Source organism: Mixophyes fleayi, chromosome 12 (assembly GCF_038048845.1).
Source record: "Mixophyes fleayi isolate aMixFle1 chromosome 12, aMixFle1.hap1, whole genome shotgun sequence".
Taxonomy (NCBI): Eukaryota; Metazoa; Chordata; class Amphibia; order Anura; family Limnodynastidae; genus Mixophyes; species Mixophyes fleayi.
The window spans coordinates 43,864,489-44,008,667 of record NC_134413.1 but is presented as its reverse complement, the minus strand read 5'-3'; the positions used below and the strand labels follow the sequence as shown (position 1 = coordinate 44,008,667).

At 40.2% G+C, this 144,179-nt stretch overlaps 1 protein-coding gene across 3 annotated transcripts; it reads right to left on the bottom strand.

The window, feature by feature from the left end:
* Positions 1-24,213: 24,213 nt before the first annotated feature.
* On the bottom strand, positions 24,214-123,500 carry PLEKHG3 (pleckstrin homology and RhoGEF domain containing G3). Of its 3 annotated transcripts, XM_075192494.1 has the most exons (19): positions 123,420-123,500; positions 92,542-92,735; positions 49,444-49,910; positions 47,753-47,853; positions 43,798-43,867; positions 42,730-42,776; positions 39,584-39,734; positions 38,906-39,037; positions 38,491-38,673; positions 37,717-37,809; positions 37,158-37,244; positions 35,789-35,822; positions 34,958-35,053; positions 32,565-32,603; positions 32,072-32,082; positions 29,368-29,559; positions 28,504-28,617; positions 26,717-28,199; positions 24,214-25,799 (listed from the first exon to the last, which is right to left on the bottom strand). In XM_075192494.1, the coding sequence occupies exons 2-19, from the start codon at positions 92,675-92,677 to the stop codon at positions 24,907-24,909; spliced, it is 4,329 nt and encodes a 1,442-aa protein (XP_075048595.1). In that variant the 5' UTR covers positions 92,678-92,735; positions 123,420-123,500; the 3' UTR covers positions 24,214-24,906. The 3 variants fall into 3 exon arrangements, with proteins under 3 accessions (XP_075048595.1, XP_075048597.1, XP_075048596.1); XM_075192496.1 differs by lacking the exons at positions 92,542-92,735; positions 123,420-123,500 and adding an exon at positions 77,202-77,326; XM_075192495.1 differs by lacking the exons at positions 92,542-92,735; positions 123,420-123,500 and adding an exon at positions 58,406-58,564.
* Positions 123,501-144,179: the final 20,679 nt, after the last annotated feature.

Sequence of the window (144,179 nt, the reverse complement as noted above, 5' to 3'; positions counted from 1 at the left end):
CACTGGTCACAAGCATAAAGCACCACTGGACTCAGCAAGGACAGAGCACTGGACACAAGCATAAAGCACAACTGGACTGATCACGCAGGAGTACCACTACCCTACAACCTCCCTCTACCCTGATCACAGCCCAAATGAAAATGGCGGCCGCTAGCGGGGAATTTATGCAATCCGAGTCTCGCGAGATCCGATGCGAGACTTGGACGTCAGAGCCTCAGATTCATATTTTTTTTGGCGCCGGAAATACCCGAACAGTGCTCGGATCCCGTCGGATCCGCACTGTTCAGGTGGGCTCGGATTAGCGGAATCCAAGCCCGCTCATCCTTACTTTTTACATTCGCAGGAAATCTAAGGTGCCGGAAATACAACTTGTCAGTTAGATGGTATGTCGCTATTTTTAGTATTTTTGCTATTATTGCTGTTACGGTCATTGTGATTTTTTTGTCTGTGTGTAGTGTGACGGGTTTATAACAGCCGCTAAAATGACTACCACAGCTGGGGAGAATTGTGTAGTGAGGGAGTGACAGCCAGGGACCTGGGACGGAGGGGAGGAGGTCCCAGGATCCCTTGGCAAATTTTGGAGTGGGTCTATGGCCTGCCGCCATTAGGGGCCAAAGTACATCATAACTGAGTGAATATAAGTGAAATGGGACAGATTTGAGAGAGTAATTACCTCAGAGCATGTCTGCATATAAATAGAGGAAAGAATCCCCAAGCTCAGAGACCCACAAGAAGAGGAAGAACTCTCCATAATAGTAAAAAAAGCCATAAAAGAGAAAAATGGAGGACACCAATTAAGAAGGGGAGTCACTGCCAAAGCAGTGTGGAGCCAAATAATATTGCCAGCATTGAGGATCTGCACTCATGTCTAAGGGGGGAAGGGGGGGGGGAGCATGTAAGAGACCCTATGGAGAGAGTTGCTGCAGTATTTAATGTGACCTAGAGGAGGAGAGAGGACCAGAGAGATTGTTATAGCCCATGGGGTCAGTGAAGATGTTGCAAGAGGACACCAGTGAGAGTGTCAGAACTATCAAGCAAGGCTGAGAGTGCACAGGGTGGAGAGGGTGTCAGAGCCTGCACAAGAGAGAGTGTGAGAATCTCAGGAGGGGGAGAGAGGACACAGCAAAAATGAGTTATAGCCCAATGGATAAGACCCCCCGAGAGGAGTGGTTATTATCTGTGCTGGAGTGATATAAGAGATGTACACATTTATGATGGTCCAGCATCTAAAATGATTGAGACATCTGTTTGCACTGCATCCGAAGTTACCACACCTGTGTCCCATCACCTTTAAAGAGACTTTGTTGAAATCTTTTGGTCATTTACACCCATGCCCATGAGCTAGCCAGGACTAGAGAAGAAGATGCACTGCCTAACCCATGCACTTTAACATCACACACAGTGATAGAGGGTTACATAAAACAAGGCCATTTTAATTCTTGGTTTTCTTAGTGAAGAGACATAGCAGGAAATTGAGAACCATTAGTTTTATATTTGTGTTATGAGGGTAAAGAGATAAAGAGATGCCTAAACAGATGAGTTGGGATCAGAGATATGAGAGTCTCCATTCATCTGCAAGTAGAGCAGAATGCTTGTGCTCCCCTCAGGTCCTTGTCAATTATTGGAGAACCTTTCAGCGAGTGGCTGTGGACATAGTAGGTCCCCTGCCTGTGCCCAGTAGATCGGGGAATAGGTACATCCTCACCGTGGTGGACTACAATACCCGGTATCCAGAGACTGGAGCTCTGTCCTCCATAACTGAGGAAAAGGTAGCGGACGCACTGCTAGGAGTATTTAGCAGAGTAGGGTTCCCTAGTGAGATCCTAACCGATCAAGGGACACAGTTCATGAGTGAACTGGTCCAGTGTCTCTGGGCAAAGTGCGGAGTGCGGCAACTCCGTACTGCCCCCTACTATCCCCAGCTACTGTGCGAGCGGTTCAATGGCACTCCGAAGCACATGCTACGGGCATTTAAAACTTCGAAGGGGGAGGGGACTGGGAACGCTACCTGCCGCACCACCTGTTTGCTTATTGGGAGGTGCCACAGGAGTCTACCGGTTTCTCCCCCTTTGAACTACATATGGCCACAGAGTCCGTGGACCTCTTGACTTGTCTTGAGAGTCTTGGGAAGGGGAGCAACCCAACCAGGATGTCTCTGTGGTGGAGTATGTGTTGAAGCTCAGAGACCGGTTAGAGAATCTCATGGGGCTTGTGCAGGCTAACCTAGCGGAAAAGCAGGCAAAACAGAAGACTTGGTATGATCAGGCGCACGTGACAGAGCGTTTGAGGTAGGGTAGAAGGTCCTTGTTCTGGTGCCCACGCACCAGAAAAAGCTTCAGACTGCCTGGGCTGGACCGTACACAGTCTCAAACGTATGAGTGACATCACTTACGTGGTGTATTTTGATAGCGACGGTAGGCGGCAGCGGACCTACCACGTAAATAGGTTGAAGGCATACCTCGAGCGTGTGGAGTCGGTAGCAGAGGTTTGCTGCTTACCAACTGAGGAACCAGGAAGTGACCCACTACCTGACCTCCTCGCGGATGCCAGAGGTGAAGGTGGTGTAGAGGAAGTGGGCTGGGATGAGCAGTTGAGTGTCCACAAGATGGAGCAGCTTGAGGCAGTGCTGTGGCCCTTTGTGACTCAGTTCAGTAGGAAGCCCGGTCAGAATTCCTTGGTGATGCACCATGTGGACACTGGTGAGCATAGGCCAGTTAGGGATCCCGCTTATCGGGTCTCACCAGAGGCCAAGGAAAGTATATACAAGGAGATACAGGAAATGCTTGAGCTAGGGGTGATCCAGCCATTGCATAGTCCGTGGGCTTTCTCCGTTGTATTGGTTCCCAAGGACGAGACAACGCAGTTTTGTATAGACTACCGCCGGTTGAACAAGGTGACCATGTCTGATGCCTACCACCTGCCCCGAATTGACGCTCTGTTAGACAAGTTAGCTGGAGCAAAGTATATTTCCACCTTTGACTTGAGCAAGGGGTATTGGCAGATACTGCTGACCACCGAGGCTCAGGAATGGTGAGCATTTATCACCCCATTTGGCCTATCACCCCATTTGGCCTGTTCAAGTTTAAGTCCATGCCATTTGGGATGAAGAATGTGCCAGCCAGCTTCCAGCGTGTGGTTGATTACCTGCTGGAAGGGTATAAAGACTTTGCTCAGGCGTAGTTGGATGACATTGCCATTTCCAGCAAATCCTGGGAGGACCATCTGAAACATGTAGGGCAAGTGTTGGAGAAAATTCAGTTGGCAGGTATGACCATCAGAGCAGACAAGTGTCAAATGGGGATGTCAGAGGTGCAGTACCTGGTCATCATGTGGGGGGAGGTAGGGTTAAGCCAGAAGCAGCTAAGGCAAAGGCAATCCGAGACTGGCCCCGGCTCACAACGCAAATACAAGTACTGGTCTTCTTAGGGACCTCAGGCTACTACAGACGTTCCGTACCATACTTTAGCACTGTAGTGAAGCCCCTGACAGGTCTCACTAAGAAGAAACTCCCCAATGTAATTGACTGGACACCCGCTTGTGAGCTGGCATTTCAGTCGTTAAAGGAAGCCCTGGTTCGTGCTCCAGTACTGTATTCGCCCAATTATGACAATGACTTTATTGTGCAAACTGACGCGTCACAGTATGGACTGGGAGCAATACTTAGCCAGGTGGGGCCAGATGGGCAGGAGCACCCTGTGGCCTATTTGAGCTAAAAACTGCTAAACCGGGAGGTGGGGTATGCCACAATTGAAAAGAAATGTTTGCCCATTGATTGGGCAGTGAAAAAACTTCAACCTTATTTGTATGGACGACATTTTACTGTGGTGATTGACCATAATCCTTTAAAGTGGCTACAACTTACCTCAGGGGAAAATGGCCGTTTGTTGCCCTGGAGCCTTGCTGTTCAAATTTATGACTTTCACATAACTTACAAGCAAGGAAAGGCTCACAGCAATGTGGATGGACTGTCTGGGCAGGAAGAGCCGGATTCCCCAGGTCACCCCCGGTAACCCTAAGAACTGCGGGACCAGGAGCCAACTCATTAGAATATGGCACGATGGTTGCCCACATGGACAAGTGGGAAAGGAGTGTGACTGGATCACTTATAAGTAACTTATGGTATAAATTTATTTAAAGGAAATAGAGCAGGGTGCTTATTTATATAATTGAAAATGCACTTATTTTTGATATTGTGTATATCCTGGTATAAGAAATCTTTATTTCTGAGACCAGGGCAGAAAATTCATTTTTTTCTGTTTTAACCTTGCTAGAGGAAATGCATTATTTCTGATGCATATATCTGATACAATAAGCCTTTGTTTAGGAAGTCTTTTGTGTATCTTGGTGTAAGGAAATGCCTTGTTGGGAAGTATGCAACTTTTCTTGGGGAATTCTTATCTTTGGAGGAAATATGTATTCTGCAACTGTTACAAAAAAGGACCCATGTTAATTAGACCTTTTGATGTGTGAGTGTCTAGCACCTGAAATCTTAGGAAGGTTTATTTAGGCTGCTGTTAGTTTTTCTCTGTGTCTGAAATAAGATCCAGGAAATCACAGCAAAGTTTTAGTTTATCACAGATAAGCATAAACATTTTTAGCTTTGCATTGCATGTAAATCCATTTTTGGGTATACAAATTGCATCCAGATTCTAAAAATAGCCTGTGAGGCTGTGTCCAAATCTGTATAAAAAGCCCTATCTTGTATTGAAAATTGTTCATCTGATTCCATCTGACCTGAGCACTGGTACCTTCAACCAGTGTCATTGCAAATAAACTTCACTTGCTTCAAAGACCTGCTTGAAAACATCTTCCATGATGAAAATCCTGTGACCTACAGATTAAACCCAAAATCTAATCCATTCCCGACTGTTTCTGAGGTTTGGACCCAGCATCCAGTACCACCACTCTGCTTGCTACCCAGAAGCTCTGGTCAGAGTGATAGGCCAGGGGGGATACATCCACAGCAACCCTGATCCATAGGAAGAGGTCAGGTGTACCAGCTCAGGTACACCAGTAACGGGATACATTAGCAGCGTCAGTTATCCAGGAGTCAAGTGGTGGCAGCACTTGTAAGTCCCTCCTACTGCGGTGAGAGGGCGCGTTTGGGTTAACGAAAGGGAACGGTGACAAAGTAAGCCCAGCCGCTTCCCAGCAACAGCAGACAGGGAGGCATAGGTGGTCCATCCTGTCACACCACACCTGTGTCCCATCATCTTTAAAGGGACTTTGTTGAAATCCTTTGGTCATTTACACCCATGCCCATGAGCTAGCCAGGACTAGAGAAGAAGGTGCACTGCCTAACCCATGCACTTTACCACCACACACAGTGACAGAGGGTTACATAAAACAATTTTAATTCTTGGTTTTCTTAGTGAAGAATCATAGCTGGAAATTGAGAACCATTATAGTTTTTATATTTGTGTTATGAGGGTAAAGAGATGCCTAAAGAGATGAGGTGGGATACAGTCATAGGAGAGGGAGAAGGGAGGGAGGTAAATGAGTAGGGGGGACATCAGAAATATGAGAGTCTACATTCATCTGCAAATAGAGCCAGATGGAGAGGAATTATTATATTTGAACCAAATGGTCCATATTTTGTGGAAAGTGGAGACGGAGTTCAGTAGCAAGATTAAGTTCTATTACATGGAAGAAACAACCCAAAATCTATTTATTGTTTCATAGTTAGACTATAGAGATAGCTTTTTCCAGTTTTTTGCTATTTAGAGTCTTGCATCATTGTAGATGTGCATGATTAGTTTGTCTTGATGTCCATTAACTGAGTTATGGGTTTGTTTAGTAAGAAGGCTAAAGGATCTTTGCGAATGTGAATGTCAGTAACTTGTTCAATTAAATTAGAGATCATATCCCAAAATTGAGATGCTTTTGGATAGTACCATCATATATGTAGAAAAAAATCCATTTATTCTCTCTAGCATACAGTATATTGGACACTTAGAGATACATGATATGAAGTCTGGATCTAACCAGATAACATCTTAAATAACCTTTGAAAAAGTTTACTCCGATAGCTAAATTAGTTGATTTGCAATGCTTTCATTGATTTCCAACCAAACTTTATTATGAGATTCTAAATCAGGTGAGTTCAGAGCTAGAAGTGTGTTTTAGAGTATCGATATTATGCTTTTCCTATTAACGGAAAATGTACATAGCCATTCAATTTGTGTTAATTGTTGTAATTTAGATTTAGTTATTTGTGAAATTATAAATCTTTTAATTTGAAGGTATTGTTATTACATAGAGGCGGGAATTTTATACTTTTCCTGAATTTCCACAAAAAATCTTGGGGCAAAATCTCCTAATCTATAAAAAAAAAACAATTAAATCCCAATGTAATCCAAGGACAAGAAAATGTGTTTGTCTTTCCCAGGAGGAACAGAGGGTGTTAGTGTGGGGGCAAATTCTGTTGGGCAAAGTTTGTTTTTCGTTCTATTTCATATAGTGAATAAAAATTGAATTGTGTGTAAGATATGAGCTGTGGCTGTTCTGTACTTTCTAGAAAGCCATGGTAGTAATCAGGGCCGATGCTTGCGTGTCTGGCGCCCCCCCCTGCAAAAATAAATTTGTGCCCTCTTTTATAAATTACGTGTTGATTCAATAATGCTTTTTCTTTTAATACAAATAAATACATTAAACGGAAACACAAATTGCTATATGAATAATATAAATGAAGAATATGACAAGTGAGGCTTTAAGGACAAACGCACTTAAAGGGCGACAGGGTTTGTAACAAGCTGAATAATTACCTTGTGTGGTTTAACATGGGGTGGGTACCGACCAATGGTGGCTCACGTGGGAGGAACCTTGATAGAATATAGCAGGCTGTACTTCCTGCTTGGCTTCACTTGCAGCACGAGATCCCACCCACCCATCCCTCAATTTATTTGGGTTTTTGAAAGTGGGGGTAGGAAGGCACTGCGTTCAGTGGCTGATTAATGGGCGTACAGGTAGTTGGTCGTAGGTCACTGCCCCCTTTGAAGCATCAGTAACTCCTTTTGGTCCTTCGGTGAGGAGGGTCCCTGTCCGGCTCGGTGAGGGAGGGCAGCGTGGGTTGTAAGGGGCAGTCACTCTGACGCCAACTCAGCACTACGTATGTAGGGATTTGTTCCCCGTGGTTTGCGGACTTACGGCGGTTTGCGCCAGTCCAATAAGTGATCTTGTGTGATCAGCTCGTGAGCTGTTCCGCAGTGCTCTTTCTCCGCCACCATAGGTTTAGTTAATATAAAATCCTTACAATAAAATTTCTGCCATTTTTTAATAACTTATCCAGGTCTACGTGTCTTTATTTGCATGCAAATGTTTAAAGTTTAAGGTTGATGTGAAGTTTGTGGGAACATACACCGTGAGCCCTTTATGTAAATTTTTGTAATAACAATTTACATTTTTGGCAAATTAGTTTGATTGTGCCCCCTCCTTTATCACACTGTGCCATCTCCATCACTGTTCTCCATCTTTCATGACACTGTGCCCCCTCATTCATCTTACTGTGCCCCCTCTTTCATGACACTGTGCCCCTTCTTCATCTCACTGTATCTCTATAATGTCCCTTTTGTCGCTACCAATAAACATTGTCCAATGTGATTATTGTGGTTCCAACACACATTAAAGAAATTTAATAGCGAAAGTTAGCAGGATTTACAGCAAGCCATGATGATGCATAAAAGGTATAACAATAAACCAAATAGATTATATTACGCAAACAAGTCATGGGTCCAGGTCCATATTCAGTTTTGTAGTCTGCAGTCAGGAAGAGAGCTTTACACTGACCCAGGGACTTGCTTATATGCAGTTTGAATTAAGATAAACAGTGATGATGTCACAAATATGAACAGATAACACTAAGAGAGGTCTTGATTGGTCCAGGGTTAACGATGTTCCAGTAGACTGCTGGTCATAGGTCAGTTCATTTGATCTCTTCTCCAAAGGTGGGGGCAACTTACTCCAATTGTTGCCTATGTGTCACCCCGCCGAAAAAAACAGTTTAAACTGACCCATAATCAAAGTACTTTTGGAGTATTAATCTCATACCATTCATAACTTGTTATCGCAATATGCAATCATATTTCTATTGACACCGGATTTCAGCTAGTAAAATATAGATTAATAAGTGATCAAACTCCATACATTTCTGTGGACCTGAACCATAATTACCCTTAATGTAGTATTATCTATGTATAAAAAAATCTCAAATACATTTTACTAAGAAATAAATGTGGATTGGAACCTTAAAAAATGTGTACTATTTACAAGTAGAGATGCTCAGAACCAAACACACCACAACTTAGCAGATCCGACTACCGAGCCGTCTCGGTACCTTCGCGCTTTTTTGGAATTGAAAACGAGGCAAAATGTCATCGTTACGTCGTTGGATCTCCGATCTTACAAGTTTTGGATTCTATAAGTACCACCCTCCACGGCGATCTAGCGCCATTTCACATAGGGAAACAGAAGGGGTAGCACAGTCTGTAGAGCAGTTGGGCAGTGTCATAGGTAGAATAGAAAGAGGAGGGGGTAGCAGTGTTCTTCAAGGTCTACAGTGTCATTCAGGAGAGCTCTATTGCTTCTAAATCTGCAGTCCCATAATGTACAGTGTTACATAGGTAACACCCAAAGAGGAGAGCTCCATTGCTAATTGTTATTGCTGAAATAAAAATACTGGGGCTGGCAGGCTTGGTGTAAATCTGCAGTCACATTGTACTGTGTTATCAAAATGGATTCACAGCAGTACACAGAAGACCAAAGCTTTATTGATATAGACACAAATATAGGGAAGGGTGCATAAATTAAGGCAAGACATTCAACAAAACTTCAAACAGTGACAGGGGAATGGGTTGGAGGGGGTAAGGAAGGAGGAGACACAAGCCCAAGGTTTTATTGAATAAACAGACACATAGGGGAAGAAGGAGAAGAGGAAGATAGAAAATTAATGCAATGTCTTTGTGTCTACTAGCCTCTTAGAGGCCACATTCTCCCATACGTGTTTTGTTGTTGCAGCAGAGAGCCCTGGAACAAACTCCATAATGTCTTTAGCTCTGATGAGCTTGTGGACAGTTTATGGCTTCCACAAGTCTGGTTTAAGTCCCTCCAGATGGTGCTCTCACAAATTGTCCAACATCCAGGAAAAATCAAGTTGTAGTCCAGTTGTAAGGGAAGGAGCTGTCCCACTTGTCCCAACCAAGGGTCCTCCAAAGAGGCATGAGGAAAAAGTGAGACACGGATTTCCCAGCAGAGCAAATGTTCTTTTCAATAAGAATTCTGCGGATGCAGTTACAGACAAAGAAGGCTCACAGCATGGTGGGGATATCCAGGATCCCTTTCCCACCTTTGAGGGTCTCCTTGTACATGACCGCCTGCTTCACTCTGTCAATGTATTAGCTGTAGAATTACCACAGTTATCCAAGGAACGGGTGGAGCGATCAAATGAACCATAACTGATTTCATGATCCAAGGACAATTCCATCTTGCACCACTTTTCTTTTCTGCCACTGCTGTGTGCCAATGTTTTGTAGATGTGCTAGGAACTGCCGTGTGTTTGAATCATTGCTCTGTCGCTTGGCATCCAGCCAGGTCACTGCAGTATTTGTCCGAAAGTGTATGAAAATAATATTGTCACCTGTGAGGTGGTCAAAATTGACTGCAAATTACTTGAAATTAGTGTTATTGAGGTTAATAATAATGTAGGAACAAAAAAAGAACAAACTTATGTGATATTAGCCTATTTTAGCAATTTTTCTAAAAAATACAGATCCAAAACCAAAACATGCGAGGGCGGTTTTGCCAAAACAAGAAGTTAATCCAGATCCAAAACCAGAACATGGGGGTCAGTGAACATCTCTATTTACAAGTGTAAGTGTGAATGTGTAAATGTGTGTGTTATTAATCTGTGTGATTGTGTCATTACACATGGCGTACTAATTGCAATCGCTCGGTAAACCAACATTAATTCATTTAGCAGACTTCATACAATTATTTGACTTCCACACCCCCTTAAACATCACACTGTGCCCCCTTATAATCCCACTGTGCCCCTTTATCATCACACTGTGTGCCTTCAACATTACATTGTGCCCCCTTATGATCACAATGTGCCCCCTTCAACATTACATTATGCACCCGTATCACACTGTGCTTCCTTATGATTACACTATGCATTCCATAACGCTTTTGCTATTCCATCACAGTTTCCCCTTTAACAGTTTCTCCTTTATCACACTGTGTCATTGTGCCATCTTTATTACACCATCCCTTCATCATCACACTGTACCCTCCATAATGCTTTTGCTCTTCCCTCACAGTTTCCTCTTGATCAGTTTCTCCTTTATCACACTGTACCCCTTCATCATCACACTGTGCCCCCTTATGATCACATTGTGCCCTTCATCATGCTTTTGCTCTTCCAATCAGTTTCCCCTTTATCACACTGTGCCACGGTGCCATTTTGATCACACTGCCCCTTTATCATCACACTGTGCCCCTCCGTTCCTTTCCTTACCTTTGTATGGCTTTCTTTTTTCTGTTTTCTTCTCTTTCTCTTCTGTCTTCTTTTTTCATGCTTGTGGCTCCTCTCTATGCCACTCCTCACTGTAAATGTGGAAAGATATTCATTTTAATAACATTCACTCTGCCAATCCATGAGTTAAACATTGGTTTCCATGTCACTAAGTCCTTTAAATGGAGTTAATTAATAGGGGCTTGGTAGAGGTTATTATAGTCATAGATGATTTTCATACCTAAATATTGGATAGTGTTTGGTAGGCATACGAATTTATGATATTTCCTGCGCCCATTTTTGGTGCGAGTTTTTCGTTAAGTGTTATTGGGATATCTTGTGAGGTCATTTTTGTGAGACGTTGTGTAGTCACATGTTCATAGTTTTATTTAAGTGCTCATACAGCAAGGTTTCTTATAGTATGCTGTAGAGTCAAGTTCTCTAAATACATTTGTTGGTTTCAAGAGGGTCAGAAAGACGTTGTCTGCAAAGAAAGCATTTTCATATTGTTTATTCCCTACAGTTATACTCTCTATACCTGAATTCTGTCTTATTTTGACCACTAAAGGTTTGATACACAGTAGAAATATTAGAGGTGAGACTAGGTATCTATGACACTGTTACCAAGGTTTAACGATGAGGATATAATTCCACTTGTATTACCGAGTTGGGTTAAAATAAATAACTTTTATAGCTAAATATAATAAGATCTGTATTTAGGAGGGGAATTAGTCTCCAGTTGGCAGAGTTGGTGAGGTCCTTCTTTGGTTTTAGGATGATTATTATTTTAGAAACGGTTGTTTCAGAATGGAATAGTTTACCGGTGCCCAAGCCTCTTGGCAAAGATGTTCCCCGGGGTCCCAGATCTCTGCTGGAGATGTCAAGGAACTTCGGGCACCCCTTCACATATATGTTGGGAATGCTCGGCAATCAGACCTTTTTGGGATGCGGTTATTCTCATCTCCAAATCAATTGTGGGAACCGATTTACCAAACTGCCCGAGATTTTGGCTACTCAATGATACTAACATGCCAGTCTCTCAATACAAAAAGTCCTCGGTAAAATTTCTCAATAGCGCTGCCAAGGCTGTGATTCCGGTTCACTGGAAATCACCGTTAGCTCCCACTATAAAAGAATGGTTTACACAAATAGACTTTTATATGGTAATGGATGAAATAATCTATGCGGCAGAGGATAAAAATAGAGCTTTCTACAAAATGTGGTCGGAATGGATTGAATTTAAAGGCTCAGTGTTGTTTGCTCAGTGGAATGTTTGAAACCCAACTTCCCCCCCATGTCTTTCCTCCCAACCTTCCCTTCTATCTTTCTATCCCCCATCCCCCTTACTTTCTTTTATTATTTTTATATAAGAAAGGTTAAGCAGATATACGCCACTTTAGGTGAACTTGCAATTGATGATGTGCAATGAAATACTTGAAGTACTATATTTATGTGTTAATACTGTTGCATACACATGTATATGCTGTTTCACTTCAATAGAAAGAGATTACATAAAAAAAAAAGAAAAAAAAAAAAAAGAATGGAATAGTTGTCTCTCAAGGATCTTATTAAACGCAGAGGTGAGGTGAGAAACTATATTACTGAGAAGGTTTTATAATAAAACATGGAAAATCCATCAAGGTTTGGAGCTTTCTCCCTTTTAAAAAGTCTTCCAACTGGTATGAGAAATCCTCTAAATATTTTTTGAGTTCAGTTGTAGACTTTGGGCGAGTAGAGATAAATAGTTTTACATATACATAACTTGTGTCATAGAAAAATGATGGTGCATTTGAAATCATGTCACAAATAGTGTGTGCAGAGTTTAATCTCTGCTCCTCATTGTTGTTTGAGGAGCTGTGCTCTTTATGTGCTGGTTAACAGCTTTTTTTTTATAGTGAGGAACACCCACCTTGGTACAGGGGGAGTCCTGTGAATGACCCAAGGAGGTGGTTGCCGATTCTGGTGACTCTAGTGCAGGCGTGGGCTGGGAGAGGGATGGCCGGGGGGCACACAGGCGGCCGCATCATATGACAGGGGATGCGGGCGCGTCCCCTGTCATGTGATGCGGCCGCCTGTGCGCTGACACGGCCGCAACCGATGTCATCAGATGCGGCCGCGGGGGGGAAAACTATGTTTTTTGCACCCGGGGGGGGGCGGCCGGCCGGCCGGCCTACCCCCCGGCCCTAATAGCCGTCTTACCCAGCGGCCCGGGGGGCCGTTGCCCCCCTGCCCCCGCGGGCCAGCCCGCCCCTGCTCTAGTGTAGGACTAGGCTAAAGATTGTGGCATTCATTTGCCAATCATATTCATGCTTTGCTATTCCTGTTAAAACTTTGGGGGTTTAAATGTTTTTATTTTAAATACTATTTAAATAATATTTTAAATAATAAAAATGTAATTAAACATTTTTTTATGATACAAAGTTCACCGTTTTCCAAAAATTTAAAATGTACCAATTTACGCACTAATGTGTTGGAGCCAAATTGCAAATGCACAAGACAGGCTCACCAATCTTAATAGGCAAAGCCCAGGTTTTATAATCAGCCTGCCAAGGTGAGGATTTTGGTCATAGTTCCTAAAATAGAGATCCGATTCTTAGTCAATTAGCAATATTTTTGAGCAATCATAGAGAGGCTTGGAGAGGTAAACTACATCACTATGGTAAACAAAAACTTCTTCAAATAATAGAACATACATTTGATTAAACCATGAAAAGACCATGTGACACTTTCGGTCATAAGCCTATATTATGTATACTCTTTATGCAATACCTAGCTCAAGAAGTAAAAGAAGATGAAAAAAGAACAGATGTACACTCTTCGTTTTCCGGTTGCACGCATGTTATAAAGCATGATACTGGGACAGAGCCTTGTGTGAGGATTTGTCAGGACTGTAAGCTGGATGGAGCTACTAACTGGTATTAGCTCTACTGTACAGGGAGGCACAGAGTCTTACGCACCCCCGGTTTTTGCCAGGGACCCCCGCAAGGAGGTTTGGACTTCGCTGCTAGAAGTGCGCAGGTAGCAGTTCTCCAACACAGCTACCAGTGTAATAACGTAGAGCAGGGGTAGGGAACCTGTGGCTCTCCAGGTGTTGTGAAACTACAAATCCCAGCATGCCTTGCCACCTATCTGCTGGTTATCTACTGGCAAAGCATGCTGGGACTTGTAGTTTCACAACACCTGGAGAGCCGCAGGTTGCCTACCCCTGACGTAGAGGGTAGTCAGGACTAGCCAGGTCAAACCAAATTCACGAGAATGATCAGGAAAGCTGAGGTCAAACCAGGAGAGTACACAAGCCAAAACATGATCCAGGAGGGTAGTCAAACAAGCCGGGTAAAAAACAGGAGAACTGAAGCACAAATACTAGAAACGCTGGAGGCAAGAATTAGACCCGATACTCTGGCATCCAAATGGTGCCAGAGTCAGGTTTAATTAGAGGGACCCAGGACATGATTGGTTGGCGGTCAGGGCGTCATAGACCACTAACCGAGGCTAGGAAATAGTTTCCCGTTGCCTAGCACCAGGGCGCGCTATCGCACCTGCTATAAGGTGTATCTTGCATTTTTCACAGGATAATAGACAAACATATTAAACTTCATTGTAATTATAAACCTCTTTACCTTGAGGATAGGTTGATATTTATTAGACTAGATAAATTATATCAATAGGGTTCAGTATGTCTTAGATTCATTAACAACAGCCAATCCATAATGCTGTAGCCCCCTATCCGTCTGTGGGGTGGTGCACCTATTGCTGGAGATATACTCGTCACCCAGGTCAGGCTTCCCTTCTTTTCCCATTACCCAATGTGTATTTACCATGACAGATGTCCCTATACATACAGGTTTAGTAATAGGAAAGTTGAGTGTGTACAGTTATGCCAAAAAGTTTTGAGAATGACACTCAGTTTTTATGATGGCAATTTGCATATATTCCAGAATGTCATGAAGAGTGATCAGATGAATTGCAATTAATTTCAAAGTCCCTCTTTGCCATGACAATGACAAACAATATTTCCACTGCATTTTAGCCCTGCAACAAAAGGACAGATGTCAGCTGGTCCTTTTGTTGCAGGGCTAAAATGCAGTGAAAATATAGTTTGTCATTGTCATGGCAAAGAGGGACTTTGAAATTAATTGCAATTCATCTGATCACTCTTCATGACATTCTGGAGTATTCTCTCCTTAACAGAGGTGAGAGTGTTGACGAGGACAAGGCTGGAGCTCACTCTGTCATGCTGATTGAGTTAGAATAACAGACTGGAAGCTTTAAAAGGAGAGTGGTGCTTGAGATCATTGTACTTCCTCTGTTAACCATGGTTACCTGCAAGGAAACATGTGCAGTCAGCATTGCTTTGCACAAAAATGAAGGTAAGGATATTGCTGCTAGTAAGATTGCACCTAAATCAACCATTTATCGGATCATCAAGAACTTCAAGGAGAGAGGTTCAATAATTGTGAAGAAGACTTCAGGGAAACCAAGAACATCCAGCAAGCCCCAGGAATATCTCCAAAAGATGATTCAGCTGCGGGATCGGGCCACCACCAGTGCAGAGCTTGCTCAGGAATGGCAGCAGGCAGGTGTGATTGCATCTGCACGCACAGTGATGCGAAGACTTTTGGAGGATGGCCTGGTGTCAAGAAGGCCTGCAAAGAAGACACTTCTCTCCAGAAAAACATCAGAGACAGACTGATATTCTACAAAAGGTACAGGGATTGGACTGCTGAGGACTGGGGTAAAGTCATTTTCTCTGTTGAATCTCCTTTCAGACTGTTTGGGCATCTGGAAAAATGCTTGTCCGAAGGAAAGGTGAGCGCTACCATCAGTCCTGTGTCATGCCAACAGTAAAGCATCCTGCGACCATTCATGTGTGGGGTTGCTTCTAAGCCAAGGGAGTGGGCTCACTCACAATTTTGCCTAAGAACACAGCCACAAATAAAGAATGGTACTAAAACATTCTCCAAGAACAACTTCTCCCAACCATCCAAGAACAGTTTGGTGGCGAACAATGACTTTTCCAGCATGATGGAGGACCTTCCCATAAGGTAAAAGTGATTACCAAGTGGCTTGGGGATCAAAACATCAACATTTTGTGTGCATTGCCAAGAAACTCCCCAAACCTGAACCCCATTGAGAACTTATGGAATTCTCAAGAGGCGGGTGGACAAACAAAAACCCACAAAGTCTAACAAACTCCAAGCATTGATTAGGGAAGAATGGGTGGCCATCAGTCAGTATGTGGCCCAGAAGTTGATTGACAACATGCCAGGGCGAACTGCAGAGGTCTTCAAAAAGAAGGGTCAACACTGCAAATATTGACTCTTTGCATAAACTTAATGTAATTGTCAATAAAAGCCTTTGACACTTATGAAATGCTTGTAATTTTACTTCAGTATCACATAGCAACATCTGATAAAAGGTCTAAAAACACTGAAGCAGCAAACTATGTGAAAACCAATACTAGTGTCATTCTCAAAGCTTTTGGCCATGACTGTAGATGACACAGACATGGTAGCCAGTACAATTATAGTTGACAAGAGGAAAGGACACCAGACCATCTCTGTGATAAAATAGAGAATCACTTGTGTTGCACCTTTATGTCTTGCATAGTACTCGATGCATAAATCACAATTATATCTTATCACATGATTGTCCCCACTCGCCTGTTCCGGTTCATTTTTTAGCAACAGTAATTAGATAATTTGGTTAAAACTTTCAGTGATGTGGATCATTCCTATTTGGCATTAATTCTCCTAGCTCTTCTTTTTGTATTTGACGTTATTTAAATTGCATCACTGGGGCTGATGTTATCAAAAGATGAAAAGCCCTACTACCCTATTTTAACAGCTATAGGGATTTTTTTTCTTTTCTCCCTATACCATAGAGCGTACAGTGTATTTTTGTAACAAAATAGATTGATTGCTTTGCTATTTCTTGTGATGCTAACATATAACTGCTGTCTTTTGGTGTGTACAGTATTAATCCTTTTTTGGTTTGTCTGCTTTCTCGTTCACTTGGGAAAGTAATTTACTATGATGTTGTCAAACGTTGAATAAAGGGATTTGGGGGTAAATGTATCAATGTCCGGATTCTTCAACTCTGGTGTGTTCAGCGTCTTCGGCGATTAAATTTAAAGCGGCACTGCATTGTAAAGGGAAGTTTCCCTTTACTATGCAGCGCCGCTTTAAATTTAATCGCCGAAGACGCTGAACACGCCGGAGTTGAAGAATCCGGACATTGATACATTTACCCCTTGGTGTACTCTTATATATACTTTAAGCATTGTCTTAGGACTGAATGTAGTTTCTATATTTCGAGGGCAAGGTTAAGCAAGGTAAAGCAGACCATTGGTAGAAGTTAGGTAGTAGGTGATTAAGTTTGAAATATAAGTTATCTGAAGGTGTCAAACTGTAAATGTCCCAAAATGTATTTGTAGATTGTGATTCATTGCAAATGAAAGTGTTTTTAGACACATTACGCTAGGAGATCAGCCTCTATTGTAACGGTTTTCAGCACAATGATGTATGTTTGTCCTCATTTTTGAACTATGCAAGAATATGGATGCGATTCTGAGCAGGACTGCAGTCATTAAAGCTCATTTACAAGACTGCAAAAGAGCAAATCAGCAGATAACTCTTTTGTTACATCACTTGTCTACATTTTGGGGAAAACCATAAATGTGAGAATGAAGGGGCTGGTGTTGATGGAGATGCAAAAGTTTGCATTATCCAATAGGAGGTGTTGGCCCGTCAGCTGCATTGCTTTCCGAGTACAGAGTAGGTGCTTGAGTTTGCCACCTTTTGCATAAACATGATTTCATTTTGTGGGGTGAGATTATTTATAGGACATAAAGGTGTTGTGAAAATTCATTCAGAGGCGAGTTCCTGCCAAACAGTTGAGAGTTGTGCACAAACCCACAACACTAAGTGCAGATTGATGGGAGCATTTTCAGGGATCAGGAAATGCGCTAGGTAGACAACAAGATGAACTTGTACAACTAAAGTAGCAGTACTGGTCCACATTTGTTTCAACTCAACTGAGCCTTATTCATCTGAATGAAGTCCTACAACAGATTATACTTCTCTTTACTTATACTTCCTTAACTGTTGCACAATCAGGCACATTTGTGTATAGCTTGCCTCATATGCATCAGATTCCAAAGATCTATTTGGTACTTGTTAATTATATGGATGCCACCTTGTATCCAGCAAGTTCCTCCTTAGCCTCCTCCTGCTATTATCCTTTGAATGGGTATAGTGTGCCACACATTTTTTTCACATTGTCTGCTCACCTGGGGCCTGAGTCATTAAGGAGAGCAAAGCATAAAAAAGGAGTAACTTTGCACCTGGGCAAAACCAAGTTGCATTGGAGGGGGAGGTAAATATAAAATGTGGGGACAGATTTATAGTTGGGATAGGGCATGTCCTAGATCAGCTTTAAATTTCAATGTAAAAAAAAAGCTAGCAAGTATTTGTGTAATATGAAAAATAACCAGTATTTAACTTATGTGCAAAATAATAAACTAATTTGCACTCCTTCCATTGTAACATGGTTTGTCCCATACAACATTTACGCCTATTTTTTGCCTTACTTTCCTTAATGATTCAGACCCTTTGTCTTTAAATCATCAGACAGAGCTAGAAATTTTGTTGCCCTGGGGAATTACACAAATTAGATGCAAAGGAAATATAAAGTCTTCCTCATGTGATAAGGACATTATTGTAAAGCGCAGAAGGAAGACCAAAAGATAAAGTAATGCACTAGGTAAAGTTGCAAGATGGCATGCACAACACAATAAAAATAAATATTGATTTACCTGTTCTCTGTCCATAACAAGATTCACTATAAGACATTCTGAATATCCACCACTAACAGTTCTCAGTTGGCTATCACTCATTATTATACTGCACCCTCAAATCTATGCATACTTAAGGAAGATAAAATACATTTTTGCAGTTCTTCCCATTGCTATTAAGCTATGCATGAGTTAAACATACGTAATCTAAACAATATCCAAGACTATCACTTATTTACTTCTATTGATTAATATTCTATTAGAACTAGCATATTTTCTGCATATTTACAATATAAATACTGTCACTTCTGCATTTCTTTTCCATGTTTTACCAGCTGTCCCTTGTATAATGTAATGTATTGCCATTACACTGAACAAAGGGGTAATCTGTTTTTTACTTACTCACTAAGCCAATGTTTCTTGGATATAATACCTGCATTCAAAATTCCAGTGGTAGCCAAAGGGTTAAAAATGCAAAGATGGAGTGAAGTTCTCCAACACTATTCACCTGAATGACGGAAAGCTCCACAGGGGACAGGAAGCCTATTAAACTTGCAAATCCCGATTACCCTTTTGGAGTAAACTGCACTGAATATTAATATGTCATTAACTCGGCAGGGCTTGTTGAAATGTCCTTATTTAAAGGACACCACATTGCAATAAAGAGGGTCAATTCTAGATATTGGTGTCCCTCCCCTTTAAGAGTCTCCTCTAATTGTGTTGAGCATCCAGCACTTATACACAATAACCCAACTGCTCCCCACTGACCACTTTAATTAAATGAAGCTCAGCAGTCAATTTCCTCTTCACATGATTCTCCCACTCACACTGTTTTCCAGCAGAGGACAGCTATTTATTCATTCATAAAAAAAAGTTAACCCCCTTACTAATGAATACTTCATCAGTTGTTGCTTAAGTGACTTTGACAAAAGTTTATACCTTCAGTACATTGAAAGCAATGCAGCCTATTATTAAACACCCTCTGTAACTAAATCATAAATAAATACATTAATACCCTTTATATAGTGACAACATATTCTGCAGGCTCAAATGGGGACAATTTGAACAAATGAGGCTATACTAAAATAGAAGTTAATATGGACCACCTAATTAGAGCTTACAGTTGCAGGAAATTAAGCACAAGTGCTTGTACGCACAATAGACTAATGACATATACTGTATACAAGAATGAACTTTGATAAGAGCTCATTAGTGTTATATGGACCTATCATTCATCTAGTTTTTGTGAATGAGTCAAATCCATTAAGGAGTTGATGTAGCAGAATTTTTGACAGCAAGACTGTTGTAAAGAGAAAGAGATGACAGACAGTGGTCCTTCTAATTGGTACTAGGGTGCAATTAATTTTTTAAAGCAATGGGAGAGGGGTATTTTCAGGATAGTGTAAAACTTTCAATGGTAGATGCTAATGTAATTCCAGAATATACGTGTAGCATGAGAGACTTTTTGGAGACGCAGGACCGGTTTTATACAATCTCTCTATGGGTACATATTTAATAAAACAAAATCAGTGTAGAATCATGTACACAGTGGATGCTAGACCAATGTCTAAGGGCAAATTCAAATCATTGCAAGATCTTGGCTCCAATTTCTTCAAATGGGTGGTATTAGTCAAGAAATAAAAAAATATGAACAGATCCGAGATGGGCTAAGTCCTTGTATGTGATCAGGGAGGTGGAGGCTGGCATTAGAGGACACTGATGACCTTCTAAACCCTTGTAATTTCCTGTATTCTTTATTTGAACAGACATATATACAGGAATGTGTAATATGTCCACGATAGTCTTCACAACTACTTACAAAGTCTGTCTTATTATATATTCACACTGCTTAAGTAGAATGCTAGCCGGACAGGCTAGTGAGGTGATTAGTGTGAGCAGGTGTCAACAAATATGTTGTAGATTTGTATTGCCTTCTGCACTTTTCAGCATAGCAGCTCTGCTTTGATGATAATGGCTAAGTGTTTTATGCTCTCAAATACAACACAAAACAGCAGCATAGTGGATTTGTTTCATATGCAAGGACAATGAAAATAAACAGACCTATATTAATAAATGTCTTTAGGAAAGCTAAAAATTAAAGCATTGTATTTAATCAAAGAGCTCAGCTCCTTGCAAAAACTTCCACTTTTAATTATTCTCACAAATATAACACTATGTGGCATATTCAATTGTCCGCGTTACTCGCAAAAGTAACGCGGCTTGCGCACTATTATCGTTATTACGGTACCTTTAACGCCGGCTTTCAGCTCGCAGCTCATACTTTCTCCTTTGGTCTCTTTTAATAGACCTCATCTCCCAATCACTCTGATGGACACTCCTTTGACCTAGTCTTCTTCTGCTACTGCTCCATCTCCAGTTTCTCCAATTTAGCTTACCCACTCTCTGACCACAACCTCCTTTCCTTCAGCCTCACCTTACCTCATGCCCTTCCCCCTGCACCCAAATACACAACGAAACCGAAGTACTCTTAACCCAATCCACTTCTTATTTTCACTAAAACAACTATTTTCTCCAATGACTGCCTTGTCCTGTCCTAATCAGGCTGCCTCTTTCTATAACAAAACACTCACTTCAACCCTAGGCAATGCAGCTCCAGCTACTACATATAGTCTCCAAAGATCGCCTCTTTGCCACCTTCAACTCACTTCTCTGCCCACCTGCACCTCCTCCTCCCTCACTGCCCATGATTTTGCCACCTATTTCAGACAAAATGGATACCATTCGACAAAATATTTCCTCATGCCAAATTCCACTCAATCTACCCACCTTTACCTACACTCCTCAATCCACCCTTAATTCATTCTCTCCAGTAACTGAAGACAAAGTCTCTGCACTCATCTGATCATCTCACCCTATAACCTGTCCACTGAACCCTATTCCCTCCCAACTACTTCACTGCATGCCCACCACTAACACCTCTTCAACCTGTCTCTCTCCACTGGCACATTTCCATCCTCCTTTAAACATGCGCTCATCTCCCCTATTCTAAAGAAACCATCTCTCGATTCAGCCTCTCTCTCCATCTACCGCCCTTTTTCTCTCCTTCCCTTTGCCTCCAAACTACTTGAGCAATTAGTGTACAAACGTCTCTCACTTTCTCTCATCTCATTCCATTCTCAACTCTCTGCAATCAGGCTTCCGCTCCCAACATTCCACTGAAACTGCTCTCACAAAAGTAACCAATGATCTAATTACTGCAAAATCTAATGGTAATTTCTCCATACTCATTCTCCTGTACCTCTCTGCTGCTTTTGATACTGTTGATCACCCTCTTCTCCGACACACCCTTCACTCCATTGGTCTTCGTGACAGTTGTTTCCTGGTTCACTTCCTACCTATCAAACAGCTCCTCTAGTGTTTCCAGCTCTGGCTCATCCTCCCCTCCACTCACACTATCTGCTGGGGTCCCACAAGGCTCTGTTCTTGGCCCTTTACTTTTTTCATTATACACCTCTTCTCTTGGGGCACTAATTCACTCATTCGACCTCCAATACCACCTCTACGCTGATGACTCCCAAATCTATATCTCTTCCCCTGACCACTCTCCTTCTGTAATATCTTGTGTAACCAACTGTCTTTCTGCTATCTCCACATGGATGTCCCAACGTTACCTAAAACTCAACATGTCCAAAACACAGCTTATTATCTTCCTTCCTGCCAGAATCACCACCTGCCCTCAAATCTCCCTCACTGTCAATAGCACAATTTCCTCAGTCTCTCAAGCCCGCTGCCTTGGTGTCACACTTGACTCCGTTCTCTACTTTATTCCTCACATAGAATCTCTCCCAGTCGTTTCAACTCCACCTTAAAAACATTGCCAGAATACGGCCTTTTCTTACTCAATATGCTACCAAAACTCTTATCCATTCTCTCATTATCTCCCGTCTTGACTATTGCAACCTCCTGCTATCTGGCATTCCCGACACCTATAGATCCACACTTCAATCCATCCTAAATGCTACTGCAAGACTGATCTTCCTCTCTCACGCTCCACATCTACTGCACCAGTTTGCAAATCCCTGGCTCCGTGCCCTCCAGAATCAAATTCAAATTACTCACCCTTACCTACAAAGCCCTCAACACTACCCCTGCATACATCTCAAATCTCATATTAAAATACTCTCCCTCCCGCCCTCTTACATCTACCTCTGACCTGCGCTTTGTCTTGTTTTGGTAACCACCTCTCACTCCCGTCTAAAAGACTTTTCTTGTGCTGCTCCCCACTTATGGAATTACCTACCATGCTCAGACTTTCCAACAGCCTTCAAACCTTTAGATGCTCTTTGAAAACCCATCTCTTTTTTAGAGTTGACCTTATCCTCAATAACACTATTCACACTAATGCACCATCACAAATATTCCAATCTCCATTCTGAAACACATTTACACCTCTTGTTTTTAGCTGTGCCCTCTTCTACTTAGAATGTAAGCTCTCTAATGAGCAGGGTCCAAATAAAAGTCCCTAATATAATAGATTGACAGCCAACATTTGATTAGGTACGGAATGTATATGGCTAATAGTTCATCCATTTAAACTGCACAAATTCAGGCTGCATTGGAATTAGTATAAGATCACATCACATGACTGCACAGCGGCGATGACTAATGATGCACAAAATAGTACCAAAGCAACCTGTGCAGTAATGGGTGTTAAGTTTTAAAAGAATTGTTCGCTTTATAAGGAGGATAAGGTGACCTTTGTCACCTTTTGTAATTATACTAACCCAAACAGTTAATTTTTGTGAATAGAAACAAAAGGTGGGCTTAACCTTTTAACCCACCCCACATAGATTTGAATGGAACTGTGTGGGGCCCCTTACAAGCCCCATCTCATAATGTTTAAAAATTAGTATTCCTTTAATGCAGAGTCTGCACGTCTCAAATCAATGATCTGTGATGTGTTACTGCAAGTAGCTTTATAGGTTTCACTGTAATTACATTAGATATGAATACTACAGACAAGTCTGCATTGGTGCATATGTGTGCAGTCTCTTTGTGGGCACTCAAACTGCAAATTTGCACAATTTATGCTGTGTAAACTAGTGTAAATTCAACTTACTCTAAGGCCCTTATTGTGCAAATTAATATAAATTCTGCTAATATTGTGCAGGTGGGAGAAGAGTAACAGGATCTCAGTAAGTCTTTCATGTGGACCTCTTGTGAATGAATGCCCATGGCACTCTACCAATCAGGAGCTGGCTGCCACTTGTATCCCTGAGTCAGCTCTTTCTTCCTCTTTGCTGGTCAGTATCCATAATTGAACACCAGAGGGCCACAGTTACTGTACATATTAGATCACTAAGCATATAGCAGGTACCTTCACCACAGTTCTAAGTAGGAAGAGCATTAAGGAAGGGGACTGGATTTTTTTTACCCCCCCTTCCCCCCCCCCCCCCCCCAAAACCCCAACAAAACAACTTTTAAATAGCTTATGTGGTTCAAATCTATTTGACGGTCATCCCACAAAAGAATTATTATGACTATCCCCAATTCTAAGGATTTTAGGATTTGTTGTTGGAAATTTCTGTCCCTAAATTATTTGTCAAAGTGACAACAGTACAATGCAATTTTGCTTCTATTTTTCAATGATGCTTTCAAATAGATGAGATATCAATTCTATTCTTATTCTCTGAGCATTAGGATTTAATATTTACTAAGAACAAGTATTTAAAATAGAAATGAAACAAAACAGGATTATAACAAAGTTTAGTGAATATATTAAGAATTGCCCCACACATATATCTATACCTACCAAAGTAGTGTTCCTGCAAATTATTTTTCAACAGTGACCTAACAATCCAGAAAATATCACAGGTTCTACTATATAGTCTTTTCCCTACTTGCATGGTGTTTCTAGTAGCCCATACATGTATGCTCCATCATAAAACTGTTGAAATGCATTGTTATTATTTTAATAGAGAGTATGCAATTTTGCAGCTACAAAGTCCCACATAAATGAATAATCTGTAATGCATTACTGCAAATAGATTTATAGCTTTCATTGTATTTACATTACCAGAGGAAAATTACAAACAAGGATATCCAGTTCAAAAATTGAAAAAGGACAAATAAATAACAAGGAAACATATAGTGATGCTCTTTTCAAAGTTTGTAGTTTAAGTTCTGACGAAAGTCTTGATTTCTACCACAGCTAGACAGACAGAACCCTTAATGTGCAAGTGAATATAAATTATCTTAATAATGTGCAGGAGAAGAGAGTAAAAGGGTCTCATTAGGATCTCAAAAGGTAACTTAGTTAAAAAAAAAAAAAAAAAAAAAAAAAAAGTATAATCCATAAACTTTTTTTTTTTTTTATATAATTCATCTACAGTTTAGTATTTAATGCAAATATACACCACGGTCATAATATAACAAGTAAAACACTATATACAGAAAATGTATAGTTCAAAATTTAAATATGTTCAGACGTCCTTCTATGCACAGTAATTGGCAGCATATTTAAGTATAAGTAGTGGTGATAAAATAACCAAGGTTGGAATCATGTCTTAAAAAGAACCTCCCATTGAAGTCTGTTTTCAATTTGTACACGCCAAAAATAATAAAAAATCAGGTTTAGAAAAGGTTAGTGCTGCTCAGAGTTTTTGCCACGGCTTGAATTCATAGTCTGGAATTTCTCTCTTAAATTTTTGACTCTGTTTTGATGAGCCACATCGCGGCTTGTTAATAGTTGCGGTTCTGGTTTTGATTGTTCATGTACAGTATCTACTGAACTGTCAGCCTTGGAAAGATCTTCCCTGGTTTTGTATTCCTCAGACTCCTGGTAAGCTTTGCATCTTTCAATCACTGCTTTGAGTGACATCTTCTCTCTGGTGGTAGGTGATCTGATGTGTACATAGGTGTCATCATTTTCCAGATCATATGGCGAAGTCATTGGAATCTTTTCCATAATTATGACTTTTTTGTTGTTTTCCAGTGGTGCTTCTGCACTGATGTAGTAACATTCATCTATGGTTTGCTCAGAGTTCTTGCTGTTCTGCAATGCCTCTATTCTCCCATTTATGTTGGGTGTTTGAACGGGAATTTTGCATGAACGATTTATATCTTCTGTTACACCATTCACGCTCTCAGGATGTTTTATGCTCATGCTATATGAATGAGTTAGAAACGTTTTATTTTGTGTGTCGGATGGATTGTCCATATTATGCTCCATCATTCTATCTGGCACAGATTGGCTCCTGTTGACTGGAAGGGTCTTTCCAGCTCTGGTTGTACTTGTGTACCTGGATCTTAGTTCTCGGACATCTGGCCAATGGAATTTTTCTGTTTTAACTGGACTCAGAGGGCTTATGCAGTCAGAGCTTATAGGGGAAGATGCGTGTGGGCTATCACCAGAAGTGAATGATAAACGCTTGGGGGATTTCTCATTGAATGTGGCAGATGTGGGAGTTGTCGGGCTATGGTCTTGTAGAACAATGTGATCATAAGTAGGAATGGACAATGCAGGCTTCAATTTACCTAAAATACAGACAATGGAATGTTAAAACAATTTTACTGAAATCACTAATTTTAAAAATAAAGTGATCTACTGTACAAAGCTTCTGATGTAGTAAACAAGTAGGTGGGCCCACATCTAGGGGTAAATGTATTAAGCTGAGAGTTTTCTGGTAGGTTTGAAAACCCAATCAGATTCTAGCTATCATTTATTTAGTACATTAAACAAAATGATGGTTAGAAGCTGATTGGTTGCTATAGGCAACATGTCCACTTTTCAAACCCACTGGAAAACGCTCAGCTTGATAAATTTACCCCATGTCTTTTAAAGGTGGCTAAAATTATCACCTACAAAAAGTTGTAATAGAGAGCAACACCACAACAGTCTTTTTTTACATGTAACTGATGATGTTTCCACAGGGCAAGCTCACCCGCGGCCTGGGGGTCACCTATCCAGGTACACATGAAATGGGATGTTTGTACCATTGTATTTGCCATATGTGAATTTTAGCCACTTGGACAATTGATGAATGCTGTGCTCAGTCTATTCTGCTCTACATTGTTTATGGAAGACACCTTCACAAGAGCCATTCAAGTGCAAACTGGGTGGAACCAAGTGAATATTTTCTCTCTGCTCTACTTTACAGTTCAATTTGGAGCAGGGTAACCAACTTAACCCTTCAATTACAGACACATAAATTACATAGGTTCTTGTTATTAAAACCAAGAAAGGTACAGACGAAATCAAATAAGCTGCAGAACCTGTATAATTTATATCTATTAGTAATTTAAGGAATGAGTTTGAAACCATAGTTTGGAGGCAAATAAAAAATACAAAAACAAAATAAAAACCAGAGAATTTATAAATCAGTTGTGCATTGTAAATCAACAAAACGGCTTTATGAATAAAAACTAGACCTTTAAAATACCATTCTACTCACATTTTTCTTCCGTATTTTCCTCTTGTACAGATGGAAGGCTGCTCCTTCTCATCTCCTCTTCTATTTCTCTCAGACGCCTGTGTGGAACTGGCTTATTGCACTTGATTCTCTGGCTGTACTGTCTGGCTAGTTGATACACCTTGTTCTTCATTTTCTCGGACAGATCTCCTTCCATACAATTGGCAAGCTGAATAATTGTGGGATGGAGCTTGACAGGTGTTTTGTAGTCCTGATCACTAAAACCAAGGTTACTGGTTGCATTAACGAGCCGATGAGGAGATGTACTCTCTGGTGTAGGAGCTGGCGATTCCTCGTTTATGGTACTGAGATCACTATCTTCCAGTATTATTAGTGGCTCATGAAGTTCCACAGCATTTTCTAGTGATCTTAATAGTTTGTCTTGATTGGTTGAAATAACTTTCATGACTTCACTTACTTCTTGATTGTTTTTATCATTCCAGCCTCTCTCCTTTTCAATTTCTTCCCACACTTTAATCATCTCTGTTGGGGATTTGAACTCCTCATCATAAATTGGGACCTGCTGGTCTTGGAGTTTGTTCTCAGTTACAGTAACAGAATGTGCTGTATGGCAACTGGATTGTTCAGCTTCCCCGTCTTTTGTAGAAATTAGAACATCTGACCACGAGGCAGGTCTACTATTCCCAATGCTGGCATTACTGGAAGAGCTGCTCATTCTTTGCCTTGCTAAAGAACTCTGGTTGCCATCATATCTAGGCAGACTGTTGATCTTAAATACAGAGTTTCTCACTAGTCCTGTAGGAATGTAAGTCAGGCTCTCTCTGCGCTTGATGCTAAAAGATGCATCCTGATGTTCTGCATTGTCATAGTACGTTTTGATCTTGTCAAGGAGTTGTCTATCTTGGAAGGAGAGAATGGACTCTCTCCGCTTACAAGTGGACCTTTCTTTTTCCTCAAAAACGTTTTCTACAGAATTAACCTTACTAAGTGTAGCATCTGTATTAGCCATCTCATCAACAGACAGGACATCTTGGTGAGAGTTTGGAAAATCAGAGGACCCATTCTGATAGAGAATTTTATCTGCACAATCCAGGCTTATTAAACTGCTGCTCCTGCTTGTTAACCTTGGGGTTATGTAGCCAATGACTTTTCCATCTTCCAAAACCAAACTGCTCCTTCTAGAGATGTTGTTTATGAACCTCTCTGCAATTACACTAGCTTGATCCAACACAGATGGAGGAAGGATGCTGGTTGACTCATGGACGGTTGCTTCCTCTTCCTCCTCCTCCTCTTCACTGCTAAAGGTCTTTAAGTCTTCTGCATTCTCAGTTACACCATTACCAAGAGGATCATGGACATAAGAATATGGTTCCCTCTCTTCCTCCAATGCTTGGTTATCAGTGGGAGCTACAGCAGTGTCTAATACAATTTCAGATGTACCGACCATCTCCGCAACGTAAACCTCTTCTGGTTCAGAATGATCCTTTTCCATTTCATCCACCACCTGACAGAAAAAAATGACATGGCTAAATATGACATACTTACTTTTGTTTTAGGTGTTTAACTGACTGCAGTACATCATAAAGGTACTAGATGCTCATACTTGGCTTCTTTTAAAGTTAGGAGCAAAGCTGCAAGCAGTGGTTTCCCTGAGTCCACCACAATAAACCATGTCCCATGTACAGAAAACACTAATGTGCAAGCTACCCCCGGGTTTGACGGGACAAAACAAGATCTAAGGATGAAGACTTCCAAGTGAAGATTATTATTTTACTTTTTTTTTTTTTTAATTTTCAAAAGTCGCTCACCTCCTGGTTAAATGCTGTGACTTCCACACTCCGCCTTTTCTCGGGGTTGCCAGAAGATTCGCTGTTTTGCCTCTTGTATCCTTTCGATGTATCATGCTGAACAGAATCCCTGCTCTGTAAACAAAAAGAAATGTTAAAAGATTAGCATTAGCATGAAGCCCAATGACATAAAGGGCACTGATCAACCCAAAAAGCTGTGCTTGCTAAGAAAACTGGGGCAACACAATAATGGATGGTCAAAATGACCAAATTCAAATTCACTGTGACCGAAAAAATATATTTAAATATATATTTATATTTTATACACAACATCATCTAAACGTCATATTTCTCAGTTTCTTTCAACTAAGGCTGTCTCTGTGTGAGATTTTTGGACTTATCTCCTGACGGGTGTTTCATAATTGATCAAATCAAAGCGCAAGTTCCCATCCAAGGTATTTTTCATTTTAAATTTCGGTGACAAGCAGAGATTTTGGCTGTTAATCAGCTTTAAAGTATCAATTAACATTTGTATTCATTGGAGAGCAAGCCTGTTAAGAGTTCATGCAGTTAGTTTCCATGACAATTAAGACAGGTATTATGAAAGCACATGGGCATCTTCATTCAGCCCAAACAATGAATGATAGCGCTCTTTATCCAAAGAGCCATGCAAGAGCACTTGGGACAATTAAGTTTTGTTTAGGACCACAGCTGCCATATAGGGGAAAGTTAAAATGCTAAGATTAGATGGGGCACTAGAACAAACAAGGAGAAAGGAGATTGAAAGACCCTCACCGTAGGAGCACCCCATGTATCAAGCAAAGTCTTGGCCCTATAACGCCAGCAATGTATGACTGCCAGCATGGAGCTGGCAAAATCAGCTACCTGGTCATCATCTCCCAACTGTAACTCCTCCTCGGAAGCACTGAGTTCTGCCCCTGAGCCTCTACTCAACTCTGTGCTGGGTGGTTGCTCCTCATCTCCCTCAGCTTGGGTGTGCTCACAGCTTGGCGCCATACTGCTGATACTGGGCTGGATGTCCCCAAAGTCCAGTAGTGCTCCATCACTGCCTGCATGCTGGACAGACAAGTATTCCTTTTAAGTATAGAGAAGCTCCGCCACTGAAATTGCTGGCACAGCATTACTTGACTGATCCTCCTGGGTAACAACATAGCACTCCTGCAGTGCAAATTAGCTTGTTCAGTTACATCCAATATAATTTATAGTTTTGTTTTTCCTGGTTCACGATCATTCCATCCATGAGCCCTGAACATAGGTTAACGAATTTATTGCTCATGTATGGTCATCTACTTTGCCCGTCCTCTAAAGCTGCTTTCTGTTCATCATTGAATAGAACAGAATTCAGCTGAAATGGAACTTTAGAAATATTCATAGGTCCCTATGGTGTGGCTCACAAGGGCCACTCACCCTGCAATGTCCTGAGTGGCCATGTGCCCTGCTCTTGTAATCACCACCATATGGACCCCATTGAGTTACATCCTGTTCTGTTCAAAAACTAGCTGTATGGATCATTCGGCCGGACAATGTGTGCATGCACCCATACACTTCAAGCGCTTTATTTCAAGCTTCATAAATAAGAAAACTTTACTTCAGAGATCCTTTTTAGCATGCAGGAAGAGAAAATGCAACTGTTTCCATGGGAGCCACTGCAGACTTTGGTTAAAATACATAATGTTGTTTAAATAAACTACCGATTCAAGATACTCAAGGTCTGAAATGTGAAATACACAGAAAAGTTTGCCCAAGACCACAATGTAAAAACTGAATATCCATGGTCTCTGTTACAATCCAGTACTATATATTTAACTGCAAACGACTGTCAACACAGCCATTTTTCTTTCTGTCACTCTCTCCCTTCCATTTTTTCTTTTATATCGGGTACTTAGGAGAGATTGGTACTCACATAAAAAGCACTGATCTATGGAGCAATGGACTGACGGCACATCGCTTATTTACATGAGCAGATGTTGGAGTAGGAATGGAGGAACGTCAAACATGTTCTATGTTCCTTCATTCCTGCTTTGTCATGGATCTCTCCAAGCACCTATGTGCACAGTCACTCCATTATTCCATAAAGATCAATAATCCCTATGCAAGTATCTGTCGCTCCTCCATTACCCCAACACAACTGGAAGTGAGGGAAGATGGAAAAAAACAAAAAAAAAAAAGCAGTCCTGTGCACTTAGTCTTAAACAGATAACTGCAGGCAAAGCTCATGCGCTAAAACTATAGTTTATGTTACTGGCTTCATTTCGAGTTCTACTTCTGATAAGAGACACTGAAGGCTGTATGCATGATGAGAAGCTCCACATAACTGCAGTATTCAGGCTAAGTTACTCTGATCACTTAAGTCACCTATGGGCAACACCCAATTAGAAAGTGCTCATTCTTTACCTCACATTGCATAATCTGCAGCTACAGTTTACAGAAAAACAGCTAAACAGAGAAGTTGTTTAAAAAAAAATGTGGAGTGATGCCAAATACCACATTTATTAATATTTTCCATGTGAAACAACGCTTATGGTGATCATTTTCTTGTTTTCAGCGTTTTACGATCTCTGCAGAAAACTAGATGTCCTGTGTATTAGAATTTGGGCTAGCCGGGGCATGTCTATTTTTAAGGGTGGGGGGGATGAATGCCAATACTGTATCATTCTAAATGGACAACACTGTTACATTTCTATGTATACTTTTCTAATGTAGAGGTTTGTATGTACTTAGGTTAGCAGGAGCACACTTAGGAACAATCAGGGTTTGATCCGGAAACTAAATTGTTACATACATCTCAGGGGCTCCCATTCATTGGCCAAACTATCAGGGTCACCCATCCTTTATGCAGTGTTTTAGCAGAATTTGAGTGAGCATCATCTATTCCATATTTTACAACTACTGCCAGCTTTTACAGTGTACGTATTGGTGGTCCGCACATATAATACAAAATGCAATTAGCATTTTCATTTATCCTTGTGACATTTTAGGCTAATGCCTCAAAATAGCTATTGAAGGATTCAAATTCTAAAGAAGACTTAAGTTATGTTCCAACCTCTGCCTTTGGAAATAGATAAGCGGAATCTAGTTTTGTGATGGGGAGAACTTTGTTGACCATTTCCACATAAGCAACAGCTTTCTTGTCTTGAAAAGGTGTCTATCTTGTTTGCCCAGTTTTTGTAGCAAATAAAATAAAAATACTGCTCTGGCAAAAATTTGTTGTGCAAACATAAAGCATTGACTTCATATACTAAGCTGTGCAGCAGTAACGTAAGCAGTATAATTTCAGCTCCATGCAACAATGGACACGTGGATGTTTGAGCATGTTTTAACACTGCATGATTCCTCCATGTCAACAGTCATATAGCGATATCGGGTCTAGAATATAATTGTATAATATATATATATATATATATATATATATATATATATATATATATATATATATATATATATATATATACATATATATATATATATACATATACACACATACACATCCATACTACAAATGTATGCACAGTATACTTTCCATCAGAGAAAAGTAACATTGGTGTAGACAGAGTACAGGATATCTTACCTTTAATCCCACTGCAGGATCGAAAGTGGCAAGGAAAGAGAAAAAAAAATAAAAATTAATATGAAATCCTTTAGAAATGTATCTGACAATGCCAAGTATAAGGACATTACATCACATAATCTAAACCTACAATAAACATTAATAATATTTTAATATACAGGTTAAGGCTAGGTTAGGAAGTACAAAATACATGTATTGTGTCTCTTATCAGGAAGCCCATTATTCTGACCAAAAAGAAAAGGAAAACAAAATAAAAAGTAAATAAATATTCATCCCTTCATCCCTGAACATTTTCCTTATAGTCACTGTGAGGAGTTCTGCTAGACAATTTAATGTTGATGAAAATGCCAGTGGCTGTACGGAATAAGACTGGGTAATTTGTTATTAATTTATTATATTTCTGACATGATGCAACAAATTATGTAAAAGTCCATTATCTTCAAAACCCCAAACATTTTAGGAGAAAACAGGACACACAAAAAATAGTTCTTACCTTTCTCACCCAACTGCTTCAGAATATGTTTTGCAGGTTCTAAAGAAAGAACAAAGGAACATTAAACTACAATAAAAAAATAACCACCCCACCCGATATAGATATATAGATATATATATAGATATATATAATAAAATAAAATGTGAGAATGGTCAGTAATGGTTCTATGGTCAGTAATTACTCCATAGAACTATTACAACATATGTTTCACTTTAACAGCTCTTTCTACAATGAATCTCTGCTAGCTATGTAGGGGTAAATACATAGAGCTGGTGTTATGAAGAACGTTCTTTGCCCTATCTTCCTGGTCAATCTCTAGGGGCTCAAAGAGCCTCATGACCTTCTTAACAGGATCTAACTAGCAGGAAATTATTTTCCTCTTACTGCACCCGTCACTCTAGTTATGCGTCTCTGTAAACGCCAATTCAGTACAAAAGAAAATCTCGCACCAGACTTTCTGCGACCTTTGTTTGCGGTGTGTGCGCTTCCCTCCTTAACATTTCCAGGACAGTATCTAGGGCGGTTCGGATCTGAGGACAGGACAGAAAACTTGTTAAGAAGTTCGTTCATTTCTATTCAAATACCGATCTCCCACCATAAGCTGGCTCCACAGGGGAGATGCACCAACTATGTCAAGGGGATTCATCTGATCGTGAACATAGTTGTTTTGAAGCAATAAATAGCAGCCAGAGTAGTACTGTTCACATCTGCACATACTGCAGAGGAGCAAAGCAAATAAGTCGACTAGGTTTTACTTAATGCGTTTTTTTACCAGTCTGATTTAATATGTTACATTATTATTTTTTTTATCAATCATATATTAAAAAGGCCAGACATCTTAAAGTACAAACTGATCCAAAATGAAAAGCATCTTACAACATTCACAAATATATTTATACAAGTTTCCATGCCTTGAAAGACTGTATATGTCTAGTTTTGCATTGACATTTGCAAGCTAATGTTTTCTGTCATAAGCTATTTCACATGTAAAGTGGCTTCCTATAGAGGATATCAATGCCTGTAACGATAGGAAGACCCCGATGCATAAGGAAAATTTCTCCCCCACAATTACAACTACATTGCAAATATCTTCTCATCAGCTCTGGAAACGTTCACATATAAATAGCTGTGAATGCAATTAGTAGCTCTTTTCTAAAACACAATTGAAGCTTAAAAAGATTGGTAAAACTACAATGTAACAATACACTAAACAAACTTTTTTTTTTTTTTAGCAAGGATTAGATATATTTTCTAGAGGAAGTAAACTTGCAGAACAATATAAAGATATTGGATGCAATATGCGATTATAGGATCAGTACAGCTATCCAGCACGTACTTATTGGTGCACAGAAACTAACTTGCTATTATTTCAAAATTACATACCAATACAAAATGATTTCTGCAGTGCTTATGGGTAACATTTGTAAGTATTTATTTAATAACTAAATATCTCCCATTTAAAATTTTAAAGAGCACCCATCATCAGCAATTTGGCGGCTGAACCATTGACATGACTATCAACCATGTACAGTTTAGAAGCTTTGAACCAAAGTGCAGACAACTGCAGCGCAAGTTAAAAAGTTTAGCATATTGCATACTGGATTTTGAATTTCAAATAGTCAGCAAAACCCCAGAGGCAACATTTGAAATCACTAGATCAGCGAGAAGCAGAAAGAAGAGAACAGTAACTTTAAAAGGGTATTTCTGCTCTGGCTTTTCTTTTTCTTACAAATAAAGTGTGTGTGGCCAGGGAATATTTAGACTGCTGTAGCCACCAGGTATAGAATGCTGGGACATTCCCCTGGGAAGCTAGACTTTTATGGGGCTACTATGCAGATGCCCCGTATGGCAAAGAGTAGCCAGGATGCTTCACGAGGTAGCAGTGGGGAAGGCAGATATGTATTTTTTATTTTTTTTAAATAGCTGTCCTTTACACCCTAAATGATAACAAAAAAGCTGGTGAGGAGATACCTTTAAAGCTCAAATTAAATTTGCTATTGTGTTGCTTGTTTGCATACTAAAAATGCTAAAGTATAAAAGAACTTACTTTCCTGGCAACAAAAGATGCAGACACAGCATCAGAAAACATTTCTCAGGGTTCTCTTGGGATAGTTGTATCGATTTGTGGAACAAAGTGTAATAACATTTTGGTGTAAACTTGCATTCTCCAAAGAAACACATTACATTTTATATACAATATGATATGTTTCATGTGCTTCTTTCAATTCCAGAGAGTCCGCAGAACTGAATGCAAGTTAATTTTTATAGTTTTTTGGGGGTATTCTTTAGCTGTGGTGTTTATCCCATTGCATGCCTTTTTCCAAATTACAATGCTGGGAGTGCCTGCACCTTTATGCCCAGGAGTGCAGCAATACTACATAATGGTGCCTTACCGGACTGCCTGCGTCCTGACCGATGTGTGACTGCAGGGTCAATTGCAGACATGGTTTTCTTTACTCTTTCTGGGCTGTACCTGTATCGTCCAGGATCTGGAAAAAGAAAAAGGCTAAACATTACATGTATTGTAGGCAGGTACTGTACACTACACCCTCTGTCTACATCACATACGTTAAGAACAATCTCTTAATGAACAGACAGACATTTGTGAGTTAAAGTCGTCTGGATCAGTTTTTTGATTACATTAAAGTTGCTACAGTCCCATCCAGGATTACATATCTATAATATAAATGTCTAGTGGCGTGTGTTAGTCTGTCTGTGTGTGTGGAAAAAATAAAACCAAGCTGCAGCGCCACCTGCTGGGCGGAGTTATACACTGACCTACTAAACTCTTAGTGTGTGTGGGAAAAAAATTCAGAAAGGGCTGAAATTTGGTATACTAAGATGTTTTTAATTTGTTCATTTAATTTGTTAATTGTTAAAAGTGTTTATAAAGATTTAAAAAAAAAAAATATATATATATATATATATATATATATATATATATATATATATATATATATATATATATATATATATCTTGAAGGAGAAGTGACAGTTGGGAGTGGTTGGTGGTTGCCGGGGGTGACAGTGGGGAGTGGTTGGTGGTTGAGGCCTGGGCTATGGCCCAAATGCATGACAAGAACCTTTTTAACACCTTAAGTAGCTTGATTTGACTAGAATGCATGAGTATCATGCACGGGTTATCTTGTATTACATATTGTCTTGAATCAACATTAACAGAGTACTAGAAGGTTAGATGCTATAGATTAATTTTGAAAACTTACAAATGGCGTCCATCTCTAGAATCGCTTCCTTAGCCTAAAATAAAAAAATATTACATTTTATATAAATATTTTTTAATGTAATGATTTTGTAACCTTAAAAGGGATTTTAGAAAATTAGTTAGATTTGTATTTAGAGATAAAATGTGAAAACTGTGTGTAAGCACATGTATGGAAATGTCCCTCTTGGGGGTCGGCATGGGGTTGAGTCAACAAATACCTTTCCCAATGATTAGCAGAATAGCCACATGATTAATGTGTTAATGGTGCCTGGACATTTTTCGGCAGGGGGTAGGGATCAGCACCTTATTACTGAATGGTGCCACCTATCCATTTGCGCCTACTGAAAGTTCTTGAGGGAAGCCAGGACCCAGGAAAGGTTTTGCATGGCTCATCTTTCAGTTAGAAATCTTGCCACTAAAATTCTAACCTATAACTTATGAAGAATCGACTCTATTCTATCAATAGCAATTTACAAACAGGGGCTTGAGACCATACAACCAGAAACGAATGCATGTGCACTACAACTAATAATTGCTATATATTTCCCTTGCATATAATGCCAGTCTCTAATGTCTGCTTTATTATTGGAGACTGATAATGCAGCTGCCTAACAATAACCACCCACACTTTCCCCACCAGCAAATACGATTGTTATTCCACTACCTAATGTATCAAGCATCCCCCACACCTCTTAGATTGTTAGCTCATTTGGCCAGGCCATCCTAACTTTCTGTTTCATGGCATTGTATGTAATTTGTGTCAAGTCATGACCCTTCAATTCACAGCACTGTGTTATGGGTCAGTGATAATAATAATAATGTATTTATCCCAAATGAATATCTGCAGCATGCTATGAAAGGAGACAATTCCAAAGCTGATTAGCGGAACTTGCCATTTAGTAACAAGGTTGAAGACGTAAATAATGGAGAGAATCGCTACAATACCCCCCCCGTCTTGCCATCAGTTATCTCCGAAAAGCACAGATTTTAGTGCTGAAAGACCATGGACTGTCCTTTGCAGCCATTTTATTATCAGACTGGATAGTTTGTAGCCCAAGTGACATAGGCTTGCTTTAGAATAACCCACAAATGGTTATTTATGACAGGTCAAATCTGCACTAAAGGCATGGCAATCAGACAAATGCTTTCATTGTCCAACTTGCACTAGGAGGATAAAAGCTAGCTGCTGATTGGTTGCCATTGTCTTGATGTAGATTTGCAGCAACAATAGTAAATAAGCCTCATACTGCTTCTTTGCCTTCTACAAATTTTAATCGGCAACATTACAAAGCTAACACTTTTGTTTGGTGTAGTGTGAATTGAAACCAGAGAAAAGTAAATAATACAATTACAAATGATGATGTTCCAACCTTTTGTGGAATAATTGCATGGTGGTTCTCAAGTATAAGTTTCTTGATGTGATGGGTCCAGAGACGTTTCTCCTCCACTGTTTTGGCCTTTATAAAGAGAACGTGAAAATAAATTAACATAAATGCTGACCCTTTGTGGCGCCATATAAATAAAAGATAATAATAATAATATTAATATTATTATTATTATTAATCAACAACAACATTAACAATAATACTAAAAGTAATCACTTCTTCTATAAGGAGCAGGTGATGAGGATTATGGGTACAGTGGACTGAGTAAGGGCAACTACCTGAAAGATATTGGTCTCTTGTTTGCTACACACCTTTCAAGATGCCCCATTTCATCTTGTACTACAGGGAAAGGAGGAAGGAGGGGGGCAGGGGCATTAAAGGCAAAATACATTCAAAATCAATAAGAAAACAAATCCCCTAAATGTAGTCATTGGATTCTTGTTATTCCTGTAGTAATTAATAAACTGAACCTGTGGTGTGGCTTTAGTAATTTTTTTTACTGATAAAATATTTCCACATTGGTTCACATTGATTGGTGACTTACCTGCACATTGTGCTGCTGTTTGTTGTTCTTGTAGTGGGTTAAAGTGAAGCAGAGGGAGTCTCTTGTACTCTCAATCAGCATCAAACTTGAACACTAAAGAATGACAAACAATAAGTCTATAACAAAACCAAATGTGATATAGTGACAATTTATAACAGCACTAATTATATTAAAGGGGAAGTGAGTGCTCCTACAGTCAGCAGCTGGCTGTCATTACCAGCTGCTGGGTCATCTCTCTCCTTCTCCTGATTGACCAAGCAGCTCTAAAGGTGACCGGCAGTAGTTCCAGCTACTAAGAGAGCACAGAGACACTGCTAAATACATTCAAATAGTGGGATTTCTAGTGAAAATGGGGTTTTGGGCAAAATGACATTTCTAAATGGAAAACCTCTATGGAGGGGTGGGGGGAGAATCTAAAAAAAAACAAAAAAAAACAAACAAAATGATTGAATTTAACAATCATTTTATAACTTTAGATCTCAGCATCTGGTGGCAATGGGCATTTTACAGGGTCTTATTCTGTTCAAAACTGCCGTGATGAAATAGACAGCCAACAGCCTCCAGGTAACACACTTGTCTGAAATACTATTTTTCGGGAGCTCAGACAGACATTGCTTTTTCAAAGATTACACTCATATTCTATAAGGGGTAAATTGTGCTTGACTGTACTTACTATACAATGGTAAAAATGTATGGTTTATGTCACAGACTACATTAGCAACACATCCTTCTATCTATTGCCCTCTATAACAACACACAGGATTAAGCCCTTACCGGGATGTGAGTTTTGTAAACAAAGTGGTCTCCACGTTTTTTGGCGATTAACAGAGCCTTGTCAAACAGAAAAAACGTCCTCTCGCTGCGAGCACGTTGTACGCGGAACGTCCCCTCCAGAACCAGTTCGCCATAGGTGGTGAGGTCCATGCCTTTCCAATTTAGCAGTAAAGACTGGATTTCCTGTCAAAGAACATCAAAGTCATTCTTGCTCTAAGGAGGAACAGATCTCTACATTTACACAACAACACAAAATGTAAATGTTAACAAGCAACACATTGGCCCTCATGTAGCTGCAGACACATAGCACATGCATCCACAGCTGGTAAACTCTTTTTTGAGCCTTTGATTCTCTTTAAACACCGTTTATTAATAGATTATATATCCAACTAACAATATCATCTGCATGACCCACCTGCTGTCGCACAGCATGCTCATGCTTTCTCTTCATCTCATTGATGTACCAGGCCACACCAGTCATAGTCTCTATGGCTTCCTCCACCACTTCATATCCTTCTTTATCCACATCAAAATGCTTGGCTATTTCCTGGAGGAATAAACGAATCTCTTAAGCGGTGGTCTACACAGAAGTACATGGTATAATTGTATTAAATATGTAAAGTGGAACTGTCAGCAGAAAAGGTACAGGTTTAAAAAAAAAAAAAATATATATATAATTTTTTTTGTCATCTATTCTCCCAAGAGAGGAGCCACATTGGCACGCTCTCTTTATGCAAACTAATATATGTGGGCAGCACGATGTTTGCTGCCCCTCCTCTCCCTCTCCAACCGTATAAGTGCTGAAAGGGCCGTCATACAGGAAAGAGGCTGGCGTCCATTGACTCTGATGTTCTAGTTATTGGTCAGGAGGAGAGAGTGGGGCTGGTGAAGGGGACTTAGCAATGTCCATAAATGCTAGTTAGCACATAGGATGGGCTACAATGCAGCTCCTCTACTGGGAGAACTGGTAGTGCAAGAACACAATATATATTCAATATTTTTATTGCCCTCCTAGTATCCACAGCTTTTTCTGCTATATATGACCCCAATTCTGTGCAGTCCATTTGCATCATCTCTACCCATTCCTTGTTACCTGCAGCAGAAGGTGATATTTCAGGATCCGCTGTACCGGCTTTAAGAGGTAGGATCCTAATGGAAGGGAATGCTTCAGCATCTCCTGCTTCTCCCGAAAGAATTTTGCTAGGACTTTGCTTCTCATGCATTCAGTTAGGGTAGCCACAGAGCTGAAATGATATCAACATGAAAGGTCTACTATATGGCTCATACACTGTCCATACTATTTCTATCAACAGTGTACACATAAAAGATCTACTGTACATATGGAAAGATGATAAAACGGATTGGTCTAAAGGAAATTTATCTCCAAGAAGTCATTAATATTGAAACACGGAACTAGGTAGTGTTATGGTATCCTTCTGTGCCCGCTATGGTGTCGCATCTGGTCTCTCTGTGCCGACTAAGAGGACAACCCGGATCCCTCTTTATCCAGAATATTCGTACAGACAAATACAAAGAGAAAATAAAATGTGCTAAAAGTCCCTTGAACAATTAATTGAAGTAGGTTTCAGCCAGTTAAATCGATCATTTTAAAATAATTTCGGATTTGAGGAACTATTATAACCGTTTTACGGACCATGATGTGTGAACTTCCCCATTTTTTTTTTTAACTCTATATGTGCAAGGAACACATCTCTAAGGCCCTGAACAGGACTCCATTCTAAACAATGGCATCTCGAACAAAACAATTCAAATGCAAATATGCTTTTTAAAGCCATCACCAGGTGCCGTTCAAATTAATGGAGCCCCCAGGAGAAAATAAAATGCACAGATGCATTTTTATATGAATTTTGAACAATAACTTCATTTATTATATGATTAATGTAATGCACTTCTGTATACATCAAAGTTGCTGATTAATAAATGTCTAAAATATCCTTCACTACAACCTGCATTTTTTAAGCTTCACCCTAACTACGGTGTCACACTTGACCTGGACAGTCACTATTTCCTACCTTCATAGAACTTGAGATGTTTGAACGAGTCTCGTTTTGTCCGATATCAATGTGTGAAATTTTCACTTTATATAAATACACAATCAAAAAATACAGAGTCCTTCAACAGACTTAACATAGGCTTGAGCACAGACTGATCACCGTTCAATTTGGCCACACATTAGATCCATTCTGGTGTTCGTGATGGTGGTATTCAAATTTATGATGCTCCCAATTCCGACAACAGTTAAATCGACACTAAAACGCCAAACGCTACATTGGCGACATGTACAAAATATAGACTTGCGTAAAAAAGTGACAGCCATGATTTCCGCCATCCCTAGGAAACATAGCGACAGGAGAAAATGCAGGCAGTGTGATTGACGACACTTAATCGGCGACAGTTACATTGGCGGCATTAAGGGGGCAATGCGAGGACCCGCCTGCTGTCTAATCTACAAGCCTTACTAAGAAAGATTACAAAAAGGCGTGGGGGTGCTTGATATAAACACTATTACCCTTGCCTGCGCTAGGGTTAATAATGTTTATATGGGGGCCTACCACAGTTTTTTCCCCCCATATTTTTTAGCAAGGCTTGGAGATTAGACAGTCACTGGGTCCTCTCATTGCCGCCAATGTAACCATCGTCGTTTTAAGTCTCGACAGTCACACTGCCTGCATTTTCTCCTGTCGCTATTTACCCCAGGGATGTCAGAAATCATGGCGGTCACTCTTTTCACTTATTATAGCCTTCGCCATTTTAGTGTCGCTTTAACTGTTGTCGGAAATGTTACCATAGTAACTTTGTACTCCACCCGTTCGTTCGTCCAGTTAGTGTGGATGGAAGATGACCGCAAACACAGGCTGACAACAGTTATCTTCTGAACAAATTTACCAACAAGCCCAAGAATGGTGTGAAATGGTTTTGATCCGAGTATTTTCAGACATTGTTAGTCACTTTTGGGCAACACATGCTGCGACACTGGGCTAATTCCCTGATACTGTAATATATGCAGTATGTGGCCAGCATTAAAAGCCTAGTCTGATGAGCATAGGGAAAATATTCCCCATGACCACAATATACTTCATTTTGGTGAAACTGCAAGTTTCAGCATGAACTGCCAGTTTGTTCCAATGTACTATACAGAGATAGTCGTGTACAGCCACAGCTACAGAACACATTCAGAAAGACCAGAGGGACTAGAAGGCTTTATAAAAGAACTACAATTATTTTGTTTCATTTGTAGGGATATATTAGCCTCCCAGTAGATAGTTTATCCATAAACAGAAATGATTCTGCACTCCTGACTAATGAACATGTGCTCGGAAATGAACACAAAGTACCCACAGCTCTGGAATTCTTGGTACTGGTTTCCTGCTTATGTCCAACACTTGTTTAAACAAGTTCACCTCCCCTCCCAATCTCCACACCCTCCTTTCTCAACTTAATGTGCAAAAAGAAACACAAGCCTTGTCACAAGACAATAAAACGGAAAACCTCTAGCTAAGACGTCATTGACAACCCTGTACTTATCAGCAACGATCTCTGCCAGGATACTATTTGGACATATATTAGGGTGGGCCCTTCGCTAGGCCCAACCCACTATATATCGGTGTGAAGACGGGCCACCATTAGTGTGGTTGGACAAAACAGTCTACACAGTCAAATTCAGTCATCATCACAATAATCAGATGCAAAAAGCTTTTTGTATCATGCTGCATCTTATGGCCAATTAGATCTATAGATCTTAAGTCTAACTGTACGTCCAAACTGATCCTGCTAGCCAAGCTAAACTAGAAGAAATTTATCAATTTAACCACTTGTCTGAATCACTTCAGACATCACAGTGATGATATGCCTGATACTGCAGCCATAAGATGACCACACGCGCGCACACACACACAGGATGATAGAGGTCACTTTCTGACTGACAAATTTACCAACAATGTTTCGACCAATTGTGACTGAATTATTAAGCACCCAGTCATGCTCCCCAACAAAACACTAGCATTCCCTACTTGCAAACGGATTCTTTCACAAGTGAATAAATCAAAACAAAGCCACCCCCCCACAAAAAAATAAATCATATAGAAAAGGATACCCATAACCACAGCATATAAACATTTTTATGCAATACTAGCTTAAGTTCCACTTCTAAGAGTGTCCAAGCCATACAATAGGTTTTATTTTAAAATAAAATGCTGTACTGATATAAAACAGACTTACTTTGGGTAGTTGTTACAATACTGGGTGTAAATATCAAAGTACTGGCTCTGTGGACATAAACAGGAGATAGTTACAGGCTGCAGATAGGCAAACATTAGACAAAGTACCAAATGTACTTGCAGATGCCCATGTACTGAACCCAAACAAGATCACATTTTGTATCATTCATCCATGGCTCTTGACATCATAAATGATCAAAGTAATTAAAGTGTTTTTTTACTTTAAAAATCAATTTCACTAAATAACTTGTTTAATAATAATAATAATAATAATAATAATAATAATAATAATATTATTATTATTATTATTAATAATAATAAAAATACAAACTTTCACTGTATTTGGCAGAGTCTATATGCAGGCTGTATGAAAATACCAGGGGACTTCTGAATGCAGAAATTCGTGGGGGACCCCTCAAGAACTTTCATTGGTTAGGAAGGTTTAGTAAAATGTATTTTTAAAGTGAAAAACCCCTTATAAAACTAGTGAGTGAATTAATGGCAGCAAACAAATACTGACTACTAAATATAATAATAATATACTAAATATAATATTTCAGCTCTAAAAAGAATATATTTAGGAAAGTCTTAAAACAGATGTGGCCAAACTCAGTCCTCAAGAGCTACCAACAGTTCATGTTTTCAGCATTTCTTTAATGAGATAATCTATGTTTCTGGCTCAGTAATTATCCCACTTGTTTCTATAGACAGAAATCCTGAAATCATGACCTGCTGCTAGCTCTTGAGGATTGAGTTTGAGAACATCTGTCTTAAAATGATGCCATACTATAAAAAATCTTTTTCTTTTACACTTCCACAGCATCAAAATAGTTTCCTTTGCTGTCACAATAGGACGATGATAATGTAAAGGAAATAAAGAAGTAAATGGCTTGCTATAAAGAACATGATATCAGATGAGGAATCGATGTCCCATTGGGGCCTTAGACCAAACCTGTAGAAACAAACTCATTAATCCTAACCTATACTAGATATGGCTGTAATGAATTCATAGGCACAGTGAACAAACATTAATAATCATACATGCTGCACATTTGTTTCCAATTCTAACCTTTTCAACAAAGCAGTTGGTTACAGCCACAGGGTCATCACTGCAACTATCAAGGTCTTGGAGAAGTTCACTACATAGGAAAGAAGACAAGAGGATAAGCAGGTCAGCAGTTGAGGTCAGTGCTATTGCATTCCATGAATATGTACAAAAGATGCAGTGAAAGAAAGTATCGAACTGTCAAATATTTCACAATGCCAGGGGCTAAATGTGACATGGAAATGTAAAATTCTTAAAGCCATAGCCATAGATTTGAGAGACAGACGATATTTGCACTTTTTAAGTTCTAGAACTCCTTCATTCTGGTGGGGAGGGGGGCATGTTTTTGTGCTGGTGGGGGGGGGGGGGTAACACCCAAACCCATATAAATATTACAAAATAATGCCTCAGTGCAATACAATATACCTACAAGTAAGTACGTACCAATCAAGCAAAGATCCCCTTCAGCAGGAGTCAACTTCCATTTGTTAGAAGCGCTGAAAATGTTTGGAATTTGCTTCGATTTCTGTTTAAATTTAAACATTAAAGATCTAAGCCCACTAAACTGGAGTTTCACGCCCTTGCTTCCCAAGCACTGGAATCCCCGGGCATTTAAAGTACTTAAACTGGCGATTCCAGCACTTGAGATGGGAAGGCAATGCTATCATTTGGATGAAAGTAGTAAGGATTTATTTACAGGTAGAATTTGCCTGAAAAATTTACTGGATTACAGAGATTTCAGCACTCCCATGGACAAGTACAGGGTTTTGATAGAGGGGACAAAAACCTTGATGGTGGGAGCCCTAACATTATGTAAAGAAATGTATATTGTAGATACCAGCAAAGAAACGGTTTCACATTTAGCATCTTTAGACAACAATTACAAGAAAAAAAAATTAATATGTATCCAAAACACACTAGAGGCCAGAGCAAGCAACATAATGCCTCATCACACATACATACAAAATAAATATATATCTAGTTGTAAAACAAGACCAGTCACATTTAAAGTGCCCATGCAGAACACAAAAAAACACACACACATGCATTTTGTTTGTTTGTTTTACTTTTGTTAACCTTGTAACCTACCTGCCAACAGTTCACTAGTGTGGACATCTTGAGACAATACAATGGAAAAAGAATTTAGATAACATTAGATTGAGGACAAATGCCCATCAACCAAAGACTACACAAATTCTAACCTACACTGTGAAATGATGTTCGTGACATTCACAGATGCAGTATATACTAGATAGGGTTATTCAGCATCTGCAGAACATTTGCATATAGGCAGCTTTACCTGAGAAAATTGTTTACCACAAGGGCTAGCAACATCACATGCAAATGTAACATGTAAAGGTGAAAATAAATCAATTAATAAGGAATATTTACTATCTAAGCATCATTTGTATTCATTTTTCAAAACTGGTTACACACAAATGTGCAGTAGAATACATGGGCAGGATTAGGGCAGCTGTTAGCCAATCAGAGCATTAGGCTATCATTGGGTGTAGTCAGCTTGATCCACTGAAAGGTGAATGCAGCTAGAATAATCACTATGGATCACTGGTCTCTATGGAAAACACTCACGAAAAGAGAATGGACTTTAAATGCTCCATGTTGTATTTTAGATATACTCTGTTCTTTAACAAGTATCAATTTGTGTTTACCATATAGATCTAGGATTTTTATAGTGTCAACTGCTCTAGCTGCCTCCATCTTGCAGTAAATGCAGCTGACTTTTTCTGAGGTAAAGCACTTGTTTTACTTAGTATCCTAGTGCTCTGTTTGACTAAGGTTTACTCAGTTTGCATGAGGCCTTAGAATATTCACAGTAGCACAGATGATTTCAGCTCAGACACATTCTAGATTAAACATGTTACTATTTAGATGCTAGGATTGGCCACAACAGCACAACGTAATAATGTAAGATTCCTGTCAAGTTGGTGCAGGAAGATTGTTCTGTCAAACACACCTTTATATGATACAAATTTTCTACACAAAAATTGCAAATTGAAGATTCCATATCTTTTAATGCGCATTGTAAAACTGAACCAAACTTGCAGCGAGTTAGTCATTTTCCTTTTTAGCTCTGTTATCAATGTTTACATAAACGTTTATGAATGTCACAACATGATGTGATGAAGCAACGTCTTCCGTTTTGACTCGGTAATAGCCCTGTAATAAATGCAAATTTGAGCCGGCAGTGACGTGTTCTTTTTTTTTCTTAAAAAGAAAATGCAATAAAAACCTAACAAACAAATATAAGAAAACTGCAGCAGTTTGAAGTGTAAGTTGTTAGCATTGAAACAAGTTTAGTTTATGCATGTCTATCTATGTTATTCTCTATGGAAGACGTCTGGTTTTTCTCCTCCCTGGAGCACTGTAACATCCACCCTGTCATTTACGTCAATGTAGATTATACGGAAGGCTTACTCAGCCTCAGTGACATGACAAAGGCAGCAGTATGCAGAGGCCCACTAAGGAAGGTTAGTTTCACTACACAAGAATTTGGACCCTACATTCAGAGTGTAAGGTGTCAAAGATATTTACTTTATTGAAGGTCACGTGGTAATTTATTTGGGGAAGATGCTGCAGAATAGATCATATAACATAACAAGATCATGAATAACAGAAAACAAAACAAGGATTCTTTTGCACATTTTAACACTGCAACCCTGATTATAAAACATCCTTTTCTATACTACTTGATGCATACAAACAAGAAGAATAATGTAAACCCCCCGGGCTATTTAATAAATTGCGTTTTACAGCTCATGTATTAACTTTGCAGTGGTGATAACTAAGAATGACAGCTGCCTCTATCTGCAACATTGTGAGACCTGGAAACTGTAATTTTGTTATGAATCATCTTGATCATCAATGACCAGTGTCCAAGTTAAAGAAAAGTAAACACAGAACCCCCCACAAACATGTTGTGTTAAGGACAGAAGCAGATACCTGCAGTTAATAGGTTACCTCTTCTAAATGTTTTTTTTCTCTCTCTTTTTTTTTTTTTTTTTTTAAATACAGTAGTAGCCGCTCTTGCATGGACACTAGATATTAAGTAAAACACTAGATATTCAGCAGCTAGATGACATCATATTGGATGCAGCCTCACTTGCTGTTAATAGTGACAGATATTTATGTCTCATTTGTACCTTATAAAGCAGGACTCAACTTGGACTATTTTTTGTTGAGGGCAGCACGGATGGCTAAGTGGTTAGCACTTCTGCCTCACAGCACTGGGGTCATGAGTTCAATTCCCAACCATGGCCTTATCTATATGTATGTTCTCCCCGTGTTTGCGTGGGTTTCCCTCCGGGTGCTCCGGTTCCCTCCCACACTCCAAAAACATACTGGTAGGTTAATTGGCTGATATCAAAATTGACCCTGGTCTCGCTCTATCTGTGTGTGTGTGTGTGTGTGTGTGTGTGTGTGTGTGTGTGTGTTAGGGAATTTAGACTGTAAGCTCCAATGGGGTAGGGACTGATGTGAATGAGTTCTCTGTACAGCGCTGCGGAATCAGTGGCGCTATATAAATAAATGGTGATGATGATGATGATGGAGAAGAAAGTGCATTGTATAGAAAATCATGTCAGGGATGAGTGCTTACAACCATGATGTAGATATACGAAGGGTGTTCACAGAGCACAAGAGGTGCTTCTTGCCCTAAGTAAAACACACCTAACATGCACACCCTCCCCAATTTTATTAAGCAGCCTATTTTAATATCTCATTAGCAAAACTTTCAGGGGAAAAAACAATGGAGACCATTAGTGTATCCTTGCGTTTCCATATATATATATATATATATATATATATATATATATATATATATATATATATATATATATATATATTATATATATATATATATATACACATACTCTAAACTAACTATTAACGAAGCAAACTTCCTATGGCTAAAAAACAGATTAAACTACATATAAATATCAATGAAAGCAGAATGCTTCACCTGTTTAATTCATAAATATCCTCAATGTTTCCAAAGAGAGCGCTGACTTGCTCTGGTTTCATGGGTAGCTCTTGTTGGTCTATGATTCCTCCCAGATAATCCTAAAGTAATAAAATACAGGCAGTTACGTTACATGTATTAATCATGGTGATGGTTTTTATTGCCTCATTAACGTTTTGGTTGTGTACTATTCCTCAGGTCATGAGATTTTATTACTGTCAAATAAAAGTCCTAATGACAATATGACTTAAATACATTTTTCAACCTATTTTTGAAAAGTAGCTGCGGTTTTAAATTCTGGTTCTAAAAAAAATAAAATAAAAAAAATAAAAGCAATGTGGTGTCATGGCAACACAAGAGGAAAAAAAAAAGACTCATTTGTGTATAGATCAGTGAAGTTGCATGAAGCCTCTTTGAAAAGTAAAACAAAGAAAAGACAAAATAAGAGAGAAGAGTAGACTTTACTGTACAACTTTGAAAGGATGATAAAAAGAAATTAAAAGTCACAAAACAGGGGTGAGCCTGAAAACTAGGAATCCGGACTAATTAACTTATTGCCAGAGGGGTTTGCAATGTATTCAAATTGCCTTGTGACGACAAAATGAAAGAAGATTGGAAAAATGGTCTATAGGAAGATAATTCCAGCTTAGAGTCTGCTTCTAATTTCAAGACCTTCCCAAGGAAGAGTAAAATGAGTTAACAAAAAAAATGTAAAAAAATATTCCAAGCTCTAAATAATAAATTTCGACATAACAAGAATTGTATGCAAGTACTGTTCCGCCTTAACCAATAAACAAATAAGAGTTAATTTGCTTAGGGTAGCAATTCAGTTTCTCCGTAGCATGCAACTGTATTCTCTAAAGAGGAGAATTGCAATCACATTGCGAAATACCAAGCTGAAAAGAAGTTGGGTGGGAAAATTAGAAGGGAACAGACACTGTGGGGGTTAAACCAGACTACTGTTGCCCATCTACGTATTTGATAAAGTAGTGAAATATGGATAACTTTATGGAATTTTACAGAAGGTTGAAGCCAAAGGCAGGGAAACACTTTCATATTTGTTTTTTAAAGTCTTTAAGTCGCACACTATTTATTAGAGGTGCAAAGTATGGGACAGCTTTAAACTGACACCTCACTATGCCTTAATTAATAGGGCAGATGAACAAATACATAGTACTATTCTTTTTAGCTGTAGTCTTGATGCCTACTAAAAGATGCACAAACTGGACGCATATATTTCTTGTACCGGTTCACAGAACCATTTAAAAAATTAGAGAAATTCTGAAATTAAATTTCAATTTTTTTAAAGGGTGAAAAAAAACAAAAAAAAACAAGCTAAAATTTGAGAAATGTTCCACCATGTTCTGCTGGTTCATTTGATAGATTTTAAGTGTTATTTAATTGTGAACAACGGACCCTGAACAAGTATTTTCAAAAATATTGTTAAACAACTTTTTTATTACTTGTAAATCTTAGTTAAACAGTGTTTAAGATCAAAAAAAAACCAAAAAAAACTCATTTTAACACAAGCAGCGAATTCAACCGACAAAGTCAATAGGATTGCGAACCAGTTTTAAGTTTTTGCGAGCATCTCTAATGCCTACTACAATAACAGCAGCGGTCTGTTAAAAATAATGGCTTCAGCCCTACAAGCCTTCAAATTGTAGGAATGTAAATGACCTCTTACCTACCTCTACAATACTGCGCAGGTCCTGCACATACATCCTTTCAGTGTCTATAATTTCCAATACTACACGTTCCACATAGCTCAGTTTGTGAGTGATCGCATTGACTTTGGTCCCAAATGGAGACAGTGATCTAGACCCAAGACGGCTGCGTCGGTTTACATTGTTATTACTGTTCATGGTGTGGGAGTTTTTTAAACCACTCTGCATATCTCGATATGTGGCCTGCAGACTCTCAGCAGCAGAGGATATCAGCTCCATGTCTAGACCTGTTGACCCATTATCAGACTGCTCATCCTCCGCTGGTCTGCCGAAAGTCTCACAGAGTTCACGGCCTTCTCGGAGTGAGCCAGAGGATGCTGTAGAGGTGACACTTATGGGCCGGTCTGAATCGTAACATTCAGTACAGAACGAGGTAGAGCTGGATAACTTTTCATTGCTGCTGGAAGAAGCAGCCGACAGCCTAGAGGATTCTGGGAAAAATAAAAAAAGATTGATAAGTAATTACAAAGACAGGGGAATTTCTTGATCTGAACAAGCCAATGTTTACAATAGACCAAAGTACAATTCCAGCCAGTGATGAAGGAAAAAAAAAAAAAAAAAAAAGGAGGGGGTAATATTTTTCTGTAGCAATTAACAAATAGTCCAGCAAGTAAATAGAACTAGAATAGTGTTGCTTTTATAGATCAGTCATTTTGGTTGACAACCAAACAGTGCCTTCCTTAGTAGGGTAGTAGTGGTGGTGTAGACAAGACCTTGAAACATCTAAAGCAAGTTGATTAAAAAGATCAGTTGGGATGTTAATTCCCATCTCAGCTCTTAAGAACCTTATTTGACGATTGACTTTTCTTTGTAAATTGACCTGGTGATGTCACTTCCCAAATGCATTAATTTAAAAGCATGCAAAGAATGTCACCAAAGTTCTACACTACGCACAGCTCAGTCATTACACAATTACTATACATACCCGATGCCTTGTAGGCTAAGTCAGTCAGAACTAACCCATGACCTCCTATTTCACCTAATGCAAAGGCCCAACTTACCAAGCCAGCACCTTTGTTCCTGCAGCTTTCTTGCCATAAGGGACACTGCCGTTTTGTTTTTTTTTTATCAGGATGGCCAGTTCCATAACCCCTTGTGCAGAAAGTGTCAGGTGGCCAAGCCTTTACTAACACAAGGACAAACCTCTACCTGTAACCCCCCCCCCCCTCTTATTTGTAGAAACATCAGTGGCATTTAGAGAGAATAAGACATTTCCTGTAAATAATCATAACTTTGTCTACTTTGTTTTGTGCAGGTATTAGGGTGAAACACTTCCCTTCAGGATTTGTATTAAGCTTTTCTCAAAGGCTTACCCTCTCCTTCGTATAAGGTGTAGTTATTTGTTCTACTCAATACAACACAGGTGATCAGGATTTGCCCTTGGGAAGGAGACCTGCCCCAAAATGTCAAATACTTTCCAATTAAAAACCTGGGCACACACCTTGGCTGAAAGCAAAATCCCTAGAACATTAGACATGGCATTCCTAGTTTGCTCCACAGATCCCTTATAAAGAAACTGCCGTGACATAATATACATATTAGCTTGCTCTAAGAAAGATACACTAAAAATCCCACTAACCACCTATAAGTGTAACCAAATCAATGTCACCCGTAGCTATGTGACTGACGAATAGACACACCAAAATGTAAAAGAAAATAACTAGGTATTTTAGAAGACGAAACTAGCTTATTCACTTAACAAGTCACTTTCGGGAAAATGGATAAAGAATTAAGACTTTATAGTAAAATGAATGGGCTACACACAAGATGTACAAGTTAATTCACATTCAATTGACTCTTTTGTTGCCGATTTTGCCCAGGGCATGCAGAGGTGTCATCTGTTGGAAGGAGATGGGGCACTGTCCTTCCTGCCAGGAAATGACAGTCTGATGAGACTCAGATCTGACAGCTATAGCAAGATTTATTCTAAAGGCTTTCTAAATCCCAGAACAAGTGCAATGTACAGTAGACTGAATTTATCAACTACTAGTATAGCACAATTCCATGAAGTATAATTCAGAAAGCTTTTATCAGTAAGGAATGTTAAAAGGGTGGGGGATTACAAAAAGGGAGTTTAAGAATTGCAGTAATAGCTTTAAGATGTTTTGGCTTATAACAGATGGCTCATAGTCTAAATAGAATTTATATACTCAATTTGTTGTGTTTCTCCATAAACACCCAGGGACAAAAAGAGGATGGTTATAAAAAATACTTTTCTAAAAATTCTTGGAGATTGTGTTGCTTTGGTTCAGCAGGAATAAATACATGACACTATTTCTAATTGTGGACCATTCAAGTACATGCTGCAATGCTCAACACCTCTATATTCCATAGTTATAATAGGTTAATGGATGTTGATAAAGACAAATAAAATATAAAATAAAAAGGAAAAAACAGTACAAAAAAATAAAAAATAAACATGACATTATTGCATCCCCTTTATAGCCCTGTCCTTACCCAGGCCTATAAGAGTAAAAATCCAGAATGCAAATGTATGTAAATACATATATCAAATATATCATTGGTGGGCAACATATTTTGCAGGGCCTCACAAGTGGACTAGGTAAGAGAAGGGATATTTCAGCAGTGTAGCAGGGCAATCTATCACAAACATCTTTGTCTTACTTATGTTAACATGTTACAATCTGATCAATCAATCCAATCGTTTCTTATCAAAGGGTTAAAGAATCGACAATTGTGTGTATAATGATAGGTCCAATAGAATGAAATACTGATGGTAGGGAACAATAACTCAATCACAAGTGTAAAATTTTTTATCCAAAAAGATTGCATTGCAGTTGTTTGAAGTGGTGCATCTAGTAATGGTACGGTTAGGAACAGATTCAACTCAATGCGAAGTGCTGCTGAACATCACCTCAATGTTTAGATACGTATATTGCCGACTATTACGGTAAAATAATTCCGCTCATTTTTCTGTGCACCTTTGTGGGATGTGAGGGAGAATGAGCGGAGATTTCTGTATAAACTCAGAAGTGATGTGTCTCAGCGGACTGTTCCGGAGAGACACATTGCATCGAATTGAATCTGCCCCTTAGGGGTAGATTTACTAAAAGTTCTAAAAATTAAAAGTGGAGGAGATCCCAGAGCATCCAATCAGATTCTATCATTTCCTAGACTGTACTAGAAAAATGATAGGTAGAATCTGATTGGTTGGGTTTTATAAGTTTTAGTAAATCTACCTTAATGCAGTGCTGGGCAACTGGCATCCTTAGGGCCTTATGTGGCCATCTGAGCCTTCACCAGTTCCTTCATTCTTTGAGGTCAGATTTGTTTGTGATATTTTATAACACTTGTTGACCCTACAATAATATGCCTGCTGATACGTTTTACATACTGGTGCCTCTTTCTTTGATTAAATGTATTGTTTTCACCTATCACTGAGATTAAGGGTGATGTGTGGTCCTTTTGAAGGTTAGAGGGCCACACAATGCGGCACCTGAAGTGTATCAGGATGCCTATCACTGCCTTAAGGTCTCATGATCCAACAACTGCCCTAACAATGTGCATGCACTGACAAGGTCTTTCCACGGTTAGATTAGTGTGTGAAGCAATCGTTCAGTTTTAGGTTTATGATCATAGCAACCAGATACTAGCTTTAGTTACTCTGACTACACTTGAAAGCTGAACACCGATATCTGATTGGTTGCTATGGGTTATAGAACACTGTTTGCACCTGGTTATTAAAAAAGCCCCATTTGTGTACATACACATTGCAAGAACATATTTAAATCCCTTCTTACTGCAATAAAAGTGTTATAAGCATCATGAATCCCTGGCAATGTTTTTCTCCATCTATTTGTGCAAAAGAAAAAAAAACAAACAAAACACAACAACAAAGAAATACATCTGGGATGTATAGCAGGTGCGGAATTCAGCACAATTGAATGGCTAACTGAGGGCTTTCATGTGTCACCATTAGCACAACGCAGGTTGCCTGCACCTGTACAGAGACACAGAGTTGTGCGTATTCACACCGCATGTGCGAAAGCACAGTGCCTGCTTTCATGCAGTCTCTGCTTGGCACGTGCTGCCTCCTCCCCCACTGTGTAACTTCTGCCTCATAATCCAAAGAGTGAGCTTCCAGGTGCAAATCCCTCATCACCAAACACACTGCTCTTTGCAGGAGATCAACTGCTCAAAGTAACTGGAACTGGATGATGTCATTTATTTTAAAAACAGAGACTTCATTTATGAAGAAGGTCTGAGAATATGCATAGCTTTACACTATATACAATAGGCAAAGGCAAAAGTAAAATATAAATGCTAGCACATTCATAACAATAGCTTCCTCTGACTCAGAACTATTCTTTGTTCCCCAATCTATATCTAAATCTTACATAGTAACATAGTTGATGAGGTTGGAAAAAAAGACACCAGTCCATCAAGTTCAACCTATTTTGGATCTCCTGCGATCCTGCACTTATATTTGAAATTGATCCAGAGTAAGCAACCACCAATCTGTTTCAATTGTGAAAATCCCCCCAGACTCAATATTGCAGTCCTATTTTTACCCTATATCCACTACTATCCTTCATTTTAATTAACGGTCGTATCCCTGGATACACCTTTCCGCTAAAAATTTGTCTAACCCTTTCTTAAACATATCTATTGAATCTGCCATCACTAGCTTCCCTGGCAATGAATCCCATATCTTGACTGCCCTTACTGTAAAGAACCCCTTCCTTTGCTGGTTGTGAAATGTCCTCTCCTCTAACCTAAGGGGGTGACCACGTGTCCTGTGTATAGTCCTTGGGTTAAAAAGTTCCCATGAAAGTTCTCTGTATTGACCCCCAATGTATTTGTAGCTAGTAATCATATCTCCCTTAGACGCCTCTTTTCTAAAGTAAACATGCCTAAACTGGCTAACCTTTCCTCATAACTTAATGACTCCATACCCTTTATCAATTTTGTCGCCCTTCTCTGACCCCTTTCTAGTTCCAAATTATCTTTTTTATAGAGTGGTGCCCTGAACTGTACTGCATATTCAAGATGAGGTCTTACCAACAATTTATACAGTGGCAAAATTACACTGTCTTCCCTTGCATCTATGCCCCTTTTTATGCATGACAATACTTTGTTTGCCCTTGCAGCTGCTGCTTGACATTGAGCATTATTGCTAAGTCTGTCTACGAGCACTCCCAAATCCTTTTCCATTATAGATTCTCCTAAATTAATTCCATTTAATTTATAGATTGCGTTCTTGTTTTTGATCCCTGAATGCATAACCTTACATTTATCTGTGTTAAACCTCATATTCCTTTTGGCCGCCCAATCCTCCAGTTTATTTAAGTCCCTCTGTAGAGAAGCTACATCTTGCTCTGATTTTATTACCTTACAGAGTTTAGTGTCATCTGCAAAAATAGAAACTTTACTCTCTCAACCATCACCAAGGTCATTAATAAATATATTAAAAAGGAGTGGCCCCAGTACAGAACCTTGAGGTACTCCACTTAAGACTTTTGACCGATTAGAAAATGTTAATTTATCACAACTCTCTGTTACCTATTCTCTAACCAGTTTTCGATCAAAGTACAAATGTTGATTCCTAGACCCAGTTCCCTTATTTTGTAAACCAACCTTTTGTGTGGCACTGTATCAAAGGCCTTTGCAAAATCTAAGTAGACCACATCTACGGTGCTGCCCTGGTCTAAGTTCCCACTAACTTCCTCGTAGAAACTAATTAGATTAGTTTGACATGACCTATCCCTCACAAATCCATGTTGATTCCGACTAATAATTTTATTGCGTACCAAGTAATCCTGAACACGATCCCTTAAAATACCTTCCAGTAGTTTCCCCACTATTGATGTCAGGCTTACAGGTCTATAATTCCCTGGTTGTGATCTCGTCCCCTTTTTAAACAACGGCACCACATCTGCTATTCGCCAATCCCTTGGTACTGAGCCTGATGAGATTGAATCTCTGTAAATCTTGTTACATACATCTAAGAAACATTTTTAGAATATGTACATATCTTAGACAAGATATGGCAAAAACTTTAATTCATGCCCTCATCATCTCCTGCATTGACTATTGCAATAGCATCAATACTGGTCTTCCTTTCAGCAGACACTTAGCCCTACAATCTATTTAGCATACAGTGGCTTTATTGCTTTTCCTTGAAAATCGTTATTGCATTGCTGCTCCGTTCTGTCTGTCTCTACATTGGTTGCCTGTTTATTACCAAATCCAATATAAAATATTCCTACTAACATACAAGGCCATCAACAAAACTGCACCAACATAAATCTCCTCACTTGTCTCAAATATCTCCTAGATTGACACCTTTGTTCTTTACAAGTTCAGCATCTCTCTTCCACCATCATTACCTGCTCCAATTCCCCATTTACAGGAATTTTCGTGTTGCACCCACTTTGTGGATTTCTGTACTCTAGTCTTCAAAATTTCAAGAGTTCTCTGAAAATCCACAGCTTCAAGCAAGCTTATCAAATTTCTCAACCAACCTATACCACCATATTACTACCACTTTACACAGATCACACAAGACAACAACCCTCTGACCCCCTGACCAACATTGCTGTGTGATTGAATCATTTAGCCCACTAAGCACTTTTACCATTGCAATTTGGCTGGACCAACAGTCAATATGTAGCACTTAGATATGGTTTATAATAAGACTATAAACAGACAAGTCAGTCATTGTGGGTCATTTGTTGTATGCACCATCCTGTGGGCTGGGTATTGCAGACAGTGTATGATTCTGTTGTTGATCTTTGCCTGTCACCCACACTGCCCTTTATTGCAAAGGCCTACTTAAAAATGTCCATTTTTCTTCTTGTTTGTGACTGAAATGTAGGAAAGCTCAGGAATGTGAGAAAAGAACTTTCACTGAAACGCAATACAAAATTAAATTTCTATGTTAAAACAACATATTCTGTAGTCAAATCAATGTTAATTTTAATTTCCTGATATGAATATTCAGCTAAGCAGGTAATTTTTAAGATCAAAACAAGAGTCCCGCTCTAGAGTTTAGAACCAGAGGTGATATAACTTTTAATGGGCGGTACAGTCCAGCAACATATGCAGGGCTGAAGTTTGTCCTATAGAAATGATCTATAAATTACATCTACACAAAAAAAAAACAAAAAAAAAAAAACATGCACATACATATCCTCACACATTAATATTTGCATGATGGTGCTATTATAGTGCATGAAATTTTTACCACAGCATATAATTTTATGTGAAATGCCTACTCTACTGTACAGTCAAAAGTGACATTTCTACAACAACATTTGGATTTAAATGATGGCAATGAATGTCATTTAGTTTCAATAGGCTGGCCATTCATCTCCATGAACACAATTCACATTCCCTAAGCAATGACAGGTATCCATGTATCTGTCACATTGCTGCATTTCACACATTAACTAGAATGAGTTGTTCAGTCAAGTCACATTACACACCTACAGTTTAGCTAGAGCGAATTGTTAGGTCAAGTCATATTACACACCTACATGGTAATGAATTTACAAAAAAATGTGTGTTTAGGTGTGTTGCAAGAATTTTTATATGGCTATGCACAACCGGAAATGTTAATAAGCAACATGACAGCATAACACGGAGGAGGTCAAAGTTGTGTGTGTGGATGGAGGGCGAGTACAAAGGTCATAGGGAGAGTAAACAATCTGAAATGAAATAAACACACACTAATATCAGTGTTATCATAATGGGAGGGCGTGTTTGCTAGAGAACATATTCTATATATAAGTAGTCATATCTCAGTTTTGCTGATAAAGGAGTGGTCAGATTGCTCTCTGGAAAGTAAGGTATAGCTTGCATCATAAGTAGTATCTAGCAGTTTTTGCCGGTGATGTGTTTTCACAGGGATCACATTTTACAGCCATACAAGCAAAAACCTATTGCATAAATTCCAGGCATAACTTGCATAAAGTCCAGAGTGATGTAGATCAGTAATTCATGTCATTCATAAGCAAACCAACAGATACAAAATACTTATCTGCTATCAGCTCAAGCCAGCTTTAACACCCAAATCTAAATCTTTTAACGGTATAATTTATGTCACAAATACAATAAGGAGCCACAATGAAAGTCTTACAGTAAAGATAGATAGAACCACTTGTTAAGTATTCAGTGCAGTAGTTGTGTGTACATGAGGAATGCCTCATGGTAGAAGCAGGTACCATTTGTTACAAGGGCAATCAATGCCAATGCACCTCATGTCAGTAACGATCACAATGAGCAGAAGCCTGGTTTAAGTTTGCAGAACGGTTCCATGCTGGGCAGGAAATCATTTTCATACTCTATGGAAATACTATGCAATAACACACAGAGAGCCTTGCAAATGAAACAGGCTTAAAAAAATAAATAAAACAACAGTTCAACAACACCATAACAAATGCTGATGTGCTGTTCCTATTCCTCTTCTGTGACCATTTGAAAGGAATAATAAAGTATTCTAATCTCTTGGGTACAAACATGAATCAATTGAGCAGCTCTAGTCTGAATAAATGAACAAACACACACGTCCATCTATAGAATACACTATACAGATCACCACTAATAAGTGGAATTTAATATATACTGTTGCATTTTAAAAATCACAAACTTGTGTAATATATTACAGCTTTATTGACATAGAGTACCCAGTAGAAGCAGAAAGGCCAGAAGAAAGAACTTAAAAGTGACTTGAGAAACAATAACCATATTTGTAGTGTAATGAAGTATGGTATCCAGATGAAGAGCTGATATAAAAACATTTTTCATTTAAATAAAAAAAGATGTATATACAATCAAATCAACAGCAAGGGTACTAGTCAAAAAACAAACTAATGAAAAAGAAAAACAGAAGATGACAGAATTGTTCCCCACCTCTATTAAAAAAAAGTGAAAGTGTGGTTATGCTAAAATAAAATTCACTTACCAAACAGCCGAGAAATCCTACGGTTTAACCCTTCAAAGCGACCTTTTTCATCAAACATTTTGTGTAAATTGGAGGCTCGGCTCCTTCCCTAATGCACTAATCTCTTCACTTCATGAGATCTCTGTTCTGGGAGAGGTGTGGACAGGCTGACATCACTGTATCACCTGCACTCACTCAAGCCACCCTTCACTCTCCGCCTCCAGACAGGAAACTAAACGTCAAGAGATCCACTTTCTTCCCTCCCACCGAAATCAAACACTGAGGAGTTCCCAGGTACATCAGACTTATATTTAGAGTTTAAATCCTGTTTGTGTCCCACATCACTTGACTTAAACAATTAACTCTGTTTGCACTTTTGTAAAAATATTTAATAGATTTACAAACATTTAAATTTTCTTACCATTTACAGTAGATAAAGACTTATACGTAGAATCAATTAGAGGTGGATTTAAGGACTTACTCTATGGTTTTTGTGTGTGTGTTTTTTTTTTTTTGTTTTTTTTTTAGAAAACATTTTAAGTAGATGTTTTAGAACTTCCCAGGTCCTTCCTGCTTTGTTGTCAGATTTGTTTGTTTATAGCTTGTAACACTTGTTTCTATCAATGAAATGTCTGTTGTGATGCTAATACAAATAGGTGTATCTTTGATTAAATAGTGTTTAACTTATAACTGAGATTTAGGGTAATGTATGGCCCTTTTGAATGTTTGAGAGCTACCCATGTGGCCCCTTAAGTGTATCAGGTTACCTATCACTGCTTTAGAAAGTGCAATTTACCCTTCTTTGTTTCTGCACTCCAGTACTGTGTATCATTTACAACCCAGAGCCAAAGTAGGGAGATCTCCATCAGTTGTTTGTGTTAATGAACACATGTCTGTGTATGGAATGAACACAAGTGTTTTGCCTCCCCCTTTAAAATTAAAAAAAGGAAAAACAAACAATATGTGAGGCTGATATTGACATAAACAAGTAAGAAAGTGTGTTTTCTGCATCACAATATGTGGGTTATTAACACCCTGGGTCAGAAAACCTGTGCACAATACATGTAATATGTTTATAAATGAAGATGCACTTTTTTTTTGAGACTAGTGCATTATTTTTGAAAACCTATTGATAAAATAGGACTTGGCTTGTGTGGGCCATTCCCTTGTTCACTCTTGAAACATGTTTGCTAAAAATGCAACATTGTTAAGGTGCAGGAGGTATTTAAACAGATAAAAGCAACACATTGATAGCTGTTTAACATTACTACAAATGTCACACAGCTGAACTTGACATTCAAAAGAAATAAAATAAAAAATAAATAGAAATCTGCCCTCTTTCTGCTGTACTTCATTTTTAATATCCCCTAATTTGTATTGTGCATTTTCTGAGCTTCAAAAAAAACCAAAACCAATTGGCTTGAAGGAAAAATGTGCCCATACACAACACAACTGAAAAAAGAAGCGCCAAAGTTCTACTACATTGGCACACTACAGATGGGGAAACAAAGTACAATTATATACGAGATGGGGGCAAGCATGATAAGCACAGAGGAAAGGGATGACACTGGCTTATGATGGAACACTATAATGAAAACCACACACCCAGACACATTGAGCAATGAGTGGGGCTCTTGTCATCCCAAGCTTAGCACCTCTACAGCCAGTATTGCATTGCTCAGTTTTCAATAAGACACATACCACAAATGTGTTTTATAGACATTTGGGCTCTTTTTATTATACCTTCTCACCAGTGTTTCTAAACAAAATAGAAAAATAATTTTGAAGATTTCCTGCGACTAATCCATTTACAAATGCAGCTCTATCATGTGAATATGCCTGTTATATGGCAAATGCATCTATATTTACATAACACACATGGATGTGCAGGGCAAGATGGCAGTGTTTGCAGAGGTACAAAATGATGATTTTCTGATTGGCAGAGCAGGTGAGTTCCTTACTGATGGGATAGGCACAGCATTTTCCTCTCAGCAAAGGGACTTTTATTAGTACTCCGTTGGTGAAAGTAATCAGGGGTCACCCTATATTTTCAGTGGGGCATTTCAACACTGAGACATGGAGAATCGGGGCACAACAAGCCCCGCTGAGATTGCCTCCAAAATGCCCAGTTTTAGGTAAAACTCCACCCATTTCTGCAGATGTTCCTCCTCTTTCGATACAGAACTGTCATGTCGAAATCAGGACAGCGGAGAGATATGCCTAATGATTAATTTAAGACAAAAATGGTTAAACACAGCAGTTTTTTTTACGCTAAAAATGGAAAACTTTAAACTAATGAAGGATGTGGTCCTAAAGTGATATTAGGATGGTTTTCAAAGTGATGTTTCCACTCTTTCCATAATGCACGTTTCCAGTCGGATCTGAAATTCTGAAAAGGTTGATGCAGAGTGATTTTGTAGGGGTGGAACTGTAACGGGCCCCTTAACAAAATATGGAGACAGTAATTTTTTAAGTTGAAACGTGTCGGTGTCATACAGACTGGGGAGCTCTGATTGCCTGTTACACACGTTCGGTGATTATAACATCGTGATCCCAACCGCTGAAGTCTTCTGTTTTACACTTGATTTCATTGAGCTTGTGACCCGTTCACCTTCTGGTACGGGCAATTGAATCCCGGTCCAATGGATTTTTAATATGTGTTATTAAATTGTGTTTTACGTATTACACAAGCATGTCTTTTTTTTTCTCTTTATATTTTATCTATAATTATGTGGAGAGGTGAAGATTGAAATAACGTCTAAACTACATCAGCTGTCGCTAATTCAAACACGGGAATCAGCTGTATCGTGGAGGATTGACACAGAACTCTTTGGGGAAAAACTGCAGTATATTATCTGATACAAGTAACTGCTACGTGAACATCGTTTACTACTTGACTGTAAGTTCATTTCTTATAGTCTGCAACTTGAAAAGTTTCAATTAGAGTATGAAGAATACGACTACCATTTGAAAGTCAGTGATTGCTTAAATGCTCAGTCAAGTCTCCTGCATTGTCTCTGATTCCTAATTGTTTTTTATATGAATGGAATAGATTATTATCTGTAGGATAACAGTTTAAAACCTCTCTCTCTGTATTTTTGATTAATAGAAAACCCAGTAGCGCTGCAACGACTCCCTTAATATCAGTATCTATTTAACCAACCTACAGCTTGTGTGCAGCTGTATTAGGAGCCATTATCTGCTGCAATTGGTATTCCAGCGCTGAGTGTGGATCTAAATTTTGTTTAAATGGAGACAGTAATGCTGAAAAGAGCAGAACTGGACTCTTGCCTGAGCATCTGCTGCTCAGAAGAGACTTCCACAAGTGCTTCGGGGAGGAGGGCCAGGGGGCAGCCTAAATCTACCATATTCCTGTCACCGGGCAGTTTCCAATGCCAGAATGTGGGTATGTACCTACTTATTAGGGTATGAATACGCTAGTAGGTTTGGGCATTTTTGTAAATGACATTCACTTGAATGTGTTCCTAAAACTGTCTCTATAATAAGGGAAAAACACAATTTTTATACTCTCAGTTCCAAAAACAAAATAAAATGTCACACAGAACTGATTATAAAGCACTTAGGTCAAAATATGTAAAACACTACATATGTGAATGATGTAACCTTTTAAAAAACTTGTACACACATGCATACAAAAACTAAAATACAAGTTTGGAATCTATTATTCGGAATTCTTTGGGCCAGTTGATAGCAGTCAGGGAATTCTAGTAGTTTCACAAGACCTGGAGATCCACAGCTTGGCCAGGCCTTGTTTAGAGCTTGTTTGAAATAGCCTTAGACCCCCCTCCCTTAATAATTAAATTGATTAACAATGCTCCTGAGATGTAAATTAAGACACTTGGTGGTTATGTCTGGATGGGGGTTGAGCTGTCCTGACCACAGAGGAATCCCCATTTGTATTCTTTTATTGGTGTTAAAAAGCATGTGTTTAAATGCAAGTGGGTAACAAGTCTAATATGAGAAACTAGTTTGATTTCCTTGACCTTCCTCTTATCTACTTTTAGGTCCCTTTTTTTTAATGCTTAAGATCCTGTCCACCTTCACCTTAGTCACTAAGGTGTAAAGTATTACTCATGGCTACAATGCAGACTCAGAACCTGCAAAATACAGATTCCAACAAACAAAGGGTTATTTCTTGTCTTGTCTTGTCTTGTAAGAAATGTAACAAACTCACTATACCACCTCCTTGCTGGAAACCTGCTGCAAAGACTGGCTGCCCTAGAAAGCCTCAGCCCCACCTTACTGAATCATACTAGATAGCGAAAGTGTTATCCAACGTCACCTATTCCATGTGGCAGGATCTTGAGATTTACCAGACAGGGTACACATATGTATGTGTTAACAACTGGAATTGAGTACTGCATAACACATATTGTAATGAAAACATACTAAATTTGAAAATCTAATGGTTTCAATGACCCCTTTGGTCAAGTGAAACAAGTGTAATTACTTGGCGATAGAGGCTTCAATTAAGTGTCGTTTCTTGGCAATGCCAAAGCAGCGATTGTCATTGGCTTCACAATTATCTGTTCTACTGGAATCTATTGGGATACTTTCTTGCATCTCAGCAGATGAAGCAGCATTACAGATCTCACTAACATGTAGAGACACAAATATAAAGCATGAGAAAATAGTGGGCTTGAAAACTGAAAACACTCAACTTTGCAGTGGCTATTTCCAACCTCCATAAAATTCTCAGTAAATACATCTACTTCCCTCACATATATCTGAACAAAACGTTTCTACCCAGATGCTATAAGGCAATAGCCTGATGTAGCTGGCGGTAGCTGTGTGAGCTACTGGAAGGCATGAATAGACAACTCTAATACACTGGGTGGAGATGCATCAGTTTCCTGCCTTAAGGCATTCTCCTGCCAGGCAGTCAGCTGAACTGTTATTACAGTCCTTATGTAGCACTACCAATTATCTATATGCAGTACGTAACAAACGCCACAATTCCATTATGCCGACTGTCGGAACGCTCCTTATAACTTTTTTGCAGATTTAAAAATTGCTTCTCTGGTTCCCTCCACTACTTTGAGAAAACCAGTCCAGGTGGGAGATGATTTAACAAACCTTGGGGTCAAAGAGTCAACGTTACTATTAGTGTTTCATTGATCTGGGAGATCTTTGTGTGGGGTATATTTTCCTCTATCTTCTAGCAGTTGTGTTGCACTTTTTGTAAAATATCTTCTATAAAAATGAATTCATAGGGACTCAACCCCCTTTTCATTTCCACATGGTGAAAATTTAGGCTAATTAAATATAAACTACATGACTAACAAAAGATCTACATTATCGTGCAAATATATATATATATATATATATATATATATATATATATATATATATATTTGGTGTGTATATATATATATATATATATATATATATATATATATATATATATATATATATATACACACCAAAAATGGACAATGAAACGCCTTTCATAACATCAAGTTGACTTGGCTGTTCCAAAAGGAAAAGTTACTAAGTACAAGATAAGTATTTTACTTTTACACCCATGTAAAGCTACATATGATAATGTTAAAAAAAAAAATGCACCAACCCACTATGTATGTGCTCTGCCCCCTCACATACAGTTTAATGTGAGTGAGGTGCTCCCTGGTGGAGTTGAAAAGTTGCTCAACTTGCACTGCACGTGCTGCAAGCGCTCGATCTGAGCATCTCTCCATCCTGGAACTGACCATATTACCATGTAGGATGCAGATAACAGCAACCTCAATTATCACACAGTTAGTAGTCTGATGGATTACTTAACCAAGAGACCACAATAAGGAATAAAAAAAAAAAAAATCCAGCATACTGATGGCCTACATGCCTTATGTTTGTCCATCCCTGGATAAGTAAGTAATCTGATTTGACACATTTTAAACTGCACCTGCTGTCTATTCGCCATGAAAGCAGCTATTCTTTCAGACATACTAAGCTATTCTTTCAGACATTCGAAGATCCAGGTGTTTTCCTAAGCAGGTGAATGCAAAAAGGTGATGTCTACATGGACTGCATCAGCAGAAAATGGTATTTCCTGTACAGTATAAAGATATGATAAAATGGGATTATGGGTGATATTCCTAGTTTAGTGTTCAAACATAAATGCACTATACTATACTAAAATATTGGTAACCTTTAATTAAAGCATTGCAAGTGAAACATAAAAATATTCCTTTAACAGTTTAAATAGTATTCCAAACTGCTAATAATATCTGAGTGCCTGGACTGATTGTTGCTTTTTGCCTGCAGTAATGTATAACAGCCCCAAACTATGTACTAAATGTAAATTTAACCAATTTAAATGTACAGCAGTGGTATTTCTCATGGTAATTTAGACAATTTACAAGACAAATCTAGCCTAATTCTTCTAGAGCATAGCATGAATTTCCCACGCTGATTAAACTAATTTGAAGATCAACTTCAATCAAAAAGAACACAAATGCAAAGAATGCTAACTTGTTCTTGGGTAATACTGAATGGCTGCAGCTTCCATTCTGCCATGATACCTAGGTGGAACATAATAAATACATTGGGCAAATAACAATGCCATAATGACCTAAATTGTGTGCTAAATTGTATTTTTGGCATTATCTTGGTTTACTAGGTCAGCCATGTAAATTAAGACTGTCAAAGCTTATAGATAATTTCATAGCAGCTAGTTTTTATTACAAAGTGCAGCTATCAGTATATATGAGTTTCTTACAATGCAGCCTGTGCATTTCATGTGTGTTCAAATTTCTGTGCGTCCCCTCATTCTTATGTCCTTTCACTAGCTCTAAATATATTCCAGATGATTTTCTATTCTCAGTCTTATCAGCTCCTATCGGTTATACTCCAATTCCATGTGCCCAATACTCTTACAATTTTCAAATTAAGAAAGTGATACATTTTTTTTCTTTACTGTGTTAATGAGATATAAATTGCAAGCTCTGCAGTGTATCTAATATTTCAGGGATACAATATCAGTTCGATGAAATTTACAGGGTATGGAACATTTTTATTCAAAGCCCTATCGATGGTGTGAGGAATGAGACAAAAAAAGATGAAATGGCAAAATATTTCTACACAAGTGGAAGATTTCCATTTCATAGTAAGCAAGCTTTAAAATATGCAGCCATAAAAAAGAGAGTCCTGCTCTATAGAGCCAATGAGGTGGATCTCTTCTTATTTTTCAGTTTCTAAACCTACTGGTTTGGAGTTTTATTTTATTTTTTATTTGTCAGATGCTGACACACAAGAGAGAAAGCAATAGTTAGCACAGGCAGAGCTGTAACTGCTCTGCTCCCCAAATCCTTGCCCACAGGCAGAGATGCACTTTGGAGAGCTGAGCTATTAAACCTCTCTCCCCAGGTGGAGATGTGTGCCCAGAGCCGTAACTAGGCAGGTGCGGGTGGTGCCGTCGCCCAGGGCGCAAGCCCAAGGGGGCGCATTAGCTGCCCGCTACCTGCCTCTGTGCCCAGGCTCAATCACTGCACACAGCGCTCTTACATCCATCTGCCTCTGCCTGCCTGACGAGAAACAACCTATTCCCGGCATCGGACGCTGTAGCTGCGGCCGAGCGGCTTCCTGCTTTGGCATTTGGAACGCAAGTTTGCATTCCAAATTCCGAACTTCCTGTCAGTGGAACGCACATGCGTTCCATTGACAGGAAGTTTGGCATTTGGAACACAAACTTGTGTTCCAAATGCCAAAGCAGGAAGCCGCTCAGGCGCAGCTACAGCGCCGATCACCGCTGATGACCACTGCTAGAGAAAAGTAATTTTTACAACAAACTGCTCTTATAAGAGCATAATTCTCAATTCTGTTCCATTCCACTACCATTCTCACTCATCCCTTCCACCTACCTCCTCCATACCCAAACTCCTATTTCAGCCCACTTATACACCACTTCCACCCACCTCTACTCCCACTGATCTCACCAGCACCTTATTTTACTTAATCTCTCTCTATTTCTCAACTATAAATTTAATATTAATTTCTATTTTATAATACACATTTGCAAATTTATGATAATCCAAATGCATCAGAAATATAGATAGTTATAGATCTCTCTCTCTCTATATAAATAAATAATATATATATATATATATATATATATATATATATGCATGCACATGCATCCGGCTTATCATGTATTTGCAAATATGTGTAACAGAATTTTTTCAGTAGCCACACCCCCATATTAGGTTGGCCACACCCACTTAGATGGGGGGCGCCGGTGTCCTGTCTCGCCCAGGCCACTAAGTGTCTAGTTACGGCACTGTGTGTGCCCATTAATATCAAGCGGTTTTTGAACTCTATCTGCAGAGTCTTACAAGAAATGCCTGAAACCATATGGACAGACTTTGCTCCCAGGCAAACTCTGTACCCCTGGAGGACAAGCTGGGATTTGTAGTTCCACAACAAGCTTGGGCCTTCACCCAGGTAACAGGACCTTTGTTTAATTACTGTTCTATGATATGTTCTATTTGTTGGTACAATAGCTGTTTGCAAAATGTCTAATGCTAATGAATGCTGAAAAACTATTCGAGTATCAAGGCAGCATTTTCCTTAGCAGATAAAAAATGCTAGAGCCCAGTACACACCAATGTATGACACCAGCTTCTTGTCCGTGTTATGGTTATATCTTTATCTGGCACTAGAAATGTCATTTTTAGAAAATATAATATGAATACCAGCAAACACCATTGGAACTTAAGATGTCATCATTTAAGATTTTTCTTCTTAAAAAGGTGGGTAAAGCTGGGTACACACTACAGAAATTTCGACCAAATTTTTATGCCGAGCGATTTTACATGCGACCGATGTTCCGATCGCTCGGTCCATGGACTGCATACACACAGCCTTGTTTAGGACGATAAAGGGAAGAGCGGACGTCCAGTTAGCGACTTTTTACAGCCATGTTGTCGTGAGCAATGACTGTAATTTTGTACTCCCTGTTGTGGATCGGTCGGAAGTTTATACACACTACACAGCGGAAACGAGATTGGAACGAAAATATTAAACGGTACGACCAACCAAATGAGGCGACAATCCATTTGGGCAGACTTTCGACCATCGTGTCACTGCACACACTGACCCGACTTTTGAACGAGCGGTCGTATGTCAGCTGTTTGAGCCGATTGGACCGATTGGACGAAAACAGTGTAGTGTGTACCCAGCTTAAGTCAGTAACATGTCAAGACTACCTATGTACAGTGGCTATAAAATATTCACCCATTTGGCAGTCATTCAGAAACTTTAAAGCCTTTTAATTACAAAAACTGAATACAAGTATTGACCCCACACACAAACAATCTCTGCCATCGAAGACTGAAACTCTGCTAGAGTTGCCATAGGCCTCTTGGTACATTCCCTAACACGCGTTCTCCCGTGAATCATCAATTTTGGAGGACAACCTGTTCTAGACAAATTCTAATTTTTTATTTCCCTCCATTTCTATGATGGACTTGACAGTGCTCTGGGGGAAATTAAAAATATTTCCATATCGTCTCCTTGATTGACGCTTTCAAATACGTTTTTCTTGAATTTTCTTCCAATGTTCTTTGATCTTCAAGATAAAAGCACTTGCTTGAAAACGCACCCACAATGTCGGGGACCTCTCACAGAACGATGTACTAATTTTTAATTCAATTTCAATTAATTGTACACCGATATGCGAGCTCTGAAGACTACTCGGTGCTCCCGGGTTTATTTGGGTATATTTTAGCAAGGGTTTAATTTGTTATGTAATTTTTTTTTTTTTTTTTTTTTTGTAAAATCAAATAAAAAAACAACTAAAGAGTAGTTTGTGTTTATCAGCGGTAAAAAGAGAAGCAAAATGTGTTAACTCATTTATGTTTTTGTACAACAGAAACGCAGTTAAATAATCACAGGTACCAGTCACAATGTAACAAGTCCCTTTTGTCTCTGAGGTCACAATGCCACAGTCACGGCTCACTCTGCTTACACAATCGCTCTGTAAGGGAGCTAGCTCTATTCTCAAGCAGTGCCACCGGCCTCACTTCCAGGAAACTCGTCATGCAAATAATCACTTGGTAAACAGGGATAAATATTCTGTACATGAACAGCCTCAAAAATCATAAGACACTAGACCAGTGGTTCACAAACTTTTGCAGTTCGCGGCACCCTTAGAGTCTCCATAATTTTTTTCAAGGCACCCCTCCAAAATAATTACCGAGCAGTCCTGTTTTAGAAGTAGTTGGGTCAAAAAAACGTAATAAGTATTTAGGTCAGGACAGAAATACTTATTTAGTTGTATGCAAAAATAATACGCATAGATCCAAAGAAAAAATAATATTTTTACATATAGTTTTCAATTATATTTCTGTCAAATAATAATTGACAACTAACTCACACTGTGACCTCCTTCATCTCCACACACTCTGCCCCCTCTCGCGCTGCCTCCTCTCACTCTGCCCCCTCTCACGGTGCCCTGTCTGCCCTCACTCTCCCCTCTCTCACGCTGCCACTCTGCCCTCTCACGCTGCCACTGTGCGCCTCTCTGCCCCTCTCTCTCTGCTGCCACTCTGCCCCCCTCTCACTCTGCCACTCTCCGCCGCAGCCAGCTAGAGGAAAAAAAAACAAAAAACAAATTACCAATCCGCGCGGCGCCCGGGACCCAGCATCCTCCCTCTCCCGCAGCTTGTTACTGATTGTCGGGCGCGCTGCAGGAGAGAGGAGAATGCTGGGTCCCGGCGCCGCGCGGATTGGTAAGTTTTTGTGTTTTTTTTTCCCCTCTGGCTGGTCGCGGCACCCCTGTGACAGCGCCGCGGCACCCTTGGGAGCCGTGGCCCTAGACCTAACAGGTGCAGGATGAAGGGATACACATTTTATAATGATTAGTACAATTACCAAATGGTTGCCCATGGGAACAATATATATTTTTGTTAATGGTTCCTGTGATAGTAAATCAATTCAGATCTATAGATCTTATGAATGAGAATGTAACGCACACCAAGGCTGTATTTGTTCCTGGGATTGTAACTAGTACTGGTATCATGTAGCAATGAATCTATTGCAAGCTTTCACAAGAAACCTTTATGAGTGGCTTTATATGTACTTTATATTTCCATAGCTACATTCAAAAACTGCATTGGGTTTACAAGAAATTATTACCCAAATATAAAAATAAGGATATTTGCATTGTTGTGTACCGTGTCTGTCTGCATTGGAGAAATCCTAACCGGATTAATTTGAATGCTTTTACCCTGTACTGTCCGTCTAATAGAAAGAGAAATCTAGCTCTCTAATTTACTTTGTTTATTAATCATGACCTGTGTTGGTGTATTGATGTCAGAATCAGCAAAATGAAGGGAGGAGACTATTATTGATTAGGGTGGCTGCACATGTAACCCTTCAGGGTCAACCTATGCCCACCACATAGCTGACAACTGACCCAAATTTCCAGGGACACTGCCAGATTGAGAATATTAATCACCATCATTTACATGTGTTTAAATAGCACCAGCAAATTCCATAGTGCTTTCCAATTGGGAACAAACACGGTTATAAAACAATACTGGATAATACAAACAGAGAGGTAAGAGGACCCTGTTTGCAAACTTACAATCTATGGCAGGGGTGGGCAAACCAGTCCTCAAGGGCCATCAACAGTTCATGTTTTTAGGATTTCTTTAATCATGCACAGCTGAGTTAATCTATTTGGCTGGGTCAGTAATTATCCCAGCTGTTTCTACAGACAGAAATCCTAAAAACATGAACTGTTGTTGGCCCTTGAGGACTGGTTTGCCCACCCCTGATCTATGGGATAGTGGAAGTTCAATACAAGAGGTTAGGTGCTACATATTGCTTATTGGTCTAGCCAAAATGCAAAGTTAACAAGTGCTTAGTGAACTATATGATCTGGTCACAAAACAATGTTTGTCAGGTAGATCAGAGGGTTGTTGTCTTGTCTGTTGCTATGGGTTACAGCACACTGGTGTCTCTAGCACAATTATATTTTTTAATCCCCGGACTTTTATTTGTCTGAAGGCTGCGATCTCTGTTTTCCATAAAGAACTTGGTGACAAATTAACCTAAACAACATGAATCCAGAAGCTTCATACATGTAATGTGACAAGAAAAAATGTAATAAAAAGTTGTGTGTGAATTGCTGTACACTTACTTTCTCTGGCTTCCAGTACAACCCTCTTAAAAATGAGTGGACAGTTTGGAAGTCCCCATAAAGAGCTTGAAATTTGTTGGGGAGTTTGCAATTGACTTGAGTTATGAGGTCAGCGGGGAAGAATGCATTTTAAAGTCTATTTATCAAGGCAAACACTGTCTGTCTCTGGAAGTAATAGGGGAGTGGTATCAAGCGTGGACTATGCTCACAGGTAAAGAATGTTAAAATCAACAGGATACCAACAAGGAAAATTCATCAACTTAGACATACTGGGCAGAGACTGCAGCCATAAACCCCTGCATATGCACAGATTATAAATTAATACTACACTGCTGTAAGAATAGATCCTTAAAATGCCATTAATGATATGTGTGTATTGTTCACACTGTCATATACATCTAGCTAGGTCTCTTTTTTCTAACCAATTGCAATCTTAAACACCGCACAGCTGTAAAATAAGCTGGAAATTGTAGCTTCATAACAGTTCTGGACGCTCTAGAAAATAAGTGTTAATGACATACCGGAGAACAGAAATACAACATTCACTAAAAAACATACTCTACACTTTATACACCCAAGAAAAGTATAGATGCAGATCCAAACTCAGAAACTCGACATAGCACACAATATATTTTTTACTAGGGCACAGTAAAAAGTTAATTCTTAACCAAGCAAGTTTGTGACAGCACATATATATCTATAAAGACCATATACTTCTCTCTTTACCTTCCAGTAAAAAGTTTTTTTTGTTTTACAATTTTCACCTTTAAATGACACTGAATACAATTACTTAAGAAAATGTGCAATTTTTGTCAGATTAGAATAACTAAAAAATATATATGTCAGAATTATTGTTCATTTATAAAGATCTTGCATCACACCTTGTATGTATGAATAGACCATATATGTTTGTGTACGTTATCGGGTTTCGGTATCCTTATGGTCCCTTCCTATGAACATGAGCATGGAAACACTATTAAGTGTAATATGTGGTTAATTAATAGTCATTAAATTCTATATAGTAAAATTAAGAAAAAATGCATATCACAATTTTGTTAATGCTATAACTCTATAAAACTGCCGATATCTAAACATAGGTAACATGTACAAACTAATGACCATCCTTTTAATTTTTTTAAAACCCTGCTAAGGAATCCAATGGTTCTGTGTACAACCAATGACCCTACCATCTAATATATTTAAACTCCCCTAGCATGCCTGCACTTGCATCGAAAGCCTCGAGTGATTGATAGCTTGTTATTCCAGTCTGTCACCAGACTCCACTGGCCCCATATATCAGACTTTGTTAGTTGTAGCCTACGTCCAACAGCCAAAGATTATATATAATGAAATATAAGATATGCTGAGCACATGTGCGCTGAGCATTTGCTGGATCGAATACGCAAAATTGACCCTAGTCTCTTTCTGTCTGTCTGTGTATATGTTAGGGAATTTAGATTGTAAGCTCCAATGGGGCAGGGATTGATGTGAATGAGCTCTCTGTACAGCGCTATGGAATCAGTGGCGCTATATAAATAAATGGTGATGATGATGAGATGTGACTGCTTTACAACAGACAAATCTCTCAAGCCCAACTTGCAAATATGTACAAAAACATTTTATTGTATATGTTATGAATGCTATTGCTATAAAGCCTCATTTATATTTAAATAACCTAGCAGATACTGCAGGAACAACTTCCCAACATGCATACAAATAAAAAATAAATAAAATTGGCAAATCTTAATCTATGGCCCAGGGACTACAAAAGTCTCAATAATTGTCTTTAAATCATTTGCAAAACTCTAATTTCAAATGGTTCGCTAGTTTGGGTGTTCATCATCAGCTACTTACACTTGCCTACAACCACCCACAAATAAAACTGCTTTTTCAGCCGTATCTGTGACTACATCCGTCTGAATCCGTATGCAATTGCTTGAACACGCTTACATTAGAACACCCCTTCCCTGTCACAATTTTTCAGGCTAAAGGGGTTGTAACTGCCAAAATGGCACAGGTTCAAATAGTCATTTAGTAAGTTAATTTTCTGAGCATGCACAGCATGAAAAAAGCATAGATGTGTTACGCAAACGGGTGTAAGCCTTACTCTGAATCAGCCCCATATTGTATGTATATGGATAAAGAACAGGTGTGCAGAATTGTGTCCAGCATAAAAAAATATTTGATAAACATTAACAGGAACAAAAACTTCCAGTAACAAATCTGTTTTTTGTTTAAAACAAAACAAATATATACAAGTGCTTACAAACCAGGAACAAGTAAGTTTACCGCAATATATATGTATTGTTTCATGAGTCATCTGTATTAGTTAGTTTCTCATCATTTAACTCCAAGACTCATCATCGTTCCTGATATACATTTCTATACATATTGATCTCATACCACTGTTCATTCAAGCTGTAGATTTAAACACCTCACTGACCAAGTTACTGTAGACAGTTCGTACTGTGACAGACAAAGGCTATGAGCAGGATACAGTCTGAATACCAAGCAGATAGTACTAGAGCCTGCGGCCAGGAGTGTGGAGCAGCACCAATACCAGGAATGACAGGGGAGGGAATTTAAGGCCAGATAAGATAGTATGACTCATGTACTAATATTGCATTTAGGTGCAAATTTTTCAGTGAACCACAACCAAGCAATAATCTTTGTTAACAGCAAGTTAGACAGTGGGGATAAAAAATGTCCGTTTTAGTTATTGCTTAAGCTGGGTACACAATTTTCCACCAACTTTTTATGCCGATTGATTTTACATGCGATCGATGGGTCCATGGACTGCATACACACTAGCCTTGTTTTAGATGATAAAGGGAAGAGCAGCTGTCCCGTTGGCGACTTTTACAGCTATGTTGTTGTGAGCAATAATTTTAATTTCGTACACAACATCGGTCGAAAATTTATACACACTACACAACGGAAAGGAGATTGGAACAAAAATATTGAACAGTACGACCAAACAAATAAGGCGACAATCGTCCATTTGGGCAGACTTTCAACCATCGTGTCACTACACACACTGACCCGACTTTCGAACAAGTGGTCGTATGTTGGCTGGTTGAGCCGATTATTGGACAAAAACCCTGTAGTGTGTACCCAGCTTTAGTTATTGCACATTTGTATACCTAAAGGCAATATTAGTAAATCCAACTTTACAGCACTGGGAAAAAAGATGGGGGGTGTGGTCATTATGCGATATGAGTGAGACCACACCCCCAAGGTCAGGGGCATGTATGGCGCTTTCTAAGCATTGGGCAGCACTGTGCACTTCTCCCAACAACCCTTCATTGCAGCACACACTAGTGGGAGGTGCATACGGCAACTGTTCACAGATGCTCTGCCGTGCAGTGCACGGGATGTACCTCCAAACCTTCTGACCTGTGGTTTGAAGCTGTAATGGTGCTACAGAGACTCACAATTTAGCCAGGACAATTCTGATTTTAACAGTCGGGAGGTAAGGTAAATGAGTCCAGATATTAGAGAATAACATTTAAAATATCTCCCATTTCTCTTTACATTTATAGAGTAGAGTAAATTCAACTGACAGCATTACTCTTGCCTCTTATTGTTTTGTTAATACCCAACTTGTGTTATTATGGTGCTTGATCCACATTGTATGTGTGAGGCATAGTATGATGGAGATATATATATATATATATATATATATATATATATATATATATATATATATATACACTATCTCTATCAAACTCTCTAATCTTGTAAATATCAATTTTATTCCTAAATAGTGTGAGTTTGGTTGATTTAATTTAAAAAAAAAAAAAAAAGTGAAATTTTTTTTTTTTTTTTGCCAGCGATGTGTTAAAAAATCTCTCATTCATTTCAACAATGCTTCTAAATGCAGAAACTACACTGAATAGGCCGTCTAAATGAATAGGACAGCTCTGCACATAAATAGAAAATGAAGCACAGGACTGGTTTCCATTAACACAGGGAGACCTACAACTATGGGGTCTACCTGGAAACTAGTTCCATATACAACAAGAGAATGCCCAGTGTGGGGGGGGGGAGGGGGGCGGGCTGTCACCATGGAAATAAACCCCACAATGGAAGTATGGTGGCTGCACAAAAACCAATGTGCCACCCCACTCTAGAGACTATCTCTAGAGTGGGGTGGCACATCTCTAGCTCTGCGCTAAAAAACACTTGAGCTCTTCCCGGCACCTCTGGCCTGCGGGTGCCGAGGTAAAACCAACTGGGATCCCAGGTATGAAAAATTTGCCATCTCGGTGGTGCAAGTGTAATAAAAGTGGTGCAAGTCTGCCCCTTTATGATTGGCTGTCTATGACTGGGATCTTAATGACTGTACCATGAAATGAAAGTCCAAGGCTTTTGGAGATTTAGTGGCATATTCAATTAGCTTTTCGGTCCGAGATTACGTGCGGCTGCACGAGTCCCAATACCGCAGCATTGCGGAATTCCGTGTGCCCCCCATAGGGTTGCGAAGGGAAATCCGCGATGTTGCGGTACCGTATTGTCACTTTACATGGGTCCCTTTAAAGTGTTTTGTTTTCTTAAACCTTGTTTCTTAAAAATGTGCCTTTCATTTATATCATATTGGTACAATTGTCAGAAGTCTTAGGGATCCCTTACCGTTATACTGGGATCACTGATATGGCAAGGGCCCAAATCTTCTTCATTACCCTGACACCCAAAGCCCTGGGGCACCAGGATGAGCCCCAGTGCATTTTAACAGCACTGTTTTTCCCATCCACCTTCATATAGGCTCCAGCCCTGCCCGGTGCAAGCTGGGGGTTGTATCCAATATGACGGTAACCCAATGCTCCGTCTCCCTGGTGGAGCTTAAATGGAGATTGGCCTGGTGGAGCTGCACATTCATTCAAAAAGGAGTTTCTGCACATGGCGCACACACACTGGAAATACCTATTGAAATGAATGACCATTGAAATAACAGGGAAACTCCTTACATGCATATATTTTGTTTACTTTTTCCCCCACTTATTTAGCTGGTATTTGAAAACAGCAAGTTTAATTTTGGAGATTTCCATGATGATTTATCTGATCTTTACAATATTCCTTCAATTCTATAACTTACCACTGCAGAAATTGCTGATTTCAGAGATTATGCCATTTCTGGAGATGTTAAATAAGCTCAAAAGAACACAAACTTCACTTAAACAATGTTTCATCAAATTAATCAAGTCAATGTGAAAAAAACAACTTGTAACATTATAAAGCTTATTGTGAGCTCACTTTGTTTCCAAGCACAGGTGGTTTTTGTAGCACCACAGTTTGAACAAGCAGACAAAGTTCAGTCCAGTTAGAGAAACCTTGCTGATCCTACAAATCTGCCAAATTACTTTGTTCCAAACAATACAATACACACATCTGAGATCTGTTGCATCTGATCTGCCACAACAGCTTTGATATTTGAACAGCACTAGTGTTATATATTAACATCCTGCAGGGGACATTACAAGCACACAACATGAAAGTGAAAAGTAATGGGGCAAAAGAGGTTTTTTTTTTTTTTTTGTTTTTTTTTTTAATGATTTATTGCACCTCTAAAGTAGAGTGAAGAAACCACACAACAACTTGTCTCTGGTCCTTTCAGCTACAGACTTGAGCCTCTGGCCAACTGTGTCTTTACGTGTACCTGCACTAATATTCATTCACTAGGAATTAGTGACATCACAGAGCCACTTTGTGGCTCTAGTTCCTGGTGAATGAATAGGCGCCATCCTCATGGATATGTTTCAGCCAACAAAACAGCTGCCTCCACTGTGAGTTGGACAGGCACACTTTAGTAATAAGCAGCCTCCATGCTTATCTGAAACAAAGTTCAATCATCTTCCTTCTCCCTTGTACTTACTGCTCAGTGGCGCTTTGCCAGTACACCGTAATGGAGACCACCATGAATGGTGTAGTACTTAAAGCAAAACATTTGATTTGTACTTTTTAAAAAGTGATTGTGTTTCACAGGCTGACATAAATTGATAATCAAGGCTTTCGGGGTTAAATAATTTATAAAACTAAAAGACAACAAAATACTCTGTCAACTGGTTTTGCTACAGTCAACAATCTGCTAATGCCAAGTTCAGTAAATTTGTCTGAGTCAGGCTAACAATAATCACTCCCACCCTGTGTCTCACTTCCATCTCATACACACTGAAGAAACACAGACAGTAGAATACACCTGTTACAATGTTACATTCCAAACACATTAAAGATCTGCAAAATGTCAGCGGCAAAACAGGCAGGTGTATTTCAACACTTGTATTGGCACAATATTAACTCCTGAACTGACAATGCCTGATGGCTGTGGGTAGTACATGTACATTTTGGGTACACATGTCCATCCCTGTGGCTCAGAACATTTTCATAACATCATTTTATAATGACAAGAATAAAAATTGCTGCCCCTTTCTTATTGTACACATCTTGCATCTGTTACATGAAGAAATAAAGAAATTGGTCATTTAGAACTGACATCTGGTCTGACTACTGAAAACAACAAATAAAGAAGGTATAAGATCACAGAAGGGTTTAGCAGCAATCCACAGTAACAAAACACCCGATCACAGGCTGCCAAGGAGCAAAAATACACTAGAAAGCAAGAAATTTAGTTTACCACCAAAAAACAACAATCATTACCTGGTGCTGTATAGTGGGATATGAAAGAGAGCAAAGGGATTCCAGAGTGCCTGCAAGTTTTCAACTTAAAAAATTGTCTATTCCAAATAGAGTAGCCTGTGCTGTGGATGATCCCTCCAGGGACTTTCAGGAAGTCCTACACAGTGCCAGGCAAAAACTGTTTGCAGAGAGTGCTGGGCGTAACAGTAACTCCCTACAGGCGGAGTCTTATGGGAGATTCAGATCCTGTGCAAGGAAACGGCACAGCTTAAGTCTACAGGGCAGACGCATACTTCTCACACATCAATCATTTCATACATTCTTCACGAATGCCCAGCATTCCAAATGTTATTTCTGTCTTATATTCTGAATTGGGCTCTTCTTTAATTTTCAACTTTCCTCAGCACTGTTAACCTGGTTGCCTGAGGACTGACAAAAATATCACCTAATAATGACCTCACACCATTCCTTTCAGTCAGGAGTGCCTTTGGGAGTAAGAGTTAATAGTTCTCCACCCACTTCAGGCAGAAATGTATGCACAGGACCCTGATAATTATTAACTGGGCAACAGGCAGAGGTCAGTGGGAGAAAGACACTGGCTCAATCATGCTGTGACCTCCAGGCTCCATGTTGGTAACATAATGCACAGCACTGAATACTAATGAAACAACATGTTTTTTGTGAAGTACAATTTAAAGTGAAATGAGGATGGTACAAATTGGGGGGGAGGTAGTTGATATATAAGTGATATAATGCATCTTCATTCCAGGGGGTAAATGTATTAAAAAGCGCTTTTTGCAACTCGCCCATATTCTGCGGGTTTGACAGCTAATTTTAAAACGGCAATGTGTTTAAAGGCAAGATTTGCCTTTAAACACATTGCCGTTTTAAAATTCGCTATCGTACTCGCCAATTATCAGCGAGTTGCAAAAGGCGCTGTTTAATATATTTACCCTCAGATGTGATGAAGGAACAAAAAAATGTAAGAGTCAAAGAAAAGTATACAGCTATGTTTACATAAATAATGATATAAACAACATAATATACAAAACATTAAATCTATGTACAGTACAGTATAATGGAAAAGCACAATAATTTACAAAAACATTAGACCCATGTAAGGTACAGTTCAAATGAACTACAGCAAATAATTGAAGGTCTGTGACTATTTTTATGGCAAAATTATGTTAACCCATTATGATTCTTTCCCAATAATCTTAACCATTCACAAATTGTCAGGGATATCTTGCAAATTAACTTCAGATTTAACGTAATCTAAATGAAACATATGTAATATAAACTAAACATAATAAAAATCCTAAAAAATCCTAAAAAAATATACACTCCTTTCTATAAGGGGTGCAATTTCAGCACAATAAGGGTTAACACATTTATAGGATAAAGGTCCTGCTGAGACAATCCTATAATCTATGTGAGATGTTCCTTAACTGTCTGTTACTTAAATAGCAAAAGCCTCAATGGAAGATTAGCCTTGCTGTGTAAATGTGGTCTGCAGATAAGGTGAGGAAGGGGGTTGGGTGGTTACAGGTTGTACAGGATATAGAGGTATTTAACCTAGGCGGGAGAAGCAGACATACCTTATAGGTAGAAGCATGATGTAAATCTGTTTAATATTCCAGCAGTGGAAACATCACGTGTATATTTGTCTTGGATGTTAGATTAAAGACTGGTTATTCTTGTAAAACCTATGGAAAGATTTGCCTGAGATACGACCCATTAGCAGTTTTATTGTCTAGTACTTTTCAGAGTAACTGTAGAGCTACTAACTGCTGTCATATTGTAACATGTCAGAAGCTGATATGCTGTAATTGTTCCTTTCCTACTGAATGTGTCTGTTAAAAATGTGTATAATAAACAGCAGAATAGATGCATTGTCTAACTTCACAAGATGGCATGACTAAACCTGGCATGTCCTACCAAATGGAAATTACCCATAGGTTTCCAATTTCTTGGATACTTTCATTTAATTTAGTTTTTCTAATATATTTTGTATAGCACACAGTCTAGGGTAGTGTATTATTGTTTATTATTATTGTAGATTTGTAACGTGCCACAGTGCTCCGCAGCGCCATACAATGGGGAAAACAGGACATGCATAAAACAGGGACATACAAGGTGGACAAAATAAATGCAGACACGAAAACAAAGGGTATGAAGGACCCTGCTCAATAGAGAGCTTAGTGGAAGAGGGCACAGCTGAAACAAAAGGAACAAATGTGGTTCAGAGTGGAGATTGGAATATTAGTGTGAATAGTGTTATCGGAGATAAGGTCACCTCTTCGAAAAAAAAGAAGTGGGTTTTCAAAAAGTTGCCTAAAAATTTAAAGGCTGTGGGAAAGTCTGACTGAGCATGGTAGGGAGTTCCATAAGTGGGAAGCAGCACGGGAGAAGTCTTGTAGGTGGGAGTGAGAGGTGATGACCAGAGATGAGACAAGGCGCAAGTCAGAGGTAGATATAAGAGGGCGAGAGGGAGAGTATTTTGAAATGAGATTTGAGATGTATGCAGGGGTAGTGGTGTTGAGGGCTTTGTAGATAAGGGTGAGTAATTTGAATTTTACTCTGAAGGACACAGGAAGCCAGTGCAGCGGATGAGGAGCGGTGAAAGAAGAAGATCAGTCTTGCAGCAGCAATTAGGATGGATTGAAGTGTGTGTGTAATATATATATATATATATTACACAAGTTAACCCGTGCATGATACTCATGCATTCTAGTCAAATCAAGATACTTAAGGTCTTAAAAAGGTTCTTGTCATGCATTTGGGCCTAGCCCAGGCCTCCTCAGGGGAAGATCGTTACTTCCCGACGCAAGCGCCCTTTTTAATGTGTGTTCATGAGGTAAAATTACCTCACGAAAATGAGTTTGACCCCTCAACTCGTAAATTTAGCCTTTACTACCCCTCCCACGGGGGGATGATGGAAGTTAACTGACTTGACTATTCTAATTTTTTTTGTCAAATAATGTCAGTATACCAAATTTCAGGTCAATTGGATGAGCCCTTTCTGAGAAAATAGTTTTTTCCACACACACACACACACACACACACACTAACGCACGCCTCTACACATGTGTGTGCATGAGGTAAAATTACCTCACAAAAATGAGTTTGAGCCCTACCAAATTTCAGCCCTTTTTGAATTTTTTTTCCCACACACACTAAGAATTTAGTAGGGCAGTGTATAACTCTGCCCAGCAGGTGGCGCTGCAACTTGTTTTTTTTTTTACACACACAGATGCCACTAAGCATTTATATATTATAGATATATATATATATATATATATATATATATATAAATTTTATACACAAAGTGGGGCGGAATGTGCCAGTATGATATACCGGCACTTCTCCGCCCCACTTCTTCAACTTTGCCGGCGGTAAGCGAACAGGCAAGGCGGGGGAGCGTCTTCCTTGCTTGTGCTGCATCCAGCATTTCTTTTGGCTCCTCTCTGCTCATTCTGACTGTCGGGGTGTGATGACATCACGCCTGATAGTCAGTGAGACTAGAGCAGAGAGAAGCCAGAAGAGCAGCCATCGGATGTAGCATCAAAGAAAAGAACACAAAAGACAGAGAAGAAAAGGAGAAGACGACAGAAGAAAGGTCATAGAAAGGTCTATAATGGAGATGGACAGAATGATTAATGAGGGCACAGGGAGTGATATGGAGGGTGTAGTGTGATGAAGGTGGCTGTAGTGTGATTTATGGAGGGGCAAAAGTGTGAATTAACTAGTAAAAAGGGAATAATAGGAGCAGGCACAGGGATAGATATACAGGATGAAGGAGCAAGGGAGGAGCGAGACAAGCAGGATGTGAGGCATGGGGGAGAGCAGGTAGGGAGGGAGAGAGGGGGATACCTGCAATGAACATATGGACACATAGGAACAGATATGGGTAACATGGAAGATATAAAAGGAGAAATTTTGGAAAGTTTTATCATAATATTATGGAGATATGAGGGAAAATGTAAGTACACAAAGGTGACAGAGGGGTGGAGAGACACGTGTGTGTGTGTGCGCGCGCATGTGTATGTGTATATATATATATATATATATATTTGTGCCATCATGACAAGAAAGAGCACTAAGAATCTCCTCCATCCTGGCACCTACACAACCAGGAATAACCTCATTTGCAAGAGGGGAGTTTCCTTTTTCAAATTATATGGCACAGACACATGATCACCAGAAAATAATCCTTACACTACAGAATTGCTTTTTAGGTCTAGGAATGGGGAGGATCCATCCTGGCTTCAATAAATTCAGGATCTTTCTCATTTGAAGATGAGGATCTCTCTTACAAATGATGCAGTTCCATACTAGTTTGTCTGGTGACTACGTAGATTACATAAAGCGTTAATAAGTCCAGAGATGGGCGGGGGGTTCTAATGCTCAGATCACCCTCAACCTGGCTTCAATAAACACAGGGGTACCTTCATTTGATGCACTAGTCTATTTTTAAACAAGGACTACCCATATTATTTCTACACATTTTATACATTTCATTCAAGCAAAATAGCAAAAAAAAAATGTAAAAAATGCATTATTCTTTTTAAGTGCAGATGTTGTTATGAAAACATATGTGTAGAATCATGCTTTTTGCTTCTTGGGAAAGTTGGATTGATGCTAAAGCAAAAACCAAATACCACATTTTTTGATGGTATTTAAAAATATATATATATATATATATATAACACATTTGCTTTTAGTTCAATTTCAATTAAAGCCATTTTTGGCCATTTTGGGATGATTTTTGTTGTCATGACAATACAATCTTTGGCCAGGCAATAATTGAAAAATAAATTCCCCTCAAGTGAGTATTTTCAGTCCAATTAAGGAAAATGCTTCTGTAGCCAGTGTAAGTCAAGTAACAGATTAGTAATGTCAAAATCACAAGAAATTGTGTTTCTACCTTATAAAGTATTCTGTCTGTATAAGTGAGAGGAAAAGTTTGGTGAAAAACGGAACTTCCTTACATGACACACAGAATTAGGGAAATATTTACTAAACTGCGGGTTTGAAAAAGTTGAGATGTTGCTTGTAGCTACCAATCACATTCTAGTTATTTATTTAGTGCAATCTACAAAATGACAGCTAGAATCTGATTGGTTGCTATAGTCAACATCGCCACTATTTTAAACCCGCAGTAAAATAAATATACCCCTTGGTGTTTATTTCCGAGGAACAGTTGGTATATTAAGTAATCGACTAGGAAATATCTAAGAAAGTTTCCAGTAGCCCGCAAATCCATAGCAGTAGTGAGAAAAGAGTTGTAAGAAATTGCCAAAATAATTATGAGATTTTGAGAATTATTGTTTGTTTCTTTTTGGATAGAAATTTAATTTTCACTAGCATGAGCCCTCCAAGTCGTTAGGCGTTTAGGTTTCCCAGTTTTACAGGACCTGTACTCTTTGTTTCAGAAAATTACAGTTGGTCCCATAGGGGAATTCACTTACTGCAGGACATTGAGAGCCAATCAGATAGGTTTTCATGAGACCACCCAGAAATGAGAATATATATCTATATCAGGCATGTCAAACTCAAAACCCAATTGGGCCAAATAATCAAAGTCTAAGATTGTGTGGACCGCAAGAGAGAGAAAATGTCTAATATGCAATTTTGTAAGGTTTATTAAGAAAAAACTTCAGATGCTTGACACTGTGCCCTCCATGCTGTTTTTGCTCCCCCTTCACTTACCTTTTGCCTTTTTTCTTCTCTTCTGTTTTCTTCTCTTCTCGTGACTTCTCTCTGTGTGCTCCTCACTGCAAATGTCAGGCGTGATAACGTCACGCCCAACATTCAGTGTGAGGGGAGGTCGGCGATGGAATATGTTGGGTTTTTTTTTGCATATTTTTTCTTCTGGGCCCTGGCGGGCCGCAAAATGTATGCGTTTAGGAAACATGCAGCCTGCGAGTTTGACATGTCTAATGTATATGTACACTGGCCACTAATTCATCTTTTACTTGTTTTGAGAGTCCTTGCCAAAATGCAGAGCCCATGACCTCCCTTTTCCAGCCCAATTCCAAGCCATTCAGAACTGGACCAAATGTAAAGGTTCCTTGTCTGAGCAGTGGTGGAATAGCAGAAGATGCAATCTGACCAGGTTCACTAAATACCTTTTGAAAGGTACACAAATTATAACGAAGACTCAACTTACAAAGACAGCAGGCTTTTCTTATGGTGAGTCTGCAGCAGTTATATTCAAAGCAATATCCCGCTAAGCTAAGAGCGATGGATGGCAATTCTGCACATTTCTTTGACAGCACTGATGATGCTTCAACATGTCTGAAAACCCACTGCTTGATTTTGAGTGGATCATTTATTTTAGCCTGGCAAGGGAATAGATAGTAGTCATTATGTACCCATGCGGACTCGAGGATTATAGTCTTGTTCAACTATGAAAAAGGCCATTTTTATGGTTTGTGTTTGAGACATTTAGCTGTGGTTGCACAGTTCATTATCTATGTGAAACTACTGTATGTCAATTTCTTTACGCACACGTACACACTAATCTGGATCTATATCCCTCATTCTCTTTCCCATGGCAACACACAGGCAGGGCTGTGCGAGAGGTGCAACCGCCCCGGATTCAAAGCTGAGTGGGGGTGCAGGAAAATGAACATTTTTGGTTTATTTGGTTAAACTTGAGAGTAAGGTGGTGTTGGGATTGCTTTCCTGCCCCCGGCGCTAAAATTTCTTGTTATGGCTCTGCAGACAGGGATGCCCTTTATCTCCCTATCTGTATGTTCTAGACATTTAGGTACTGGCTATCCCAGTCTGCTCCTCTCCTGTGTGGTTGGCCTTCAGTTCAGTTCTCTTAAAAAGCGCATTTCACTAATAGTTGATGAAATAGTATGTATCTAGGGGAGTCTGGACCCCCTTCTTCTATGTGCTATACATTTGACAGATATGATTCGTTTTTCTGGACTCATGGTCAACTCTACTGTGGAGGTATATAGGGGTATTGTCTTCCCTACTTAGGTTATGATACGTTAAAACACTCAAATAAAGCAGAGGGGCTGGCATTTAATATTTTGCTATATTTTTAAGCTGGACACTAATTTCTTGCTCTGTCCAAGCATAATTCTGTAATAATGTCAGAAGGAGCAATGTATGGATCTTTGGAGGTGTTTGCAAATATCTGTGGAAGAGCGCACTGCTGGGTGTCCCTTTCTTCCCATCTATGAAAGTGGAGAATTGGGTCTGAAAAAAGTACCCGGGATGCATGAGGCCATGTTTCATTTATGGTTCCTCTGACCAGGTAGAATATAAGGCTCTGCCTGAGTTACTTCTGAAGTCTCTATTTGGACTTCAAAATGGAGTCAAGAATGTATTTGATCAGGATAATTTCTTTGATTTGATAATTTAGTTTGGATGCCGCATCACATGATATCCCTGATTCACCAGGTGATAAGCTACAACAAGCCTGAAAGACATGCTGAGGGTTACTAGCCTACCAAAGACACTGTCTTCTATCTGAAACTCTTATTATACAGGCCAGGGTCTTTTTCAAGTTGAAAAATGGGTTTGGGAGTCCTTGAGAAAAGTGATCAAAAAGGATATCTTGAGTCCCATCTCTAAACTTGTAATATTAGCCATAGGCAGACTAGTACAAATCAAGTTTTAACACTGTGTATACTTTACTACAAAACATATGTATAAGCTGGGACTTGTGTTTTCTGTTCAATGTCCCAGACGTAAAAAATACCATCATCTGCTGCTTTCATGCGCTGTGGGCATGCTATTGTGTACAGACTGCGCCTTATTTTTGCTGGGATCAAGCCCACTCCTGTTCTGTTTATTTACATGGAGGAAGTGTGTTGTGTCTTGGTTTATGTAAATAAAAAAATGTTACTGTAAAAAAAAAAAATTAAACAACAGGTCTATTTAGAAGGCAGAACAAGGTTCAGCCAGGAAGTATCAATCGCTCATATGACACACACAACTGCCTTGGTCATCTGATGCAGATCCAGGGGTTCTTGGCAAAACCTGTGGCGCTAAATTAGAGGAATATATATTCTATCACTTTTGCAGGGATTTGGACAAGGACACAAACACTTTAAATTGTTTTGTTTTATGCATGGCTTATATACAGGTAAAGTGAAAATAAACTTTAGTTAGAACAAGCTTTATATTATATTTTCCATGTAATGATAGTCACACACTACAATTCGATCATTAACTTTGATCCCCAAATTACCAGATCTGTGAATAATTAAAACTTCCCATTCAGAGGTGGGACAAATAGACATATTGCAACCTGCCCTTCCTTCTTAGTGGTCAGCTGATTACCCCAAACATTGATCACCTTGATTTTCACTCTGCTCTATCACAGCCAATTGGATTTCTATATAATGGTCATTTGGGGAAGACACACAGTGTGCAAGGTAAAAAAAAAATGTCTGGGGCCAGTTTAATCTGTTTTCATAGATAATCCTTCCCATTGATGTTATGATCACAGTGATCTAAGCCATAGCTGTAAGACATCTCACAGTAATGAGAGGATCTCAACTAGTCTCCATTAACTTCTCAACTTAACTTTAGCATCTACCAGTCTATTTCTGTAACATAGCCTTAATAAATCCGACCTTTAAGACATTACTTGTTATATTAATCAGTCAACAAAAGGGTGTTCTTTCTATATAATTTTCAAAACCAGTGATACTCTCTGCATGTTCAAATAATATGTTCTCTTCAGACACGTGTTTAATAACACATACTAACATAGATAAGATTGCTTTTAACACTAGCAGAAATGTATGTGGTGTTACATAAATATAGTTACAAATCACAAAGGTGGCACAACAGACTAGAAAAATACAACTGCAAATGCACCTAGTAGAAAGGGATGCATATACTAGGAGACTAGCTTTATGCTATCCATATGAAGTAGTTCTGAGAGACTATTGTGAATTGATATCACCCCTTTCCCTGTTTTATATAGGATTTTTATGGATTTAGTCAGGGCCCCCCTAGTGATGAGACCAACCCCTGCCAATTAGTCATGCCCCTGACAATGTAATGTGAGATTATCCCACATGAATTAAGCTCCCCATATACAGGCCAGTCATGATTGCTACATACATGTATGTAGCCAAATCTTTGTCTGCTCAGCCCAAGCATATGTATGCAGACATTGTTTGACTAGATTTACCAGCCATCTTTATTGACATCTAAATATCAGTCAAATGTTGATCAGTATCGGCAGTCTTATTGAGCCCACACATGCTGCAGTTTGTTGCCAGGTAGGTGTATGGTCATTTAAAACTGATTATGGTGAGAGTGGGATTTTACTTTTTACTTTTTTTTTTTTTCCCCCCATCTAAATTTAGTATATATTGCAGTGTATGGCCCCAAAAGACCTGAAATACGACTGGATGGGCAGAATGGAAGATTGGGTAATGGATGACCCCAATAATCATTCTGTTTGTTGTGATTGAAGCTGCTATTATCTATTTACAATGTGATCAGCACAATTACCGTGACAACCACAGTCACATGACATATAAAGTAGTGAGCAGAGGCTTTAGAACGCCCCTTTTCTCAGTATGCATCCCCTTGGGTATACTCTGCCATCACATGACCACCAAGGAGTTTTGGGACTAGCTCAAACTCCGAGATCAGGTTACAGAAAAAGCAGAAACCAATGCTTCCATGTGCAAGACACATTTATTTTGTAGTGGCTGCCATAGCTATCTTTTCAAGTGATTGATTTTGCAAGTGGAACACTGAGATATAGGGACCTTCTCCATGAAAGTTCAACTTCATTTTAAAGCAGTACAAAACTTGCTGTTGAATATCAGTATGATGAAGGAACAAGTAAGCAAAATCTTCCAACCGTCACACTTTTTTAATCTAACATATATCAGCATAAGTAATTCTGCACAAATAGTGATACATTTCTCTGCTTGCCATTTATTAACCTGAATGTATACTTCTTAGTGCTTCAGCACAGTTATGGAACAGTGAGCGTAAAACAATTGCTTGATATTTACAAACAGCTTTGAATAAATCTCTCAAGCAGAGGTGAAATTTCTTTATGCAGCAAGGGGTGTTTATATTTTCTTTTAAATAAGACAGTAGCCGTACAGTGTTTTTTTGTTTTTTTTTAACCCCAGTCCTCACACCTTCCCAGCAGCTCATGTTTTGAGGATGTCTGCCTGTGAAAGCAGGTAGGATAATTACTGAACCAGCCACATAGATTAACTCACTTGTGCATGATTAAAGAAATCCTGAAAACATGAGCTGTTGGGGATGTGTGAGGACTGGAGATAAGAAACACAGCTCTATATGCTAAAGCAGTGTTTCTTAAACTAGGTCCTCAGGACCCCTCCCTAACCAGTGCATGTTTTCCATATCTCCTTGCTTTAGCACAGGTGTATTCATTACTGACTGACGCGTTGCAACAGATCCACAGGTGGTATAATTATTTCCCTTGTCAGCTGGTAAACATGCACTGTTTTGAGGACTGGGTTTGAGAAACACTGTGCTAAACGACTAGCTTCAAATATAGCTAATCCCAGACATAATGGATATGACCAGATGAATCTTGTCAATATAATACATAGTTGCCTACTCTCCCGGAATGTCCGGGAGACTCCCAAATTCCTGGGAGTTCTCCTGGACTCCTGGGAGAGCAGGCAAACTTCCCGGTTACTGGCCATGTCTTTAGATGGGGGCGGGGCTTATGACGCGGTTTCCGCGTCATCGTGGCCCCGCCTTCTACTGTTATAGTCTTAGAAAGATTATGACGAGTTCGGGGGGGCACGATAACACGATTCATTGAGCCCCACCCCTACCTCTCCCCGATCTCTCGCATCTAAACTTGCCAAAGTTGGCAAGTATGATATAATAGGGTTGGTTCAATGGCACAACAAGTGTTAAACATTTTTTCCTAGCCCTGTGGTTACTACAGCCGAGACGATTCTTCCTGTATAAAAGTAGCTGACATCCCACCAGTTTCAAGGAGTTTACTTCCTTCCTATACAGTATTGCTTTGAAACTTTGTACTAATTAGAAATAGTTTACGTAAACACATGAGATATTTATAACTCGGAAGTGAAAGTCAGGTTTAACTGAACTTTCCAAGCTTGATTCTATCGTCCGGTATAAACAGCAATGAAAATGTTACAGGTATAAATGACAACCCACTGTACAGAATAAAGAACAGTGAGTAGGGTGATCATGTGATAATCGCGGGTGGGAAAATGAAAAAAAAAAATGGGGTCTCCAGTTGACGTGCTGAATCCTTTGTTAAGCCTCCCTTCATAACATGCTGCAGAGGATTCTGAATGAAACATGTATGAGATCTTCAGGTAGATGCCAGGGCACAGGGACATAACTTAAATTGTGTTTGTTACATGTACTCAAAGAAAAACTCTGGTGAGGCATTAGAGGACAGCTGAGTATCTAGTAGAGCATTATTTAGTTGATAATCATCAAACAAGACCATTTGCATCAATTGCACTGTTTTATGCTCTCCTTTTGTACTTAAAGAAGAACTTCATCTTATTTTGCACTGGGTGGAGTTGCTTTTGTAAAGATCAAATGCCGTTCCAGTGCTGCTGGCTTTATACTGCTATTCCCCAGACAGTGAAACAGACAGTGGTATTATTGAAACCCCTCTCCTGTCTTCTCCATGCAGGTGAATAGAAAAGGGAGGGGCATCGACAACATTGCTGTCTATTTAAAACAGGCCAGCAATAGTAGTTCTGGACTGTTGGAGGATTTGTGACTTGGTGAACTATACCCAATACAAAAGTTTTATGGTTTTTCTTTAAGGCACACAACTATTCTTTCACTGTATTTGTTATTTATAAAAAATATCCAGACATGGCCGATTTTAAATAACAATTGTAAAACTAATTTTATTCCAGAGAGGAGAAATGCTCATCAACCATAGTGAGTTTAATTTGTATATATGAATAGTGTAACGCAACAGATAATAAATAAGCCAGCATCTTGTCCAAGGGATTATATACACAAGCCTCTATCCTTTGTCCTGTCCATCACTCCCCTACCCCCTCCCCTTTCTCTTTGCTTCACCTACATTCCTCAGCACAGAGGAATGCAGACATGGCATTTGTCTGCTACTGATACAACATTAACTCCTCCTGCACTGATACAATATACTCTTTATTGTCCAATAGATAACTGCTCCTTTTGTCCACAGCTGTAAACGTGCTTTTTAAAAATAGTCTCAGGATGTTCTGCCAATAGATGAGCTAGCTTAATGCTTCTGGAGAGGTGTCTTAAGAATAATGGGCCAAACATAGACTGTAAGCTTGTGAACAGGACCTTCTTACCTCTTTGTCTGTATGTATTACCCTGTATTGTTTTATTACTGCGTTTGTTTCTAATTGTAAAGAGCTACGGAATGTGCTGTCTCCATATAAATAAGTGCTGTTGATGATAGAACACACACCCAGTATTAGTTCTTCACAGTAGAAACCATTCCCCAGGCGCATATGGGAAAATAAAAGTAATAGAATCAGGAAGCAATGCATGGTTCATATAGAGATGCAATTTATGCTGTACACAGACTGCAGGACAATATTGCCGCTGGATTATTGCAAGTTGCTTCCACTGCATTTAACCTTACTATTGTCAGCCCACCTGTGGTACAATACGCATAAGACTTTACCAAACATTGATATGTAGAAAAATACTGTATATCTTTTAAACAAACCCAACTTACATAGTTGTTCTTTTAAAAGTCACACATCTTTTGTGACACTATTGGCCTGATTTATGTTTGGATGTGCGTCCATTTGTGTAAGCGTATCCTTGTGTGAGAGAGCTCTGTGCATGCTCAGAAACAGAACTTATTCATGTCTGAATGCAGATGGCACTTACGACATACTTCGACTTGAGAGGCAGAATGGGGGAGGGAAGGAGCGGACTAACGTAGCCATGTACAGTAATGTTCCAATGCAGATGGAACGTATCTCGTAAGTGCGCTTGATTTCAGCCGTATCATTTGCACCCACTACAGGGTTCGTGTAAATGCCGACCGATAGTAATAACTGTCGCGGCATGGTATTTGATTTAAAAAGTACATGTATGCCTACTACTAGCTAGCACAGAACATCTGTATGCAAGTAAGATAAAGTATAAAAATGCACTGTATGCATGCTACTCATTGAAAGCATCTTTATGCAATGTAAAAGAAAATTCTTGGAAATGTATTATCTACTATATAAAAGCCTAGTGGCGTGTGTCTGTGTGTGGAGAAAAAAAACCAAGCTGCAGCGCCACCTGCTGGGCGGAGTTATACACTGACCTACTAAATTCTTAGTGTGTGTGGAAAAAAAAAACTCAGGGCTGAAATTTGGTATACTAAAGATGTTTTTAATTTGTTAATTTAATTTGTTAAGAGTGTTTTTATAAAGATTTAAAAAAAAATATATATATTTCTTGAAGGAGAAGTGACAGATGGGAGTGGTTGGTGGTTGCCGGAGGTGACAGTGGGGAGTGGTTGGTGGTTGCCGGGGATGAGAGCAAGAGGAGTGTGATACTCAGGACCGCTGAGAGAGATCACTGTGTCTGGATAGACATCTGGATAGACATCTGGATAGATGTGGCGATGAAGATGAAGGATGAGGTGATGGAGAAAAATGATGAGGTGGTGACATGTGGACAAAACCACGTTAAAAAAGGGAGCTTGCGTCAGGAAGTAATGCTCTTCCCCTGAGGAGGCCTGGGCTATGGCCCAAATGCATGACAAGAACCTTTTTAACACCTTAAGTAGCTTGATTTGACTAGAATACATGATACTCATGCACGGGTTAACTTGTAATTGGATAATTATGCTGAGAACAGATGTTGTTTTAATTCATGATCAATTTTTTTAATGCATTCTGACATGACCTATTAATGTACATATGCTTGTGTGTATATTGCAGTCTGTTCTGTTTGTCTATGTACAGCAAATACTGTGTAGGCAGAATGGACTTACAACCAGATTCAAATCGATACGCATTTATCTTCAAACGCAATGTACATGCAGGTTGTGTTCGGACTTGAATCCGACCCTGTGACAGGATGGACCGCCTATGCCACCCTGTCTGGGCTTACTTTGCCACGGCTCCCTTTCGTTATCACAAATGTGCCCTCTTGCCGCAGTACCACTGGACTCCTATACCGGCATCCAGAACCGGATTTCTTCTGGGTAACTGACGCTGCTAGCGTATCTCATTGCTGGTGTACCTGGGCTGGTACTCCTGACCTCTTGGATCAGGGATGCTGTGGATGGATCCTCCCTGGCCTATCACACTGACTAGGGCAGCAGGGTAGCAGGCAGAGAGGTGGTACCAGAAAAGCTGGGTCCAAACCTCAGGACAGCCGGGAACGGATTATATTTTGGGTCTAATCTGTAGGTCACAGGAATAAAGCACTATTGAAGATGTTTCCAAGCAGGTCTTTGAAGCAAGAGGTTTATTTGCTCTCATACTGGTTAAAGGTACCAGTGCTCCCGTCAAGTCAGATGAAATCAGAAGAACAAGTTTTCAATACAAGCCAGTGCCTTTTATACAGTTTAAACACAGGCTATTTTTAGAATCAGGATTTAATGTGTTTACACAAACATAGATTTACATGCATTGCAAAGCCAACAATATTTACACTTCTCTATGAAATTCTAGAGACTCTGTGATGTCATGCATCACATGCTGTTCACAATGTTCAGAAAGGTTTGAACACCCTGACAAAAGGCCACACCGTAACGACCCCCTGCTAGGCCTTTGGCCAGAGCAGGCATTTCCTGCTATCGGACTCCCTCCCCATATGCCTAATTGGAGGTTTCCACTAGCAACCTTACAAACCCCAAACAATGACCCTTCCATACAAAACACATCCCAATACACAAAATGCCTCCATCCAAAAAGGCTCATTGTATCCAATATATACATAACAAAAAAGGCATTTCCTTTAGAAAGGCTACAACAGAAAAAAAAAAATTCTACCCTGGTCTCAGAAATAACGATTTCCTATCTCAAAATATACACCATATCAAAAATAAGTGCATGTGCATTTATATAAATAAGTGCCCTGTGCAATTTCCTTTAAGTAAATTTATACCATAAGTTATTTATCAGTGATTCAGTCACAAGCCCTATGAATCAGATTTGATAGTTTTACTCTTATAGTGGAACAATGCTGTGCAATTGCAGGCGTAGCACCCCTGAAAGTCATGCATGTGCTGGGGGAAAATAAGAAGAAATAACAAAGTATCAGTAAATAAATGTAAATGTAGTTTTAGCTGTCATCTATGGCCTTTGTGCTGCAAGGAGTGACAAGGTTTAGAAAATGTAATAGATACATAGACAAAAAGAATTGACGATAATACCTTCAAAACCCCGATGTGCTTGTTCTTCGCGACCCTGTTCTTCATCTTCTAAAGTTTTTAGAGGAGGTAACTCTTTGGAATCTTCAGCTGTAGAAGTCCAGTTTGCCGACTGTGATGCCTGACCATCTCCCTCCATTGCGTTAGTCTGCGGACAAACTGCCTAAAACATACCCCTCTCAATTCAGAACCTAAATCTGAAAAGACAAAATAACTGTTAGCGCCAACATCAAAAAAATGGACATCCCCCAACCCAGGCTAGACGTAATAGGCGGCAGCACAGGTGCACAGCTACAACTACACCCAATCCATTTGTCTAGAAGGGCAGCAGCCCAACAATACAGGCTGATGAACACTTAGTGAAGCCAGGACTACCTTTTCCTTTTCAGTTTAAAGACTTTGTTGACGTAATTGTAATAGTGGGCAAGAACTATGGCCACATGTTTTTCCTTTTAATTATATGCTAAATGTTTTCCATAAATGTCTAGTTAAACCTTTCTTATAAAATATAACACTTGACAAAAACTAATTATCATTATAAAGATATTATGTTTTATTAATATGCCATTTATCAGCTCAGTCACACACCCAAGCACAAATGCACTTAACCATGAAAGTGTCATACATCGAGATTTTATTTTTCCTAAATGCTCCTATAAATATTTAACTATTTATTTTTATTTTTTTTTAACTAGTAATTCCTTGTAGCAATAAGAAAACAGGGAATTAGAAAAGTATTGGTCAACATTAACTCCATATTATTATTAACTCCATATTACAGGTGACTTACGTGCTTTTATGAAAAATGAAAAAAAAAAAAAGTGAATGCAGCCATTCACAGTGCATTGCATACCTGTGACAGATTCGCCCAGCAGGGAAGGGCTTGTCACTGAAAAGCTTGTGCTAATGCGGCGGTTCCCAAAGTGTGCGCCGCGGCTCCCAGGGGTGCCGCGAGCCAGCCATAGGAAAAAAGGAAGAGCACATAAACTTGCCAAACCGTCGGGCGCCGGGACCCAGAGGAGGCTGCTGGGTCCCGGCGTCCGAAGGATTGGTAAGTTTATGTGCTCTTTCTTTTATCCTATGGCTGGCTCGCGGCAGAGGAGTGAGAGGTAGTGTGACAGCGGGGCAGACAGCGGAGTGAGAGGTAGTGTGACAGAGGGACAGAGGAGTGTGACAGAGGGGCAGACAGAGGAGTGAGAGGTAGTGTGACAGAGGGGCAGTGGAGGGGGACACAGCGTGAGAGGGGCAGTGGAGGGGGACACAGCGTGAGAGGGGCAGCGGAGGGGGGGGACACAGCGTGAGAGGGGCAGCGGAGAGGGGGGGGACACAGCGTGAGAGGGGCAGCGGAGAGGGGGGGGACACAGCGTGAGAGGGGCAGCGGAGAGGGGGGGGACACAGCGTGAGAGGGGCAGCGGAGAGGGGGGGGACACAGCGTGAGAGGGGCAGCGGAGAGGGGGGGGACACAGCGTGAGAGGGGCAGCGGAGAGGGGGGGGACACAGCGTGAGAGGGGCAGCGGAGAGGGGGGGGACACAGCGTGAGAGGGGCAGCGGAGAGGGGGGGGACACAGCGTGAGAGGGGCAGCGGAGAGGGGGGGGACACAGCGTGAGAGGGGCAGCGGAGAGGGGGGGGACACAGCGTGAGAGGGGCAGCGGAGGGGGGGGGGACACAGCGTGAGAGGGGCAGCGGAGGGGGGGGGACACAGCGTGAGAGGGGCAGCGGAGGGGGGGGACACAGCGTGAGAGGGGCAGCGGAGGGGGGGGGACACAGCGTGAGAGGGGCAGCGGAGGGGGGGGGACACAGCGTGAGAGAGGGCAGCGGAGGGGAGGGGACACAGCGTGAGAGAGGGCAGTGGAGGGGGGGGCACACAGCGTGAGAGAGTGCAGAGGAGGGGGGACACACAGCGTGAGAGAGTGCAGAGGAGGGGGGGGACACACAGCGTGAGAGAGTGCAGAGGAGGGGGGGGACAGCGTGAGAGAGGGCAGAGGAGGAGGGAAAGCGTGAGAGAGGGCAAAGGAGGGGGGACAGCGTGAGAGAGGGGGCAGTGTGTCTGGATGCAGAGGGGGCAGTGTGTCTGGATGCAGAGGGGGCAGAGTGCCTGAGGGCAGAGTGTCTGGATGCAGAGGGAGCATTTTTGCATACAACTAAATAAGTATTTCTGTCCTGACCTAAATACTTATTACATTTTTTTGACCCAACTACTTCTAAAACAGGACTGCTCAATAATTATTTTGGAGGGGTGCCTTGAAAAAATTTGGAGACTCTAAGGGTGCCGTGAACTGCAAAAGTTTGGGAACCACTGTGCTAATGTATAAATAAAAGCATTGAGTTGTACATTTGTCGCTGAGTGTTCCATGAGTACAGAAGTTCTAGTGTTCCTGTTGGCCCAGATTTTGGGAAAGCCCAGATAGTCCCAAAGATAGTTTGCATTGAAGAGGTGACAATATGCTACTGGTTTCATCATCATCCACTTTTTGTGTGATGCCTTATGTTTCCAACAGCAGTCTGTATTTCAATAATAATTTTTAATTTTGATTATGGATAGAATATATTTATACATAAGGGATGTGGTAGAGGTTTGTGCCATGGATCTTTATGACGTCAGGTCATATGGAAGCACTGTAAAAGGTAACTAATACAGTAAAAAAAAAAAAAAGTAAACCCGGACCTGAATGGAAGTAGTCGAACATGATGCCCCATTTAGTAAAGCTGCCTTAGTAGGAGCAAGCTAGAGATTGTACCCCTACTGTTGAGATGAGGGTATCCAGAAGAGAGGTAGGAGGTTAAAATTGCATGGGAAAAACTCCAAAACACTGAACAGTCAGACATCTGGGGGTAAATTTATCAAGCTGAGAGTGTCCGGCGGGTGTGAAAAGTTAATCCGTTTCTAGCTATCATTTATTTAGTACATTCTACAAAATGATAACTAGAATTTGATTGGTTGCTATAGGCAACATCTCCAATTTTCAAACCTGCCGGAGAAATTTGCTTGATACATTTACCTCTGGATGTTGATGTTCCAAAGTAGTAACAGTGAGCACAGAGGTGTTCCTCTCACAACATATAGAAAAATAAGGAGTTCTTTTAATGTATGCATGCAACATATTGTACTCAAGTTTTTTGTTTTATACAGAGGATTCCAGAAAGGACAAAGCTGATATCTAAAATGTTTATATGTCACAGATATAGAACCGTGCAGGCGGAATGGAAAAAATATATTAAATATGAAGGATATAAAAGCAAAAATAATGGTTATCTGGAAGTACTGAAGATGATGCACATGGAAAACCCACTGTGATACAATGTGACTAGATTCAACGCTTCAGTGCAGCAAGGAAATTTAATGGGAAAAAATACCCGTATTCCCATTTTACAATTGTATTACTACTCTGTTAATCAGTGAAGCATAAGTTATTGTGTTCAAAGAACTTATTTTGCTTACTTTGACAGGGCATATTATTTTTAATCTCTGTAGGTGCCACATGCTTTATTCTTAATGCCTAAGGTATGCTGGTTGGTTTTCTTTTTAAAAAGCGGCTTTAGCTATTTTTCACAATTCTATGTATAAAGTACAAAGTTTTTGTAGCAACATAATATTATATTAATCTGTACCAGTGTCAAAAACATTACAACAGAAAGGATAACAGCAAATTATATAGTTACCATGGTGGTCAAGTATCCGGTGAGCAGTTGTTACTGCAAAACAATGCGTGCATTGGTATGAAAGAAGACTAACAAGGAAATGACAAACGTATTGTCGCCTATCCAAGGTTCATAGGATTTGTCAAGCATTTCATATTGATTGCTGTTTGTATACAATTTACTTTTTGAATGAGCATTGCAGTATTAGAAAGGCTTTTACTTCCAGGATGCAGCTAGAGTCGTTTTTGCTGCTATTAGTATGTTACGAACAATTGTGAAAAGCTGGATTTCAACCATTAGCCAGAATTGGCTCTGGCAGTACGGAGGCGCAAAGGCTAAAAAGCCCCAAGCTTTTACCAAGAACCACCGCAAGGTGGTATGGGCTTCGCTGCCGGGAGCTCGCAGGTTGTGGCCCTCTGAACTGCGTTCTGGTGGGATGATCGCAGAAGCACACAGTCAGTAGTATAGCACAACAATCCAAGCTGTGGTACACAAGCAGACTTGCAAAGTGCCAATTCAGAATCCAAGAGGTCAGACATAAGGGTAACAATAGGAAAAGATAAGTAAAGATGGTGCAGGAAATATGGACCCAGTAGCTGTGGTTGTGAACCTGTTACTCTGACACTGAGTAGTGTTCAGAGCATGTATAAATACTGCTCCAGATTTTAATTCCCCTCCCTAGGACTAGTGGTAAGATGACCGTAAGTATTGAATGCGGAAGCGCCGCTCACCTGTAGTATACACCCCGTCCTATCTGAAGGCAGATGGAGCCATGGAGGAAGCGGCACCCAAGTGGAACGTGGATGTAATTCTACTGCTGCTTGATATAGTATAGGTATCGCTAGCTTCCTTGATTGGGAAATCAATAACCTGAATTGTACTATTAGTAAAAATATAGTATTGGGAAGCAAATCTGGTATTGAAGATCTGTGAGAGCACCTCTGTCACCAGGGTTCCAGGAGTCTGAGGTGACAGAGCAAGACCACCAGGTGTGATACAAAGAGTCTTCTCACATTCTCTTTAGAGTCAGCTAGAGATCACGTTCCCAGTTGGTCATAAAAGCATGTCTTAGTTATGTAGTGAGGCATTGATTTCAGAGTACAGAATATATAGAATATATTTTCTTGTAGAGTTCATGGTATTAGGTAATAGGTGCACCGGACAATCATTTCAAGTGGAAATATTTCCTGCCCTAAAATATGGTAAAAATGTTTGGGTATTCAAGTCATGGTGGTTGGCCACCTTGGCAAAATCATTATCAGAAATTGGGATGCTGTAGACAATTTTATTTTGATCCCCATCCTGTCCCACAAACGAAAAGCTTGTTTAGATGTAGGAATTCCTGTCAAGGGACATATTTGAGAGATTGTCTGCAAAAAGGATAGCAGTAGATCATCCATTACTGCCATATTAATTGAGATCTTCACCTTTTGCTGCCCGCTTTCCCACTTAATAACTTAGGGGTATATTTACTAAACAGCGGGTTTGAAAAAGTGGAGATGTTGCCTATAGCAACTAATCAGTTTCTAGCTTTCATTTATGTAGTTCCTTCTACAAAATGATAGCTAGAATCTGATTGGTTGCTATAGGCAACATCCCCACTTTTTCAAACCCGCAGCTTAGTAAATCTAGCCCTAAGATCTGGACAGGCACCAAGGAACATTATTCATGAACAAAGCAAAGGTAATCAACAGTAACCCAATAAAACAAGAACACCCAGATCAGGAAACAAAAGCAAGACATTCTTACCCCACATTATATTTTTTCACAAAATATATACAGGAATAGGGAAAATAATTATTAAACTCCTAAACCTGTAATAATTATGGAGTGTGAAAATTATGTAATTTTCAAATTTTTCCTTGCACATCCTAATGTGGTGAAAAGTTTTCAAACTGATTAATTTTTATATGGAAAAGTCAAAATCAAGTAGCGCCACCTTCCAATGAAAAATGGTTTTGGAGAATAAAATAGAGCACATTAAGAAAATGGTTTTCTCAAGTCACTTCCCCTTTTAAAACATTCAAGATCTCCAAAACGTTTATCTGACTCAGCAAATACATACCAGTGAAATGAAAATACTTACTCTAACCTGGCATAATACATTAGAAATCAATACATTTACTTTATTTAATCAATACATTTTTTCTGAAATACACACAATATAAAAAAAAACAGTAAATTTGCAATGATATACAGCGGTGCACTGTGTACCCTTAATTAAAATAAATATCTACAATAAGTTACTCCTATGTGATCCAGCCACAAGTGCATACATATAAGGCTCCCAGTGCCAGATGCAGCACAGCAACCCCAAAACATCACTGATCATCCTCCATGTTTGACTGTACGGAAGGTGTTATTTTCTTCCTGTATACAGAAGTAGGATGTGCTTTACCAAAAAACTCTAATTTGGTCTCATCGGTCCACAGGACATTCTCCCAGAACGTTTGGCTTGTTCAGGTGTGTTTAGCAATCTCCTGAGACTCTTACCATATAACCACGCCGGCCCCCCCCCATTCCTTGAATTGGCGACTGACTATGCGAGTTGAAACTGTTGTAACTTGTATCTGAAGGTCAACCTGAATCTGTTTGACATTGATGGTAGTGCATTCTCCACTATTAGGACAATCCTGTGCAGCAATCTTTGAATTAAGTTTTCTCGTCTCAGGGAGTTTGGCTACAGTGCCATTGGCCTTAAACTTAAAAAGAACATTACATACGGTGGAAACAAGATCATCAAGGTATCTGGAGTTTGATTTGTAGCTTTGTACAATGCTTGGCCCTCCTCAGTTCCCTCTCTCTCTCTTTTCTCCATGCTACAAAACTGGAGAATGAGTCCTTTTCTATATTCAAGCACTTTTAATGAGTGAATTCTATATTGCAGGAATTTGCTGTTTACCACAAGTGAATTCAGTTCTAAAGTGAAGTAAAATCACCTACTTGAAATCTAAATATTTCTAACTACTAGGAAGTGCCAATAATTTTGTCTGGATCTTAAGGATTCCTGTTTGGAGTAAGCTACAATTTTTGAAAGTACATTTTTTTCTGTTTTTTGCTTTTTTTTTGTTCCACTGTAAACCAAAGAAATACATAGATGGATATCGAAATATATATTTATTTCAACAATTTTCTAGAAGAAATCGTGGATTATTAGAATTGCAAGGGTACCAATATTTTTGGCCATAACTGTATAAGGGAAAATGTTCCAGTAGTTATTTAATGTCTCTATTAAAATCTCTTGTGTAGTAAATTTTAATTAGAACTCTGTATATAAACAATGGAACTGTAGAAAGCTTATTTCTCAATAGTAAAACTCATCAATTTGAATCGCAAATGGCTATTATCACCGATCTAGAAGTATACATTCAAATATTGTTTCCATGAACAAATACAGTTACTATAGTCTCTGTTACACCAATCCTTTATCATCTTGTGGTCAGAGATAAGCAGAAGTTTATAAAGAACAATAGCATTAAAAAGAGGAACTAAGTTTAGGGAAGAAAGTCAATCATATGATACTGATTAATGGAATAGTCCCTAAGGATATGTATTAAAAATTGTGTTTTATGCAGAAATCAATGCAAATTATCAAGTCACAAGTTCAGAAAAGAAAACTCATTGGAAATCAACATCTACGGAACACAGAACATATTGTCTAGTAAAGTGCTGTGTATATTTCTATGGTGAAGCAATCACGTAAGCATTTAAATAAGGTTTGCAGGCCGGATTCCATTACTATAGAGCACTGTGCAAAAGTTTTAGGCAGATGTGGAAAAAAGGTTGCAAAGTAAGAATGTTTACAAAAACAGAAGTGTTAACAGTTTATTTTTATCAATTAACATGTAAAGAGAATTCAACAGAAGATAAATCTAAATCAAATCAGTATTTGGTGTGACCACCCTTTGTCTTTAAAACAGCATCAATTATTTTAGATACACTTGCACACAGCCAATGCCATTAAGAACTACCTTCATCTCATTGTAAAGAAGGACAAGGAGTCCTGGAAGTGATAATATGGCCCCCACAGAGCCCTGATCTCAACATCATCAAGTCTGTCTGGGATTACATGAAGAGACAGAGAACTAACCACAAATCTACTGTGGATGTAGGTTTACTCAAATCCTTCTAAGATGTTTGTAATAACCTCCCTGCTGAGTTCCTTCGAAAACTGTGTGCAAGAGTACCTAGAAGAATTGATGCTTTGATGCTGTTTTGAAGGCAAAGGGTGGTCACACTAAAAATTGATTTTAGAAAATAAACTATTAACACTTCTATTTTTGAAAGCATTCTTACTTTGCAGCATTTTTTTCACACCGGCCTAAAACTTTTGCACAGTATTGTATGTCATACAATAGTCTATTCAGTTTCTTATGAAACTTGAGGGCACTACTGGCTTGCCAGTTTGGCAGCCTTGGTTTATTACACAGTCACGGCCAGGACATTTAACCAGAAAGTCACCAAAACGATGTTGATAATGTATTTTTTCATACTGAGGATGGATGTCACAGTAATTAGCATTGTTGACTCATAGCACTGGGGCCATGAGTCTAATTCTGACCAGGATACTATCTGCGTGAGTTTGTATGTTTTCCTTATGTTTGCAGGAGTTTCCTCACAAACTCCAAAACTGCACTGGTAGGATAATTGGCTTCTGAGAAAATTAAGCCTAGCTTGTTTATGTGGTGGGGAATATAGGATTTCAAGTTCCACTGGGATAAGCTTCACAGGGACTGATGTGAATGACTAAATATTCTTTATGTAAAGCACTGTGTAATATGCAGGCACTATATAAAAAAAAGGTAAATAAATAATACAGGAGCAAGGTTTTGGGCTCTGTTATTAAAATATAACCATCGTTTACTGTTTAGAAATAGATGATAGAAGACCTTTTACATTTTGAAATACAGTTATGGGATCAGTTATCCAGAAAGAACAAACAAGGGAATGATTGCTGCTGCTTGATGATGGTGTCATTCACGCAGACAGTCATCAAAGCCTCCTTTTACAGTAACTTTAAAGCAGGGTTGTCCAACCCGCGGCCCGCATGCGGCCCAGCACGCCTGTAAATGTGGCCCAGAAGGAGTTTTGGTTGTGGCAAGGGGGCAGCGCTCTTAATGGGAAAAAAAAAAAAAGGAAAATAAACTATTTACCTTGCGGTCACGTCAGCTGGTACTCCGGCTCCCTCCTCCTCCGTGCGGCGCTCGCAGTGAACGCCCAACATCCATTGCGGAGAGCAGCACAGAGGAGACACCCGCGTGAGAAGAACAATCAGCAGCACAGAATTGGAGAAAAGAGAAGAGGACAGGAGAACAAGCCGATTAAAAGGTAAGTTAAGGGCCATTTTCTTTATTATTTCAGGGGATGCTGACAAGTGAATAAAAGTCATCATGGACCTTATCTCCCTGCTACATACTTCTACTTGTATTACTAATGGGGCATTATATATTATTCTCTTTGGCCCATTATAAGTTATCTTAACTAACATAGTGGTGTAATTATCAAAACCGGTCACAATTTGGGGTCACAATGGTGTATATGTCAGGTACCGCAGGCCTGGTCATTGGACGCTGATATACAATGCCTGGCTTAAATGATATTGCATCGAAACAATACAAAAAGTGATTATAGTATAATAACAAGAGAGGATTTTTTGAACAGGGCGATTGAAAGTTAAGTAGAGGGGGATTTGAAAAAAAAAGTGATATATATAATATATCACTTTTTTTCTCATATATATATATATATATATATATATATATATATATATATATATATATATATATATATATATATATATATATATATATATATATATATATATATAATGTTTGTATGTTCTCCCTGTGTCTGCGTGGGTTTCCTCCGGGTGCTCCGGTTTCATCCCACACTCCAAAAACATACTAGTAGGTTAATTGGCTGCTATCAAAATTGACCCTAGTCTCTCCCGGTCTGTCTGTCTCCCCCTGTCTGTCTGTGTGTGTGTGTGTCTATATTAGGGAATTTAGACTGTAAGCTCCAATGGGGCAGGGACTGATGTGAATGAGTTCTCTGTACAGCGCTGCGGAATTAGTGGCGCTATATAAATAGATGATGATTATGTATGTATTACACATATACTGCCCCTTATTATGATAGTGACACCTGCTGGTTATAAAGGATGATAGCAAACATACTAAATGACTGCTGCAAAAAAGCAATTGAAACGTAAAGTAATGAATTTTCTTTTGAAATATATAGCAAACTGGATGCACTTGTAATTTTTACATAGCATAAAATCTATATTTTCTCACAAATATCCTACTGCAATATAAAGGTGTTAAATAGGAATGCCCTGTGTTGTTCTGCTAAACAGAAACCATTCCATGTGTTCTGCTGCCATGTAAACTCCTCTTATGGTCTGCCTAGTATTTGCTAAAATAAACACTGTTGGGATTTTATACCAGATATCGACTAGCCTTTTTTTTTAATACTTTATTTTTTAATAGTCAAACAAAGATATACAGAAAACACTGACTGACTGTAGAGGTCTTGGGTAAGCATGAAGAATGATCAACAGTACACTGAACTCGAAAAATTATGTCCAAGTGGAATATAGCACAGAGGATGACCAGGTTTTAGGTATTTACAAGCAGTATTGAGAAAGCAGATTGTGGATGCAGGGGAGGCGGGTAACCACAAAGCAGGGTAGTGTGAGTACTCTGATAGCGAAATACAGTGCAGCTAGTTTAAGGAAATGAAGAGGTGAGTTTTTATGGGGGAGGGGGGGGGGGAGAGAGACCGAACGTCGCCCATGATTCGTCAGGGGAGAGCTAAGGGGCAGGAAGGGAACATATGCTCCGTTAACAGCCAAGGCGCCCAGACTTGATGAAAGACATGGCCCCTGTCATGAAGATAATAGGTGATCTCTTTCATGGCTGCAATATGCGAAACCTGTTTTCAGAGGGCAGAAAGAGACATGGGGGAGGGGCAGCGGATTTACAGTTGATAGTGGTAAGGGACTTGGCGGCCATCTGTATATGTGCGGTCAATTTCTTAGAAAATTTGTAAAGGTCTTGGGGAGGGTAGCACAGTAGGAATACCCAGGGGTCTTTCGCAAAAGGCGCCTCAAAGAGGGTGTTTGAGAAGGCATTGACCATGTCTGACAGGTCCACCAAATATCGAGCATAGAGCCTCTGTAGCCGCAACCCCACCAGCAGTCTGGTGAGGAGGAGGGAAACATTCTATGGAGCCGGGTGGGGATATGGTACCAGCGATAGTAAATTTTGAAGGTCTACTTCAGTTTGATTGATATAGAACTCTTGGCTATCCCCAGTCTCGTGTCCTCCCAGGCTTCATCGTCTGGGGAGGGGGGGACACAAGGTCCCTCTCCCAGTCCTCTTTGTGGGATCTTGTTGAGGAAAGGGCGGTAGCTAGGAAAATACTGTTAATTTGGCATATCATGCCCCTGGCTCTCGGGTGATGTTTACAAAGATCTTCAATGGGGCTAAGGTCTCGCAGTATGTAGGTAGGCGGGAGGATCAAAGGAAATTACTATAAATAAAAATTCAAAGGGGCTAAGTGTCTGAGATGGAGACTGGTGTTGGAGCTCCGCTAGCAGAAGCTACTGACCCTTCTTAGAGAAATCAGCTAGAAATATGAGTCCAGCACGGGTCCAGAGACGGTTTCTCGTGGTGGATAATCCAGTTGGGAACACAGGGTTGTGCTAGATGGGGGTCAGGGGAGATACCGCTGAGATGAGTTTCAGTTTGAAGGAGTGAGAGTCCCAGATCTTAATGTCAAATATAATAGTGGGAAGGAGTTTGGAGGAGGAGGTGTACAAGGGGCATGTCACAGAAGGGAGTGAGATGAAGGCAGACTTTGTTGAGCCAGGAGTCGGAAAGTAAGGGAGCATAGAAGGTGACAATTTGGGAGAAAGGGGAGGACCCTGTCGCCTCCGTGGATTGATCGTTTGAGAACGTTAGTCAAAATCCTTGGGGGTCTGTGGTTCCATATAAAACAGGTGAGGGCTTTCTGAACGTTAGTGAAGAGAGTGGAGGGGACAGCTACAGTTATTTATTTGGGTAAAATATTCATTTTGACAGCTATCAAACTCCCTAGCGAGGCGAAAAGGCGGTTCCAGGATAGCAGGTCAGCTGGCATTCTGGAAAAGAGGGGTGGGAAATTTTCATGGAAGAGAAGATCCCCAGATATTTGATTTTTCTGGTCTGCCACTTAAAGCAAAAGTTGGTCCGGAGGAGGCTTGTTTCCCGAGTGGAGACATGGAGCAGCATGGCCTCCGATTTTGTGCAGTTGATCTTGTAACCAGAGATGACACTATAGGACTGGAGAACTTCATAGAGATTAGGGGAGAGAGATCGCTGGTTGGGTTAGTGAAAGCAAAATGTTGTCTGCAAGTGGTAGACCTTGGAGTTAGTGTTGGCCACTTGCACACCCTGAATGTTAGGATCGGTTCTAACCTGAGAGGTAAGATACTCAAACACCAAGGCAAATATTAGGGGGAATAGGGGGCAGCCCTGTATTGTGCAGTTTCAGATGGAGGTTTAGAGGGGGTACCATTAATCAGGATATTGGCTGTAGTGGTGGTGTATAAAGCCAGGACACCAGTAAGGAAGATGCCCACGAAGCTCCAGGAGATCCTGTCAAATGCTTTTTCAGCATCTAAAGAGAGCATGATGGTTAGGAATCTCCAGGCGTCTGCAATGTGGATAATGTTAATGGCTTGTCAGGTGTCGTCTCTCGCCTGGCGACCTGAAATAAATCAACCTGGCCGCAATGGATCAAGAAAGAGAGAAATATGTTCAGATAGTTTGCCAGCATCTTTGCTTATATCTCGAGGTCCTGGTTGAGGAGGGATAAGGGCCTACAGCTTGCACATTAGAGCGGATCATTTCCTTCTTTGAGGATCACTACAATCCTGGCTTTGAGCATGGAAAGATGCTCCATTATTACAGAGTGTGCATATGGGGGTCCAGGAGGCGCAAAAACGTATAATATGCGGCCGTGAAACCGTCGGGGTCAGAGGATTTGCCCTTTTTTAGCCCTTTAAAAGTTTGTTGGATTTCTTCTATCAAAATATCTTCATTAAGACGTTCAAGATCCTGGCGGGACAATTTGGGGGGGTCTAGATTTAGCAAGACATTTGGAAATTGGTGTGGCACTGGACCATTGTATAGGGGCGGCCAGGAGGATGTAAAGCCCTGTATAGTATTGTTGGAATGTCGCTCTGATCGCTGTGGGGTCATAGAGGAGCTGGTTGTGGGAGAGGTGTATAGAGATGATATTCCTTGGTGTTCAGCGGAGCGGAGGCGTGACACGAGAATTTTGTCCACCTTGTCGCCCTTCTCATAAAATGTTTTGACTAGCCTTTTAAAAAAATAATCTTCAGAATTCCTTGTAAGGTTTTCCCTGTTCATTAAACCAAGCATGCACTGTGTATAGACCAATTAATTTAGCAAAGAAAAAAACTACAGACTGGATTACTGGGTCTGTGATTTATTTTGGACAGCGGGTGACCAATGTTACTGCTGCTCCCTCCACCACCACATTGGCTCCTGTCCATATAATTATGGGACTAGAGATGTCTGTTACATTAATGAGCATTCTAACAATACAGCCCAAGATCACTGCCTACATGGCTCAGTGGATTTCTGGTATTTACAAATTGCTTTTTTCATACCTTTTTAAAATTACAGTTAACACTTCCATCACCACAAACAACACCAGCACTTATCAATAAACACAACTGATATGTTGTTGTTAAAGAATACCTTTCCCTTCTGTGATGGGTACTCGTAGGTTAATTCCACCTACCCAAAGCTGAAAATTAATTTTCATTGGAATTTCATATGTTATACACTATCAGAGAATATTACTTACCTGGACTCTGCTGTTCCCTCAATCCAGCATGTCCTCCGATGGAACAGTGTTCCAGTGATTCTCTCCTTGCTATTTTTTGTTTTTTTAAATACGGTTTTCTTTCAAGAATATATAATGGGCAGGAGCAAGTAGAATGTCTTGTGGCAGACATAGTGACCCACTAGATCAGGTAGTATGACAGACCACAGATAAATACATTTCTCTAATAGTATAACCTATGAAACCACCCAAAGCTGAAAGTTCAGTTGTGGCCGGAGTTATCCTTTAAGTACAGGCTTTGAATTCTATAGCAAAAAAAAAACAATAAAAAAATGCATCCATGGAAATATACAGAAATGAGTCTCAAATTTTATGCTCCAGCAGTAACATTTTTGCTGAACTGGTGACCTGGCTCCTGGTATTTGACCAACACTGTGCAGCTGACATATTTTTATAGAATTATTATCAGATCAAAACATTTCCATTGGTACAGAATATTTTTTTGCTTGTACTAAAACAACACAGTACCACAACTTTGAGATAAATTGTGGCAGCAAACCCGTCAATAATAGCTAGTACTGTAAAAGTCAGTATAACATATCTATATATCACTTAGATGCATTCAAAAATAATTATAATTTTTCCATATTTTGAATTCAGTTACATGTTAAATTGTTTGTTTAGATTTACTGATTTGTTTCACTCTACGCTATCATGGTTTTGCCCACAAAACCATCAACAAAGAAAAAGCAGACTTGTCAGCACACAAATCAGACTGCACAATAGGCAGAACCTCAAATTGTCACATGTAGCCCACAATAATGCAACTATTCTGGTGGATAGATACAGAGGGCATTGTGAACTCGGCACAAAGTGAAACCAGCTTCTGCAATATAAAAGAAATTATTGTTTAATCTGACGCCCTTTCATTCCTGTAAGTGCAATGCTGTTTAACCCTTTTCCATCTAACTATTACTAATGTTATCACTTCATACTGTATACTGCAATTGCTTGTTATCGCTGAAAATGGACACATGACCTACATACAGCATACTTGCCAACTCTCCCGGAATGCCCGGGAGACTCTCAAATTCCAGGTAGGTCTCCCGGGAGAGCTGACAATTCTCCCGCATCTGCCCACTTCCTAGTGAAGTAAAATCCCCCGCCCCGGTAAAATGACACGATTCACGGAGCCCCGCCACCTCACACTCACCTCTACACTGAGACTCCCAGAGGCAGATTATTAAAGGTTGGCAACTATGACATACAGTGGAGGCAGAAATTGTGGGCTGGAACAGCATTTATTATGCCTCAGTTATATCACTAGTTCCTTGTGAATTTATAGTCTGCATTCTCGTGACTATTGGTTAAGCACACAAAATGGCTTCCTCCAATGTGGGTAGGCAACAGTTACACTTTATGTAAATTAAAACTTTAAGTTGTTTTCTGGCAGTATCCTATTGGATAAGACGTATATTTCCTTGCCCTTGAATACTCAATGTATTGATTTTCATTCTCTCATCACTTGTTGGTTACACAATACAAAAACATGATGACACATGAATCGTGTCACTAAGCCCCACCCCCTCCCCTTAACTAACCGAAATGGCTGGGATCCGTGAGGTTGCCCTGCTCTCCCAGGAGTCAGGAAGGACTCCCAGAAATTCGGGAGTCTCGCGGACATTCCAGGAGAGTAAGCAACTATAACCTAGTCACATGGTAAAGTGAGCAGAGAGATAACACACCTCTGGCCTCTGTCAGCATTGCCCCTACTGCCCTCCTCTGCCATTATTTGGCCTGCTGAGTTCTGTGAGCCTGTGTCTGTGTAGTGTACTGACTGTGCTTGTGTCCGGCTGCCATTTTTGTTTGCCAACTAGACAATCTTCTTTTGAAAAGGAGAAAATTATTTGTAAGATGATAGCTAGAAAAAAAATGAGGCCTTTAAAAGGTACTTAACTTGCTATTTAGAAGTAAATCTTCTATGTGGGCTTGCTGTTTTGCTGTAGTTACATATTTGTTTAGTTAAAAAAAGTCATGTGTCTATCAAGTGCAACTTTTTAGTCTCAAAGAAGCTCAGTTCTCCCAGAAGACAAAAAAAGTCATACAAATCACGTTCATATTTCCTTCGGGGGAAAAAAAAAATCTGTACCTAACCCTATAGGAACGGTGAGACATTTTGTTGCATCAACATACTTTCATATGTCTTGTTAATGCCAACAATCCTGTATATTGTTTTATTAGATCGATGCCCAGACCTTTTTTGGATCTATCTACAGTGTCTGCAAATACCAGGTCTTGTGGGAATGCATTTCAGAATTTCATGACTCTTACGGTAAAGAATCCTTTCGCAGCTACAGATTAAATATCTTTTCTTCCAGCTACAAGAGCTGATCATATGTCCTCAGTGGTGACATTATTCTGAAAAGTTTTTCACAGAATTTTCTTTATTGGAAATTTGTATATTTATATACATGGATCAAACCCCCCTTAAAACTGCACTACCACTTAGGAAGGGAGGGGAGTGTATTATAGCTTCCACCTCCCTGAAGCCCAGGGGCCTGCATTGTGCAGCCATTTTCCCCTGGGCTCCATGGTTAGTTTAACTGCCTGACTGAAACCTAGGGCTGTGTGATGTTTTGGAGGGAAGTGAAGTTGAGCAGGACGACCAATGAGAAGCTGCAATTGCTTACAATGTAACTTCACATTGGTCATCCTGCTCACACCCCTGTTCTACAACCCTATTAATGTGGTGGTCAAAAATATTCACGACTTTAGGTGGTAATGCAGCTTTAATTGTCTCTTTTTGTAATGTGAATACATCTAGTTCAAACAAGTCTTTCTTGTAAATTAAGATCATACTTGCCAACATTTTGGCATTGGTGTCCGGGAGCCTCCCTGGGGAAGGTGGGCGCGTGGGGGCGGGGCCAAATGCTGCGGTTTATGGAGAATCGCAGCATTTTGGCCCTAATTCTGCCCACTTCACTAGAAAGAGGGCAGATGCGGGAGATTGCCATACTCTCCCGGGAGTCCGTGAGACTCACCCGAAAAGCAGAAGTCTCTTGGACATTCCGAGAGAGTTGGCAAGTATGACTAAGATTGTCTATGCTCATTATGTTTAATCACCCTTATCTGCACTCTTACCATTACTTCTCTGTTTCTTAGCTTGGCACCCAAAATTACAGAGCATATTGAGGCCTCACTAGTGCTTTATAAAGGGGCAATATGATGCTTTTGTCTTGAGTGCATGTTCTTTTTATTGCAAAATAACATCATGTTGGCTCTAGATGCTGCAGGTTTTAATTACAGATAATCCTAGATTCTAATGCATAGATATATCCAATAGTGATCCACATAGAATATAAACTACAGGCATGGTTTTAGTCTCCAAATGTATAGCATTACATACAATTTAACCTTGAAACATATCTTTTCTGAAGTTTTTTTATACTACATAATTTTTTTTCTAAATACTATTAACTTCAAATGTAATTAATTTAAAAACAAAAATTAAGCAGCATTTTGTTCCCAAAACAGAACCATAATTTACACCTCTAAACTTGAGTATGAATTATTGATAACTACTTTTTCAACCTCTGAAAATAGTATTGAATAATTTTCCTATCCATGTATTTTTTGCACAAGAAATTAATTAGGCAGCTTACTAGGTTAATAGCACTTTGTATCTCACGCCTAAGGTATGTCACTAGTTCCTAGTGGATTGATAGGCTGCATTCTCTTTAATATATACAAAATAGATCAGTCTGTACTGATCATGTGATGGCTGCACTCTAAGAATGCTTTTGTCTTTCACAGAAGTCCGTTTCTCACAGCCCTGAATTTAGATGTTCGGAGAGGTGGAATGAATGAAGTGAGGAATATTTGCCTCAAGGGAATGCCCCAGTCGTAAATTGGAAAATCTAGCTAAACTCTCCCTGTACATAAACCGTGGACTGTTGAATAATAGAACACAAAGGGGCAGATTCAATTGGCTGCATTACTGTCAAAAGTAATGCGGCCAGCGCACCATTACTGTTACTACGGTAATAATGCGCATTATTACAGTTAGTACGGTAATGTTCAACGCTGATTTCTGCTCAGAAATTTGGGTTAAAATGACCGTAATGGTAATGGTACGCCGGCCGCGTTACTTCTGACAGTAACGCGCCCAATTGAATCTGCCCAAAGTGTTATTTTCAACAAAATCAAAGAAAATACAGAAATAGATCACAATATCAAGTATAAAATACACAATGCATCCATTTTAATTCTTTAAAAACTAAATGGACTTTTATGTTATATTAAGCCAACATCCTTGGAATTTAATTCAGCTACTAGTTACTGTAAGGGATTACAAACAGTTTCTAAATCAGCAATCGGCAAGAAAATGGCTATGGCAAAGCAATTATGTTATTTACAGGCATTATCTTATTACAAAACCAACTACTACATACTGCAGTGTAGCCCTTGCTACACCCAACAGCTTCCCTTTGGCCTGTGCAAATGTCTGCTCCAATGCAAATGCCAACACTTTGCTCCATAAACCTACATACTTTGGCAGAATAAAGCTTCTTTTTTTTTTTTGTGCTCCACTTCACTATTTTTGTCAAAAATGCAAGTGCACACCAATTTGGGCCAGATTTATGTAAACTATTAATAAACGGCTCATAAAGGTATAAAAATAATGCCTTATTAAGTGAAACAAGGTTTCTGCCATGACTGAGAAATGCATTGTTTATATGTTCCATGCAAATATGCTACCATTGCACGATATTTTGGCCACTAGGTGGCATTATTCTGCAACTATTTATGTATTCTATATTTTATCTTAGCAAAGCAAGTGGTAGAACATAATTCACACTAGTTAATCCAATTATGAGAATACAGTACAATAAGGTTCTCGGTGCACAACAAATATTCCCATTTGTTAAAGGAACCTAAAGCATAAACTACCTATACCTATGTCCTGGTCAAATGACAGGTTTAACGTCTTAAACATAAGCACAGCTGAATTTCATGACCATTTCCCTTGCATGACTAGTTTTTAGTTACCACCTGCAAATCATGTTGTACAGGTCTAACTTTATATATGAATATACTTAAATTCTCTACCTTACACTTATTATAATCATTTCTTTTAAGCCATTGTATGAACACACTGTTTAACAAAGTGTTCGGATAAATATTTATTGCAGTACAAATAATAAACACTATTGTTAAATATAATTGAACCCAAATGCTTAGCTCTCGGCAGCTCCCCACCCAATTTCAGGACATACACCCTAAATTGATACTTTTTTCTTTCCCACACATCTGGCTTTTTCCCAGCTGTACATATTGACTGAAACCAGATGTCAGAGAGTAACACACACATCAAACACTTGTCTAAAGCACTGGGATTGCTATAGTCCACACGGACCTTAAATTGATCATTTAGAGGAAGAGACTCTTCCTAAACTGAAATGAGTTAAAGAGCTACTAACCCCTTAGCTGTCAAATGGGGTTGTTCTGGCAGTTAATAGGTTAAGTGTATGATTCAGTCATTTCCTGTAATCTTTTATGTTCTTTCTTTTCCCCCCATATCCTGTGTCCATATGGGAAAAAATAACACTGGAAAGGGGATATATATTAAAAGTAGATTACTTTCCCACGCCAGCTGTAGTGGAAACATTTTATTTAAAGAGCCGTAATTTCCACATATCTGAATTATTTATCTAAGACTTTTAAGAAAAACAATGCAGACGATTATTTTTTTTTTAAAATGCGATACTTTTTCAGGGGGTAGGTTCCAAATCAAAAATAGACCAGCAATAATATGTTGAGAGAGTAACACCTCAATGACTAGATCAATGCTTCTATTTTATTTTAATAAAAATATTATATAGATAGATATAGATCTATATATAGATATATATATTCAAATTACTACATTCAAATTATTAAAGATAACAGATGAATAAATGCAGCTACTCACAGTTGGTAACTTGTAGTACAGCAGCAATTCAACAGTACTGTAGTAACAGAAGCAGCAGGTTTTTAATGCACTTGGTAGTTCTCTATCTGCACATCTGGGCAGGTTATTACGGGCATACAGATATAGATTATAGCATACTTGTCAGCTCTCCCGGAATGTCCAGGAGACTCCCAAAATTTGGACAGTCTCACGGACTCCCGGGAGAGCTGGCAAGTCTCCCGCATCCGGCAACTACCTTCCTGAAATGATGCGATTTGCGGTGAATTGCGTCATTTTGGCCCCGCCCCCAGCGACAACCCGACATTTCCGTCGCGGGGTCAAAATGACGCGTTTGCCGTGCCCCGCCCCCTCACGCCCATCTCCCGGAAAACACTTGCCAAAAGTTGGTAAGTATGTATTATAGTGGGGAGCCTCCGGTCACTTTCTGCCAGACTTTGAGGAACTGCCCTCCACTTCCCGTTTCCTCACTAGACCAAAGGGGGTCATGCGGCGGTTGCCACAGCAACGCAATATTGGAGACTGAGCGAAAGTACTCTTATATACTAAGAGTTGGTGGAAGTGGGGTGTATACGGTGGTATGCTGTACCGCCACTTCTCCTACTGCCTTCATTATAAAACTTAAATTCCATTCACTTAAAATCCCAATACATTTTTCACACCGCCACTTCTAAATTTCCTCTTGGACCCTATGGTCACCACACCCTCAATAGCAAGTATTTAGACGCCATGGCTACTTGGATCTTATTTGTAAAAGTATTTTTTATTTAATTGTAAATTATTATTTTTGCCTACCTCTCCATACTGTGGAGGTAGTTGTAATTTGGCCTTACCTTACCAATATTCATGATAATGCAGTCTATCAAATCACTGGGATCTAGTGATTTCACTGAGGCACAAAATTCCCAATAAGTTGCATTTTCATGAATATTGCTTCAACCCACAAGATGGCTGCCTCTGCTGTGTGCAAATGAAAGATGTATTTTATAGGATAATTTCTTAAATACAACCCAATCCCCCAAATTTTCTGGGGTCCAACATTAAGGCTATCCAATGGGTTGTCCCATCTCTTCCACACACACCCACCCACCACTGCTTTGCTCACTCCTACCGGACAGCTTGAACGCTGTACCCCAGGTAATTTAAACTTTTGGGACCAGGTTTTATTTATTAAAAATTTAATTTTCAGTATAATTATATTTTAACAAAAAGTCCATGTTAAAATTTGGAGTTGTTTGCAACTGCATATTTATACCATTACATATTTATACTATTACTCAGTAAAATGCTTTATGAACTATATAGTGTATGTCATACTTGTCAACTTTTGTATTGACCTCCGGGAGATCCCGGAGGGGGTGTGTTGGGACAGCAGAAGGGGCGGAGTGTGGAAAATTGCATCATGTTGGCCCTGCTCCCACAATAAAACCAGCATTTTGTCACGTGAAGGCAGGGCCAACATGACACGAATCACAACGAATTGCATCGGTGAGGATCCCGATGGGCAGGATACGGGAGAATTGGCAATTCTCCCGGGAGCCCAGGAAACGCACCCAGAATTCAGAAGTCTCCCGGAATGGGCAAGTATGCTGTATATATATAACAGCTATCAATGCCATAAAATCTTCTTGCCTGTGAACGAACATCTGTATTTTTATGTCTTTTACAATATGATAAAATTATCGGTGGTACCTATAGGTTTAACTGTAGTTTGTACTCAACAGAGATTTCATTCCTTTTCTAGCTTTTCTTGTAAATTTAGGTCCAAATCTAATGACTTCCTGGAAAAAATTAAACACAGAAGTTCCCAAAGGACAGTCCTCAGAATAGAACAATTAACGGTGATACTTTAGTAAATGCCAACAGTCCATATATGGGAAACACTGCAGGATTACTGTTCCAGCCAGAAATAATTCATCTTGGAAACTGTTACAACGAGACTATTACACTGAAAAATCACCCCTATTAACCTGAAGCTGTTACCTGATAAGGAATATACAAATAATCTAGGTGCATAGCAACCCTAAAAGTTAACAGAATTGGTGTGAATGGATTCATGTACTAGGTGCTTCCAGCATGCATCTAGATGTGGCTGAGGCAACCTGTGGGTGTCTAGCTGCTGTGCAATTTCAGCATGTCCATACCTTTTAGAGTATAGAGGAATGTGTAGACGGCTGAAGAGCCACAAGTTGTCTACCTATGATCTAGAACAAAAACCTGTGTGAGTGGCCCTCTTTTGCATTATTTAGAAGTCTGCTTTTGTATCCAACTTTACATTATTCTCATTATTGCACAGTAGAAATTGGAACAAAACAAATTAAATTGATTATCAAACTAATCAAAGTACATTTTAAAGGAGTGTTCAGGTTTTAAAAAAAAAATGACAGCCCTGACTTATCCCTGAGTGCCCCAGACATCAGACAGGACTCCAATGTATCAATCTGCGCGTTTCTGGTGGGTTTGAAAAGTGGAGATGTTGCCTATGGCAACCAATCAGATTATAACTTTCATTTTGTAGCATGTATTAAATAAATAACTAGAATCTGATTGAATGCTATAGACAACATCTCCCCTTTTCACTTTTATGGTGTCCTGATAAAAGTGGTTCCCAATAGAATGCATTGTACCAGGGCCGTAATTAGGGCTGTGCAATACAGGCGAGCGCCAAGAGCGCAACACTGAAGGGGGCGCAGTTTAGGAATATTTTAGGTTCATATGGTTAAAATTGAGGGCTATGGAGGCGGCATTTTTACTTTCTTGCTGGATTTGTACGTTACGGTTTTGCATTGTACATCTTACAATCAGTAGAACCTACAAAATTATGAACCTCTGAAATAGAGCGATCAACATTTATCAAGGAGCATTTACTGCATTTGTTTGACTTTTTCTACACTTTTTTGCTTTTTCATTTGCTTGCTAGCCTTTGACGTCTGCCAGTCCAATGTATTTAACACCATCCAAGAATGTCTGGCTAATTATGAAGACACCTGAAAATAATAGTATTCATAACATGTACATAGCAAACTGCAAGTTTGTATTTTTAACACATTATTTTAAGCATAAGTCGTTTTTCTTCTACTTTTAGTAAATGAAAAAGCAATGGAATTGTAATAAAATAGAGATTTCATATGGACCTAATTGTGATGGAAGATACCCAAAAATGTAATCATGCATCCAAAAGTTCTTTTTTGACTATGCAGTGGGAGAAGTTGTACTTCGGTGAGGAATGGACAGAGCAAAAGAGCATAATGGATTAAGACCCTAAATCCTGACGTGGTAAAATATATATATATATATATATATAATGTATATCTACTATATAAATATAATGTATATCTACTATATAAATGCCTAGTGGCGTGTGTGAAAAAAAAAAAACAAGCTGCAGCGCCACCTGCTGGGCAGAGAGTTATACACTGACCTATATATTTCTTGAAGGAGAAGTGACAGTTGGGAGTGGTTGCCGGGGGTGACAGTGGCGAGTTTTTAACACCTTAAGTAGCTTGATGAAGGATGTGGCGATGAAGATGAAGGATGAGGTAGTGACATGTGGACAAAACCACGTTAAAAAAGGGCGCTTGCGTCCGGAAGTAACGCTCTTCCCCTGAGGAGGCCTGGGCTAGGCCCAAATGCATGACAAGAACCTTTTTAACACCTTAAGTAGCTTGATTTGACTGGAATGCATAAGTATCATGCACGGGTTAACTTGTGTGTATGTATGTGTGTGTGTGTGTATATATATGTGTATATATATATGTGTGTATATATGTATGTATGTATGTATATATATGTATATGTATATATATATATATATATATATATATATATATATATATATATATATATATATATATATATATATACACTGCACAAAGAAAACCAAAAGGCAAGTCATGTTCTGATGAGCTTACTGTCCAAATCATATAGAACATTTTTTTTAAATGTCTTACTGGTCCTTGTTGGTCTTACGATTGCTATGAACTGCAAATATAGTTTTGGGTGCAATTGGGCTAATCTTACATGTAGAATACAATTTAGCTGGGGTCTATTTATCTAATCCATCTCCAGTGGACTAGCCTCACGCACAGTCAGGGCATACTGTGGTCACTAGACTACCACCGTGCTTGTCTGCCTTCACATGACCTTGGAGAGCACTCCCAGACTAGGACAGTCATTGAAGGACATTCCTCAGTCCTGCTATCGACCTGTTGGTCCTTAGGTAAATAATATTCTGTATTTATGTTTAACGTTCACATTTTCAGTTATAGTTAGAAGTAGGCATTAAAAGTATTAAGATCCATGCGCTCAGCATTCTTACAGTGAAAGAAAATCTATTTTGTACATAAATGGATAGTTAAATAAATATTTTAAACATCTGACATGCAATGTTTAATGAGCAAATTTGTTTAACCCGCTATCATTGTCGGAGATAAACTGAAACATGTAAACATGTTTGTAGAGAGGGAGAGAACCAGATGGTGAAATCACACAGGAAGATATAAGTAACATCTGTTTAAACACCCAGCCTGTCAGACGTGATGTAAACAATGAACCAGCACTGTGGGTGTTATCAAGGTATAATCAGACAAGCCCCAGCAGGAATTCTATACCACTTTCAGGGAACAAAGAATATATCTTAAAGAAAGTTGCACAAGTTGAAGCCAGGGGCGGATCTAGATAATTGGTGTACCGGGGGCGATTTAGGCCCCGCCCCCTTTCTGCCTTCTGAGGCTGCCGGCGGCTGCACATTATGTGCAGGTCCGTTCTGCAGTGACAGTGTGCTGCCCGAATGCTCTGATTGTGTTTAAAAGCCGGGCAGCACACTGTCACTGCAGAACGGACCTGCACATAATGTGCAGCCGTCGGCAGCAAGCCCCTGCTAGGGGGGGCGATTGCCCCGATCGCCTTTTCCTGGATCCGCCACTGGTTGAAGCTTGTTTCATGTATGGGCTGGGAAAATGGATAAAAATGCATGAAAAGTAACATGCACTCTAGAAGCATTATATTGATGCATTTTAACAAGTTTCCATATGGTTTTTCATACATTGATCTTTTACCAATACAATCTATTGTTCCAATAGCACAAGTTAAGGCATGAGAAATAGGGCATTCCGAGTTCTAAAATGTCAACGCAGAGTTGAAACTTTAGAACGCGATGGTGGGACTGTCACTATTGTCCCTCATTTATCCTATTTTTAATCCACTTTTCACGTGTGTATTAATGTGGGAAAAGCACAAGATAAGCAAATAATGTTAATGAGCCTCAGATGATAATGAACACTAGAATATATCTGCATTGTGCATATTAAATTTAGTTTAGGATTTTTTTGTCTTTTTAAAAGTCTCATCTGCTTAATCACAGACCCTACACAGTACGCAGAGGTCTTGGAGGATTTATACTAGGACACATATGGCCACTGTCTAATTTTATATAAGGGCTGATAAAATTACCATTTCAGTTGCCACTTTAAGGCAACAAAATAACTTAGCTCAACCCTGCCCCACAAGCCACTATTTCTTAGGCATTGTTAAGACGTGTACATAATGTGATAGGAAAGGGGAGGCAGGGCCTTCTGAATTTATATTGTAGCATTTTTACAACATGTGAGATGGAGGAACCACATTTCTCATCTAATGTAACTGGACCATCTGCCAACTTTTTGTGGCTGGAAAAATGTAGTGTTCAAAATTGAATGTGTGGCACTACTAGCCAAAGTGTCTAGCTATCAGTACACAATCTATTATTTGTATTGAATTATAATATACAAGTGTTGCTAATATAACTACAAATATAAATAATAATATATGTTTAAACGCCTGTAAATAGATTGTAATCTCTCACAAAAATTTGCTCTCCCTCCTGTCTTCTTATGGATATTATAAGTCAGCTCAGAGATCTGTGTCCTGCAGCCTAAGGCTGGGTACACACTACAGGAAACTTCTGATGCCATATCAGTAACTATTTTAACAACGACTGAGAAAGCATGCCAATTCATGTGTATACATTATATACATGTTTCAAAAGATTTACCCTCAGATCTGTGATCTTAACCTTTTAATAACCATCTGCTGAAAAGATCATGACTCTGTAAACCTTATGGAGATCCTGATCGTGAGTGCATACACATTACATGTAGGGAAGGACGTTGTTCCATCGTTGAAAGAGATATTTAGGCTGTTTAAAATTAAATGATATGATGAGCAACCATCGTTCATTGTTTCAGTGTACACACTATTGTGATATCAGGGCGAACAGTCGTTTATTGTGTGATTGGCACGATAAACGGCTGAAAAAGCTGTAGTGTGTACCTAGCCTAATACCTTTATATGGTCACGGAACACCTCTGTGACTTCTAGAATCCTTAAAATGTACATTATAAAAACTATTAAGCACCAACATCCTCCACAGCGGTGCTGTACAGAATAGGCAGTGCGTGTATAGAGGCCATTACAACAAATGCACCATTTTAACATTTGCACAACATGAAGACACAGTTTCTACAGTCCTTAAGCTGACAGTGCCAAGTACACTGCCCATCAGCATGATAATCAGATCATATTGGCTTTGTGCCTGCTATCTGCACACAGATGTCCATTCACTGCAGTTGAGGAGAGGTCAGGTCTGAGCAAAAAGAACATCATATTCAAACTCCCTCTGTGTTTCTAAAGCATCCTAGACTTTATTCAATTTAGCTCTACCTAGAAACCAGTAATAAACTGTACAAGTCTTAAAACATGATAAATAAAAACTATGACTATTTTTTTTACTGCATAACACTTCAAAGTACTTTCCAAACTCAACCATAACATTAAAGACAAAAATTGAATATTTATCTATTTTAATTCTATCTACTATTATTATTATAAGTTTTTATTTATAGGGCACCACAAGGTGCCCGTGGCGCCGTACAGGGACAAAAACGAATTACAATACAAGGTGAGACAGCACAGTACAGTAAACATAAAGCACAGTAACTCAGTAAGCTCAATGCACAGCTAGTGAGGGCAGGGGGAGTATCCGCAAATGACAGGGCCCAAAAGGAGGGCGCGGAAGACAGGTAGACCCCCAGAGGGGGAGGGGGCCCTCGAGGAGGAGGGCAAAGTAGCTGGAGAGCAGAGTTAGAAGTGGTGGAAACAGGAGGAGAGATGGCCCTGCTCAGAGGAGCGTACAATCTAAGGGGAGGGGTGGACAGACGGAGAAATGCAGGGGAGAGAGGGAGAGTAGAGGGACGGAGGCAGGGAAGGGGAAAGAAGGGGGAGAGGCAGAGGATAAGGTAGGTAGTTAAGTGGGAGACTGGAAGGCTTTAAGAAAAAGGTGGGTTTTTAAAGCCCGTTTGAACCTGGACAGGTTAGGGGAAGTCCTGATGGAGGGAGGGAGCTTGTTCCAGTGGAGGGGGGCAGCGCGAGCAAAGTCTTGGATACGCGCGTAGGAGGAGGTGATGAGGGGGGGAGATAGGCGACAGTCATTGGCAGATCGGAGAGGACGGGATGGATCGTGAATAGATAGGAGTGTGGAGATGTAGGGTACAGTGGCGTTGGCGAGGGCCTTGTATGTAAGAGTGAGGAGCTTGAACAGAGTTCTGTAGGGGAAGGGGAGCCAGTGGAGGGATTGGTAGAGGGGGGAGACAGAAGAGGAGCGTCGAGAAAGGAAGATAAGCCTAGCGGCTGCGTTAAGTACAGATCAAAGGGGAGCGAGATGAGAGAGGGGGAGGCCAGTAAGGAGGAGGTTGCAGTAGTCCAAGCGGGAGATGATCAGAGAGTGAATAAGGCATTTGGTGGCATCTTGGGAGAGGAAGGGCCGGATGCGAGCGATGTTACGCAGCTGGAAGTGGCAGGATTTAGCAAGAGAGAGGATATGGGGGCCAAAGGGGAGAGAGGAGTCGAGGGTGACACCAAGGCAGCGAAGTTGGGGGACAGAGGAGATAGAGGAGTTGTCGACAGTGATGGAGAGGTCGACAGGGGATGAGGTATGGGGGGAGAGGAAAAACTATCAGCTCGGTTTTGGCGAGGTTGAGTTTGAGGAATCGAGAGGACATCCAGGAGGAGATGGCAGAGAGGCAGGCGGACACCCTAGAGAGGAGGGAGGGAGAGAGATCAGGAGAGGAGAGGTATAGTTGAGTGTCGTCAGCGTAAAGGTGGTAGTTGAAGCCGAAGGAGCTGATGAGTTCACATGACCTATCTAAATACCTGTTCCTACCCACCTACTCCCAACATCTTCATATTCCTCCTATAGCCAGCTAACACACTCACTGTCTGGAAGCTCAATAGCTTTTTAAAGCTTATTTTTCCCACAAAATAGAATAGATTTACAGACAGCAGAGCTAGCTATTATTGGTGTTTTGATGCTTTTATTTGCAGATGTATTACTTGCAATGCATACACTCTAATTGTGTACAGTGGCTAAATGTAGTCCCTTTTTCTTTCTAAATTGCTTTTTTTTATTTTAAGCTAACTTTGCATTTAAGCTGGTATGTCGATGTCAAATGATAGGATTGCTGCAGCAACCATTCAGTCATCTGCGCTTACACAATGTATGCTCAATATAGCGGAGAATTAACTGCCTGGATAAGAAGGTGAGTATCTCGTCAATGGCAGAGGTCTACAACCCCTGCAATTCTGTTCTTGGTGCATAGGGTAGCACATTTACTTGTGGAATAATTTGTACTTATCAAAACCAAAATGAATACATTGCTTGTTGTTATTTAATAGTACACATGGCAATGTGAAAATAAGAGTACTATTGGTGAGGTCTGAAGAGCAGTGCTGAAGGTAATCTATCCCTGAACTAGAATCTAATAACCAAGAGCTGCACATGACACACATGACACATGTACACACCTGCACATAAAGCCTGATGTGGCTTGGAGCACCATGAATATTCGGCCAAATGACTGCGCCACACTGCTAAAGCAGACTGGAAAGTTCTATCTACTCCCTGAGATCAGGCATTCCCTTCTAAAACAACGTCTGTGCTTCTTAGCCAGCTGCTGCTTGTTTAAAAACCTAAATGTGAACACAATTCTAGTAACTCTTTTGTGTTGAAATTATGGTTATTGTTCCAGAGAAAAAAAGAAAATTACTATTAAAAGGTATGTTTTACAGAGCTGAATATTATATGTGAAATAAGTGAAGTGTTTATACTTAACTAAATATTTCTATCATGCTTTCTTTCATCCATATTTGTCACATTAAAATGTTTTTATTAGATCCAGCAAGGTATGAGTGACAAGTTGGCAGACATGATCTGCGAATCTAATAGTAGTAATAGTTCAATTCCCGACCATGGCCTTATCTGTGTGGAGTTTGTATGTTCTCCCCGTGTTTGCGTGGGTTTCCTCCGGGTGCTCCGGTTTCCTCCCACACTCCAAAACATATTAGTAGGTTAATTGGCTGCTATCAAAATTGACCCTAGTCTCTACCGGTCTGTCTATCTCCCTCTCTCTGTGTGTGAGTGTGTGTCTATATTAGGGAATTTAGACTGTAAGCTCCAATGGGGCAGGGACAGATGTGAATGAGTTCTCTGTACAGTGCTGCGGAATCAGTGGCGCTATATAAATTGATGATGATGATTGATGATGATAATAGGTTAGAATAATACATTTAGTCAAAGAAAGAGACACCTATCTGTAATAACATATCGGTAGGAATTTTAAACAAATGTTACAAGCTATAACAAACACATCTGACAAAGCAGGAAGGAGTGGGGGGCATTTAATACATCTGTAATAAAGGTCTGTGGTTAGGGTAATACTGACCCAAACATTCTACCTTCATTATGATATGTATATATACAAATTTCAGTTTTTGGGGTTTAATTGTTCTTTGAATATTGACATTTCTGGTAAAAAAAAATCCAAAGTAGGAATTGATCTACCTGTGTCTCTATCCATCTAGGAGGGGACAGAACAAAAAATCTGATCATAGAAATAGAAAACACTGCTTAAACCAGTTTTTTCATGTATCTAATCTGACTACATATATATTGAATGACCTTTTGCTATTTTGACATGGAGATGGTTAAAAGACATTGTAATATATATTCTTTTGTAACTTGCTATTACTTTTTATAGGGGTGCATCAGCATTTTAATACAATTTATAGTACTCATTATTTGTAAGCAAGAAAAATGTGAGAAGTTGAAATATAAATAACTGAATGTTTCCACATATGTGCTACTTGTGTTTCTAATCACATTGCTCAAAGTAGTGTGTTGTTGTTCATATTAACCAGATATGAAGAAAGCAATGCCCTGTATCCCTGCAGACACTAAATTCAATGCAACCAGCATAAAACAAAGTCAATCAGGTGTCCCATGCAGCCCTGAATAACTTATATAGTCATATAGAAGTTACCACTTTTTTTCTCCAGCTCCCAGAGTGGTTAAATAATATTCAGCATCCAAACACTCAACTGGCTGCCAATCTGTCTTGGCTTGAATTCACACAACATAAAACTGCCATAAGACAGTATATCCACTAGACTGTCACCACAGTTCCTATTGGTTCCTGCCAGCCAAGACATGCTGGCTGTACTCCTACTTTTCATCAGACCTATTCATATGCTTCATATGTGTTTCTACATTCCAAAAAAACTTCTAAGGCAAGAACAACCCTCCAGCAAACACCAATAAGTACTGGTTAATTGGAGAACTAAGCTGACAAATGAGGACATCTACCCCTATTACTATGTGTTATTTTAGTCTAGAACTAAAAAAGTAACATAACCAGGTTCAATCTCACTCCATCATCTACTGTTATGATGATCCAAAACACAACTGTCCAATCTCTAATCTGAAAGGCTGCCTACTTTTAAAAAAGAATAAATACAAATATTGTTGGTGTGCCAAATATCAATAAAAAAAATGTTTTAAATATGAGTATATAAAAAGTTCTTAGAGAAACATGCTTTAGGAAGCCACACTAGGTCCACATGCAAACACTAATACCATATATTATAATAAAATGTTGTAAACATTATTTAATAATTAGGCATAAATAGAAATACAGTTATCATAAATTAGTGAATATCTCAACTTTTATGAGGGAAGATGCTAATGTCCTGCTATCAGTTACAAAGTATACACACAGATGGCTAATGTCCTTCAAAGGAAAAATACTTGTCTAGTAAATACTTCCAGACCACTATAGAATAAAGCGCATTAAACACAATTTTAGACACCGTGCCCAGATTTACATCGTATAACTAGGTTCCAAACTCAAAATTATGTACTTAATTTTTCTAAAAAAAAGTGTGAACATGTTGCCGATTTCTGAATATTTAAATTTCCATATCTTTAATACAGCATCTAATTCCTATTCAGGCAATTCATAGTCCATTATTGAATAAAATCTGCTTCTTGTCACTCTGTGACAAGGGACGGGGAACAGACAGGATGCTGAATCTAGCTGAACTCACCGGTTCCATTCCGTCCATCATCAGGGAATCCTGGTCCCGCTGCACAGACCGCACCCGCACTGCGAACCACGAGTCTCTCGCTGACAAGCCACGCCCACAAAGGGTGGTAATCTAGAGAAACTCCACCCACTCGCGAACGAGGGATAGAAAGAGATTACGCTTTAATCCGCCCTTTACAATGGAACAAGACATCAATCAACCAGTTTCGAAATAAATCCCGCCCACAGACATTCCAGGATTAAGAGCTTCTCGTGTACAGAACTGTGAGTGTGATCTTATTGTTTACGATATTAAGGTCAGGGGTTTTAAAGGAATTTTTCATGAATAAGTAAACTAGTATTTTAGAAGAGGACGCTCCACAACATATCCCTTTTTCATTTATGCACGCTGTATAGCAGAGACAGACTGGGACTATTAATTAGCCCTGTCATTTAAAGCACACAGGCCCACCTGCCGTGGGCTCCATGCAGATATTGTTGCATGCTGATGTGGCGATACTGGTGCAGTGCAACATGAAGAGGCATATTCAATTGTTGGCGTTATAGCCAAAAATCTTTTGGCGCGCGCACTATTACCGCCATTACGGTAATAGTGCGCGTAAATACTGGTATTACGGTACTTTTCTCACCGGATTTCAGCTCGCGGCTCAGGGAGCTGCGAGCTGAAATCCAACTTATTATTATCGTAATACTGGTAATAGTTTTAACGCTGCGGGGATATTCAACAATTGAATATGCCCCGAAGCTTTGACATAAACCTATGTATCACCCTTGGGGGTATATTTAAGAAATAACGGTAGTGCACTATCATGCACTTACCGTGTAAATTAGTCCACGATGTCTCATACTCAAATTTATTAAAGGTGCATCGCAGCAGATATCATGGATATCTGCTGCTTTGCACTCCTCATCGTTTTTGCAAGCAGTCACCATACAACAGTATGGTGACTGCTCCTGGCCGCAATCTAACAAGTCCCGGAAAAAATTTTTTTTCAGTAACTTGTTGTGAAGCTGGCGTACATTATCAGAATTGAAGAAATCCAATGCTGTCAGCTCTGCTCCGAAGAGCAGAGCTGGACAGCGCATATGTGGAGGGATCACATGATCCCTCCCTGTCACTCAGCGCTCTCTCTCTGCAACGATAGTTGCAGAGACAGAGAGGGGATCTTTGTGTGCATGTCCAGTTCTTGAAGAATGAAAAGAACGAGGAGAAGACCTGGAGACAGCGCTTCCGAAAGAGGGGGGTAAGTATGTTTTTTTACATCACAGAAACAGCAGTTTTTCGGAACTGCTGTTTCTGTGCAGGGTTGTACATAAATGTGAGAAATAGTTCAATCCTTATCATTGCGATAAGGATTGAAAACTACTTTTAACTTTATGTGAATATTGATAAATGTGCCCCTTGGTCTTCAGTGGCAGATCCAGGGGGGGGAAGGCCATCGGGGCAATCGTACCCCTAGCACGGGCATGCTGCCGGCGTCTGCGCAGGTCCGTTCGGCTGAGTCAGGCAGGTAGAGTATGCTTCCCGGCCGCTCCGTAGGCAGCCTTAGCTGTCAAAAAGGGGGCGGGGACTTGATCGGCCACCGCCAACCCCAGTAAAATTATTTTCTAGATCTGCCCCTGCCTGATCATTCCCTTGTGCAGGGCCTGATTAAGGGTCACAGCCGTTCTAGGCTTACACCGGTTGGTGCCCCCCCACCACCAATGTGTGTGTGTGTATGTGTGTATATATATATATATATATATATATATATATATATATATATATATGTATATGTATAATGTATTCAGGTAGTACAATAAATAGATTCCAGGTGAGGCGGCACTCAAGGAGTTAAGACAACTTGTAGTTTGTATCAAAAGGGTGTATTTAATCCATTCCAATGTTTCAGTATAATACTTTCCTCAGGGACATCATGTCCCTGAGGAATGGATGGAATGTTGGAATAGATTAAATACACCCTTTGATACAAACTACAAGTTGTCTTAACTCCTTGAGTGCCGCCTCACCTGGAAAAAAATAAATTATATTATACATACATACATAAAACACACTTCATTCTGCACTTCATCGCTTACCTGATCTTACAGCGTAGACTACCTGATGTCCTCTTTTGCTTGTTCTTGGAGCGCTGTCAGTTGACTGGCTTCTGGAAACAGGGAGTCCTGTAATTAAAATGTGCAAAAATTGTATTCTAGTGCAAAATGAATGATTCCAACACAACATTCCATTATGGCCATATAAAACAATCCCCTAGTACAGACATAGACAATAAAATACTAACATCTGCCAGACCTGACTCTCTAGTATTTAGCATTCTAATCACCGCCACACAATACATGTCCCTCGCCAGCCACTACACCCCCCCAACCATTTTTATCAACCCCCCCGAAACGGTTTGACCCCCACCATCCATTTCATCAACCACTCATTTGCTCACCCCCCCCTGTCAATTCATTAAACCCCCCCCAGTCACTTCATTAACTTCTCCCAGTCACTTCATTAACCCCCCTCCCAGTCACTTCATTAACTGCCCCAGTTACTTAATTAACCCTCCTCCAAGTCACTTCATTAATTCTCCTCCTAGTCACTTCATTCACCCCCCCAGTCACTTCATTAACCCCCCTCCCATCCACTAAATTAACACCCCCAATTTATTAACCTCCCTAGCCACTTCTTTAACTCCCTCTCACCCAACCAACAAGCAGTTTTCAGTTATTCACCCCCCCATCCCCATTTATCTCCCTCCTCCTCCCCACTTATATTTAACAAATAGAACTTACCTTGAAGTCTTCTGCTCCTCTTCTCTCCAGCACTTCTGTCGTCTTGACAGGCAGCTAGCAGCACATCCCATGTTGTTAGCTGCCATGTCAGTGCAGCGCGGGCTCTGTGACTAGTGTGGTCGTGTGATCATCTCACATGACCACACTAAGCTTAGCACCGCAGCTGCACTGGCAGCTAACAGCATTGGATTTGCTGTTAGCTGCCTGCATCAGTGTAATTGGATGCTCTGACAGTCGGGACTGCTCCCTAGAGACCAGGGGCGACCGATAACGGAGGAGGCAGCGACGGACATTTTAGGTAGGAAAAATGTATATATTTTTTTAAAAATGCTTGTCATTTGTGCTGGCGCTGCGCCCCCCAGGGACCCAGCTCCCCAGGCTGCAGCCTGATCAGCCTAATGGTTGATCAGGCCCTGCCCTTGTGCAAAGTTGCACCAGGAAAATGTATAAAATGATACTGTTAAAAAAAATGATATAAAACGCATTGTATAATGTGTCCATGCTAGTTCAGTCTGAGCCAAATAAGAGTAATTTTTTGGCCATAGTAATTTATTGAATCATACTATACTATATGTAAGCCACAGCATCAAACCAAAAATTATTTTAGTTGTTATATAAAATACTTTAGTTAACATGTAAAACATATTACACAGAACTGCAATAAAGCACCAATTTACTGCAATTTAAACAAACCATAAGTCAGCAGAATCTCCAACATGACCCCTTCCAGTGGGTACAAGAGGCTCTACTTCTGGACTTCCCACATAATTTATGATGGCTGTCAGTTGTGTTGAACAAGTAAATAATAATAATAAGCAGGGTATTTATAAAAAAAAAAAATTTAGTGACAGTGGTGTGGGTCATGCCAAGTATCTTGTGCAAACCCTGCTTTTCCAAAGTGCTGGGCCATCCCAATCCTCTCTCCCCTAAAACCATCCCTTTAATGCTGCCTTTACCTGCTGCTTGTACACGCAAAGTTGAATAGGCACCCACCAAAACATATCTCCCAACTGTCCTGGAATTGGGACAAATCTCCTGACCCATGGGACAGCAGTATAGCTCCCTCAAATCAGAACTGTCTAGCCCAGTGGTTCCCAAACTTTTGCAGTTCGCGGCACCCTTAGAGTCTCCAAATTTTTTCAAGGCACCCCTCCAAAATAATTATTGAGCAGTCCTGTTTTAGAAGTAGTTGGGTCAAAAAATTGTAATAAGTATTTAGGTCAGGACAGAAATACTTATTTAGTTGTATGCAAAAATGCCCCCTCTGCATCCAGACACACTGCCCCCTCTGCATCCAGACACACTGCCCTCTCTCACACTGCCCCCTCTGCCCTCTGTCACGCTGTCCCCCCTCTTCTGCTCTGTCACGCTGTCCCCCCTCTTCTGCTCTGTCACGCTGTCCCCCCTCCTCTGCCCTCTCACACGCTGTCCCCTCCTCTGCCCTCTCACGCTGTGTCCCCCTCCTCTGCCCCTCCTCTGCCCCACTGTGCCCCTCCTCTGCTCTCTGTCCCCCTTCTCTGCCCTGCTGTCCCCATCCTCTGCTCTCTGTCCCCATCCTCTGCCCCTCTGTCCCCCTCCTCTGCTCTCTGTCCCCCTCCTCTGCCCTGCTGTCACCATCCTCTGCTCTCTGTCCCCCTCCTCTGCCCTGCTGTCACCATCCTCTGCTCTCCTCCTCTGTCCCGCTGTCACCATCCTCTGCTCTCCTCCTCTGTCCCGCTGTCACCATCCTCTGTCCCACTGTCACCATCCTCTGCTCTCCTCCTCTGTCCCGCTGTCACCATCCTCTGTCGCCAACCTCTGTCCCGCTGTCACCATCCTCTGCTCTCCTCCTCTGTCCCGCTGTCACCATCCTCTGTCACCAACCTCTGTCCCGCTGTCACCATCCTCTGTCACCAACTTCTGTCCCACTGTCACCATCCTCTGCTCTCCTCCTCTGTCCCGCTGTCACCATCCTCTGTCACCCACCTCTGTCCCACTGTCACCATCCTCTGCTCTCCTCCTCTGTCCCGCTGTCACCATCCTCTGCCACCCACCTCTGTCCCACTGTCAACATCCTCTGCTCTCCTCCTCTGTCCCGCTGTCACCATCCTCTGTCCCCCTCCTCTGCCACGATCCCTCTCACTCTGCCCCGCGCCAGGCGCCAGCCATAAAAAAAAAAAAAACACAGAAACTTACCAATCCGTCGGGCGCCGGGACCCAGCAGCCTCCTCTCTCCTGCAGCTTGTTACTGACGTCGATATTCAGTCTCAGCTGCAGGAGAGAGGAGGCTGCTGGGTCCCGGCGCCCGACGGATTGGTAAGTTTCTGTGTTTTGTTTTTTTATGTCTGGCCCGCGGCACCCCAGTGACAGCGCCGCGGCACCCCTGGGAGCCGCAGCGCACAGTTTGGGAACCGCCGGTCTAGCCTAAATCGGGACAGTTAGGAGGAATGGCTAAGGATGCACAGCCTACTGAACTCCAACCAGTTGTAGATTCAGTAGGCAGTACAACCATAGTATTGTGAAGCCAGTTACAGATCTAAAGTTAGTTATTTAGTCCTTAGTGTGATAATTGTCTGTAGAAATGGATGCCAGTGTATTGTGGGTATGAATTCCTTTATCAGAGGCTTGGCGGTGTTATTATGGGGCTTTTTAATGGACAATGTGGACTTACGTAAACAATGCTTGCATTTCTTTTAGCTACACATCAAATATTTACATTTTATCTATATAAGAAAATGTATTTGAGTTCCTGGTTTGGGCTATGGCAAAGGCAAGTGAGGCAGCTGGCTAAGATCCAGTTGGTTTCTTTACGTGTAGAATTGTATCACCCTCCTTTAAACCCCACCTTTTTCTGCTTATCTCAGTGCTTCCAATCTCAGTTTTACCGTATGGAAGTATTCAGAGACTATTTGAGCATTCCCATTGGGTCTCAGAGCTGCTAAAATAATCTTCTTGTAGTGCATTTGTTTCCTCTACTCCACTGAGTACTGAGGTCAGATCAGAACATTGACCTCTGTTAGCCTAATTCATGACTGGCTAACAGCATACAGTTTTCTGTCTAGCAATAAAGCTGTTTTAATTCAGTGGAAAAGAAATGGGGCTCTATGAGCATATATAATAAACATGTTATTATTTGTCTAAATATGAATATAAGAACCAGTGACATTTGTAACATTAGGATATTTTGAAACATACATGGGTGATTATTGAAAAACTATAGCACTTTACAAACTTCAATGTGAAACAACTTGTCTTGGCTAATGCTTTGCAGGCAGCAAAAAGTGAAAAATGCAATTATTTATGTATCCCATGCTCATCAAATATTCCTAAACAATTACTTAAAAACCCCAGTAGCTCTCATTGATTCTCAGGAGTCATCCATGATAATGGATATTAAAATCTTTGCCCATCATGGAAAACTTCACGCCCTGTAATTGAACATATAATTCACTGAGATTACACTAATCCTATATTAAACTGGAAAGATAAGCTAAAATGTTTACCTTTAAAGAATGTATAATATTTGCTATCTAAAGGGTCACATTGTAGCTGCTAAAATTGCCTTAAAGTGTATTAATCCTTCAAAGTCTTGAAAGTAGTTCCCTAGATTTACATACCACTATTGTTATGCCACTATGAAATTTAAGGAAGACTTGTAGTTGACTTGCGATCCCTTAGGTCAGTAGTTAAGTTGTCCATTCTCTCTTTGGGCTTCATCACTCAACATTTTTTTTTGTTTGTTAGTTTTTTTAACAGGAACATAACTTTTATTATGAAATACAACCATACAAAAAAATCTTTATGACCATCTACAAATTGGGATAAACTTTATAGACCGTTCTGTTTTTGAACATAGGGCCTGATTCATCAAGGAACGGATATGCCGTTTTTTTGCGGATGATACGCGATTCCAGAAACAGGAGATAAGAAGGGAAATCCATTATAATCCATTGCGCAAGCTAACTTAATCCGTTGCATAAGCTAAGAATGTCTTAAATTTAAGTGAAAGTCCATCACAGCTGCACTTAAGGAGTCTTCTGGCCACTTGAGAAAAAGGGTTGGGAATAGGAGGGGAATTGGTGGAGATCTTAAATAAGTTAAGAAGAGTAGGCGTTATTTGACTGACTTGAGAAGAGTAGGCGTTACCTTTCGGCTATGTCGGATAGTTAAGTTGAATTGTATCTTAACTCCTTGCTTAAAACTGAAGGAAGCTCAGGGTCATGTTTAAATCCCAAGCAGCTAGCTAAATAATTAAACTGTTCTAAAAGCTTTGTTCATTTAAAACACTCACAACTAAATATGCACAACATACATCTTAAAATACTTCACATAAAATATATATATTTTTTTAATATTTCTTTTATATTAAACATTAAACATTGTGCACATTTTTTTAAAAGGAACATCTTTTTAATTACAACCACAATTTGTAATAAATTGCAATGTAAAGTGGTTGATGCGTCAACAGTTAAGTGCTGATATTTGTGGATTAGGTTAAAACCGGAACGCCGGAATGAGTCAGCTTACTATAGCGCACTCTGCTGCTTGGTGTCTTGAGTAAAGCTTGGCTGTGTTTTCTATGGCCGTATAGTGCATGTTGATCTGCTACACAGATATGTTCCCTGGAATATGTGGAACAACTATTGCACATATTATATTACATATATATATATATATTGCATATCCCAGCTATATATTCTAGTTATCCGTTCTACCTGCCTTAATGTATGTCGGAATGGAGTGCTGAGTGCATTCCCCGTTCATCCCAGCAACAACAGACAGAGTGGCATAGGCGATCCATCCTGTCACAGATTTATGGTGGCAAGAGGCGGAATAACCCTGGGCGGCTTTTCGTGCAGCAGTCAGGAGAGCCAAGTTGTTCATGAGAGGAATAACTGCAGCCAGGAGAACGCACAGGATGTCGAAGTACAGTAAAGTGTCCAAGGCAGACCTTGAGATACTGTGCCAAATAAAGAAGTTAGAAATTCCTTATACAGCGACAAGGAGCGAAATGAAAAAGGCACTGAGAGCCTGGGATGCGCAGTACAGGGTCAGCAGATGAGGAAGCTGACAGTGACCTGGAGGAGACATTAACTTAAAACCGAGAGGTACCTGCAGTAACATCCCAAAACACAGCACCTGTTTCCAGCAACAGTCCCCTCCCACAGAGTGAACCAGTGATGCAAGTTCAACAGCGTAATGAGGGTAACTTTTCTGTACTAATGCAGCAGCTGGGGTCCCTGGGAACTGAGACAGAGCGGTTGTGGGGCAATCGGTGGGCACCACCTCCTGCAGCAGCCCGTGAACAGTTATCTGCTGCGCCCAGATTGGGATCTCTTCACTTTTCCAAATTTGATGACACTGTTGGAGATATTGATGGACATTTGCAGTTGTTTGAAATGTCTTGTAGCCTCCATTACTTGCCCAAACAAGGTTGTGCAGTGAAAACTTATCGCGGGGTGGCCCCAGAGGACTGTGTGGATATGACGTGGTAAAATGGGCCCTTCTTAAGGCCTATGCTATTACCCCAGAAACCGACCGGCAGAAGTTTCGGGACTTGGCTAAAAGCACCCACATCAGCCATGAGGAATTTGCCAACCAGTAGCGGCAGTTGGCAATAAGATGGATTAATGGATCTGACGCCAAGTCCTGGGAAGAATTAGAGGACTTAATTTGCAGAGAGCAATTTCACCGCCGGTGCACGCCAGAGGAGAAGGAGTGGGTATTGGACCATAGCCCAGCAACCCTGGAAAAAGCGGGCCAGTTGGCGGATCAGTATGTGGTGGTGAGGCCACACTGGCAGAAGTGCCAGGTTAACAGCCAACGCCAAAGGACTGTACAATCACAAGGGCACCCCTCTTCTAGTCACCCACAAAAGCAAGTACCTAACCCTTCGGGTACCATTCGCCAGCCACCGCCCCGTCCTGTCCCTGGGAGGTATCGGAGACCACCGAAGCCCAGGCTGGAGAAGAAGTGCTACAGCTGCGGGAAAATCGGTCATTTAAGGATGGACTGTCCCACAGCCCCAGCACCCCAGGCTTGTGCCGCTAATCCGAGCCCTGGGGCCCGACTAACTTTCTTAACTGGTGAAGGTGAGCCATTAGAGACTGTTTCCACCCCTGCCAGCCCAATGGAGTGTGGCGTGTCTGAAGGTGACTCAGCGGAGAGAGTCACTTATGTGTCCAAAAGACCCCCTAAAAACATGTGGAGAAACCTGCAGCCGGTCCAAGTGACCCCAGTCACCCCAGCATAGACCCCCCTGCAGCATATCCTGACTTCGACGATAGTGAGGGCCGCAGGGAAGAGTTCATGGCAGCGCAGCTCTCTGATCCCTCACTGGAGGGCATGAGGCTGGCGGCAGCCTTCCAGCGAGGGAGGTAGGGAGTGTGACCTGGCATGAAGGGTTGTTGTACCATGTAGCTAGGAAAGTAGATGGGGATAGACCAGTCCGGGAACAGGTTCAACTGGTGGTACCACGGGGCTTTCGGGCGCAACTAATGTCAGTTGCCCATAAAATCCCTACGGCCGGACACCTGGGCAGAGACCGAACACTGAAGTGCCTGACACAAAACTTTTTCTGGCCTGGAATGTCAGATTATGTCCGGACCTACTGTAAGTCCTGTCTTGTGTGCCAGCGTCTTGGGCGCCCCAGTATTTGTGCTCCCCCCAGGTTCTTGCCAATAATTTGGGAACCTTTTCAGCAAGTGGCTGTGGACATAGTAGGTCCCCTGCCTGTGCCCATGTCTGACACCTACCCCTTGCGCTGTACTAATGCTTCTGTAGATGAGTTAGGCAGAGTTCAGGGTTACCTAGAGGACATTTCCAATTTCAGTAAGATTTGGGAAGATTATCTAGAGCATAGAGGGCTGGTGTTAGGGAAGATGGGTTGGGCATTTTTGACTGTTAGGGCAGAGAAGTGCCAGATGGGGATGTCAGAGTTACAGTACCTGGGTGATCATATGGGGGGAGGAAGGGTTAGGTCAGAACCAGCTAAGGTAGAGACAATCCGAGACTGGCCCCAGCCAAGGACCCAGTCACATGTACTGGCATTCTTAACGACTCTAGAGGACTACAGAAGTTCTGTCCCAGACTTTAGTACTGTAGCGAAGCCCTTGATAGTTTTCACTAAGAATAAACTCCCCAAAATAGTTGACTGGAAACCAGCTTGTGAGCTGGCATTTCAGTTGTTAAAGGAAGCCCTGGTTCAAGCTCCAGCACTGTTGGCGCCTAATTATGACAAGGACTTTATTGTGCAAACTGATGCATCACAGTATGGACTGGGAGCTGTACTTAGCCAGGTGGGGCCTGATGGGCAGGAGCACCCTGTGGCCTATTTGAGCAGAAAACTGCTAAACCGGGAGGTGTGGTATGCCACAATTGAGAAGGAATGTTTGGCCATTGTGTGGGCAGTGAAAAAACTACAACCCTAGGATACGGCGGACCAGGAGCCAAATTGTTTGGACATGGACAAGGGGGGGAGGAGTGTGACTGGATCATTCATAAATAACTTATGGTATCAATTTATTTAAGGGAAATAGCGCCGGGCGCTGATTTATAGAAATTGCCAATGCACTTATTTTTAATATTGTATATATTTTGAGATAGGAAATCGTTACTTCTGAGAACAGGGTAGAAACTCGTTTTTCCTGTTTTAACCTTACTAAAGGATATGCATTATTTCTGATGTATATATCTGATACAATGAGCCTTTGTTTACAAAGTCATTTTTGTATTGGGATGTGTTTTGTATGGAAGTGTCATTGTTTGGGATTTGTAAGGTTGCTAGTAGAAACCTCCAATTAGGCATATGATGAAGTCTCATGCCTGCTCTGGCCAAAGGCCCAGCAGGGGGTCATTACTGTGTGGCATTTTGTCCAGAGTGAAGTTCATAGATAAGTGTAAATTTTGTTAGCCTTGAAATGCATGTAAATCTATGTTTTGGGAAGCATGGTACAGTCTGATTCTAAAAATAGACTATTTCTGAACTGTATAAAAAGGCATCAGCTTGTATTTGAAACTTGTTCTTCTGATTTTCATCTAACCTGCTCACCCTGATACCTTCAACCAGGGTGGGAGCAAATAAACAACTTGCTTTAAGACCTGCTTGAAAACATCTTCAATATTGCTGTATTCCTGTGATCTGCAGATTAGACCAAAAATCTAATCCATTCTCCGGTTGTCTCTGAGGTTTGGACCCAAGCGTTTCCAGTACCACCGCTCTGTCTGCTACCCAGCACCCCTGGTCAATGTGATAGGCCGGGGGGGATCCATTCACAGCAACCCGGATCCATAGTAAGAGGTCCGGAGTTACCAGCCCAGGTACACCAGCAACGAGACATGCTAGCAGCGTCAGTTGCGCAGAAGAAACCCGGTTCTGGATGCCGATATAGGAGTCCAGTGGTGGCAGCTCTTGTAAGCCCTTCCTACTGCGGCAAGAGGGCGCATTTGGAATAACGAAAGGGAACGGTGGCAAAGTAAGCCCAGCCGGTTCGCAGCAATAACAGACAGGGTGGCATAGGCGGTCCATCCTGTCACATATACTAATAATACAAATTATAATAATAATACATAGACTTCATTTTTTTTTTTTTAGTTTCTTTGGTTTTTTGGACACAAGTTTTTTTGGGCTTTCATCTGCGGATTGGTCGTACGTCTTTGCAATCCAGTAATTTTTAACTGCTGATTCTCTGTGTTGTAGCTGCTCACATTTTCCAACATGGCATTTAGCCATATTACCCAAAATGTAGCCGGCATAAAACTCATGAACCCACTGATGCAAAGGGGATTGTTTAACTACTAACATGCAGGTGGAAACAGTATGTGCATGAAATTGACTAGAAGGAAAAGCTGAGCATCATTGTCTCTCCTAACCGTTTAACGCCAATAATTTTGATTCATGTAATAATCAATCTATTAGATGCTTATTATTGAACCTACAATTAAATATTTGAGCCCTCAATGCTTGGTACATGCACAGTGAACCTTTTGGGATAAGGAAAATCACAACACAACACATGCATTACTACCTACATGAATGTTGAAGGAGAAACACTAAAGTATTACACACACACATTCTCTTGTTCTACAGAGCTAAAAATGTGTCATAGTAAAATTAATAAACGTGGATGCGCATGTAACGGCTAACAATTCGCAATCATAAATATGCACACTAGCCATATTACACTGCAAAACGTATACTAGTGTACTCTTCAAAAGCTGCACAGTGGAATACATCCACAGAAACATACAAAGTCAGCACAGATATAAGTACAGGCATGAGTCTGGGTTTGAACTCATGACCATGCTGTTGCCAGGCTAACCACCACACAGAGTCCAGAGTAAAGAGTACATATGTTATATGGTCTATACTGAAATAATAGATCATGCAACATATCTGCAATTGCGAAACCTGATTCTTTACACAGAAGGAACACCTTAGTATATTAGCAAACAATGTAATCGAACAAGCCACATACACTTACATCATTTTTTAAAATCAACTGCAAAAATATGCCTGGTGGGTTTTTAGGCAAAAACAAACACTTACTCTCTAAACGCACCTGTGTCTGTCGTCATCTGGGCAGCATCAGCATATGCACCTGCAAATAGTTCATTAATTATGCTTCCCTTTAAAATCTCATTTGCTGCACTGGTTTTTGGTTGGGAGTTCAGTAGTTTTTGGTGAGTAACACAGACGGAAAAGTGCTGTTTAGAGGTATTTGGAGCAGTACCTTTCACAAATCAAAGTATGTTTTAAGACCTAAAATAGCATTGTGGTGTGTTTTATTGTTTGATACACCTATGCTAATTTAACAATAAGGTTCTCTAATTTGTGAAGTAAGGGGTTTACATTTGATTGTATAGATTTGATTTTTGATGGTAGGAGTAAAGTATATAAAAATATTTTATATGGTAGACCTTCTTACACTGTGTATTGTCACTTTGAATAGGGACTGCATCTTGACAGAATTATTTATGGTTTGTTTAATTTTGTGTCCCCTTTTCTTGTCTATATTTGTTACCTGCTCCCCCTCCCTAACAGATTCTATGAGTGAAAATTTTGGAAAATAATTTTGGAGTAAGGTGCTTTGGCCTAATTTGTGTGTGGTATGTATACAGTGGCACACGCTCATGTCTGTTGGTTTGCTCTTTTCTGCAGTAGATGGGATGCATGTGGCCTTTGTACTGTTGAGTGGGGATGCTTCTGTGTATTTGAGCCGGAAGCATTTCCACTCGATAAATGTACAGGCTATTTGTGACCCCTCTCTCCAGATTCGAAACCTGGTTGCCAAATGAGGGGGGGAGTACCCATGTCTCCTTTGCATTTAGGCAATCGGGATGTGGTACAGATTGCAACAGAGGCAAGGGGGTGCAAGGCCACATGGAGACGCGTGTGATCTTTGTCCTTAGATGTTATGTTTCTACATTGTGTCATATAGTGCATGTGCCCGTTCTTTATAGTTGTTACAAAACTGTGGATTTTTCAAAATGTCCATGTTTAAAAATACTCCTGGTAATGTAGCCAGCTTTCATAAACAGACATAACATCTAAGGTTACATGATGATTGAAAGTGTTGGTAAACTCTACACGGCCATATGCCAAAGAAAAAAGTTGTTTTGAAATGTGTATTTTCACAATGGTACATTATGTTTGTTGTGCTTAAATTGTTAAAGAGGTGGTTAGTTTATAAGTATTCACTGCATGTAAGATAGATATTGGCCTTGGCATCCCACTGAAAGAACGTAGAAGACACATTGTAAAAATCCTTCAGCCTCCTATGGTTTGTTTTCCAAAATGTGTTTAGTTTGCTATGTTTTGTTTAGTTAAGTTAATAATCCTCACTTAGCTGTCAATTTTCCGTTTCTATAATGTACTAGACATACTTGTGAATGTTAGCATTTGGAGGGTGGTCATTTGTTTGTGTTAAAGTATATTAATGTTTGTTTCCTATGTCTTTCCTCTCATCCTACATAGGAGACAACGCTTATCCCTTATGCCCTTGGCTCCTCACTCCCAGGTTGAGCCCACACACAGAGCGTGATGTTGCATATAACTCGGCTCATACAGCCACCAGATCAGTAATTGAAAGGGCCTTTGGCCGCCTAAAAGCACGATTTAGATGCCTTGACCGGTCTGGTGGAGCACTGATGTATGGACTGAGTACAGTATGTGACATCATAGCTCTGTGTGTGGTGTTTCACAATATTGCCATCCAGAGTGGGGCTCCAGGGGTGGTGGATGAGGTTGCTGGGATGGACCAGGAGGGGGAGCCTGAAGCCACACTGCGGGAATCAGATGAGGGGGCCAACTTCAGGCAGTATGTCCTTGATACACATTTATTAGTACTGTTTCCTTTAAAGGTCAAATACACCAATGATTGAATAATGAGCAAACGAAAAATATATTTAAACTTACATTAGAAACAAAGAAATTGCTTGTCAAACATACATGTGGTGTTGTCCTAATGAAATTGGTTCCATTTGCCATGTGTCACCCACCGGACCGTGAGTGCCTCTGCGCTGGTGCGTGGCTCCCTAGCCTTCCTGCCGCCACCTATCCTGAACCGCGGCCGTCCGCCATCCTGATAGTCTGCGCATGCGCAGCTCCCAAGAACTCTTGTGACTGTTGTTTTTAATCCAAATTGGTTGATCAGGCAACTCCCTATTTAAGGCACCTGTGTGCATTACCTCATTGCCTGATCTTGGAGTCTCATTCCCTGTGAGTCTCTGAAGGTGTTCCCTGTGTTCTACTAGTGTCTTCAGTTTCCTGCTGATTCCTGATCTACTCATCGCTGGTTTCCATACCCGCTACTATCTCCCGTGTACTACTAGTGTCTTCAGTTCCTGTGGATTCCCTGTGCTACTCATCGCTGGTTTCCATACCTGCTACAGTCTTCTGTTTCCTGCCTGTGTCCTCAGCTGGACTCTGATTACCGGATCTACTCGCCTGTGGTTTCTACACTCGTCTTTGCCGTCCAGCGCCTCTGCAGTTCCTGCATCTCCCTGTGGACAGACTGTTCTACTGAATAGCGGTATGCCTATCTGTTATTGACTTTCTACGTTTACTCTGCATATCCGCTAGGACAAGTTTCCACGCTCAGCAGCGGTATCCATACCCGCTATAGACTGTTATTGTTACGCTGCATACCTGTTTGGAATTAACTGTACTACTCAGTCGTTATATGCATAACTGTGATTGACTATCCATTATTGGCCTGCATATCTGTGTTGAGCAAGTCTCTACCAAGTAGCGCCACGCATACCATTATATAGACTTTGTTGGATACGCTGCATACCTATTGGGATCAAGTTCCTCTGTGCTCTCAGTGTCTGCATTCTATTATCTTTGTATACTTCCACTCATCAACACTTGTACACATCCTCACCTATTAAGCAGTGGTACAACTTGCTATACGCAGACCACTGACTTCCCCGCTACCTACCTGGACAAGTCTTCTCACCATAAGCAGTGGTAAAACTTGCTATACGCAGACCACTGACTTCCCCGCTACCTACCTGGACAAGTCTTCTCACCATAAGCAGTGGTACAACTTGCTATACGCAGACCACTGACTTCCCCGCTACCTACCTGCACCTGGACAAGTCTCTTCACCATAAGCAGTGGTACAACTTGCTGTACGCAGACCACTGACTTCCCTGCTACCTCCCTGCATCTACTCACGTCCATCCTGATCTCCGTGTTCAAATCTGCCTTTCCACTATATCAGCTAGTCGCTGATTCATTGACCAAAGATTGCTGCAAGTCACTGACTTTCCTATTATTTATTGGCATTCTCTCTCCATCTGCTGTGATATTTGTTCCGCTAGTCACCCCGCTACCAGAGGACCGTTGTGTGAACATCACTACTCTGGTAAGCCCAGTCATCTGGTGAAATCCTGGGCAAGACTCCTAGTGCCCGTGACAGTAAGATCAGGCCATGACAGACCCAGGATCGGAACCAACAGCTATAGAGATGCTGCAGTATCTAGTCACCCGAATCGAACAACAAGATGTTCGCCAACAACAGTTGTTGCAATATTGTCAGGCTTTAGCCTCCCAAGGAACCCCCGTGCAAAATGTAGCAGCAACCGTTGATCTTCCAGTATCTCCATCTCCTTCCCCAGTGCCATCCCAGGTGTCTATCGCTTCCACGCTACACCTGCCTACTCCTTCTAAATATGATGGAGATCCCAAAACCTGTAGGGGCTTTCTTAATCAATGCTCCGTTCATTTTGAACTTCAACCTCATAACTTCTCTACTCATCGTTCCAAAGTGGCCTACCTCATCTCTTTGTTTTCCGGACAGGCTCTCGCATGGGCCTCCCCTCTGTGGGAAAGAAATGATCCTTTATTGCAAGATAGTGCCTTGTTTATTTCTACGTTTCTAAGTATTTTCGACGAACCTGGTCGTGTTATCTCTGTAGCTTCCAGTATCCTCCGACTACGCCAAGGATCTCGGACTGTGGCTCAGTATGTCATTCAATTTCGGATACTTGCCTCTGAACTTCAGTGGAACACTGAGGCACTGATCACCGCCTTCTGGCAGGGGCTTTCCGATAAAATTAAAGACGCACTGACCTCTCAAGAGTTACCCTCCTCCTTGGATGATTTGATTTCCCTTTGCCATCGTGTAGACATGAGATTTCGTGAGAGAGATTCCGAGAGAATAACTTCCTGCAAAGCGCCTCTTCGCTCAGTATCTCAAGTTCGTCATTCTCCACCTCCAGTAGAACCTATGGAGCTAGGTCGCTCTAAACTAACATCTGAGGAAAGAGAACGAAGAGTGAAAAATAGACTCTGTATCTATTGCGCTGACTCTACTCACATGCTGAACTCATGTCCTAGGAAGTCTGGAAATGCCAGGCCCTAACCAGTTCTGGAGAGGTAAGGTTAGGGTCCCTGGAGTCCTCTCCATGTTCTACGAATGTGAAAGTTTGTGCTTTTGATGTCACCGTTTCCTTTGCTACCAAATCCTTTGTCTCTCAAGCACTTATAGATTCTGGAGCTGCTGGAAATTTTATCTCTAGTTCCCTAGTGAATCAATGGTCTCTACCAGTGATTTCCTTAAAGGTTCCCATTGCCGTTACTGCTATTGATGGATCACGTATAATTAATGGTCTCATTACTCAAAGTACGTCTCCACTGACTCTTCAAATTGGAGCCTTACACCAAGAAAAAATTTCTTTATTGATCCTTCCTGTTACTACCAGTCCCATCGTACTAGGCCTTCCATGGCTTCAACTTCATTCCCCTCAGATTGACTGGAACACTCCTCAAGTCACTTCCTGGGGTCCCGAATGTCGTCATCGTTGTCTCTCTCAAGTTGTTCCACTCAAAATACAGCAGTCGTCCATTTCACCATGTCCACCGGGCCTCCCTCCTCAGTATGCTTCCATTGCGGATGTGTTCGATAAGGTTCAGTCAGAACGCCTTCCTCCTCATCGAGCATGGGATTATCCGATTGACTTACAACCTGGCAAGAGTCCTCCTAGGGGCCGTGTGTATCCACTTTCATTACCTGAGACTCAAGCAACATCTGAGTATATTAAGGAGAACCTCCAGCGAGGATTTATCCGACCACCTACCTCTCCCGCTGGAGTGGGGTTCTTTTTCGTAAAGAAGAAAGATGGATCATTACGTCCCTGTATAGATTTTCGTGGACTCAATGCCATTACCATCAAAAATCGGTACCCTATTCCATTAATTACTGAACTTTTCGATCGCATTAAGGGAGCCTGGATCTTCGAGGTGCCTATAATTTAATCCGGATCAAGTCTGGAGACGAATGGAAGACCGCTTTTAACACCAGGGATGGCCATTATGAATATCTTGTTATGCCCTTCGGGTTGTGTAACGCCCCCGCTGTCTTCCAGGGGTTCGTGAATGAGATCTTCCGGGACTTGCTGTATGTCTGTGTCGTCGTCTATCTGGACGACATATTAATTTTTTCCCAGGATCTGCCCACTCATCATCAACATGTGGCAGAGGTCCTTTCCAGACTCCGAAGAAATTCTTTATTTTGCAAACTAGAGAAATGTTCCTTCGAGTTATCCCAGATTCCATTCCTGGGATACATTGTGTCCGGAGTCGGTCTTAAGATGGATCCAAAAAAGGTGAACGCTGTATTACGTTGGCCCCAGCCAACTACTCTCCGAGCAATCCAACGCTTTTTAGGATTTGCGAATTATTACGGACGCTTCATTCAAGGGTTTTCGTCCATTGCCTCTCCTATAGTTAATCTCCTTGTATGATGCCTAATTAGAACTGCACCTGTCGCACTGCTTCAAATACCTGCCTCAATCTGTGCTCTGTGCAGTTCATCATGTTAAATTCAGGAAGCGGCCACGGAAGTATAATACAAATGTCTTTATTCCGGCAAGATATATAAGCAAAGATTCAGTTCAAGGAACATGCAGGTTTTCATAAACAGGTATAACTCCCAACATATACATGAACAGGTGTGGCAGGAAGGTACACAGAAATAACAGGTTCCACAGAATGCTAATATCGTTTGAATGCAGGGATAAGAATGGTGAGTTACCCAATTCCAGGATGCAAACAGCCTGTTGGCTTAGATGGTTCCCGGGGTGTCAAAAATGTGTTGGCGATGTTTGTCGGCGCCAGGTACTCAATTACATATATGGTGGGAGTGCATAGCACTTAGAACTTTTTGGGATGTGTTATGACTCTGCCTGTTCTTTGTATCTAGCAGGATATTGCTTCCTACTTCAAGGCAAGGTTCATGAGATCAGACTAGAAATTGTATCCTCTTCCTTGACAAGCAAACAGCTCGATTCCTTCCCAGCATCCTCTGACGCCCTCTCTTCATTTGATCTAACAAATGAAGATAAAGTATCTACTCTCTTATCTTCCTACTCTACCTCTTGTCCTCCTATTCCCTCACAAATTGGTAAATCCCTGTCTCCTGTGCTCATTCCACCTCTAACTAAAATCTGTAATCTCTCGCTCTCTACTGGTATCTTCCCATGATTAAACAAGCATGCAAAGATTACTCCTATTGTGAAAAAATTCAAAAAAAATTCTGACCCAATCTCTCTCTCAAATTACCATCCCATCTCTCAGCTCCCATGCCCCTCCAAGCTTCTAGAGAGACTTGCCTACACTCACCTCGCATGCTTCCTTACCATAAACAACCTATTGGATCCTCTTCAGTCTGGCTTTCATTCTCAACACTCCACAGAGACTGTATTGTCTAAGGTTGTCGATGATTTCATTACTGCTAAAACTAAAGGCCATTACTCTCTTTTAATTCTTCTGGATCTCTCTGCTGCATTTGACACTGTTGATAACTCTCTTCTTATACAAACACTACAATCCCTAGGTCTTCAAGACACTGTCTTATCCTGGTTCTCATCCTACTTTTCTAATGTGTTAATTTCTCTGAATCTAACTCTGCTCCGCTTCTTGTATCCGTTGTATCAAGGCTCTGTACTAGGTCCTCTGCTGTTCTCTATCTATACCACCTCTCTTGGGAAACTATTAAGTTCATTTGGATTTCAGTATCATCTCTGTGCTTATGATACCCAAATTTATCTATCTTCTCCTAATCTCTCGACATCTGTGTTTTCCTGTGTTACTGACTGTCTTTCTGCATTTTATCTTGGATGTCCTCTCGCCAACTCAAACTCAATCTGTCTAAAACAGAGTTAATAATATTCCCACCCACCAACAGAAGCATACCTGACATTTCTATTTCTTTTGACAACATGACCTTAAACCCCACCCCTCAAGCTCGCTGCCTAGGTCTGATCCTTGACGCACACCTATACTTTGTTCCCCACATTGTCTCTATATATAAATCATCTAAAAAACTTTTCCACAGAACACACATGTCTTACACAAGACATTGCAAAAACCTTAATTCATGCACTTATCATCTCTCGCATTGATTATTGCAATTCCCTTCTTAATGGTCTTTCCCTGAACAGACTCATACCCCTACGATCTATTTTGCACGTAGCGGCTAGATTGATTTTCCTTGCAAATCGTTCTTCCTCTGCTGAATCACTCTGTCTGTCTTTACACTGTTTTTAACTGAATCCAATATAACATGCTTTTACTATCCTACAAGGCCATCAACAAAGCTACACCAATATACATGTCCTCACTTGTCTCAAAATATCTCCCAACTCGACAACTCCGTTCTGCACTAGATCTGCATCTCTTTTCCACTCTCATTAGATCTTCCCATTCCCGTTTACAGGACTTTTTTTTGAGATGCACCCACTCTATGGATTTCCCTCCCTCACACAATAAGACTTTCTCTGGTCTACAAAGCTTTAGGCATTCTCTGAAAACACAACTCTTCATGCAAGCTTATAATATTCCTCAACCACATTCTTAATCACTTAGTCACTAGATTACCATATTACCACCCGTTACACAATTCACACAAGACAACAACCCTCTGACAAACATTACTGTGTGACTGGATCATATAGAATACTAATCCCTTTTGTTTGTTTTTTTGTTTTGTTTTTACCTTTGCAAACTGGCTGGACTGAAATGCAATATGTAGACTTAACCTCATGTATCCAACGCTCATTGTCCCATAGATTGTAAGCTTGTAAGCAGGGCCTTTTCACATCTTTTCTGTTTTGCCCACTTTGTTTAATTTGTGCTCAATTGTAAAGCACTACGAAATTTGCTGGCGCTATATAAAGAAATGTTGATGATAATGGAAAGATGGTTGAGAGGCATGTTGTAGCTTAATGTGTAGAGGAAAAAGATTAGAAGTAATGATACCAGGAGATGATGGTTACAGAAAGTATACCAGGATGTTAATTAACTAGAACAATGAGGAGGGAGTAAATGAAAAGGGGGTGCAGAGATTAAGCTTTCGGCAAGGGGCGGTTAGCTGAGGGCATTTGAGTTTGGGAAGCCTGCTACACAATAGGACTCCTATCTATATGCGACACTCCTAGAGGTAGGTGTTTGAGTGTCGTGTGGATCATACCTGGTATCTGGATGCTCTTC

What these genes read in the sequence shown, in the direction of transcription:
- PLEKHG3 (XM_075192494.1), bottom strand. Translation starts at nt 92,677, where the DNA reads ATGGAGGGAGATGGTCAGGCATCACAGTCGGCAAACTGGACTTCTACA. An exon ending in ATGCAATTATTCCACAAAAG is followed by an intron (nt 35,823 to 37,157) that starts GTTGGAACATCA and finishes TTTTTATTTTAG; the next exon opens with GCTAAGGAAGCGATTCTAGA. An exon ending in AGTTGGGAGATGATGACCAG is followed by an intron (nt 28,618 to 29,367) that starts GTAGCTGATTTT and finishes TTTTGTTTACAG; the next exon opens with AGCAGGGATTCTGTTCAGCA.